Genomic DNA, 130,413 nt, shown 5'->3' with positions numbered 1-130,413 from the left:
AGTCCATGAGACAGGTGGCATGTTTGGGCCACATTTCCACAAGAAGGCCTGTGGTTCTTCCTGTAGACACACTATAGAGATGAATCGCCTGTGTGAGACCCTTTCTCTGCAGACTGAAAGAGCTGTTCACCCGTGGGAAGAATGACTGACTGCCACATGTGGACAGCAAATTCCCCAGCACCTACATCCTCACCACAGATGTACAACATGTTGGTGTGTGCCTTTGGTGTAATGCTTGCACACACTCTCAGTGGACACAGTACATCTGCCAAAGTAAAAGAGAGTGCCAATTGGTAGCTGGGGACACTGGGAAAATCCTGAATCGTGTGCATTTTACGTTTAAAATATAAACAAAAATTAAAACTTTAGCCATCCCTTATTTTAAAAAAAATAATAGATCCATGAAGTCAGTAAAGATCTTCCCAGCTTCTCTGGGGGCTGTGGGGTCCTGGCTTTTGGCAACTTGCTCCTGGGGTCACAGAGGATGCACGGCGCCATTCTGTGTGCTCCTTCCTTTGAAGTAGGCTCATCTTGTCTCCAGCATTTCCTCCTAGGGCTGATATGGAAGATGATTAAGGTTTTGTTTCTGATCGATATGGTCCCCAAGCCTTGCCCCTTGGCAGCCACTGCAGGGTTACATCCAACCCAGGAGCATATAAAAAGGAGCCACATCCTGCTCAGAGAATGACTCTGGCAGTGCCTTTGGCATCAGCCTGGAGTCTTGACAGGGCTGCAGAGAGAGGTAGCAGGACCATGGACTCCAGGAATGGTGAGTGGGTAGAACTGTCGCTGTGGTATCTCGGCCTTCTGGGCACCGCTGCTGTCCAGCCCTCTGATCCAGCCACTTACCTCAAGGCATGGTGCCTGGGCCATTGTCCTCCTACCTAGTCCACAGCTTGCTGTCTTATTCATTGGAGAAAACGAAACTTTCAGATAGATACATAGGAATTCTGAAATTCCCCCAAACGCTAGGGAGAATAAGAAGACTGCCCGTTCACTTTCCACTTGTACTCCCTCTCGCCGAGCATGTTAGTTTTCCTATGGGCCAGTTAGCGCTCTCTGCAGCCTGGCACCACACACCACGCAGCCTTGTTCTGGATGTAGAGCCGTGTGGGTCAGGAATGGGCAAGGAATGACTGCTTCAGAGTTCTGCAGAGGGGTGTAGTTTGAAAGACACACTGAATGAAACATGATTCTTCAGAGCTCCTAGGCCACAGAGGTTCTTCAGATGACTGAATGCTTGTCCACAGTCAAAGGACAAGTACAGCAGGGCCAGGGGCCTGGGAAAGGCTGCGCTTGCTGGGAGGATCTGCTGGTTAGAGAGACGATTCAGGTTGAAGTTTGCATACATAGCGGTGTGTCTCTGGGGTTTGTCAGACATAATAAAAGAGAAGGCTATGAAAGTGCTTTGCTAAGGGCAACTGTGCTGGCTTGTTTTATGTCAGCTTGACTCATCTGAGAGGAGGAAACCACATGTGAGAAGATGGTCCCATTGTAGGCAAGCCTGTAAGGCATTTTCTTAATTAGTGATGGATGGGGGAGGGCCCAGCCCATTGTGGGTGGGACTATCCATGATCTGGCAGCCCTGGAGTCTATAAGAAACCAGGCTGAGCAAGCCGTGAGGGACAAAGCAGTAAGCAGCACTCCTCCACAGCCTACTGCATCAGCTCCTGCCTCCAGGTTCCTGCCGGGTTTGAGTTCCTGCCTTGGTTTCCCTCTAGACTATGACTGTGAATTTGTAAGGCAAATAAACCCTTTCCTTTGAAAGCTGCTTTGGTCAAGGTGTTTCATCACAGCAATAGGAGCCCTAACTAAGGGGCAGGAGAGATGGCTCAGTGGTTAGGAGCACTGACTGCTCTTCTAGAGGACCCCAGCACCCGCATTGCAGCTCACCACTGACTGTAACTCCAGTTCCAGGGGATCAGACACCCTCACAGACATACATGCAGGCAAAACACCAACGCACATGAAATAAAAATAAGCGAATCATTAAAAAAAAGAAACCTTAATTAAGACAACAACTTGAAAAAAGATGGAGTTTTCTGGTCCAGCCAGCATGATCCTCAGACAAATGCAAAAGAGTGCGAACTTGGGGTCACCGAAGATGGGGCATTGTGAGGAAGGCCTAACACACTTGACATGTCCTCTCTGATGACTGAGGACTTTCAGCATGGTGAGAAAATGAGTCATTTCCTTAGGAACAACAATATCACAAACAAACAAGTAATAACTGATCATGGCAAAAATCAGCCCTCTCCCAGGCGTGGCTCCAGTTCCTTCTCCAGAGGCAGGCTGTGCAGATGTCTCAGCAGTGGCATCTGCCATAGACAAGCGCTTGCTTGTTATAGTAGCAGGAGGTTTCTCCTCGGGTGTTTTCAATCTTCTTTCTAGAACTTCTTCTGACACTTCCTTTCTTGGCACCCTGGGAGATCTTGTCCTCTGGGTGCTGCTGTCTTTGTGGATGGTGCGTGCTCCCTGAGGTTGCGTCTCTTCCAGAGCTCCTGCTCTCCTGCACATTAGATCCTCCCACCCACCCTCTAACTCACTTCCATGCTGACTTCTGTTTCTGGAGATTGAGCCAAGTTTCCTGGATCACAGTTCTCTTACAATTTGTTTGCTGGGTTTTTAAGAGAGAAAGAATGAGTGGGGAAGGGAGAGGGAACTGTTACACACATGTGGAAGTCAGAGGCAACTTACAGGAGTCTGTTCTCTCTCTCCACCATGTGGGTCCAATGGGCCCTGAGGTTGAACTTCCAGTCATCAGCCTTCGCAGCAAGCCCCTTTACCCACTGAGCCATCTTACCAGCCCTCCACTGTTTTTCGAAATTTTTATTATTTTTGTGTATGCCTGGTGCCCACCAAAGGCAGAAGAGTGTGTTGGATCCCCTGGAACTGGCACTATAGACAGTTGTGAGTTGCCATGTGAGTGTCAGGAATTAAACCATGGTCTACAAGAGCAGCCAGAGAGCTTTGAATTGCTGAGCCATCTCCTCAGCTTCTTTTACTGTATATCTAATTTCAAGAACTACTTTTATTTTTAGAAGTTATTTAAAATATGTCTGGTAAATATTTTCTTTCTAGTGATTTTGTTTTAAATATCTTTTATTTTATATTATGGGTGTTTTCCCTGCATGTATGTCTTTGTGTGACTTGTGTGCCTGGTACCCAGGGAGGCCAGAAGATGGCATCTGATCCCCTGGGACTGGGATTACAGATGGTTGTGAACCCCCATATGGGTGTTAAGAATCAAACCTGAGTCCTTGGAAGAGCAAGTGCTCTTCCAAGCCATGTTTGCAGCCCCTCCTCCCATAGCCCTTTTGAGTTCCTCATATCGTGTCTTTTAACTTAGATATGTCACAATCCGAAGCCTCTAACGTACTTTCTTTTGTGGTGGATGTGGGGGTGAGACAATTTGAGAATCTGTAGCCTGGCCTGGAACTCCTTTGGCAGCCCAGGCTGACCTCAAACTGCCGCCCTCCCGAGTGTGGGGATGACTGGATGAGCTGCTATGCCTGCTTTAATCTTTGATTTATTTGGAGCAAATACTGCGACCTTTTCTGTGGAAATCCTGTAAAACCCTGGCTGAAAATGGGTTCCTTTGATGAGGATTGACGTTTGTGCTCTAAGTCAGTGACAACTCTCTGGCCTATGTGCCTAGGACAACAGTTTACACTCCCAGTGTGAAGAGGTCCCAGCCCTCTGCAAGAAGAGGTAAGATTTGGAGAGCTTAAAAGTTTCTGTGTTCAGTGGAACTCCTGCACCCACAGCAGTTCTGTAAAGACTTGAGGAATGCCAGGTGGCCTTAGAGGGGCACTGAGCACAGTGTCTTAGTTAGGGTTTCTGTCTCTGGGATAAAATACCACGACTGAAAGCAACTTAGGAAGAGATGTGTTTATATCAGCCTACAGCTTTCACTCAGAGAATCAGTGCAGGATCCTGGAGACAAGCTGTTGCAGAGGCCATGGAGGAGTGCTGCTTACTAGCTTGCTCCTTGTGGCTTGCCCCAACTACCTTCTTATAGCACATAAGACCAGAAGCCCTGGGGTATCACTGTCCAGAGTTAGTGGGGATCTCCCACATCAGCCTTTGATCAGAAAAGCACCATTATGTGGGACTCACTCATGACCCTCTGAGCTTCAAAGGATGTGGCAAATCTACTTCTCTGTCTACCATCCATAGCATGTGCAGTTTGTTCTAGCTCAGGCTGGCTCCACTCCATAGCCGACCCTGTTTGGTGTGGCTCTCTCATGTACTGACAGCTCCGAAATGCTCTGGTGTTCAGTGCAACTGAGCTCAGCTCTCACCAGTAGCCTCTCCTGGGCTCTCTTCATGGACTCTGACCCTGCCACATGGCCCAAACCTCTGCTTCTCTCCATGGCCTCTTCAGTTCTGGGGTTTTCACTGCTACTGAGACTACCTCTCCAGCAGTGGCATGCCTCAGCGGAGCTCCATGACCCTTTCATGCCTTTAAAACCACGGGAGACTCTTAAACTGTCAGACTGGACTGCCAGCATGAGAGGCAGCTTTTACCGCAGCATCTGTGTACTGACCCTGAGGAAATATTCCCAGGTTTTTGACCCTCAGTGATGATGGTCTCTTCCTAATTGCTGCTATGTTCTCAACTCCAGCTAACCAGCGGTGATTATCCCAGTAAAACAAAAGTTTTACTTCCGTGTTTCTGATTTCCTGTTAACCTTCAGCCCCAGGTGACCAAAAATCACAGATTCTTAATTCTGAATATCAAATGGCCTCAATAGAGTCTTCATTCCCCTCTAAAACTTTCCAAGGCAGGCCTTCATCATCTGCATTCCTCTTAGCATTGTCCCACAAGTTCTCACAACAGCTCTTCAGGCTGTTTGAACACTCAACTGCTTTTCTAGCCCAAACCTCCAAAGTCTTCCCACAGGGATTCCAGAAACATGGTAGTTTCTGTCATAGCAATACCTGTCTCCTGGTACCAATTGCAGTCTTCATTGTGGTTTCTATTGCTGTGATAAAACACCATGACCACAAGCAATGTGTGGGGAGGAGGCTCATTATTTCATCTTACAGCCCTCAGGTCATTGTCTATCACACAGGGAAGCCAGGGCAGGAAGGGATTCAGAAGCCATGAAGGAGTGCTGTTTATGGACTCACTTCCTGTGGCATGCACAGCCTATCTTCTTAGAAAATCAAGGACCACCAACCCAGGGGTGTCACTGTTCCCAGTGAGCTGGGACCTTCCATATCAAAGAAAAATCAGGCTTCCCCATAGACCTACCTAGGGGGAACATTTCTCAATTGATGTTTAATCTTCCAAAAGATTCTATGACTCTAATGTGTGTCAAGTAGACATAAAACTACCAACACACACAGAATGTCAAATAGTTATACTTGTGCCTGTTACTTCTTGTGGCACAAGATATAATAAACAGTCACCAAAGGGAGAAAGCGTATGTGATTATACCAGAAATTTGATCAGTGGGATCATACAGTCTATGTCCCATTACTCCTGTCACAAGTGATCACAGTTACCTGTTAGAAGGCTTGTTAGGGACCCAATGCCTTGAGCTTTTACTGTGATCAGTCATGTAGCTTCCACAGAGCCTGCTCCTAGATCTTGGACTTCCAGAAAGAAATCATTTGTGCAAACTAGGTACTGTGCACCCTGGGGTTCCCTAGAGGAACAGAACCAATATAATGAATGGATTTTAAAAGGGCATTTATTACATTGGCTTACATAGTTCAGTAATGGCTGTCTTCACATTGGAGTGGTTGGAAATCCAATAGCTGCTCAGTTCAGGAGACTAGATGCTTCACCATTCCAGGCTAGCATTTGAGGTCTGGAGGATTCCCATATGGTTGTTGGTTCTGTTGCCAGCCTAGAATGGTGGCAGCAACAGCTTGAATGGGTCAATAGCATAGATGAGTTTATCAGCATGGCCTGAAAGTAAGCAGGTTTTCCTGGGACCTGCTTCTATCTGGCAGCCTTTGGAAGGTGACATCCACATTTAGGGTGGGTTTTCTCACCTCAAATAATACAATTTAAAAAAACTTACAAGTTTGTAACATTATGACCAGCACATTATCTCTTAGTTGACTGCAGATCCAATCAACATGACAATTAAGATTAACCTCATGACATCCAAGTTCCAAGATGCTAACCTTACATGCAGGCCTTACCAAGGAACACAGCCTCAACCTGCTGTAGTGTTTTTTCTTTATAGCCCATCTCCTGGGATTTTGGCCATGCATTCTACATAGCAAAATTGTCATCAGGAGGATCCTCAAAGGGTCCTCACCTGTGCTACATATAGGGTTATCTGCCATGCCTGCAGAGTCCCAAGTTTAGTAAACAAACCTCATCAACCACAGGCATCTGTCGTAGAATGCCTCTCAGCTTGCACAGGCACTTGAGGGATCAAACCAGCACATCTGGCCAGGGAGTAGAAACCAGCACATCTGGCCAGGGAGTGGAAACCTACCTGAGAGCCGCCAGGCATGGCCCATCTTGACAGGAAGAAGGAACATGCTGCAGACAGCCAAGGGCTGGGTTCCTCTCTGGGCACAGAAATTGGGCAGCCCAAGTGTGTAGGGTTCATTTTAGCATGCGGTTCCAGAGTGACTGTCAGAGCAGCCCATCACGAACTTCTGCATCATCCACCTCGATACAGACGACAGTGAGCTCCAGTGAGACACCAGGAGGACCTGGGCGGTGTAGAGGGAGACTGCATCCCTGTCCCACAGAGCCCTGTCTCTAGGTTGCTTCTGCAAAGGAGCTCAACTGATGTAAGCAATGACAAGCCCCTTCTGGGTTAGCCTCACCCTCAGACGGCTGACCCCAGGCATCAGCCCAGGCAGGACCACTTGCGTACGGAGAACTTCTGCCAGGTGAGCCTGCCCATCCTGGGAAATGTGCTGCTGAAGACCAAATAGCCAGTTCTGTCTCATCTGTCTTCAAAGGCACTTTGCAAGACCCCATTTTCCAAGCAGCTGCAACAATCAGCTGTGAGAGTCATACCCTTTTGCAGCGGAGGAAATTCAGGTCCCAGCTGTACTTCTGGACTCTTCAGAACATTCATCCCGAATGCTGGGAGCCCTTTGGAGCTGGGAAAATCCCTATACCTTGGGTCATTTCACCTTACCAGGCAATTGCAGTTTAAACCAGTGTTCCCCAAGGGGTTCTGGGTCCACAGAAGCAGTGATTCTAGAGAGGCCTCTTCTCATCACCTGGGTGGCCTAGTAACCCAGGCTCTCCTAGACATCTAAGACACTGCTGCCTCCCTTTAACAGTCACTGGGAGACAGACATTCTCCATCTTAAACTCAGGTCCATCTGATCCACCGGGTTCCCTCACATCAATTTAGAAGTGCATCTCAATAGGTTTGATAGCACGCCCAGGTGCTTCCACTATGTGTCATGGCAGCATGGCACACTGAAACTGAGCACTAAGCCTCCATCCAGTCCTAACCAATACATGACAGAGCAATTCCCACACCTAAGGCTGAGGGATGCCAGAGGAAGAGGGATTGTTAAGATTCTAAGAGCCAGAGGAGCAAAAGTTAGCTGTGTGGTTGTGTTTCCTAGAAATATCAGAAGCTAGACCAGTGAAGTCTCAGCACTGTGACTGCCTAAACAAGACTTGAACAACTTGAACAAGAATCACATGAAGACAGCCGGGTGGTAGTGGCGCACGCCTGTAATCCCAGCACTCTGGGAGGCAGAGGCAGGCAGATTTCTAAGTTTGAGGCCAGCCTGGTCTACAGAGTGAGTTCCAGGACAGCCAGGGCTATACAAAGAAAAACCCTGTCTCGAAAAAACAAAATACAAAAAAGAAAACAAAACAAAACAAAACAAAAAAAGAATCACACGAAGAACCATGTCCATGTGGCTAGAGAGACGCTCACAAGGCCTCAGTGCCACACAAAGAACTACGGGCAGCTAAAGAATGCTCGAGAACAGGAGAAGGAAGGGTGTACCAACTGATCAGCTCTGAAAACATATACATATGAGTAACATTCTATGGACCAAGCCAATCATATTGCATATGTAGTAACACACACACACACACACACACAGAGAGAGAGAGAGAGAGAGAGACAGAGACAGAGACAGAGACAGAGACAGAGACAGCGAGTCTGTATTCAGAAAGGGCTTGTCATTTCCTTCATCATCAGTTGAGCTCCTTTACAGAGGCAAACTGGAAAAGGGACTCAGTGGGAAGAGGATACCGGTTCCCTCCACACTATCCTTGTCCTATTCCCTGGACCGTGGGAGCTCTTGGAGCCACAACTATTTGGATAAAAAGGCTAAGTCTGGAAACTTTATAGTCCGCCGTTCTCTTTGGGTGTGAACTCATGGCGTTGTCTCATTTGCAGCAGGCCGAAAGTTGGGCTGAGAGAGATGGAGAACAGTCAAACACTTCCCACTCCCCGCTAGCATCCAGGAACCAGGTTACAGACCCGGGAGGAGGAGCAGCAGGGACCCCACCTAACAGCTACTGGAAGAAGTGCTTGACAGGGCTATGACTTCCATCTGCCAGCTCAGTCCTCCATAATCCTGTGAGGACAGTATGCACACAGCCAATTTAAAGATAGGAGACTGTCTTAGTTAGAGTTCCTATTGCTGTGAAGAAACATATGACCATTGCAACTCTTATAAATGAAAAATTCCACTGGGGCTGGCTTACACTTTCAGAGCGTTAGTTCGTTATCATCATGGTGGCATGTGGGCAGACATGGTGCTGGAGATGGAGCTGAGAGTTCAGCATCTTCATCCACGGGCAGCAGGAGTGACTGTGTGCTACACTGGGCATAGCTTGAGCATATGTGAATCTAAAGCCCACTGACATAGTGACATACTCCCTCCAACAAGATCACACCACCCAGTAATGGCCCACTCCCTGTGGGCCAACCATTCAAACATATAAATACATTCCTATTCAAATCAACACGGACACCAAATCTCAGATTATCATGGCCCCCAGGGATAGGACAAGGATACCTCTTCCCCTTCCTGAACTGTCAGAGTTAGGAGTTAACCTTGTGTCTTCCCACTGTGTGCTAACAGTGCTTGTCGTTTACTCTGTGAATGTGGAGAGAAAGCTGAATACTGCTGCCCACCACACATCTGAGTACCAGACCAAGAAGCTCGTGCTCAGGCGTGGACAGATATTCACCCTGAAGGTGATACTAAACAGACCCCTCCAATCTCAGGATGAACTGAAGGTGACATTCATTACTGGTGAGGCCCCAGCCCCAGGGGCAGGATGGAGGGTTGGACCAAAGGTTTATAAATGTGGCAATGGCTAAGAGTGACTTTGTTCCTTAAGCCTTAACTTCCCCATGCTGAGAACAGGTCTGAGAACTATATTAATCACTGCTGCTGCAGTTGGTAAAAATCTGTGGCCAAGCAGTGGAGATAGCCAGGGAAAACTCAGAGCAGACAAGCCAGCCAGTGAGGCAGCTGTCCCAGAGGGATCTGGAACATGTAGAGATGACCTGCAGGACTGTTTGCTGACACTGTAGCTCTGTGGGCTTGAGGTAAACCATAATAGTGATCAAAACCTGATAGTCTAGTCAGTGATGTGCCTGTCACACAAGCATAAGGACCTGTGTTTGGGTCCCCAGCCACCCATGTGAAAACCAAGAAGTACAATGCTTATTTGGTGGAGCTGTAGACAGACTGATGCCTAGAACTCACTGACCAGCCATCTTAGGCTAACTGGGGAGCTCCAAGTAGAGCGAGAGGGCTTGCTTCATGGGTGGTGGGGAGAGGGATGGAGAGTGACTAGGAAAACCTTCAGTGTTGACTGCACACACACACACACACACACACACACACACTGCATTCTGGCAGGAAGATCATTAGTTTAATGTATGTTGTAGGGACTATACTGGGTATTTAACAAAACAGAACATGCAAAAGGCCCTAGGATTAAAGGCAAGGATGCAGATGGGGTAGCCTTGCCTAATTTGAGCAAACTACAACCCAGATAGCCACAGTGGAGGAAGACCATGAGCCCTGTCAAGACAGAGGGACCAACTATCTGTTGAGGTCTGTATACCAGGAGCTAGGAAGGAGTGGTAGGTAGGCAAAGATGGCTGTACTGGGGTTGGTGTCAAGACTCACTTTCCTATTGGTGTTTCCAGGAAATAGAATCCCATTCTACGTGGTGGAGCTTGACCCAGCGACATCCTACCGTTCTAAGGGCTGGCAGGTGAAAATTGCCAAACAGTCTGGCGTAGAGGTGAGGACCACAGTGTTGGGATACTGTCGGGCGGTTTCTGAATAGTTCTCTGACCCAACTGAGAATTTCCTATTTATCCCTTCCTGGGCGTCCAAATGTGTAATGCTGCTTCCTACCCACAGCCATGGCTCTGGGTACATCAGATCCCTCTTGCTTACCAATAAGCACACAGTAACTCTGACTAGCCAGATGTCTTGCATAGCTCTTGCTTTCATTTATATTCACTGGAGGAAATAAACAGAGGAAAATGAGTAAGAATGGTCAGTGCCTCAGAGCCAGTGTGGTACAAGCCTTTATTTCTGCATTCTCTGGAGACAGAGGCACGCAGATCTCTGAATTCCTGACCAGCCTGGTCTGTTGGTCTGCAGTGAGTTACAGGATAGCCAGGGCTATAGAAGAGACCCTGACCCAAAGAGAGAAGGTAGAGGGAGGGAAGAGGGGAAACAGAGTCAGAGAGATAGAACTGGAGAGAGGGAAGGAGAGGAGAGGGGGAGGAAGGAGGATGGGGGAGCAGAAGGAAAGAAAAAAAAACACATCTTCCCACAGTGCAGCTGTCCATTCCTCCCTCAGAGCTTTCTGCTGCATTTAAACTCAAATGCAGATGGAGACTCGAGGCTTCTCCTCCACTTCTCTCTTAACAAAACTTGATAACTTTACCAATGTTCCTTTGTTTAGTGGTCGCTCAAGTGCATGGGTGGGTTTGTGATGGCTTCTTTGACATCCTTTGTAAAGTTCTGTCTGTGTTTCCAGTGTTGGAAAGCCACTACCAAACATCACCACCTCCTAGCTAGATCTCTGAACTAGTTCATGGCTACTTCCGTTAGGACATAGCCTACAGATCCCATTACTAGGTTAATTCCAAGATTTAAAAACAGCAATGATCTTCTAGTTTTCCAAAAGCAGAATTTGTAGTTGGAAAATGAGTAAGTAGACCTGGTCCTCAGCCCCCCCTCGATTCCCCCACACCCCTGTACCCCTTGTCCTCAGCCCCCCCTCGGTTTCCCCCACACCCCTGCATCCCTGGCCCTCAGCTCCCCCTCGGTTTCCCCCACACCCCTGCACCCTGGTCCTCAGCCCCCCCCTCGGTTTCCCCCACACCCCTGTACCCCTTGTCCTCAGCCCCCCTCGGTTTCCCCCCACCCCTGCATCCCTGGCCCTCAGCTCCCCCTCGGTTTCCCCCACACCCCTGCACCCTGGTCCTCAGCCCCCCCTCGGTTTCCCCCACACCCCTGCACCCCTAGTCCTCTGCTCCCCTCGGTTTCCCCCACACCCCTGCATCCCTGGTCCTCAACTCCCCTCAGTTTCCTCCACACCCCTGCACCCTGGTCCTCAGATCCCCTCGGTTTCCCCCACACCCCTGCACCCTGGTCCTCAGCCCCCTCGGTTTCCCCCACACCCCTGCGCCCTGGTTCTCACCCCCCTTGGTTTCCCCCACACCACTGCACCTCTTTATGTTCCTTTCCCTCTGGCCAGAACCAAGGCTCCTATTTCCAATTTGCAGCCAGATTTTGTGTTTTTCAGGTATTCATGACAGCTCTCTTGGAAAAGGCCTTAGGCTCAGTCTTTTTCTCTAAGAACTTGATTTTTGGTTATGGAGCTGGTGGGAATGGCACCTGCAGAGGTGAAAACTGGGTAGGGAATGGGCTAAATTTCTTCACACAAAAGGCACTGTTTAACTTTTTTTTTTAATTTAAAATTGTTTATTTTTTATAGCACCCATGAAGGAAGTGAATCTTAAATTTCCATGTGAAAGATATATGTGTGTGTGCATGTGTGTGTGCATGTGTGTGTGTGTGTGTGTGTGTGACTGTGGTATGCATGTGTGAGTCAAGTGTTCAAGGCACTGGATCCCCTGGAGCTGGTGTTACAGGCAGCTGTGAGCACCACAGCTTGGGTGTTGGTAGTTGAACTCAGGTCCTCTACAAGAACAGTTTGGGTCTTTAACCAATGAACCATCTCTCCAGCCTGCTGCTTTTCTAAAAAAACAAAACAAAACAAAAATATGTGAACACCTTTGTAGGGCCCTGTGCGGGTCAGGGGTCCTAACATTACCTATGCTATGGAAGGCTGAACTCTGGTGTTGCTTGGTAATGAATGATGTTGAAGGACACAGGGGAAAGGTCTTACTAAGCCCAGAGCTCTGCCACCTGCATACTGGGGAGGGACTTTGTCCCAAATGTCCTATTGGTGCTCAGGAACACTTTCTCACGGGACAGACCCTCATCCAGACAGCCATGTATGTGTTGGGCTGGAGAGATGGCTCAGCTGTTAAGAGCACTGACAGCTCTTCCAGAGGTCCTGAGTTCAATTCAAAGTAACCACATGATGGCTCACAACCATCTATAATGAGATATGATGCCCTCTGCTGGTGTGTCTGAAGACAGCTACCGTGCACTTACATATAATAAATACATTTAAAAACAAAAAAAACAAAACAAACAAACAAACAAAAAAACCCAGAAAAACACAGCCACATGTTGCTATGGGTTGGGAGTGGTGACATTTTACCTTCCAGGAGGCTTAATCTCCTTCTTACTGCCTTGAGTACATGTTGCTCTTTTAATTCATACAATTACTCTAGGGAGATGGGAAGGGAGTTTTTAAGTGAGGAGACCGATGCACATGGGAAATTAAGAAAGTGAGCCGGGTGGTGGTGGCAGCGGCGCACGCCTGTAGTCCCAGCACTCTGGGAGGCAGAGACAAGTGAATTTCTGAGTTCGAGGCCAGCCTGGTCTACAAGAGTGAGTTCCAGGACAACCAGGGCTACACAGAGAAACCCTGTCTCAAAAAAAGAAAAGAAAAGAAAAGTAGCAATGCCATTCAGCTAGTAGAAGACAAAGCTAGCATTGGAACTGGCCACCATTGCTCCTAAAAGACACCTTCTAATAACAAATATCCTGTAGATTTGGAAGTCCCCAGATTGTGTGGCAATGATGGGAAATAAAATTCTTTTTTTTTATTCGATATATTTTTATTTACATTTCAAATGATTTCCCCGTTTCTGGCCCCCCACTCCCCGAAAGTCACATAAGCCCCCTTCCCTCCCCCTGTTCTCCCACCCACCCCTTCCCACTTCCCTGTTCTGGTTTTGCCTTATACTGCTACACTGAGTCGGGAAATAAAATTCTTAGTGCCACTGTAGCACTGTCCATGTCTTAGTTTTCTATCTAGCCACTACTTACCCTAAGGCGCTGGACGGCTGTCTGGGTGCCTTTGAAGATGCTTGATGCACTGCAGGACTGAAATAGATCTAGGGCTCCCAGCATTGAGGCAAGTTCTCTACTGTGAGCAGTCAGCAGGCCCTGCGGAGATCGGGGCTGAGATCAGGTTCTTCTCTATCTCAGTCAGAGGATCTATCCTACGATCTGGAGGTGGCACCATCTGCATGCAGACACGGAGAGGACAAGACTTGGCATGAACTACACCTATGACCTGTAGACCCAAGTTTATCCGTCCCTTTGGGGGACTTGCTAGACCTTTCTCCCTTGCGGGTCATATCCGTCCATACTGGGGTAGCCCTGATTGCTTGGCTGACCCGAGAGAGAATGGTTTGTTGGGACTGACGATTCTTCTTGAAGGCTTCGGAGGGTACAGAGTAGAGTCGGGGAAGAGGGAGTCCATCGTGCCTTGTGCTTCCGCAGGTTGTCCTGAATGTCATCAGTGCGGCCGACGCCATAGTGGGGAGGTACAAGCTGAGTGTGAATGAGTTTAAAGCTGGAGTATTCTACCTTCTCTTCAATCCATGGTGCTCAGGTAACTCGGGATCCAGTTCTGCTGCAGAATGTGTCCCCTCCACATGCTGGTCTTGTGCGGTTCTGGCAGACAGACCCATGCTTATACCCTGCTTGCAGTGCAGAGTCCCCGAGCCATTCCCGGCTCTCTCGATACACTCCAACTAGCTGAAGGACTTGACAGGAACACTTAGTGCACGCCTAGAAGATCCTCTAGTGCCCAAGCCCACAAACCCGTGTCTCTTCTGCCTTTTCTGCTTATCCTCACTGCCTTGCCAAACCCAGCTAGCTTCTGCTTCCAGCCCTGTTCAGATCTTCTGGGAGCTACTGTGACTCCTTCCTTCACAACTCTAGGGTGGGACTTGAATTTCAACAGCGGTTCCTCTTCTCTGCAAATGTGGCTCTTCTGCCCACCTTATTCCTCCCTGTGGTTCCCTTGAACCTTTGTACAAATGTCACTCAAGGATACCGTTTATTTCCATTTTTATTTATTTTTTTATTTTAAATTAATTTTTCTCAGTTTTTGTTAGTTCTTGAGAGATTTGTACAGTTTGGTTGGATGATATTAACCTTCCTCCCCCAACTTCCTCCAGATCCATACACACTCCTTCCCTTCCCACCCAAATGTGTCCTCCCTTCTTCTTCTTCTTTTTTTTTAAATACACCATCCTTACTTTAGAAACCCTGGACCAAAGACATGTCAAACAGGTTCTACTTTGATCTTTTCTCACATTTGCCTTGCAGCCTTCTTTAACTTCCCACACTTAAATTAGTGTGTGTGCATGTGTGTGTTTGTGTGTGTATGTGTGTGTGCATATGTGCACATGAGTGCAAGTATACAAGTGCATATGTGCGTGATTGTGCACATGCTCATGTGTGTGTGTGTGTGTGTATGTGTGTGTGTGTAATTGGAGTTATGGATGGTTGTAAGTCACTCTATGGATGCTGGGAATGGAACTTGGGATCTCTGCAAGAACAAGTGCCCTTAACTGCAGAGCCATCTTTCTGGGCCCTGAAGTCTTTCTTTCTTTCTTTCTTTCTTTCTTTCTTTCTTTCTTTCTTTCTTTCTTTCTTTCTTTCTTTCTTTCTTTCTTTCTTTCTTTCTTTCTTTCTTTCTTTCTTTCTTTCTTTCTTTCTTTCTTCTTCTTCTTCTTCTTCTTCTTCTTCTTCTTCTTCTTCTTTCTTCTTCTTTTGGTTTTCGAGACAGGGTTTCTCTGTGTAGCCTTGTCTGTCCTGGAACTTACTCTGTATACCAGGCTGGCCTCGAACTCAGAAATCCGCCTGCCTCTGCCTCACAAATGCTGGGATTAAAGGCGTGGGCCACCACTGCCTGGCCAAAGTCTATCTTTTATTAATGGCTTATGATTTATACTTAATGACAATTTTGCTCATGTTCACATTTCCCTACATTTTTCCAATGAATGAGCCTTATACCTAGTTCAAGATGTACTTTAGAAGTTCTTCGTTTTTGTCTGTTTGTTTTGCTTTTGATATTGAGTCATTCTGTGTAGCTCTGGCTGTCCTAGAACTCTCAGTCAACCAGGTTGGCCTCAGAGTTGCAGAGGACCACCTGCCTCTGCCTCCCCAGTGCTGGGGTCAAGGCATGGCCTTCTGCATCTGGGTCTTTGCATTTTCCATGTACAGTGTGTTGCTCTGGCTCTTCCTGCTTCCTGTATCCATGCCTCCCACATATGTTGTCCCAACTCTGTGGTATACGTGCTTCTATCTCAGGGTGGCCAGTAACATGTGTGTGTGGTCTTGTTGCAGATGACAGTGTCTTCATGGCTAGTGAGGAAGAGCGAGCAGAGTACGTCCTTAATGATACCGGCTACTTATACATGGGTTTTGCCAAACAAATTAAAGAGAAACCCTGGACCTTCGGTCAGGTAAGATAGACTGTCTTCTTGTGGCTGCACCAGGCACAATCTGATAGACCACATCTTCCTTAGAGGCTATCAAGCAAAGGCTGTGGAGGAAAGTGGGTTCACCTCAGCTGAAACAGTAGGCTCACAAGTGTGAGACTAGCCTGAAAGGCCTAAGCCCCACACACCCTGCTCCCCAGTAATGCTTATCACAAAGCACACAGGCCAGGCTTGCTGGTGCATACCTGTAATATAAGAAAAAGAGAGAAAGCCGGGCGGTGGTGGCGCACGCCTGTAATCCCAGCACTCTGGGAGGCAGAGGCAGGCGGATTTCTGAGTTTGAGGCCAGCCTGGTCTACAGAGTGAGTTCCAGGATAGCCAGGGCTATACAGAGAAACCCTGTCTCGAAAAAACCAAATCCAAAAAAAAAAAAAAAAAAAAAAAAAAGAAAAAGAGAGATTGAATCCAAAGCCAGTGTAGGGTAAGCAGTAGCAACTTGTCTCAATAAATGTACACGAGCCAGGTGCCTTTAATCCCAGCACTTGCAGGCAGATCTCTATGAGAATGAGGCCAGCCTGTTCTACATAGCAAGTTCCAAGACAGCTGAGGCTACATAGACCCTGTTTCAATTAAGCAACAAAAACAAAAAGACCTAAAACAAACATCAAGTAGAGAGGGGGAGGAGCAAAAAGGGAACCACAGAACATATACAGAAGTGGCAGGTTCCCTTAGTGACAACTCTGCTGTTTAGAATATTTTGTTTTACATTATTGTGTATGGGTGCACTGTGAGTGTTACAGCTCTGAGGGGAAAGGCTTCCCCAGCAGAAGTGTTACAGCTCTGAAGGGTAAGATATACTGGCAGTCCTCAGCCAAGGAATACCACAAAGTCACACTGCACAGCAAACCTTACACAAGAGATTTACAGGGAGAGACACAAGAGGGTGGCTGCCTCTGCTCTGGTAAGAAGCAACAGAGAACTGGGCAGGAGGCAGGCCTTATATCGAGCTTTTTGGGGGCAAAGTTTTTCAGGTTGGATATTTCCAGAGTAGAGATTGGTGAGATTTCAAGAAGAGCCCAGGGATTGGTGAGATTTTGAACTCAGGAATTGGTGGGTTTTAAAACTCAGGGATTGGGTGATTTTGGTGGGTTTCAAACCCTGCACTGGCCTCAGACCTTCTACCCTACATGCACACATGGAGGTCAGGACCACTTTCAAGAGCCAATTTCCTTCCCAAGGGGTAGAGACTGAAGATCAACTTCAGGAATCTTTAGCACTAAACTAACCTGTCTTCCCTATTTTTTGTTTTTAATGTTTTATGTGTATTTTTCCTGTGTGTGTGTCTGTGCACTGTGTGCTTGCCTGGTCCCTGTGGAGGCCAGAAGAGGGCATTGATCTCCTGGAACTGGCTGTGAGCCACTGTGTGGGTACTGGGAGTTGAACCCAGGTCTTCTGCCAGAGCAACAAGTGCTCTTAACCACCTAGCTATCTCTCCAGCACCACTCCCCGTTCATTTTTGTTATTACTAATACTAAACTAGTTGAGATAATATTCCTTGTACACAGCTTTGACAGCCTGTTTCATTTATCTAACTCAATTTCCAAGGAGTTTCTCCCATGGTATTAAAACCTCTTTGTATATTTTGTGCATTTTACCAGTGAGCTATCTCCTCAATCCCGTGTCTGTCTCTTCAGTGTCCCTGCTCTGTGAGCCTTTAGATGTCCTCAACTGTTGTCTTGAGTCTGGTTGTTTAAACGGCTTCTACTGTGGAATGTGAAAGATCTTTGAGAGACTGTGGGCAAGTTCCTGTACTTGATAGATGAGATACCCCTAAAGGCAATGCAAATTAGTTGGGGTGGCTTCTCATCTGACATGGCGGACTCTTGATGCCTCTTTCTTTATCTCCATGACAGTTTGAGAAGCATGTCCTGAGCTGCTGCTTCAACTTGTTGGCCCAGATGGAGCACAGTGAAATGCAGAACCCAGTGTTCGTGTCCAGGGCCATTTGTACTATGGTACGTGGAGAGGCCGGGCTCTACGTCCAGACTCCTGGAGGTCTGTCCAGTAAATGCTATTGTGGTCCATCAACAGCTGCTTGGCTGATTTAGCTTTCCCTGCAAACTGTAAGCTGCTCTCCACGGAGCACAGAGGGAGCTATGGCTGAGCAGTCAGCCAAGACTATCGAGGGATCTATGTCTGCCATTGTCCTTCTGAGCACAGGCTTTCAAACTTGAGCTCAGAAGGTCAATGTTGGCACTTCTAAGTTGACCTTAGGAAAATGGCTTTTTCAGCCATTCAGAGATGGTGTAAATATTCAAGGTATTCTCCCTCCTGCAAGTCTGGCCACAGCTGGGATGAACACTGTCGTGAATGCACTGTGATAGAGACAAACAAGTCATGTTTGCCTTCCCACAATGTCAGAAATTATTGAATAATAAATTATAAGCTATGTCAGCTACCTTAGCCCAGCATACCAAGAAGTCCTGATTTGCCAGTCAAGGAAAACATATGTTTGTTTGTTTGTTTTTGTTTTGTTTTTTCGAGACAGGGTTTCTCTGTATAGCCCTGGCTGTCCTGAAGCTCACTCTGTAGACCAGGCTGGCCTCGAACTCAGAAAGCTGCCTGCCTCTGCCTCCCAAGTGCTGGGATTACAGGCATGCGCCACCACCGCCCAGCAAACATGTTTTTTTATTTCAGTATTCCTACTATTATTCCTTGGATTACACATCACACAGTCAACATATCTACATATATGGATGGATGGATGGATGGATGGATGGTTATAGAGTGGTCACAAAAGGGTCAAAGAAGCTGCAGCAGAATCCAAGGAGTTTGAAGAGACCTGACAGGCAGAGGAAGCTCTGTCATATATGTGTGTGTGTGAGAGAGAGAGAGAGAGAGACAGAGAGACAGAGACAGAGACAGAGACAGAGACAGAAAGATAGATAGAGGGAGAGACAGATACAGACACTGAGAGATAGAGAGAAAGACAGAGACAGAGACAGATACAGACAGACACAGAGAGACAGAGAGAGCACACTAACCTTGATATAGGTTTATTTGAAAGTGCTTCAGAATAAAGCTGTGGGATTACAGGTTTCATCCGAGCCTCAGGGTCAAGTCAAGCTGTAGAAATGAAGTGTGGAACAGTGGATGCCATTGGATGAAGGGCAGGACAGGGTCCAGATTGACAGCAGTTTAAGTAAGTTATATTGGCAGTAGGAATAGGGCTGAACAGAGACCTCTGGGACAGTCAGTTCTTTTGTACATACAAGAACTAGTGACAGGTCGACACTGTAATGTTAGAGGTCCACATCAGAGTCCAGATGAAGACTCTGGGCCTGGTTTCCCTGGTAGGAGTGTGCTGCCCCTGTGCCCTCATGCTCTGAGCTGCTGTCGTCCATTTATACACTGGTCCTCTTTTACTGTTAGGTATGTCCTGTATCAGTCTGTGCCTTGCAGGCCTGTTGACAAGTAGTCTGTGCCTGCTAAAAGCATCATATTGCCTCTGCATTTGAACCCTGGAGTCAAGTGCTGCTTGTAAAATGGAAGTCCTCAGGGCAAGGCACAGCCTGCAAAACCACCATTTCACAAATACAGAGCACCTTAGGCAGGGCTTCCCGAGTCCCATAGCCATATCCCAGGAACTTTGCTGCTGATGGTCGTCCATTGTCTACTGTATCCAGAGCAGCAGTTCTCAGACCCTGTGGTCTCAGGACACTGTTAAAAGGTACCAAGGACCCCAAGTAGCTTATATTTATATGGCTTATATCTACAGATGTGTAGAAGTTATACCTTAAGATTATGCTTATAATATGAATATTTTATTATATGTATATAAATATTATATTTAGAAATTATGTTATTTCTAAGGACACACACAAATCTGTTCCACTAAGAGAATGATAATAAATCTACAAGTTAGCAAGAATGGTTTTTTTTTGTGTTTAAAAAACTTTCTGAAGTGTAAAATGTAGTGAAGAGAGTAGTGTGGCTTGCAGTTTTGCAAATCTCTTCAGTGCCTACCTTAATAGATGCCTGTTGCAGTTTGCACCCATAGAGGGGCCTTGTTATATCATGTGGGTTAACAGGTGAAGACAGTTTGTCTCACATGCGCATATTGGCACAGCCTTTCCAGAGTATGGTACAAGCTCTTCTCTGACATTTTACTATCACTCAGTGAGTGCTGGTTTCTTTGGGGTGGCACAGGAGGAGAGACTTGAGTCTCACTATGTAGCCAGGCTTAATCTAAAACTTGCTCTTTGGCCCTTCTGGGTACCCCGCCTGCCCCGGATAAACGCTAGGTTTAGGAAGAGCACAGATGCTAAGACTGTTCTCTCCTGTGTCAGATGTGTGCTGCGAACGGTGGCGTGCTGATGGGGAACTGGACAGGAGACTATTCCAGTGGCACTGCCCCATACGTGTGGACCAGCAGTGTACCCATCCTGCAGCAGCATTATGTCACCAGGTTGCCCGTACGCTTTGGCCAGTGCTGGGTTTTCTCTGGAATCCTGACCACAGGTAGGTAGGTGGCTGCAGCTGTGGGGCGGGCTACTCGGTTCCCACAGAAGCTAACCATCCTGCCCTGGGGTCATTTCAGCACTGAGAGCAGTGGGGATCCCAGCCCGCAGTGTGACGAACTTTGAGTCAGCCCATGATACAGAAAAGAACCTCACCGTAGACATCTACCTAGATGAATCGGGCAAGCCAATTCCACATATGACCAAAGACTCTGTCTGGTAGGCTCCCTCCAGCTGGTCTCTTCTGTTCTTCTGTTCTGTGGGCCTTATGGCCTCTCTGTAGACTGGTTCAAGTTGTGAGCAGGAGGCAAAGGACAAGAATTGGTATTTATTTCTGCACCCCCCCGACCCCGCCCTGCCCTAAGGACTGAGACAGGTTGCTGTGTGCCTCCCTCTGAGGTAACTGGCACCATCAGTCATCAAGAGGCACTGCTGTGCTCTCTGACCCAATGCACAAACACTTTGCAGGCTGAAAATGTAGGTATTGTGTGAGTGTGTGCATATGGGGGGAGGGGCTGGAGGTTGGGGTGGGGTTGTGGCTTCTACCACTGCTCTTCAAACACTGTGGAGAAGGTTCAGTTCACATGCAAGGCTTTCACTTTGGTATTGTATGTGGAAGACACCCAAGTCTGTTAACCAATATGGTAAACTGTCTTAAAAAATAGCAAAAATAGCTGGGTGATGGCACACGTTTTTAATCCCAGTACTGGGGAGGCAGAGGCAGGAGGATCTCTGTGAGCCTGAGTCCAGCCTGGTCTACAAAGTGAGTTCTAGGATATCCAGGACTACATAGAGAAACCCTGTCTTGAAAAACAAAACAAAACAAACCCAAGCAAACAAAAGCAGGAATATGGAATATTGTCCAGATACAAAGTTATTCATCAATTAAGTCAGAATCCTGTTGAATGGGGAAAAGAATTTACAATGGTTTGCTCATTCATTCATTCATTCATTCATCTTGCGGAGGCTTAATAAATGTCCTCTTGACTCTTTGAGTCTGAGGAGTTTCCCCCCACTGCCTGCCTGCTCTAAGCTGTGCTTTCCACAAGGTACTCAGAATTATCTTTGCCTCTGTTGACAATGGTTCCCACCTCTTCAGAACAAACTTAGAGGGCTATGATGACAGGTTTGCTAACTATATGGCTGGCTCTGGTGGGGCTGTTTCTACTGCCACAGGAATTTCCATGTGTGGACAGATGCTTGGATGAAAAGGCAGGACCTACCTCAGGGCTATGATGGTTGGCAGGTCCTGGATTCTACACCACAGGAAATCAGTGACGGTGAGTTTATGTGGGGCACGGGAGAAACAGGGGTCAGAGGCCATGTCTGGGCTGCTCTTCTGACTAGACTGTGCGGGGTCAAGTTGGTCTTGGATGGTTACCCTCACACTGAGCGCAGCCGTGAGAAGAGGATACACGTGACACTCACGTGACAGTGAGCATGGGTGCTGACGGGAGGTACGACTCACCTTTTCAAAAGTTTTACAATCATATGTATTTATTGGTTTGTGTGTACACACATGGATCATGGTATACAGGTGGAGGTCAGAGGACAGCATGTGAGAGTCAGGTCTCTCTTGTCACATGGGTACCAGGGAGTGAATTAAGGCTTCCAGGCTTAGCAGACACTGCCTGCCACTTAGCTGTTTTGATAGCCTACAGCTAACCTTTCCAAGCTCATTTTTGTCATTATCTAGGTTTTGCAAATCCAGGCTCAGGGAGGTGAGGTGAATGGCATTAGGAGCCGCACGTACTTGCAGTAGTTGAGCCCAAGTTGGATGGAGTGGGAGTAACCCGCCTTACTGTTTAACCTATTGTCTTGTCCTGGGTCGGGTGAAAGGGGCTGCAAAGAGCTTGGAGAGTTACTGTGTAGATGAGGTGTGATCTGAGGCTACCTGAAAAACCTGTGGAATTGTTAAAGAGTTAATATGCCTTACCAGTGAAAAACCACCCTGCACACATAAAAGATTAACAAAGAAAAAGCTCTTTAAGAATATGTGACAGTTTCTGGGTGGTGGCACATGCCTTTGATCACAGCACTCTAGAGGTAGAGGCAGGTGGATCTCTGTGAGTTCCAGGCCAGTCTGATCTACAGAATGAATTTCAGGAGAGCCAGGACTACATGGAGAAACTCTGAACCAAAGTACAAAACAACAAAAACAAACAAACAAAAGTGTGTGTGACAGCGTCTGATAACACAGAAGAGGGATTCAGCCTCCAACAGAAAATTTTTACAGCTTTTATAGGCCTTAAGCTTGTACATTATACACATTCTGTCATCCTTACATCTCTTTCCAGTCCCTGCCCCAGGTTACACTTTGAACAACTGAAACTGAGACAGGAGACTTCAAGTCTGGCTACTTGGGCCAATGGGAGATTTACACAGCAAAGATATTGCCAGGATTATTTCTTTCATACATATATGTTGTTCTTTTTGAATAGTTGTTATCCAAGTTTATTTTGCCCACCAGCTAGAATTATGATCTTCCCGACAAGAGCACAGGGAACTTAAGGGCAGGAGTAGACTTAGTGATGGTTGTGACCCTACCCTGCCCCAGAGCTTTAGAAGACAGCACTACTGGTTTAGATCAATAGAAATGGCTAGTGATGGTTCCCAGATAATTACAGTGCTAAGTACCATTGTGTACTACTTTGTTTGATGCTCATTCGATGCTTGATGACCAATGAGGTCAGTACTGCCTTTGTCCCCAATATCCAGGAAGCAGAGGTATAGAACATATAGGAAGTAGGCAGTGTGCTGGGATGAATGGCTCCCTACCTCTGGGCCTGAGATTTCCTGGACATTTCAGTTCTAAGCTGGGATGTGTCCTTAAGGGACACAGAGCAGTTCAGGCTGCCTGGGAAGAACCTGTTGCCTCCCTACCTGGGTGGGATTTCTTACTGTTACTGTGATGAATTTCGGGGTTGGGAGGCAGGGGGGCCAAGGAGACCCTGGCAGCCATCGTTTCTTCTGCCCTCAGGAGGCTTCCGCACTGGGCCCTCACCGGTGACTGCTATCCGCCAGGGATTGGTCCAAGTCAAGTATGACACCACATTTGTGTTCACGGAGGTCAACGGTGACAAGTTTATCTGGTTGGTGAAGGAAAGGGGGAAGACTGTCCTCATTGCTGTGGAGACCGCTAGCATCGGCAAGAACATCAGCACCAAGATGGTGGGCGAGAACAAGCGTGAAGATGTTACCTTGCAATACAAGTTCCCAGAAGGTAGCTGTGCCATTACAGGCCAGTTCCAAGACCAGGACATTACCGTCAACCAGGATGGTCCTTGGTGGACGGCAGATCTGAGACTCAAAGGAGCTGATGGCAGAAATCTAGGACATCATCTGCCAGAGGTCCCTGTCACAACAACCTAACCACATGGTCTTTAGCAAGAGTGTGACAGTATCTTTAGGCAGTGTGAGATGAGGGTGACCATGTCCTGTGGGATGAGGGTTGCTGTGCCCTGTGGGATTACGGTGACCATGTCCTGTGGGATGAGGGTGATTCTTTCCTGTGGGATGAGGGTGACTGTGCCATGTGGGATGAGAGTGATTGTGTCCTGTATGATGACTCACAGTGTGTCCACTCCAGGGCAGGATGAGGTAGTCAGATGTTGTGGCACACACCTGGAGATTAGGGCAAGAACATTGTGGTAAGCTTAAATCCAGCCTTGTCTTCACCATGATGTCCTATTTGAAACAAAACCTTATCGCAGGTTGCCTGGGCAATCAACACACACCAGGCTGCAAACACACGGCACCTTCAGCCCCTGTGGCCTTGCAGAATCCTGCCATGCTCTGGACACTCTAGGCAGCAGACACAGAACTCAGAGGTGTTCTTACTGGATTAGTGCCACCCAGCTTAGAAGTGGCTGAGTTAGGAGGCTGTGTGTGTGTGTGTGTGTGTGTGTGTGTGCGCGCGCGTGCGCGTATGAGACAAATCTTACTAAGTAGTTCTGGCTAGCCTGAAACCTACTATTATAAACCAAGCTGGCCTGGACTTAACAGAGAGCTGCCTGCCTCTGCCTCCTGAGTGCTTGGACCAAAGGTGTGCCTGGCCTAGGGTTTTTTTTTTTTTCTTTTAAAGTACTAAAGCAGGGTTTTATGGATGCTAGGCAAGCACTGTGCCAGTACCTGAGGGAGGGAGAAAGAGGGCTCAGTGTACTTTTGCTTTTTTGTGTACTTTCCCCTTCTGCCCTGAGGACTAAGTAATTTCAATGAACCTATGTAAAAATTAGCTCTGCCTCTCCCTCCAAGCCCCATGCTCCCAGAAATAAGACTCAAACTCAAAATATACTTACAAATCCCTTGGCCATGTAGCTAGGCTCTTCTCTGACTAGATCATAACTTGAAATAACCCATCTAAAATAACCCATAATCTACATTCTGCCACGTGGCTGGTTACCTGTGTCCAGGCACCACATGTGTCTGTCTGTCTTGTCTGTCTGTCTCGTCTGTTACATCCTATCAAACAAATCTCCAACCTGACACTATCCCAGAAGCCTTTCTGCCTCCCGGATGTCCCACCTCCGATTTCCTGCTTAAGCTGTAGGCCATCACATTTATTACTGACAAGTGCCACGCCCATACAAACACAAGATATTCTAGCTACAAACCTAAACTCAAATTTTCTAATGGTCTTTTGGGTAATCTCTAAGCTATTACTGACTTTAAAACTGTTGCAAGTCTCTTTATTGATAGTATCTGCTTGGCGAGCTACAGTTTCTGCTCTTTCAGTCCTTTGATTACATTTACAGTGGTTTTTACATTTCTTTAAATTCGTGCACATACATATGTGTGGGTGAGCACATCACAGTGTACATATGGAGGTCAGAGGACAACTTGTGGGAGTCAGCCCTTTCCTTCTACCGTGGGTCCTGGGGACAACCAAACTTGTAGTAAGTGACTTGACCAGCTGAGCCATCTGTCCCTCTGATTATATTAAAATAGATGAAGTTTTTCTCTAGTAAGTTCCAAATCAGGCTTCCACAGGGGCTGATTTTCCTTGACAGCTATAAGCTTGCACGGTGGCAGGCTGGAGATCAGACCGTTTCTCTCTCTGCTGGGTGCTTGTGCGTTGATTCCCTGCAGCGCTTCTGTGTGACCTGTACCTGCTTTGGCCTGGGAGCTGTGTCCAGAAGGGGGACAATTGGTGTTCTATCTGAGCCTCACTTGTACAGAACCCCAAGATGTGAGCTCTCAGCTTGCTTTCACTTCCAGGTTTTAAAATTGTTTTTTGAATACACCAGGAAAGATGCCGTTTGTTGTAAGCTGAGTCTGGTCAAGTAAATGTGAGCTCTGTGAATGGACACTTCCCAGAAGCTGTCATCAAAGCCAAAAGACAATAAAGCACTTGTGGTGAGGTTGTGAGTCTGCTGCAAACCCACATGCCACCAGATGGGGAGGCTTCTGATGTCACTGTGACTAGTCCTTCCTGTTTTCAGGGTGACTGAGGGTCTGGGAGGATGAGAGAGAATGGGTCTACCTCATGCCTTCTGAGTTCCTCATGCCTCTCTTCCTGTTTTTTGAAATAAGGTCTCACTTTGTAGATGGCTTGAAACTCACTATGTAATTTCCAGGCTGGCCTGGAATTAACAGAGAGCTGCCTGCCTCTGCCGCCTGAGTGCTTGGACCGAAGGTGTGCCTGGCCTAGGGTTTTTTTTGTTGTTGTTGTTTTGTTTTGTTTTTAATTTTTCTTTTAAAGTACTAAAGCAGGGTTTTGTGGATGCTGGGCAAGCACTGTGCCAGTGCCCGAGGGAGGGAGTCACTATGTAGTCCAGGTTGGCTTAGAAGTCATGGTAATCCTCCTGACTCAGGTTTCCCAGGTGCTGGGACTACAGGTCTAAGTCTCCATGCCTGGTTCAGTGAACTATTGTGATTAAATGATACTTTGGTTGATTTCAATAGTTCTGGCAGGTTGGAGGTGAAATCTCTCTTTCTAGTATTCCCGCAGTTTTTAGGGAGAAGCAGGGGTGTTCTGTTTTTTGTTTGTTTGTTTGTTTGTTTGTTTTCTTTCTTTTGCCATTTTCATTTATTACAGGTTCCCAGTATGAGGCTTTGGGGTTTGTGAAACCTTAGCTCCTGGATGCTCCTATAGTCCTAGTCAATGGGTGTTTTGTTTTTGTTTCTATGGATGTTATAAAGACCATGATGAAAAGTAATCTGGAAAGGAAAGGGTCTATTTGGTGTACATATCCTCCTCGGTCACAGTCCATTGAAGGAAGCCAAGGCAGGACCGGAGGCAGGGGACACGTAGGAGCACTGCTCACTGGCAGGAACGGAGGCAGGGACCACGTAGGAGCCTGCTCACTGGCTTGTCCCTCATGTCTTGCTCAGCTGCTTTCTGATACAGCCCAGGCCCACCTGCAGATCCACAGCACAATAAGCCCTCCCACATCTGTCATTGAGAAATGCCTCACAGATTTGTCTATGGGCCAATCAAATAGAGGCATTCTCTCAATTGAAGTTTTCTCTTTCTAGATGAGCCTGCTTTTTGTCGAGTTTACAAATATAGCTAACCTGGACAACTGACTCCTTGTCAACTCGACATTTAAATACAACACTATTAAGGGATACCCTTTACTGACTTGCTTATCCCTAAGATCTTATATGAATATCACTATCACAATATAAAACATTTCAACTATTAAAAGTCCCATAGTCTTTAAAAATTCAGTCTCTTTAAGACATCCAAACACTCTTAGCTGTGGGCTCCTGTAAGTAAAAAAAGTTTCATATTTCTTTTCTTTTCTTTTCTTTTCTTTTCTTTTTTGGTTTTTTTGAGACAGGGTCTCTCTGTATAGTCCTGGCTGTTTTGGAACTCACTCTGTAGACCAGGCTGGCCTCGAACTCAGAAATCCACCTGCCTCAGCCTCCCAAGTGCTGAGATTGAAGGTGTGCGCCACCACTGACCAGCTAAGTTACATATTTCTTATTCCAAGAGGGAAGACCCAGAACATAGTTACAATCAAATCAAAGCAAAGCCAAAATTCAACAGTATAAGTTCAGTTTTCAAACCTGAGGTCTGCTTGTGGTCCTTTAGATTCCTAAGCACCTACACAACTCTGCCTCTGTGGTCCTGCTGTCTGCAGGACAGAACTGGTCTCTTAAGCTCAAGTTGATCCCATGCCACGCCTGTCACTGCCCTTGATGGTTATCCCATGTTTCTTGCATTTCGAATGTGCTGTGGGGGTCTACATGGCTGCACCTTCGCCAATAACATCTTCTGGCTGCTCACAGGGCCATGGCTCAGCTGATCTCCATGAACCCTTCATGCCATCAAAGCCTGGGAAACTCTGAGACTATCAAGTCCAGCTGCTAGCATGAGATGCCGACCTTTGCCTTCTCTAGACCCCAGATTCTGTGTGCTGAGAGTGAGGAAGTACTCCCAGAAGGTTTTACATCGGCGATGCTGGTCTCTTAATCACAGCTGATTTCTCATCTCTACCTGACCAGCCATCAATTGTCTCATAGATGTTTCACTTTGGTGGTACTAGTTTCTTGATAACCAGCTTTTTTTTTTTTTTTCTATTTGGAGACAGGGTCTCACTGTGTAGCTCTGGTTGGGCTAGAACTTCGTATGTAGACCAAACTGGCTTCAAACTCACCGAGATCTGCCTGCCTCTTCTTGAGAAATGCACAGCTGATTCTTCGGCTCCAACTGACCAGACACCAGAGAGTCTTAATTCAAATGTATCATACAGATAGCTCTGAAAGACTCTTTAGGGCACTCTCAAGATTCCTGTGAAGTCTCATGAGGCAGGGTGGGGATAGCATACATCTTTAATCCCAGCACTGGAGAGGCAGAGGCAGTGGATCTCCGGGTTTAAGGCCAGCCTGGTCTACAGAGTGAGTTCCAATAGCCAGAATTATGCATAGAAACCTTGCCTCAAAAAACAAAACAAAACAAACAAAAAAATCCCTCGAAACTTCATTGTCTGCATTGCTCTCAAATTTTTGGTTTCCCAAGCTCCTACTGAACAAGCCCACTGAGTTCTGAACACTCACCAGCTTTCCCAGATCATAAGTTCCAAAGTCCTTCCACAATCCTCCCTAGAACATGGTCATGTCTGTTATAGTAATACCTGACTCCTGGTACCAATTTCTGTTTTAGTTTGGTTTCTATTGATATGATAGAGACTATGATGAAAAGCAATTTGGAAAGGAAAGGGTTTATTTGGCTTACATATTCTGCTTCACAGTCCACTGCTGGAAGCCAAGGCAGGAACTCAAGGCAGGACCTGAAGCAGAGGCCATGGAGTAACACTGATGACTTGCTCCTCATGTCTTACTCAACTTTTCTCATATAACGCAGGTCCCAGGGGTGTTAGACTTACAGTGGAATAGGCCTTCCTAAATCAGTCATTAATTAAGAAAATGCCTCACAGTCTTGTCTTTGGGCCAATCATATGGCAGCATTTTTAGCAGTTTTCAGTTGAAGTCCTTTCTTCCCAGATGACCATGGCTTGTGTTGTTGAAAAAAAAAATCTAACCAGAACAATGAATGGGAAGTCTCTCTCAGATCCCAAGGGTGTCTTCAGAAAATATTCTGTCTCTACAGGAAGTCCAGAGGAGAGGAAGGCCATGGAGAAGGCCTCTGGTAAGCATCCTGATGACAAGCTCAACTCTCGAACACTGAACAACACTCTTCAGATGTCGGTCCTCCAGAACTCTGTGGAGCTAGGTTATCCTATCAATTTGACTATAATTTTGAAGAGGAAAACGTCCACCCCACAGAATGTCAACATTTCGTGTTCCCTCGACCTACAGACATACACAGGCAACAAGAAGACAAACCTGGGAGTCATTCAGAAGACTGTGCAGCTCCAAGGCCAAGGTACCAGAAGCAGGGGCCATGAGGCCTCAAGGCCCGGGGAGACCAGGATGCCCAGCATCTGATGTCTCGTGCGTCTCTGTGGATCGCTCTCATACTTTAACTCTTTATGTGAGAACAGACATGGCATTTATTGAGCACTTACATTTTGGTGATGACAACGAATCCAGGCACAGAAGAAAAACAGGCCAGGAGTTGGGGTCTAGCACACAATCACAAGTGAAGGTGCTAATGGTGTCATGAAATGCCTCTGTAACAGTGGAGATTCGTTTGGTGTCCCCCTTCTCATCAGTGGGCTGTGGCTGCTCTCAGCATGAGCAGGCTATCCTGAGAGTGGGAGCCCAGAATGGGTCTCAAGATCTGAGTTAATGACTAAATCCATTTGGTCCTTGAGTGTAAACTCTCTAAAGAGAGAACAGGACTCTTCTATGGCCAAGCAGCTTTATCCCCAGAGCTAATCTCTCCCTTCTTCCCATTCTTTCACAGAATCAGAGGTGTTTCTCAGTATGGATTCCAGCTACTACATCTATAAATTGGGCATGGTTGATGACGAGATGGTCATTAAAGGGTTCATCATTGCAGAAATTGCGGATTCTGGTGACAAGGTGGCCACTGATACGACCCTGTGTTTCCTGTACTCTGCCTTCTCTGTAGAGGTGAGCTGCCTGCAGTCCAGAAAGGGATCCTACTTGAAATCAGACCTTGGAGAGAGGCAGAGCTCAGGACTTTAGTGGTCTCCCAGTTGACTGATTTTGGGTCAATTGAATTGCTAAGGAAAATGGCACATCATTTTTTTCCATACAGGTATTTCAAGGAAGTGATGTGTCAAAGAGTTTTTTCTTTTCTCAACTTTTAGCCAAATGGATTTAAACTTTTAAAAACAAGGAATACCTGTGCATAGCACAAAATTTTAAAGATGCAGTTGGCACTGTGAATGGTCTCTTCCTATCCCCAGATGCTCAGTTCTTCTTGTCAAAAGAGACCCATGCCCTCAGCTTCTTCTGTATCAGAGTTTTGGATACATGCCGGTGATGTGCAAGGCTTGCCATGGCCCTACCCCATGTGGGGTAAGATGAAGCTGGTGCCAGATTCGCTTCTCTGATCAGTATTCTCCTGTGAACACAGGAGTCAAGGGCAACTTGTATAAGACTTTCATTATGTTTCTGATGACCTGTCAAACACAATCATCCCAGAGCCCTTCCCTGATGATACTTGACCAGTTGTAGGGTTTGTTGAAGATGTCTACATCTCAGCAGGCACACCTCCCATAGGAATGTCTTAGGCTGAGGGCATTGCCCCCTTTGGAGACCATGTTTTGATATTTCTGCAGCAGAGTGGTTGAGGACACAAGGCACTGACTTTTCGTTAGACATAGTTGGGTGCTGGCCTGGTCCCCACTCATTGAAGCAGAGCGTGCATACTTCACAGGACTCACTCTACTTGGAAGCAGTTCCAGTGTACCCACCATAGCTTGATCATCAAGAATTTCTTTTGAGGGGCTGGATGTTAAGAGTTACAGAGGAACCAGGTTTAGTTCCCAGTACCCACATCATGATTCACAGCCACATGTAACTCCAGTTTGAGGGGATCTGATGCCTTCTTCTGACTTTGGTGAGCATTAGCATGCATGTGGAACATATACATACATGCAACCAAACACTCATGCAAATAAAGTACATCTGAAAAAATAAGTTAAAAAGCTTCTCCTGGGGGGGTCTCCCTCCCACCCTCTTCCAGGTGGCATCACAGATGTCACAAATGTGGGTGTCAGAGAATGCTTGTCCCTGAGATCACACAAGTTTAGTTGGTGTTTCAGGTGTCCTGGAGGCAGATACTCTAGCTTTCTCAGGACATACTCAGTTGACTGTGCTTTAAACCCTAGGTACCTTAAGGAGAATTACAGAAGGAGATAAAACCTGAAACATAAAGGCAGAGACAAGAGCCCTGGGGTGCCCTGGGCAGGGAAGGTGGGGCTCTGGTGAAGGTGCATCCAGGGTGGGTAGGGCAGAGGCATGTAGGAGTTTCAAGTGTTGAACACAGCTTGTCTTGGGATGTGCTTCTCTTGGCGGTCCTGTGAGGCACCTTGGTATTTTGGGTCATGGGTGAGGTGATACCAGTGTCCTTAGTGTGGGGGGATTTAATAACTATTTAGCCCTCGAGCTTTAGAAAAGGGGGAGTCCTGATGCGCTGGATAAGATCAGAATGTAGTTCATATGAGGACTTCTGGCTACCATGAGATTACACACCTTGAGTTCCTTAAAAATACGTCTGGCAAAACTAGAGAGAAGCATGTGAAAAATTTGGAATCTAAGAGAGAGGCACAGGCAAATCACATCCCCCACCAGAGCCTCCCAAGTGAGCACAGACCCACTGAGAGGCTTACAGAGAGGACCAAGAATTACCTTTCCTGCTGGAGCCTGTCTTCTGCCCTCTCGTCTTTAGTCTGTGACATCCGTCTTTTCTCCACTCTAACAGATGCCGAGCACAGGCAAGGTCAACCAGCCTCTCATCATCAACTGCACCTTCAAGAATACCCTGCCCATCCCTTTGACAAACATCAAGTTCTCAGTGGAGAGCCTGGGCCTCAGTAACTCAAAATCCTGGGAACAAGAGTGAGTCTTCCCAACACAATGTGCCATGCTTTTGAGATGTAAACTCCTAGGATGTTACAGTAAAAAGGTAGACACAGAGTGCTGGTGTCAGCCTGCAGAAAAGGTTACACTAGTTAGTACTCTACCAACAATAGCCCTTTTGTTTCTTGTCAGTCCGATATGTTGTTCTTCAGAAATGCCAAAGCATCCCTGTCTTTGTGTTTCTATTTATAGCTCAGGTTTTCTTGTTGACTCCTGTAATTTATTTGTACTTCCCTTTGCCTGTTCCCCCCCATCCCCGGCCCCTCAGGGAGCCATTTACTTTTCTTATTAACCTGAGTGCGGTAAGTCAGTAAGGAATGTTGTGTTGTAAATTGCATGTAAGAGTTAGATTATTTGAGATTTCCTTACTCTATAGCCATAGCTAGCTTAAAACTTGTTATACAGACCAGGCTGGCCTTGAACGTATAGAGGTCCACCTGCCTCTGCCTCCTGAGTGCTGAGATTAAAGGTGTGTGCTCCCACAGGTGGCACTGCAGTTTGTTTTAAGGTGCTGCCCTGGAAGTTGAGCCTAGGGCCTTGTACATGAAAGGCAAGTGCCTTCCTATGGAACTATACCCCAGCCTAGACTGTTTAAAACCCTAAGATGCCTTCGCCACTGGAACTCACATTTAAATTTTAATCTTCTCTGTGGATACTGAATTTCATGTCATTATAAAAATATAGAAATAGCCTACACTTTTCCTAAACTTTATGGTTCTAGTTGTATAATTATTATTGTGAACTTTAGTTCTGGGGTGCCATAGTGCAGAACCCCAACTTTGTCAAATAACCTATCATTTACCTAGTATTCTGAAACATTGTCTATAATACAGGTAATCCCCAAATATACCTCAGGCTCTGGACTAATAGGCTGTTTCGTTTGTCTTTGTGATCTTGTGTAATTTAAATGTTCAAAGCAAATGGCAGTGCTGGTTCTCAGCTTGCAGGAACACAGGATAGGTCCCCATGCATCCGCATGGCTTCTCTGTAAGGGCATATTCCTAGTTAGAGTCTTTGCTGCCTCACAGGGGTGTTTCTCAGTTTTCTGTCTGCTGGACTAAACATACACTATTGATTTTGGTATGTCAACATATCCAGGAAAGGATTTTACTTAAATGCTCTGTTTCTCAGGCCTATTTCTTATCAGGTGTCTAGATCTTCCAAGTAAATCCCAGCAGACTCCTGTTATTCTGGGACAAGTGTCTTAAACTTCCACAGATATGCTGATTCCTCATGACCACTGTTAAAGAACAGATTCTGGCAAGGTGGTGGTGCACACTTTTAATCTCAGCACTTTGGAGGCAGAGGCAAATGAACCTTTATGAGTTTGAGGCCAGCCTGGTCTACAGAGTGAGTTCTAGGACAGCCAGGGCTACCCAGAAAGACCCTGTCTTGAAAATCCACCCCTCCCCTTAAAAAACCCAAACCAAACCAAACCCCCAAACAAACAAACAGACAAAAAACAACAACAAAACTACATTTAGTTCAATAGTATTGGGGCAGGACCTCAGAGCCTAATACACTCTCAGGTATTGCCATCTTGAATACTAGGGCCAGACAACACTTTCTTGTAGATTCATCATGAATCTTGTTCCTGAGTGCTCTCAGAAGAGTTTGTGACTGGCACAGTGGAGAGCAACCATTCCAGCCTGCTATCTTGTCTTACGGCTGAGACAGTGGCCACACTCCAGGTGGAGGCCTGCATCACTGGCCCTGCAGCACAGGGACTTCCCGAGAGCCGCACTGGAACTGGATGCCTGCCTGGTTCCTCATGCAATGTGGATTCTCCCTGTAGCACCGGTTGGCTGACTGTGTGCCTTTGAATTTTCTAGGACAATGCCGCCTGGAAAGTCCATCAATTTCAAAATGGAATGCACCCCAGTGAAAACTGGACCCCGGAAGTTCATTGTCAAGTTTATTTCCAGACAAGTGAAAGAGGTTCATGCTGAGAAGGTCGTCCTCATCTCCAAGTAGCCCATCTGGGGCCATGGAGCTGCTGGCAGGAGCCCTGATTGGCTCTGAGCCTTGGCTAAGCATGGTAGCGTTTCCTAAATTGCATTTAGCTTTTAGGTCAGGGATGATTAAATTTGATTACTCGTGTGAAGGCAGATTCAAGAGCCAGCCCAGCAAAAGACAGAGCTCAAAGGTCAATGTAACCACAGGCGGAAGCTCCAGGGAGCCAGGGCACCCGGGCACATGCCATAGGCAGACATCGAAAATACATATTTAGGAATCATGGCCTCAGAAGACAACGCCACTGCCATCTGGATTCAGAACCAAATGCAGAGCTCTGATATAGACATGCTGGAGGCATCTTCCATCTAGACCATGGATTCTATCAAGTCCAGGGCTGCCTCCTGAGCTGGTGCTGGCCCAGGTACTACATGCTCTCATCCCAAGGCTCCGTCCTCTCAGAAGCAGGCCCCGCGCTGGCGTGAGGCCCTCTTGCTCTGGACAGGCCATGGGAGGGAGAGTAAGAGTCTATGGCCAAGGACAACATCTGAAGAAGCGACGATCCTGCCCTGTTCTCTGGAGTGTCTGTGCTTTGCCCTGCCATTAACAGATATGCTCACATATCACTACGCTTTGAATTAAACTCTGGCAACTTTAAGATGGCTATGTAGTCCTGAGTTAATTTTTCTCTTATGCCAGCATGCTGTTTAATTTAACCTCATTGCCTCTGAATTTCAAGGATCCAGGGGCTTTCTCTAGTGTGTTGGCCTCGGCCCTCTTTGTAATGGTTAGTCTCTCTCAAGGGCTGTAATTCTATGTGAGCATGTATTCCAGAGATTCTGAGTACAGATTGCGCGAGGGGTATTTTGTGTATTCAAAGGCTATTCTTGTCTTACGGTTTCTGTTGCTGTGATAAAACATCATGACCAAAAGCAGCCCGGGGAGGAAAGGGTTAATTGCACCTAATTTACAGGTAAAGTTCCATTTCTGAGGGAAGTTAGGGCAGGACCCTGGAGGCATGGGCTAGTGCGGAGGTCACAGAGGAGTGCTGCTTACTGGCTTTTTCCTCATACACCATCATACATTTCTTCTATATCCAGGACCATCAGCCCAGGGGTGACCCAACTCACAGTGGACATGACCCTCCTACGTCAATCAGCAAACTGCACTGCACATTTGTGTAAAGGCCAGTCTTACAGAGGCCTTTTCTCAATTGAGATCCCCCTTCCCAAATACCTCTGGCTTGTGTCAAGTTGATATAAAACTTGTCATCTTTCCTTCATCCACCCGAAACAGAAAACCCCAAGTCCTGACTCCTTTTGCCCAGATGCCCACCTCCATGGCATGCAGATGTCTGGTACGTGCTTGTGGGATGACCTCTGTCTACGCTGGGGCCAAGAAGGACCAGTTAGTAAACCTATGAAATCACTGTTAGTGTCTGTGTGACACTTGTTCTACACACTAGCCCTGAGAGGAAGGATACTGTCCAAGGTTTTGGGCTAGGATCTCCTGCTAAAAAAATAGGCGCCTCTAGCTACAGAGGTAGACCAAAGAACTTTTATTCAAAGCAAGAGGCAGGTGTGCAAGCAGCCCCTGGCCCAGAAACACTGAGCCTCCTCTTATCAGCTGCAGTGCTGAGGAGAATCTCCGGAGGTGCCACAGAGAGAAGGCCATTGTGTTCTGGTGTGAAGGCACACGGCCCAGGGCTGGACAGACGACTACCTACATGATCCTGGCTGTCCAGTGTCCTGGACACTGAAGATAAATGGCTGAGGCCTAACATGGTAATGGGTTTGCTGATGAGTGTGGAGGACCTAAAACTGTAAGAGCAAAACATACACTTCAACCTTTCCTGGAGAAGCCCTCTGGAAACAAATGGCTGCGGGCTGGGGGGTACCTCTGCCGCAGGTCGAGCTGTCCCCGAGGAAGACTAGTTTTAGCTTCAATTGTCCTCAAGGACAATCAGTTAACAGATCCTGACTCCAAACTCCTCGCTTCTTTTAACTGCTGCTCCTTGAGGACCCAGTCACTAGCCCTGCTTTCTCCCCGGTGTGCGATCTCTGGTTATGGTCCAGCACATGGGCCATCCAGGGCTGTTTGGGGTTGGGGGTCCTGCATCCAGAGGACATCTCTCTCCACATGGTGCCAAATTAGGGCCATCTTGAGTTCCTCCTGTTATTGCTAATAAATGTTAAAGCAGACGGGTTGGAGGTCATGTACTTGCAGTGGGGTGGAGTAGGCCACACCTGCTAATGCTGAAGCCCTGCTGACACCCTGTGGCACTACCTAGGATGCTGCCCAAGAATCAGGCCTCCATGTGGCTCCCCACAGCTTTCGTTTCTCAGGATCCCGAGACAGTACCTCGAGTGACTCCTGTCACCGGGGCCACAGGCTCCATTGGCCCAGGATTCATGTCCTTTCACCTGGAGCTACAAGAGATGTGATAGAATGCTCTGGCTCTGCCAGGGTCAGTGCCAGCAACACTGGGGAATGGCTCAAGGTGAGGGAGTTGGGTGTGTTTCTTGAGGCTGTCTAACTGGTTAGATTGCAGAAGCTGCTGCTCTGGCAACCACTGCAGTGGGCTGGGGAGTGCAGGAGGCTGCCCAGTCCATCAGTAACAGTCAGATACCTCAGGCTCCAGTGAGCTGACTAGGTTCAAGCTCATCCTGGGAGAGCAGTGCCTGGGGTCTTCCTGGGTTAGCAGGTCTGCATGTCCTGGCCACCACACAGTTATTTATTGTTTTTAAGACAGGGTTTCACTATGTAGCCAGAACCACGTGGACCAGGTTCTCCTCAAAGTAATAGGTATGACTGCCTGCTCTAAGTGCTGGGGATGAAGGCATGCGTCACTGGGTCTAGCAATGCAGTTTCCTGTGAGGCACCGTCTTGGGAGCAGCTCTCAAAGGAGGCCATTTCTGGTTGCACCTGTCCCCATGTCTGTCTCAGCTCTTCTGGGAATGCACGCTTGAGGCCACAGAAAGGCTGGCTACATTGCTTTCTGAGGGAAGAGTCTAGTACCTACCTATAGGATGGCGATACTATTGTCACTTGGGCTCATTTTCATTTGTGTAGGCTCTGTACATGTGCATGCATGCATGCATGCATGCATGCGTCTGGGGTGCTCTTTCAACCAAGCCCGAGCCTGAAGGCAGACTCAGCAGCCCCTCCCTTGTTCTGATTCTCAGTCAGACAGCCAAGGAATCCCTTTCCTGGAAATGGCCGGAGTCTCTCTAGCCTTCCAGGCTGGTCTTCCTTGACATTAGATTATTTCTTCTCCAAGGTCCTCAGCCTCCCCAAGGCAGCCCTCAAGAAGCAGAAGTGGATCCCCAACCCCCAACATCCTGGTCACCATTTCCCTTGCTGGATAGAGAACCGGCACCCTTCCAGGACTGGAGAATTGTTAATGACCGTCACTTTTGGCACGTTCCTGCTAAGAGGAACTCAGAGGAAGTCCCTACTCTCCTGTACCCTCTATTGCCCTTCCTATCCACCCACCCAATCCTAACGGGGAAAAGGGTGGGGTGACAGAACTGGGCAACTCTCATCAGGGTAGCCACCACTGTTGGTGTCTTATTCTCCACGGCCCCATTCATCCAGCACCTCCACAGAGTCCCTGTCTTTTGTCTCCTCCAGTTGGCTCTCGGCTGTTTCCACGTTGTCTATGTCTGACAGAGACGACACTTGCCGTACCAAGCCCTTGTCAATGGGTATCTCTGGTTGACAAGGTCTGGTGAAAGGGTTGAACCAGTTCAAGGAGAAGGCCCCACCGAAAGCCTCCTGGACCGACTTCCAGCTGCCCGACTGCTCCCTGGGCTGTTTGGTTCGTTGGAGGCGTTCGATGCCCTGAAGGAAAACAGGGCATAAGGTTAGCGTGCTGCACGAACACACCTTCTGCCTTGGCAGAGCAGGGAATGGGAAGTCCAATACGGAAAGCACAGCTTGCTGTGTGGCCCAGGCCACTCTTGAAACCCCTTAGGGCTCCAGGGCAGAGCAGAAATCATGAAGCAGAACGAGCAGGCCTGGCACTGGACTTGCCTGTCACCCAAGAACCCCTTTACAAAGCCAGTGGTCTGCAACTGGGCAGGGACCAGATACCCAATGGCCAAGGATAACTTGGCTTCTGTAGGCATGGGCTAGACCTATGAAACCGCTAAGAAAGGGGCCCCTTGCCCACAGTAGGTCTAGCAAGCTTGGCATGAGGCTGAGGGGTGAGGACACAGCATAGGACACAAACATGCGAGGGGAAGCAAAGATGTCACATGCAGCGGGCACTAGGTACCCAGGCCACTGTGGGTTGTGAGGTTTGGTGTTAGACCTGTTCATGCAGTGGACATTCTCCCAAGCTGACCACTCACCTGCTGTGGGTGCTGGCTGACTCGGCCCCCAGCCACAGAAAGGGGGCGTTGGGTAGGAAAAAGCCCCAAACGGTTATAGATACAGACAGATCAGATCTCTAGATTCATATCATCTTTACAGAGGCTCTGAGGCCCCAGTCAGGCCTCTGCTTTCTCCACCTCTTCTGGAAGCTAAGGGAATTTTCTGAGTTTCCCCGGACAGATATCAATGCACTCAATCATGACTCAAGACCCTCTTCCCTCAAGACTTCTATGGTCCTAATTCTTCTTTCCATGCGATTTTCTCCTGTAACTGGAATATGGCATATCCTTTTTGTAATGCAGAGGCAGGCACACAAACTGATCTGAACATACCCTATACCAATACTCCAGAACTCTTCCCATAATAATATCTCAGGGACTCGACTTCTGTAAAAGCTGTCAGTTTAAAAGAATCTGACCTTAGCTGAGCATGGAGGCAGAGTCAGGTGGCTCTCTGTGAGTTCCAGGACAGCCAAGGAAAGAGATCCTGTCTTAAATAAAACAAACAAAACAAAAATAACAAAAAATAATCTGATCTCATGTTCTCTCTTCATGAGACATCAAGTGAAGGAGCCAGTGGTCACTTTACTGCAGGGAAACATTCCAGGAATGGGCTTAATACAGCCATCAAGGCCAGAATTGAGACTCAAGTGGATCACTGGTGAGTGTTCCCAGTTGCAGGGAAACCACAAATGTAACAGGCCAGTGCCTCCCCGCCCCAAACCACAGCATGACCTGACACAAGACCAGCCGCCAGAGTAACTGACCTATGGTTTTCACTAGGGCCAAGGTCTGTGGTAGAACTGTTTTGGAACCAGACAGAAGTGGTTTATTCTGAATTTGATAAGTGTCATAGAACCAACTATACACTTAAATGATTTGTATTACATTATATGAATTTATCCTCAATTTAAAAAAAATCTAGGTCATGACAAATTTAAGACTGAGGAACTGATAGAAATGGGGTAAAGGGACAAGTAGTAGAATATGGAATCCCTGAAGACAAGGCAAGCAGTGAAACTTCTCCCAAGGTAGAAGACAGTAAGTTTCAAGAGTTTTGTTCTTAAAGAGAAAACGGGTTTTAGTCTGCTGCATAGTTGAAGCTGGCCTCAGGCTCTGAGGCTCATATGATCTTCCCGCCCTAGTCTCTCGAACAGGTAGGACTACAGGTGTGTGTCACCATGCAGACTGCAAGTTTTCCCCACCCCCTTCTTTTTCTTTTCAAATCACTTTCTTAAAAGAGAAAGGAATTTGTTGTTGTTGTGGTAAGATGTTTATCTTTGGTAACACTGAATGTCATTCACAAGATACACAATTTTGCTGGTTTTTATAAGTCTGAAATTATTTCACAATGAGAAGTTCAAACATCAAAAGAACCCAAGACAGAATTGACACTGCATTACAATGAAAAGTTGAGAACTGGAATAAACAGGAGTGCAGACTAGGTAACCAGTTCTATAAATCGCAACAGTGTGGCAAGAAGAGACCATGTTGAAAGTTTTGCATGACCCTGGGCCATCCTGCAACCTGTGTCCTACTGTAAGAAGCATTTTGTATAGGTCTCCCCCCAACCCATGGACGGTTACTGTTGCAGATGGTGTGTATTTCTGTGGACTTGTCCACATTTCATGTTTTCACCATGGAGCAAGCACTAGTTTTGTAATGAGAACAAGAGACCTGAATTTTAATAGCCCCTGCAAGTCATGCACACAGGCAGATGCTGCCCTTCGCAGTCAGTACTAAGGGCCTGAGAGGCTGATACAGCAGCCCACGCTTGGTTAGAAGGTTATGCGGAAACAGGACATGTGCTTTTTTTCTCTTCACCAGGTGTTTTCCTCATTCTCTGACAAAGCCTCACTCTGTGGGTCTCAAAATTAGGCACAGGGGCAGAGCAAGCCCAGGATCATCACTGTAAAGTGGGGTGTTGGAATCAACTGGCCTGGGTGATGACATTCCTTTGCAGCTACATATATAGACATCAGGAGTGTCAGCTTTGAAGATGGAAACAACATATTCTAAGTAAACTGATGCATAAAACAGACCCCAGGGCTTCTTTTTCTAAGAGTTGCAGACTTAAAGGTGCCCAGGAGGCAAAATTCTGCAGTCTGAGGCTCACAGGTATGAGTCATGTCGGGCTCAATCGAACAGTGACTGACTCAGTGAGCAGGCCTTGACCTCACCTGAATGTCCTGTGGAGTCTGACCTGTGAACCTTTCACCAACACCCCACCATGGATGTGTGAGGCCTAAGACTCCAAGGGTGGCAGAGACCCCAAGCATGAGTTCAGGGCTTGTGAGACTCCTAGAATAGGACCCCCGTGCCAGCAGATAAGTTGGTCAGCACCCCACAGCAAGCTCTGTCGAGCTGGCCACATGATGCCAGCTCTTCATTAGGAGCCTCACATCCTTCTACTGTAGCCCACAGTACGAAACATCTTCCTGTTGCAATCCAGAACATACGCATACTTACAACCAAAACACTCTGAAGCACCATTCAGCAGGTAATGTATTTTTTGAAAAACGTTTTTTGCTGGGTATGGTGGTGCACATTTTTAATCCCAGCACTCGGGGGGCAGGAGCAGGGGCCTGGGCAGGAGCAGGGGCAGAGGAAGCCCCCATGCAGCTGTAACACACACAGAAACCAAAGCCCACACCACTCTACCTTCCATTTTTATCCAGTGCGTACAGAAACCATGAAAGTGGGTGATCATTGATTTACAGAGACCAACTAAGGCTTAGGGAGGCTGTCCAAGGTCATACTTTGGCAGTTAAATGGCCAAGCAGGGGTTGGAACACACACTGAGGTTAGACAAGTGCTGCTGCTAAACTCCATCACCCCAGCTGAAGAATTTCAGGTGTCCTTTATTCCACAGGAGAACTAGTGGTGCCTTTCCCCGAGGGTTTCTAGCAAGCCATCCTAGTACTGGTGGTCATCATTCTGTTTTTCTTTGTCCATGGGAGAGTAGAGGAGGGAGAACAGAGGCGATAGGCCAGGTTTGAGAGAAAATGCTGCTCTCAGAGGCTTCTTTCCTTTTCTCTTTTTCAAATAGGGTCTCACTGTGCTGCCTAGGCTGGTCTTGAACTCCTAACTTCCTGAGTGTTGGGACTACAGACACATGTACCTGGCTCTTTACAAAGTCTTTGCTTTTTGAGATAGGGTCTTATATACCCCAGGTTAATCCTGGGCTCTCTGTAGGCAAAGGATGACCTTGACCTGACCCTCTTGCCTCCACTTCTGAACTCGCCGGGTTTGCACATGTGCACCTCCATACTTGGCTTCAGATGAAGAGCCAGCAGTGTCAGTGAAGCTACAATGGGAACTGAAGACCAGAACACTGCTAGTGGTTGGGTTGCTCAGCCACTGTGGATCTGGAGAACTCACTAGACCCTCCTCACAGGAAGGTTGGTTCCTTGGTTCTACCCTTGTCTTGCTGTCTCTTCAGTAAAGGTGCCATTGGTCAAGACAAACTCAAATGACATTTTTAAAGAGAGCCCACAGATAACAGAGTGGAAGGGGCCAATGGTTCATCTGTGGGAGCATGCTGGCTTCAGATACCACACCCCAGGAACTAGGCTGCTGCACCTAGCAGCAGCAGCAGCAGCAGGGCTAACCTGAACCCCATCCCTATACATTCTGAGGCCCTGAGCTTGTTGCTTAGCACTGTGCAAAAAAGTGCTAAGTGCTGGCCCTTCTTTTTTGCTGGTACTGCTTGGCTAGTTCTCCCTTTGGAATTGGTGTCCTTTGTTTTGAAAGAAGAGAAATTGTGAACTTCTTAGTCTGGATGGAGGGTCCAAGCCCATCCTAGAGTGGGGTGTCTGTGGCACCAGTCTTGCATGGGTAGTCCTTACTAAGCACTTGGTAGTTTGCCTTATTTGGAAATTTCTCTCCTCAGGATGCAAAGTGGCTGAGTCAGAAAGAGCAACAGCTAGTGGCCCTTTAGCCTGTAAGTCTCATGAGGTCCAAGGCAACATGGTATTAAGAAAGGCTGGGCACACATTTCTACTGTATACATGTCACCAAGCTTATGCGAATACACAGATAGGACATGAAGAAATGGAAAGTACGTGGGATTACCCAGCCTACTGGCCATGTCTTCTTCACTCCTACTATCCAGTTACCATTCTGGAAGATGGGCTACAAAGGCTCACTTTCCAGTAGGCCACAGAGAAAGACCTTTTACTCCATCTGAAGGGATCAGAAGACTTAGGGCAGAGTCACTTGCTGACACACAGCTTTGGTCACTGTGCTCACAGAAAAGTGCTCCTGGCTTCAGAGAAAATGAAATGGGACTCACAGGCCACCCTAGGGTAGTCCTGTCTTGAGGCCCTTTTGCTGTTGTTTGAGCACTAAGGACAGCTACTTTGTAGCCTTTAGCCTATAATAATGCAGAGGGAGACTCATATGGGCCCTGGGCACATGCCTGTTTGGGGTGTGAGCTTTAATTTCAGGATTCAAATTCCTGTAGTGCCATCTACTGCATTCCTTAGAAACCCATGGGGAAAGCTATGAGCCATTCACAAAATGCCCTTGAAGGCTATTTCCTTAGTTCCAGACTTGAGGGGAAAAGTGTGTGTGTGTATGTGTGTGTAAGAAAGCGAGAAAATGGTGACAACAGAACCATAGCTACAGTGTGCAGTTGCTCACTGCCACAGCAGGCCTATGTTGAGTATTTGAGCAAGGCTGGACCCTTCTAACCTGCTGAACCTAGAACAGGCTCCACCTCTTTTATATAAACCAAGAGATATATAAATAAAGTTTCAAAGGCACCTGGAGGACAAATGCTATGATCTTCATCTAAAATAACCTATAAATGTCAATATATAAAGTTATGTGTAAAATTACACACACACACACACACACACACACACACACACACACACACACACACACACACACAAACACGCATGATGACCGTGCTCACACAAACCCAGGATTAAGTGGCACAGAAGAGGCAAATCAAAGCCTACTGAGGTATGGGAGGTGGACTATTCCTCAGGGTTGTTTCATCTGTCATCACGAGATACCATCAACAAGAACCCCCAGAGGAGCACGTGACACTGCTAGGCACTTTCTGTTGGCACAGCTTTTGCTCTCTGCTGGGCAGGCTCTAGCTCTAGACCCCAGAAAGACTGACCTCTTGGAGCCACAAAGCACCCTCCCCGCCAGCACATGTGGAGCCTTCTGCCTGCAGAAAGGCCAGCCACAGCCTTTAAGAACAAAACTAAACTCCCTCACCCTGCAGCCTGACACCACCTGCCCTCTGCACAGGCCATGGGGAGAGAGCAGAGCAGAAGCAGGTTTGGAAAAGGTTTATTGCATTGTTTCCATGTGGAAGCACTGACAGAGTTGGGAAGAGGCAGAATGTCTGTCCCACTGACTTCTGAAAAATCACAGGGCTACATTTACTTTCTTCCTACCCACAACTAGAATGAAAAACCTTATCCCCACCCCCACCCCAAGCAAAAGCTAAAAAGGGAGTTTTGTGGTGATTGCTTTAAAACTCACTGGTTTGGGGGACTTCATGATGCTCAGGTTCCACGTGGCTGTAGGGTTCAAGAGTAGTCTTTTCCTGGCACCTCCTACATCTCCTGTTCCTTCCCCAGCTCAAGACCAGCTCTTTCCTGTGCGACTTTGCTTAGCAGTACCTACTGATGGGAAGGCTCGTCCATGTGGCAGGCTGAGAAGCAGGTGAGCAGGAGCTACCTGGCAACTCTAGGAATGTTACCTAACATCTACAACCACTTCCCAGGCTAAACACACACAAGACACAGGTCTGTGCACATCTGGAGGACTTTAAACTCCAGAAAATATATGCCCATAACATGGTTAAAAATGAGATGATCCTGACAGGTGGGAGGCATGCCTGTTTCCCTCAGCATGACTGACATCTTGCTGGAAAAAGGGCGGGAACTGGGGTAGAAAGTAGTTGTAGCTTGCCTGAAATTGCTTTTCCTCTTGTGATTGTATAAGGCATTTTGAACTGGGAACATCAGTTTCTTAGTCTTCCCAAAAGCCAGAGTGACATAATTGCTGATTCAGAAAACAAAGGCCCCTTTACCTCTCCCACATCCCTTAAATCATTGTGTACACCCATGCCCATCAAGTATAAGGCTGACAATTGATTTCTGAGACTGAGGCAAACTGTCCACTTGGGCAGGAGGCCACTGCACCCAAGGACCCTTATGAAGGCTCCAGACCAATCTTTCCATCCTTAGGCCTCAAGGGGTTAGCATCATCTTCGATGAGGTTCTGAGTCTCGTGGGCGCCAGTGCTGCCCAGTGGGCAGGAGGTGGTCAGGGCCCTCTTGGCTTTCCTACTGGGCCAGTTCATCCACACACAGCGTCAGGGGGCAGTCAATTAGTAGAAAGGGCAGGGCCTGAGCAGCACCCTCGACGTTAGTCATGCTGACAGACAGCAGAGAGGAAACAGAGGCCAGAGAAGTGATTTTAAAAGGAAAAAGAGCAGCTTCGGTCATCAAAAAATTGAAAGGATGATTTTTTTTTTAAAAATAAAACATGAGGACTTTTTTTTCTCTGCAATGCTCAGCCATTTTTCTGAAGACATAAAAGAGTTTTAAGAGTTTTGGCCTAAACATTCACGAGAGCAGATGGGAGGCGCCATGATGAGGTCTGAGAGGCAATGCTGGTCAGGGTCCTCAGACCACATACTGGTATGGGTCTGCCTTCCCTTGGTCTGGTGTGGCAAAGGGGCTGGCCCAGCCTAGAGAAAAAGGGTGGCCAAAAACAGCTTTCATGTTCATCCACTTTGTTTTTTTAGCCCATCTTCTCTCTTCCTTTTTCAATTGTTCTATTCCCTGAAAACAAAAACAATCACACTTTCAGTCAGGCGCTCCATCTCTGCAGTTTTGGGAGGGATGTCCATATGCCTCAGGTGACCAGAGCGAACACTTCCTTTTCAAAACAGTAAAGCTACCTGCACAGCAAAGCTTTCTACTGACTCTCCCTGTCACTAAAAGTGGTTTCTGGCGGGCTTGCATTTACAAGGCCCTGAGGGTGAAGCGACAGTGATCTCTCAGCAGGCATCTGAGCCACTGTTGCCAACAAGATTGACACTGTCTAGTTCTGAGTCGTTGCTGGGTCAGGCCGTGCTCCGAGGCACCTGTGCATGCAAAGGCTTTGATGCATGAGATTGAAATTCTGACAACTGATGGTGGCTGTTGGTATGGAAAGATGCATAGGAGAGCTGAAGCTACAATGACCACTTTGCAGACAAAAAAAATCAAAAACAAAAACAAACAAAAAACTCCAAACAAACAAACAAACAACCCCCCCCCCCCAAAAACCAACAACAAACCAAGCAGCAGGTGAAGTGACTGCTCAGATACTGTCTCACCGGCCCGGAGGGTCAAGAGCAGCAGCTGGGCAGGGTGGGGAGACACAAAGGGGAAGGCGGAGACAGCTAGAGGCAGCTGAGAAGGAGAGGAATCACTAGAGGAAGAGCGAATTAGTGCAGGTTAGAGGTGGGGAGGCTTGCAGCCTCAGTCATGGTGAAGAGGTGAGGTGGGTCTTCCCAGACGAGCTTGGAGGACAAGGCAGTTCTCCCAGCTTGTGCCACTTTCCTTGTCAAGTCTTGGGAAAAACAAAAACAAAAATAAAAATGGGGCTAGGAAGAGTGTGTTTTTTCTCTCCTCCTTCAAATAGAGCCGCTGAGCTTCCAGAGAAGCAGAGAGCAGGGCTGTCTGTCTGTTCTGAGTCTTGGCCAAGAACAGGGTGGGGGCAGCCATGCTCTTCCTAGCATGAGCTAGGACCTCAGAGCCTAGGGACCTGGGAGGGCCAGGTAAGGGTGCCGGTGCAGACAACACAGTTCTGTTTAGGGACAGTTTTGATGAGGAAGAACAACGAGAAGAGACTGTCAGTTTATCTACTGCCCCCAAAACATGCTCTGGGGGACCTAGAAGTGCTTCCCAAATGGGCAGGGCCTGGCAGTCACATTTGGGCTTCCTATAGGTCTTCTGCAGAACAGCTGGTTCCATTTACCAGTATGATATATGGCTGAATATACACCAAACCTTTTGCAATGACATGAATTCTTATAAATGACATAGAGTGGCTAAAAGGAGTCAAAAGCACTGGGAACCACCTAGAACTTAGGGCACTCTGGTGGTGGGCAGCACGACCTCTCTCTGCTTCTAGGTCCACAGAGCTGGAGCGCCTGAAGCCATGGAAGAAGCTGTCCTCCATCTAAGGGCACGGACCACAGCTGAAAGCTCTCTCTGGGAAGGTAAAGCCAGGAGCAAGCAAGAGGTTGGATCCGGTCCCCATCATTTTTTTTCACATTCAAGGCAAAGTGCTGCCCATGCCATCTTCTAGAACCCAAACACAAACGTCAAGAAACGTCACATCACAACCACTTCAAGACTTCTGGGTATCTTTGGAAGGCCAGAAATTGGCTGCAGGACATGAGGTAAGTGGGTGAGAAGACAAGAGGATGGGACGATTAAGGACCAGAATGTGCTGTTCTGGAGGCTCAAAGCAGATGACTCCTGGATCCAGTAGACATCAGTTCTAGAAGCTGACGTCTGGAAGCCTTGCTGGGAATGACAAGAGCCTGGCAGAATGCCTGACAGGATACAGTGTATAATAAAGAGGGACTTGTGACAAGGCAACCTCTGGCTAAGGCTGCAGGCAGGGTCATTCCATGCAACCAGGCAAACCTGCATAAACATGACCAGGTCACAGAACAGAAGGCACTGTAACCCTGCACCCTGAGCCCTCAGGACTGACAGGCGAATGGGTCCCAAAGCCAAGGTTAGAGGAGGTGGGCGCCTTGCTTACCGTCTCATCTGTGCAAATGGAGTGCACTTGGGTCCCGAACATCACTGATGTGAAAATGAGGAAGAGCAGGGCCTCGAAGCACAGCAGGATGAGCAAGATGACAGTGGTGGGCGGCGAGAAGGAGCTGCACTCTGCAAGGCAAGCAGCATGGGGATTGTAAAGGCTGTATGGCTACCCCCCCTCCCACCCGCCTCCCGCTGACTCCCAACAGACTGGGCTGCTGGATTCCTCTTCACTGACTAGTACACCTCAGTTCATCACCCTCAGGCCACACAGAGGCCTGCTTGGAAGAAGTCTTTCAGGCCTCATGACACCTCAGGAGACCCTGCCTTTCCCTAGAGAACACAGGATGCAGGTTCAGAAGCCTGAAGTCCTGGCCTGTCCAGATCTTTCCTGGAGAGGTATCCCCAACCCCAAACTGCCTCTAGCTCAGCCACCTCATGCTTCCTTTGCATCCCAGGGGAGAGACTAGGGTAGGCCCAGAGGAGTACCGAGTAGTTTGGGGACTTGAAAGGGGACTATTTGCCAAGCAGTGGTCTGACCAGTGAATGGAAATGCCCCTTCTTGCCAGGGCCATCTATGTACCTGAGACTGTCAGTCTCTCCCTGGAGCTTTTACTGCTCTGTTCATAGTTGGGCTAGCTCTAGGCATCTGCTCCCTTCCACTGTTGTTCAAGCAGTGACGTGTGTCTGCAAGTGTGGTTTCTGAGCAGTGAACAAAGCCTAACTCGAGCACACGGCACTCCACGGCTCTGAGGGAAGAACACTGGGCCACACCTGGGATATGCCTAGCATCAGCTCTGGTGATGTGCGGGTCGCTCAGTTTGGCTTGTAGGGCGTGGTCTGCTTCCTCTGCTGAGGAGGCTGCATGGATCTTGACTATCTAGGAAGGGAGGTAGGAAAGAATAGGAGTGCCACCATCACTGTGTGTGTGTCAGGGAGGCTGGCATCGCATCTGACATGCCCTCCTCTTATCTGCTTCCCTGAACTTACACCTCCACACGAATTCTCTTCTTTTTATATGTGTTGGCTTCTGCCTCCACGTGCATTATCTACCACTTGTGAGCCTCATGCCTGTGTCATATCCACTGGAACTGGTAGTTTCTTCCTGATGCCTACCTATCTTAATAGCCCACCGACCAGAGGAACTGGCTGTGGATGATTACAGGCAAGGTTACCTGACTGGCCCCGGGTAGTCAAGGGTGCCGGAAGAAGCAGGGCTCTAAGCCTGACAGACACGAGTAAGGGATAAGAGTCTGACCACAAGTCCAACTATGCTCACCCTAACATTCTACCCTGGCCTGCCTTTCCCATCCCTCCCATGTGGAATTGGGATTACCCCTTTCTTTCCTTACCTGATGCGTGTCTCTCTCACTAAACCTACTTTAGGTTCCAGGCAGCCATTCAGCCAATCTTGGAATGACGCCTGACTGCAGGTCTCTAGGCAAGAGGCCTTGGCGTCCTGAGACTTACTTTCCCTTCAGTACAGGGATATGGATAAGAAGTGATAATAGAACATCTATATACCTCACGTCAGCTGTGTGTTGTGTGATATGCAGTGTGTTTTCTTTGTATGTATGTATGTATGTATGTATGTATGTATGTATGTATGTATGCATGCATGCATGAGTATGTTCACTCACAAGATAGAGGTCACATCCTTGTCAACTGCCAGAGAGCAGTAGACTAGGGGATTAGGGGAGCCAGAGAGGCTCTCTGCTCCCTCCCTTCTTTCACCAGGCCTTGAGAATTTCCAAAGGAATGGATCAAGGCCCAAGGAATGTAGAACTCTCCACCTCTTATTTGAATGCTAACTCTAGGCACCCATCCTGGGGCACAGTTCCTCGAGCCTCCTGTACAAAGTCTATTCTTGAACGGGGACTCCATTCCCTCCATCAGGAATCTGGCTGGGAGGACCCGAGGCGTTGGAGGGAGCAAAGTCTGAATGCCTGCTCCACACTAAGGCTTGAACTTCAGGTAAAAGATCTTGGCATTATGCTCATACTCTGAACCCGGATTTTTATCATCTATAAATAAGGAACATTCTCCTATTCTGGGGCTTATAGGGTCTACACTGCACATTTCCTAGCTCCCATCGGGTTCTAACAGCCCTGTCAGCAGGACCACCAAGCAGACTGTGACAGGCAGCATTATGCTATCATTGCCCAACATGACACAGGAGGGAGGTTTGTGATGATGCGATGACCTCATTGGACATCCTATATCAAGTTGCCAGGGCCACACCAGAATTGACCTGGATTGCCAGGGCCTAACCATGTACTTTCAGAATGCTCATCAAGCGTGCCAGAACTGGTGGACTCACTTACTTCTGCAGATGGCATCCTGCTTGTCCCTGCTCTCCTCTCAGAACTGGAAAGGGGTTCCTTGGTCAGGTCACCCACCTTGCAGACTATGAGTGTGAAAGTTCTAGTCCCACATGTGGCTATTTGTTATTTTTTTTGCTTTCCCACCCCCGTTTCTCCCTGTTATAAATCTGCAAATTTAAATGGAATACTTGTGAAGTAGGGGAGACATGGTCTATGATCTTTAATCTAAGTTAGTATTATCAAGACAAACAATCTGAAAAAAAACTCCTCCTCCTACACACACACACACACACACACACACACACACACACACACACACACAACCAAACAAAGTTAAAAACCCTTATGCCCTAGGCAAGAAGTTAAAAATGGATCTCTGGGAGATTGGGGTAAAATGACCTTGAACAGTGCCCTGTTTAGAGCTTGGGGGAGGACAGCTTGCCTAGTGTAGCCCTGGGCTCCATCCCCAACAGTAAAACAAGTAAAAAGTGCCTTGCCAAGACTCAACGCTCTCTCTCCCACTACCCTCTTCAAGATTCTGGCCTCTGTTGACTTGGGGCCAGGTCTCTCTTGAGACATGCTCAGTTTGATCCTGTCCAACTTAGTAAGTTGCCTGTCTAAACTGAAGGGTCTGTTTTTTATCATTGAAAAAAAAAAAAAAAGACTAGTACCTCTTATGGTCTGATCAGTCTGTAGGGTTTCAGAAGATATAATAAAGTGAGGCTGGGCTGGTACTGCAAAGGGCCCCAGGCCACTCAGGTCCTATACTCTCTCTACAGAAGGAAGAGAAATCCTGGCAATACTTACTTGTCCAGTCTTCTTCAAAGCAATGCAGGAAGTGGAATCCCACCATGATGAGGGCGTGCAAGGAAATGAGAGCTATGTACATCTGAAACAGGAAAGCAGTGCTGAGCCATTGCTGGGATAATCATCTCCTAACTATGCAGCCCCCAGGACAGCGCTGAACCATTGCTGGGATCATCTCCAAACCATGCAGCCCCCAGGACAGCGCTGAACCATTGCTGGGATCATCTCCAAACCATGCAGCCCCCAGGGCAGTGCTGAGCCATTGCTGGGATCATCTCCTAACTATGCAGCCCCCAGGACAGCCATCTCCTAACTATGCAGCACCCAGGACAGCGCTGAACCATTGCTGGGATCATCTCTAAACCATGCAGCCCCCAGGACAGCACTGAACCATTGCTGGGATCATCTCCAAACCATGCAGCCCCCAGGGCAGTGCTGAGCCATTGCTGGGATCATCTCCTAACTATGCAGCCCCCAGGACAGCGCTGAACCATTGCTGGGATCATCTAACAACTATGCAACCCCCAGGGCAGCGCTGAACCATTGTTGGGATGAGCTCCTAACATGCAGCCCCCAGGACAGTGCTGAGCCATTGCTGGGATCAGCTCCCAACTATGCAGCCCCCAGGGCAGTGCTGAGCCATTGCTAGGATCATCTCCTAACATGCAGCCCCCAGGGCAGTGCTGAGCCATTGCTAGGATCATCTCCTAACTATGCAGCCTCCAGGGCAGTGCTGAGCCATTGCTGGGATCAGCTCCTAACATTCAGTCTCCAGGACAGTGCTGAGCCATTTAGGATCATCTCCTAACATGCAGCCCCCAGGGCAGTGCTGAGCCATTGCTAGGATCATCTCCTAACATGCAGCCCCCAGGGCAGTGCTGAGCCATTGCTGGGATCAGCTCCTAACATTCAGTCTCCAGGACAGTGCTGAGCCATTGCTGGGATCAGCTCCTAACATTCAGTCTCCAGGACAGTGCTGAGCCATTGCTGGGATCAGCTCCTAACATGCAGCCTCCAGGGCAGCTACTCAGAACATGCTCTACATGCAGACTCTGCCAGGTGGAGGCCAGATAGGAGACCAGTGCCACAGGAGACCTGTGACTCCTCCAGTCCACAGACCCCCTATTTCTTGTTTTGAGTAGGATGTTAGCTGTTCTCTGGGAATACATGGAACCAGAACAGATGCACAGCCTAAACACAGGCATGACTTAGGCTGTGTGGGGCACATCAAATCTGCTGCTGCTTCTAACTTAAAAGGTCAGAGTGCCAACTATTCTCCATCTACCTGTAGCTCAAAGTTTGAGGCCACCGGCAACACTGCCTTCCCTAGCTACTGGGCCTAGTTCTGAGTGGTACCCAGAACATAGCACTTGCCTCCAGCTAGTCAAACAAATCAGCTTTCGACATGCATAGAAATGCATGGCATTTGTTGAGCCAGAGAGATACTAAGTGAGAAGGCAGAGAGCCACACAGTAGGCAGTGTTCTTAACAGCAACGGAGACTAAAAGTGCTGAGATTTTCCAAGGAACAATGAGTTCCCCTGCCTCAGATGCTAACTTACTGTGAATAGGACAAAGTACTTCTGGTTGTTCTCGCCGACACAGTTGTTGACCCAAGGACAGTGGTGATCCATCTTGCGAATGCACCGCTTACAAACACTGAAACGACCCATAATTCAGACCTTCAGCAAGGGTGACCATCACACAGTTTGATATCAAACACTACACAAGTAACAAAGCAGCAGGTGCTGGGGTGACCCAGAGGGGACACTGGAATTGTGGCTTCAGCTCAATACTTCTGCAAGAAGACTGGAATGCAGTCAGGACTTCCAGGGCAAGTCACTCCCCACTAGGAGTCAGAAGCATTTGTTTCCAAGGCATCTGCACACATTAACAGGCCAGAACGGGCCCAGGTTAAGAAGCCTCCTGAAACTTAGAAATTGGGTTTCCTGAGGAGGCTAAGTGAGAGGAGTTTGGGAAATGTTACTGTAGGACAGGATACAGGGAAAGGGCTGGCAGAAGATCCAGAAGTTCTACCAAACACTAGCAGAAAGGGAATATCCTTTTTCACGTAGTAGGGACTGTAGTAGCTTGGCAAACTTGGGTCGGTGGGTCCCTGTCATTTGACGCAGATGAGCAGAGGCTTCACACTGCTCTCCACCCTTTCTCTTCCCCATCACTCCAAAGGCCTCATCTCATGACACGCATGCTGCCAACAGGCACTGCTCAGACATGCTAGCCTGGTTTCACGATCTTCAGGAGCAGGACAAGAGGAGGCAAGAAGAGGAAGTCCACCACGGATGCAGCTGCAGCAGTCAGGCCCAGCAGCTACACTACTGTCTGTCTGCTCTGTCTCTTCTATTACCAGCTCTAACACATGTGGATTATGTGCACAATAAATCAACACTTTTTGTGTTTCTCTGTGTAATCTGGTTGTCTTGGAACTTGTTCTATGAACCAGGCTGGCCTAGAACTCAGAGATCCACCTGTCTTTGTCTCCTAGGTCAGGCAAGGAGTGTGGGGTGGTCTGCTCACTATGTACCAGGCCTCTGCTTGCCATAGGTGAGATCACCACATACTATTATCTTACGGGCACATAACCTAATGCAGTGAGCTCCGTGCCTTCACGGCCTACTCATTTTAAGGACAGACTCCTGAGAGTAGCCACTTCTTGCTTATGCTCTAAGCAGGACGCCTTCCACACTACTTATTTCTAGGTTTTCAAGTACAGACTTGAGTCAGTGAGGGGTCTATTGGACAGAAACACCAAGTGGCCTCTGGTTCTGGAGGCAATGCAGATTTTAAACAAGTTCTCATAGCAAAGCCATCCTTCACACTGTGAAGAAAACAGGTATGAAAGAGCAGGAAGCTGGGTCTCACAAGGGGCTAAGGTGTGCTGGGCAACCAGGTTAGACAAACACATGCTTGAGGGAGTAGGAAAGTGGCTGTAGTCTCGAGGGTGGCAGTGGTGGGTGGTTTCCTGTTCTCCAGGACGTGAAGTGCCAAAGCAGCACTTTTCTTTTCCTTGGGCCAAACGGCTTCACGCAGAGCAGGCAGGGCTCTGGGGCCCAAGACTGAGGGTAAAGAAACAGCCACTCAACACAGAAGATGCTCTACAGAGATCTTTTCTGGTGCTGGGCCTTCTAGATTTCCCTCACTCCTCGTATCTTTTATACCACTGTTTTAAAAACCTATACTTCTCCCTTCTACTACTTCCTTGCCACATTTCAGCCCCCAGATCTTAGGAGACATTGACAAGCTCTTTGGCTTATATACATTAGCAGGTCCACTCTCAGGTTGTATTCCATCTCCAGCAGGCATAAAGAACAATCTTTGGTGTGCAGCCTTTAAGCAGCTAGCAAAAGTTCTCTTAATCATCCTGGGTGCTGGGCCAGCATCAGACACATAACTATGTCCCACAGGAGCACTTACCACATTGTCATGCTGCACAAATAAGCCTTTCCTGACTCAGTGGAGTGACTCTGGACTTAGCCTGGCTGGGTCTGAGTGTGAAGGCTAAGGCTCACACAGTAAGAAGCAGGCAAAGAGAATGGGTGAAACCCCAAGAGAGCAGGGGAGAGACAGAGGGAGCCATGCTTTCACACAGGATTTCATCACACAACAAAACTGTAGGCAAAGTAACAACATCCCATACTCTAGCTTAAAAAAACTCTGAAGAGACTGGGTAGCCAAGGAAAGAAGAGAACAGGGACCCAAGGGCAGTTCTCCGTTTTGTGGCTGGATGAAGAAACAGGCCCACCAAATCAGCCTAGACCATCATCCTGTTCCTCAGGTGAGCACCAGGTCCCATGACAATGTATTTGGTGACTGTGAGGACTAGAAAACCAAGCAACTGGAGTCTATCAGGGTTCTAGGTTTCTGATGAGGGCTCAGCCTCAGTGTGCATGTGTGTGTGTGGGGGGTTATAGGAAGCATCGGGTGGTAGGCTCAGTTAAGGCCAGGCTTTGCCTCCCCTGGGATCTTACCATATAAGCCAAAGGCCTTAGCTCTACAACAGCATAAACCCCTAAGGGATTCCACTTGGTCTCTTGTTCTCACAAATGGGAGGACCCCAAAAGAATGAAAGCGGGAAGCTGGGTCTCACAAGGGGCTAAGGTGTGCTGAGCAACCAGGTTAGACAAATACATGTTTGAGGGAGCAGGAAAGGGAATAGCCTAGGATTATAGGGCTTCTGCTGGAGGGAAAAGCCTACCTACAGACGCAGGGCTGGAAAGCATACTCTAGATCAACTGTTCTCCATCTGTGCGTCTCGACCCCTTAAAGGATCGTCTCCTAAGGTTTCATATAAAATATATTGCCTATCAGATATTTACACATTATAATTCATAAGAGTACCAAAATTACAGTTATGAGGTAGCAAGGAAAATAATTTTATAGTTGAGGTCACCACAACATAAGGAACTGTATTAAAGGGTCACAGCATTACCAAAGCTGAGAAGCACTGGCCTATATGCAATGTTTTGTGTTTGGCTATGATCCCACCAGAATTCTGGGAATGGAGATAATATCAACTTCTAAAGATTCTACCAGAAGCAGGGGAATATAGAAAGAGGTACAAGTGTGGGCCTCTATCTGAAAATAAGACTAACACACACACACACACACACACACACACACACACACACACACACACACACACACACACGACCATATAGTAGCCTTTGAGCTAACAGACCATCAACTTCCCCAATGTTCTGAAGAGCCTGGGTCACCATACACTACCATAAAGCAACAGCTGTCAGCACACATTTTCTGGGGCAGACACAGGCAATTCAGTATCTTCACAAGGTTACTCTGAACCAGCAGTTCTTGCTTTGCTCAAACTATTTACTGGCACGTAGATGCCCACTTTGAATCGTTTTAGGGTGGAGGTGGGGAGCTGGTGGTAGTTGTAGTAAAGAGAATACCAGGTGCTGGGCCAGAGAATAAGGAAAGAGAAAGCGCCACCGCAGTAGCATGGAGGCTGCTTCCTGCAGCCAGCTCTCCGCTTCCTGCAGCCAGCTCTCCGGTTCCTGCAGCCAGCTCTCTGGTTCCTGCAGCCAGCTCTCTGGTTCCTGCAGCCAGCTCTCTGGTTCCTGCCTAACCTTTGTATCTCTAACCACCTTTATGTGGTTTTGTCCACTCACTGCTGGTCACTCATAGCTAGTTACATTCAGGTCTCACAACAAGGAAGGGACTCAGCCTGAGAACTGCACTGGATTTAAAACACTAACCTCTCCAGCTTCAAGGTCGGGCCTCTGGGGTGGCAGAAGGGTAATAAATGCCATCTCAGGCACAAGAAGCAAGCCTCAACACACCTCAAAGGCAAGTTTAACCAAGACAGAGCTCCTTAGAAAAAGCAGAGCTTACCCATCAAACACTCAGAGCTGCCTCTGTGTAAATCAACTTCGAATCTACCTAGGTAGAGATTGAGCCCCATGAGGCCCCAGAGCCAGAATGGCAGGATCCAGACTTGTCTCAGGTTCCACTTGCCATGTGACCTTAAAGCAGTCATTCCATACCATGCAGCTAGTTCCCCATCCAGGGTATCACCCATCCAGCAGTCTCTTATCTCTAGGAGTGGCCATGAACATAGAAATGAGATTGATGATGAGAGAGAGGGTGGACTGAGGAGCTGACTGACACGTGGGTGACAGAAACAGATCCTTTCACTGACACTGCACAACAAAGACCTTTCAGCCACTCAGTGGTCTCTCGCTTATTCTCATTCATTCATATTCATTCATTCTCTCTCCCTCCCTCTCCCTCTCTGCAGTGCTTCAGGCTAGCAAAGCAATTCCCTCCAAACCCTTCTCACTCCAAACATATGGCATGTTGTGAAGATAACCAAATGACACTAGGTCTTTGTAATTTGCCATTTATAGATCTCTTGTAATGATGAAATGCAATTTTTAGTTCTACGTCTTCTCATGGAGAAGACCCAAAGAACCTTGATGATATAAAGGGAACTCCCAGAACAGCTGCTTAAGAGCTGTGCTTGTCACAAGCTCTGCAAGTGTTGCTTCAAGGAAGGTCTGAGTGGTGCCTTTGTCTCATGGACTGGACACTCACAGATTTTCCAAAGCTTCAAGATATTCAGGAAACCAGGAGTATCTCAATCTTATAGACTCTGAAAAAGAGGTTTCATCGGCATCCCTGGCCCACTCAAATGCCTTTTCCAAGCTAGTGGTCACTCCTTGCCTGGGTGGGACACTCAGAAGTCCCAGTGCTGGCCTGGTGCTGGGGAAAGTCCATGGTACCTGCAGTGGTGTGCCCGGTCGGGCTTGATGCTGCAGCACTTGGGACACTTGTACACCACCTGCCCAGGCTTCAGCTGAAGGCTCTCGATGAACTCTTTAGTGGCATTTCCTTTGGGCACTGCCCCCTAAGAGAATAGGAAAGGCATCAGGGTCAGTTGTCACTCTGTAGTGGAGGCAATTATGTCAAAGTCCCCACACACATGGGCTCTATGTTCCAGATCACAATAGGCCATACTGTTCTTGGGATTAATGTTTTGCTTTCATTTGTCAGCACTGGTTTTTGTTGATCTATTCTTCCCACCCTGGGAACATCATGGTAGTGGTTGGGCTCACTGACTCTTCAGAGCACTGTCTTGGGAAGGGCCACTGCTGACAGGCATATCCCATAGCTCACCTCTTCCATGCCTGACATGCGGCTTGATATTTAGTGGGTTCTGCTTTCTTTACTTTTTACCTGTGAGACTATTCTGAAGGATGGGCATTCTGTATTAAATAATAGGCGCCTCTGGTATCTGACATGTTATTCCACAATGGTAAGACATTAATATTTGATACTTGGTTCTAGAGTCTGTTTGGACTCTGTACACATCTGAACAGACGGACACAGACAAAACACCAACTTGTGCAGAGTCTCAATAGCCAGTGCCACCAAGTACCCACCTTAACCTAAGCCCAGTGCTCGCCCTTCATCACTATGGACTGACTCAATCTCCAGGACTTGTGTTGTTTTCCTCCTACATGTCCACCTAGCCCCACCCCCCCATAGGTATGCTGTGGAAATTACTGCATTAAGAGATCAGAGGAGGCAGCAGCCAATAACTAATAACCAGGGAACAGAAGTTTTAACACCCTGATGTCTAAGGGCCGCTGAAAAATGGAAGGGCATGTCCCAGGGAGAGCTGTGGGACAAAAGTGACCGCAGGGCTCATGCCAGGCCACAGCTTATGGGGTGGGGGTTCTCTTGGTGGCCTAGTGTCATTAGGGGTACAGGCAGAAGCTTAGGCCCCCGTGCTTTGTGAGCCAGATAAGATGATGGACAGAGTGACGACTGGTGGTTCACTAAGGACACAGCAGTACCAGACCCGACAAAGCATGTCGAGTAGAACTAGCTAAGACCGTGGGCGAGGTGGTAACAGGAGAGAAGCATCAATGGGGGTGAGCTTGCAGCTGCTGGTAAACTCGTCAGCCACAGCAGAGTAGCAGAGAGGCAGCTGACCCAGGAAAAGGTGTCCAGCAGGATGGCTTAAAACACGGATCAGGAAAAAGAGCGATTAGTGGCACAGTGCAGGAGTACTAACTAGGTGTGCTTTAAGTCTACATCTCATACTTGACAGTGGTGTGGCCACAACAGGTGCCATCACTGTGCCTTTGCTTCCTAATAAGTGACCCGTTTATCCAATGCTCGGGATTTACAGCACACAGGAGGCGCTTGGACAGTGCCCTCCATAGCCAGGTGGTGCTCAGGAGCACTTCAGGTGCTCATCTGGAGTAGGAGTCCAGCAGTGCACCACACTGACGCTATGAAGCTCTACAATCCACCCAGACTCTAAGCAGCACGGCTGTGGAAAGTCAGCAGGGAGCAAAGCCTGTACACACCTGGGCTGCACAACAAATCTAATAGGACCCAGAGGGTGTGTGGAGGGGGTGGGGCACACAGAGCAGCACTCCCCCGACCCCCTGACCACATCTGACAAATTGGAACAGGCCAGAGAGGCAGAAGGAACAACAGCTGGTCGTTAGGATCTACCCTATAGAGGAATTTTAGAAATGGAAGACTTTCTTAAGAAATGCAAAGATGTATGCAAGTTGTGGTTTGCTTTTGCAACCGAGAAGGTACCTCACAGGAAACAGACTCCAGCTAAAGTGACTGCACACACTGGCCAAATAAGTCCTCCTGTGCTGGAAAGAGGGCTGATGGGAGCTGTGAAGTGCAGACACAGGTGCAGTGAGGCAGGCCAGGAGAGCACCTGAAGGTCCCAGCCCCCAGAACATATAATGTTCTCACTATTGCTTACTAGTCAGCTGGTGATTAGAGCCTTCCTGAAAGTGTGCCTCCAACTGCACAAACCTCCCGGAAGCCTGAGTCCCATCAGACCAAGGTCCCACCTGGCCAGCCACCTGAGCCTGTGATCAAAGCACCCTGAGGCTTCTGGCAGAGTCCCTTTCCAAACCCCGACAAAATTGCCTCTTCCACACTTGTCTGCTTGAAATCTCAGGGCTGTGGAAACTGTTACTACCTCACAGAGAGGAGTTCTTTTTGTTGAGTGTAGTCCTCCACTGGTGCAGGGCATGGGTTGGAAGGTCTGCTGAGATACTTTGCCCCCTATTCTTTGTCCACATCATGGGAAAGTCCTGAAGCTGGCAGACCGCTGAAGCCTACATATCCAAACACATTGAGTTTTCTCTCATTTCCAAACTGATAAATACTTGTTTATAGTTTTCAAAAAAAGAAAATATAGAGATAAAAGGGAAAAGGAAAAACCTGACTTGATCACCTAAGAGAAGTATTACCTACATCGTGAAGTACTTTACAAGTCTTTTCTCTTGATACTCAGTAGGCTGTGAACACTTAAAACCACATCAGCCCCATTACAAAGCAAGATAAATTATGGCTCAGTCCACAAAAGCATGAAGAAGCTGCTAGAAGTTTCCTGCTGAGCATGGCATAGCCCTCTACCCTCCTGTTCGGTGGTATCCTGGCTGCCACATGTTATCCAGGCTAGAAATCTAGTGGCAACCTTCAGGTTTCCTCAGTCTGCTACACCCTTCATCTCCTCTGCAAAGGCTACTTCCACCTAAAATTGCCCTCAATCGCACAATCTCCTCATACCACTATCACAGGCTTCCCTGGCCATACCAGCCGCCCATTTCCAGGGTAAACATTCTAAATTGTGAATGCCTATGAGTTTTGTCATAAAGCCCTCACTAGCTCGCTGGTGACTATGGATCACAGTTTGAGCTCCTGGGCCAGGTGCACAAGCCACACCTGACCCTGGCCCCTATCTAGTGCTGGGTTCCTCCTGACACAATGCTGTCCTGTGTGTCTGTGTGTGTATGCCGGGGCTTTTGAACCTGCTAGCACCACCTAAAGCTCTCTAAGAAGTTTGACAAGAAGCATTCAAAGTCCTTTGTACCCATTTCAAAACCAGCATCTTCTTCCTGAGAGTCTGATCCTGGAGAACTGCCCACAGCAGGACCCTACAAGCAACTCTGACTCCCACAGTCTAAGCTGGCATTCTCAAAACACACTGTAAAATTACATGCCACAGCTCCAACATGACTGTAAATTCCCAAGACGAGAGAGACAATGTCTTTCAACCTATAGCCAAGCAAATTGCTCAGGGCCTGGCAGTAGGCCTGCATCCAATACACCTGAGCCAAATAATAATGCTACAGCAGACATTTATTGAGTGCTTATAATGTACAGGCATAGTTCCAAATGTTTTGTGACTGAGAGCATTTTGTCAGTTAATTCTGACAATAAATCTATAGGTGGGCAGAGACTATGTGATCCCTCATTTTATTGCTTAAGTGAGTAAAGCAGAGTCAGACAACTCCCAGGACAATGTAGCTAAGGGACAGGAGATTGAGGATCCAGGCCTAGGCAACAGACAAAGCACAAACATGTTTATTAGGTAGTTTTAATAAGAGACTTAGGCTGGGTGGTGGTGGTGCACGCCTTTAATCCCAGCACTTGGGAGGCAGAGGCAGGCGGATTTCTGAGTTCGAGGCCAGCCTGGTCTACAGAGTGAGTACCAGGACAGCCAGAGCTACACAGAGAAACCCTGTCTCAAAAAAACAAACAAACAAAAAACAAAAAACAAAAAAAAAAAAGAGAGAGAAACTTAGACTGAAAAAAGCTTTTCTTATTGTTTTGATGTTACATGCTATCTATCACACTCTTCTGCCAATGACTGTGTTAACAGTACATGAAAAAGAAAATTAAAAATAAGGCTTATTTCACAGCTGAGCATCTATACCTCCAGGTAAGGTGGTATATTGTGGCTAGGTAGTCACTGGGCAGTAATTGCCTATCTCTTGGGCAGACCTGTATCGTCCCTTGAGAGGATACAAGTAACAGGTTAGGACAGCTTAGTTCTGCTGAGACAGAATAAGCTATTCCTTAATAATTCCTATTTTTCAAGGTCTGTCAGAATATCCTGGGCCAGAAGGCTGAAGACAAGACCAATGCTCCAACTTCCTGACTTACTGGGGCTGTTGTATAGGTAGGCAGCTGTCCCAGCAATTTGTTCTGGAAGCTGTATTAGGCTTCCTATATTTTCAGATAGTATTGGTTGCTCTTGGATTTCTGACGGGGTTGAAAGACTAGCAACCCAGGCTATTTAACATTAAGAAAATATATTTGAGAAGATAGTTTTCAGAGTATAAAAGCTAAACCAGGATATAACATATGGATTTATAAGTCTTTTAAGTTAGGCTAGATGACAGAGTATTCTATTTAATTGACAAAAATGATGGACTGGGTGTTAGGTCTATTTTGTACTTTATAACTTACAAAATGGTAATAGTTGTGCTCAATTTATATCTGTCATGAAAGAGTCTTTTAAGTGGACACAAAGGGGGAAGTGCTGTGGATGGCCCCGGTGTTGTTTGTATTTCGATGTTAATTCCGCTTTCCCAGGAGGGGCTGTCTAGAAAGAGGAATGAGTCACATACTCAGGTTTCTAGTGAATCTTCTAATGAATAAAGAAACCAATCACTGGGCGAGAACGTGGGACTTCTGGATTGGACAGAGGAAGAACGAAGGCAGGAGTAAGAGAGGGACTTTTGAACAGGACAGTGAGAGGACAAGATGTAGCTACTAGTATTTCCCGGTTTAGATGGAAAATCTGCCAGGATTCACCACTGGAGGATTTAGATTTAATATGGCTTACAAGATTAGGATTCTAGTTGATGTGGCAAGCGAACGAGTTACCACTGATTCTGAAAAATAATAAATAAATAAATAAATAAATAAATAAATAAATAAATAAGGCTTGTTTCAATCATGTCTAGAATAGAACATACAAAGGAAAGAGATTGAATTTAAAGGAGAAAAGCAGGAGCAGTAGAAGGAAAAGTGCTATACCACTGGTCTTGGCAACTGAAGGCAAACTGCTTCTGGTGGTCCCTATAGACAAGTACTGAGAGGAAGGTGTGTGCTAAATCGAGACTGCAGACCAGGAGATATATTAACTGGATCAAGCAAGGTCACCACTGCTGCTACAATGGAGCCACTGCTCAGTTAATTTCATGACAGTCAACTGTCATTCTCCATAATCTGTTGTCTGCACAGACCAAATAGGAGAGTTATGGAAAATATGGTGGGAACCTCCACTCCTATATCTTTCTTCTCCTTGATGGCGGCACTAATTTCTGCACTTTCTCCAGGGGTGCCATTGGTTTCTGTTTACTACTTTCCCTGGCTGAAGCAACTCCAATGCCTTCCATTTGTCCTTTTCAATCATAACAGCCTTCCCTCCACAGGTTAGAGAACCAATGTGGGAATTCCGCCAACATTAGTATATCTATCCTAATGATACATTCTGCAGTTGGGGAAATAACCACAGGATGGGTTCATGTGAAACCATTCCAGATCTCCAGAACACAGAGAAGTGCTGTGGGTGAGAGTGTACAACTCAGAGTGGGCAAGAACAGCACCCAGTGAGATCAAACTCCAGCAGGGCCTGTTCTCACCATGCCCGTCCAGCCAGCAGCCGAGTGCGGTGTCCATGTGCCTCCTGGTCCAGCTGGTCCCTCTCAGTCTCTGTCTCTGTCTCTCGTTGATGAGCCTTTCTCTTCTCCAATTTCAAATGGCACCATTTCTGTGTTCCACACACTTGGGAGTAAGTTTTCTCTCCCCCTTGCTGTGTGACTCAACTGTGGCTGTGCTGGAGTCCATAATCAACTGCAGATGGCTCAGAAAGCCATCATGGCTGAACTGTTCTAGTGTGACATCTAGAATGAAAAGATCCAGTTGGAAGTGGTACCATAACAATCTATTGGGAGACTATGATACCTTTTCCATTTCCCTTTCTCTTTTCTCCCCACCTTTGTCAGTGCTAACCAAAAAGACATATAATGCAAATATTATTTATAACCTCAGGTATAAGCTGTTCTCCCAAAATTATAGACAATAAGAATTCCTGATATATAAGACATCTCTTTTCCACTAGGAATTTCCCCAGAACATACAGTGATTCCAAGCTAGAAACAAATTCCACTTGCTGATGAACCAGGAGCCTCTAGCTGATCTGTGTTTGACCTAAGATCTAGACTCCTGACTCTGCTGTGCCTTGCTGGCGACCCCCTTGTATAGCTCGACTTCACTGTTTTACATACAGATCTGCATGTTATCATGTGCTTCTGGCAGAGGCATGAGGATTCTGTAATGGGGCTTGTCCACAGGATATGCTCTGACATGTTTCCCTCATTAATGGTAGTTATTTGACAGATTCTTTGTTTACCTCTATGGGTAGCTACTTGGTACTTAGTATTGGGGCTCTCACCTACTGTGGTGGTTAATTTTAAGTGCCACAGTCTAAAATTACCTGGAAGGGAGTTTCAGTGTGGTCTCTACCTGGGTGACCTTTGAGCATGTATTGGAGGCAGGGGGAGAGGACTGTTTCAGTCACATTAACAGACATGGGAAGACCTAACCCAAAGCTGCACTGTGTAAGAGTGGGAAAGTAAGCTCAGTGAGCGCTGGCATACATGCATTCATTTACTGTTCTCTGCTTTTGACTGTGTATGGATACTTCTGGAATCTGCTGCATTCTTCCCTGCATGGTAGACTGTAACCTGAACTGTGAGCTAAAAGAAATTTCCCAAGTTGCTTTTGTCAAAGCATTTTATTACAATAACAAAAAAGAAACCTAAAATTGCTACCTAGGATTGGAAGCTGAGCAAGGTGGAACCCAGGTTCTACTACAGGGGCTCCTGCAGAGGTCCCTGCAGTGAGCAGGAGAGCAGTTTGTGAGAACAGCACAAGTGCCGGCAGACTCTTCCGGGTGGTGCCCAGCCCCACCTCCTAGGCCTTCTATACAGTGAGTCCATCTTCCACCATCCAATCCTGACTGGCTTCCATTGCTCACCTAATACCCCTGCATGCACCTGATAGACAACAGTTTGAGTACAGAGAAGCTTGGTTTGGCCTCCTAACTCTACTCCTTACTGGCCTTTCTCAGGCATCAAGTGGCACCAGCATTCACAGCTGTCAAACTGAGATTTTCTTTGTGATCAATCTCCCATTTGTTAATTCTTCTTAGACCTAGCTGAATTTGAGGGCTACAGGAGCATTTTCAAGTGTGTTAATACCTAGAGCTTGGCCCCTCCAGTGACTAGAATAGAACCTCTGAGGGCAGGGGGCAGGCACCTCCACCGAGTATTTTTCCCATGTAGCCAGACTTAAGAATCAGTGGCTTAGCCAGGTGTGGTGGTGAATGCCCTTTAATCCAAGCACTCAGGAGGCAGAGGCAGGCAGATCTCTATGAGGTCTATAAGTCCCAGGACTTACACAGAGAAACCCTGTCAGCTCTGTCTTGAAATAATCACAATAGAACCAGTGGCTGAAAATCAGCTCCAAGTTCACCAGCTTCTGTTCTCTTAGCTTGATCCAGGCTAGTGCTGTGTCTTCTCTAAACGGCTACCCATGCTTTTAGTCTCATCCTCTGTAAGTCCTACCTGGACCTCACTGCCAGCACATGTCCTTATACCTGTCTCCCCAAGGTTGAGGAGCCTAAAGGTCTGGTGCCATCTTGCCTCTGTGGCCTGCTTCACTATGTTTTAGTCTCATGCTCCAAGCTCAGGCCTTTGAACCTCCTTTCTCTTCTGCCTGAATCTGTATGGAAATCTTCCCAAGTCCCGGTCTGTAGCTTCAGGCCATTCAGGTCAGCTCCAATGGCACAATTACGGAGAGGCCTTCTTGGATTACCCTGAGCCTACTGCACCCTCCCACTGCTCTTACAGCACTTATCAATTCTACCATTATCATCTCATTAATCACTGGAATGTAAGGCAGCAGAGGGTCTGTCTGCCTTATTCTCAGCTTTGCCTGCCGCTTGGGCAGAACCTCTTGCAGGGCTAGCATCTAGTCAACACAACTGTTCACCCACCCAGCTGGGCCAGGCTGGGCCCTGCACTGTTGCTATAGACATCCTTGCCCAGAGATACTCTGGTCTTCTCACTCTTTAGTTAAAGTTCTTACAGCCAGACTTAGTGGCACACACCTTTAATCCCAGTGCTTTTAGGAGGCAGAGTCAGGCAGAACTCTGAATATGAGACCAACCTGTTCTACACATTGAGTTCCACATGGAGTTCTACATACTGAGATCCTGTCTCAAAACATAAAATAAAACAAAATAAAAATAAAAATTGGGGCTCTAGACTCTTTCCTCTCCTATGTCTGTTCTTCTATAACCACAAGACTCCACAGGTAAATCCACATCCCCTGGTCTTCCTACCCCGACGATGAGCTGTGGAGAGGAGCCACTGCCTTGATTTCGGTGTGGGGGATTCCCCCTACCCTCAACTTTCCACTTCTCAGCACCCCCCCCCCTGCTTGTCCATAGCAAACTACACTTCCTCTGTCAGGGCTGCCCTCTGGCTTTCCAACAGAGGCATCCTGATGGGAGAGCTGGTACTGAGCTGCGAGCTAAAGAAGAGAATGTCATTTCCTTCACTATCTCCAACAGCAAGGGCGGTACACAAAATTCTGAATAATCTTCAGTTTGTTTTAGCTCCTTTATACCCTTGTGTACAGGGCACTTTCGAGAATTTACAAGCTCTCCACTTAGGGAGCTGGTGATTGTTCTACTTTCCAGGAGGCAACATCAACACTAGGTCACAGGCCCCAGGCAATTCTATCTGGACCAGCCACACAGGCAACCTAGACAAGAAATTACCTTGGAGGGATTAACAATCCACCTTCAAGAAGGAAACTGGCTCAGTCCTGTATTCTGTGCTGTACTTTCCTGAGGCTCACAGAAACTGTGGTGGCCATTAGCAGAACCTTCTAAATTTAATGGCTATCACCCCCATACCACAACAGTTAATCAATCCACAGGGATGGCCTTGCCAAGTTCCCTGCATGGGTATCCCCTACAATACAATGAAATGTCAGGAGGGCTTGATTCAGGATATGAGAAATATTCAGTGGCCTGTGCCTCAGTTAGTATATTTATCTAAGTCATTCACTGACTAGAACAATAGCTTTACCCACAGATACTCAGAGGTGTCTGCTGTAGTGCCAAACAAGCCTGGCCAGGTTTTCAGGAAAAGAGAAATCCCCTCCCCCGCCCCCTGACAATGAGGTGTCTCATTATGTAGCCCTGGCTGGCATCTACCTGCCTCTGCCTCCCTGGGGTGAAAGGTGTGTGGCTTTCACCCCCCACCCAACCTTAAAAAAGGATCTCTATGTAAGCTAAGTGAAGACTAAATCCGTCTATGTCCGGAAACTGGATGTGGCCTGCTGTAGCATCAGACCAGCCCAGGCCTTCACTATCCTCCAGCTTGCTCTCTGCTCTAAACATCTGGCCCCATCTCTAGGGTTATCTGATTACATCTTCCAAACAGAGGCTGGGTTTCCTCTTGACACAGCAGGCTTATCAGACACATACAGCAGTGTGCAGGCAGTGCCATTCAACCTGCCCCCACAGGCTTTGATATAGGTACTGGACCTTTGTCCCTAAAGCTCCAGTGAGAAGCTGCTTACTTTTCCACCCAGCCCTGGCCGTCCCTTTTCCACATTCCCAAGATCCACAGGGAGCATGCAGGCCATGGCCATGCCAGGGCCTGAAGGAGAGAATGCGGGCTGGTCAAAAGGAGCCCAGACATACTCACGGGGTCCGTCAGCATGGCCCGGCAGTGGGAGGCCAGGGCGAGGAAGGCCAGCAAGTTGAACACAATTCCGTTGACAATGCTGTACGCGTAGTCTCGGGATGGAATCAGCATGACAAAGAGGACTACAAACTCCGCATAGAGGACCAGAAACCAGGTGACAATGGCACAGGCGATGCCACAGCCATCACGGATAAACCACATGGTTCCCACAGGACCAGGGAAGGGAGGTGGGGCACACTTCTCTGGCTGGAGGTATTCTGGTTTCCGCTCAATGTCTCGGAAGTGATGGGTGGGGATAAGCATCATAAGCTATTCTGTCCATACTGGCATCTGAAAAGAAAGAGCAGAAATACGGAGTTATCTCAGCGATAAGGACACTTGACAAGTGAACCCTCCCAAAGTGAGCCAAGCAAGCATGTGCACTCCCCTTGCACAGACACTGCCTCAGCACCTCTGCACTTAAGGGCCGCCCGCTCTGTCCTCACCACTGTAAAGCAAGAAGGCCTTCCCTAAATCTTCTTATGAAGGTGAGAATGAAGAGACCGGACAGGGCAATGCCTTGCCCAAGAGCAGGCAAGTCAGAGAGCATTGCAGCAACTGCAGGTGGGACTAGAGCCTCCGTCTCTCTGACTGTGAGACCACTGGGCAAATAGTCCATTAAGTTAAACCTGGGAGCAGTAAACTGAAATGGCTTGCTTCTAGGACAAGGGGCTCTGAGTTCTGCTCTCTTCATGAGTGATGGGGCAAGAGGAGAGATACTGGGCAGTATTTCCTAGGAGCTACTATGTTCTCATGTGTGACGCACTTCCCCTGCAAGAGCTGTTGGTACCAGAGCTAGAGGGTTTTGAGGAGGGGTTCATGTTGAACATGCTACATAGCTCCCTGGATATGCACAAGTATTCTCTTGCAAAGACATCATTCCAGTGGAAAAGTGATGCGTAACCAACTTTTTTCCTAACAATTACAACACTGACCTCTGGAGATACAATAACTAAGAACTGGGAATGAAACAGAACAAAGTATTGTGAAATAAGCATGAAAATGCCATAAGGAAACCATCACTTTGTATGCTAACTTTAACAACAGCAACAACAACTACTACTACTACTACTACTACTACTACTACTACTATTACTACTACTACTACTACTACTACTATTGGTTTTTTGAGACAAGGTTTCTCTGTGTAGCCCTGGCTATATTAGAACTCACTTTGTAGAACAGGCCGTCCTTGAACTCAGAGATCCACCTGTCTCTGCCTCCAGGGTTCTGGGATTGAAGGAGTGGAACCACCATGCTTGGTTAAATAAAAAATAAAATAAAAATAAATAAAAAGCTTTAAATCAACAAAAAAAGAGAAGTAACTAAGAATCAGTATTGTAGCTCCCCCATTCACCCACCTTCGCCTTCCGCCGCCACCTTGCCCTTTTCTCTCTCAATAAACCTCATGTGGAAAAAAAAAAGAACCAGTATTGCATATCCATCCACAAGGGCTAAAGGACAGAGAACAGAGACCTGCTCTGTTCATCTAAGCTGCTAACTTGTTGCAACACCAACCAGAATTGTCATCGAGAATTTGATGGCTCAGCTCATTCCCAGATATAGAAAGCATGGAAAGGCACACATAGCACAGTGGCTTAGTCTTTGGAGAGCAAGTCACTCTACAGTTGAAGAATTGACCATGTGCAGCCCCAGTCTATGGTTGTTTGAAAGCTCTGGGTTTTCAATGGCTTTATTAGCCTAACCTAAACTCGAATCCTCCTCCTTCTTCCCCATCAGAAAGAAGATATGGTTGGAACCTCTAGAGCACAGTCATAAAAGTGGGAAAGCTATACGCAGAGTGAAAGGTTGCTGAGGTTGATCCTGCACAGTCCGGCTCTACTCCAAGTCAGCATAAGACTCAAGACAGACAGATAGCTAAGTGTGTGCCACAAGCTGATCTAAAGGAACAGAGCAACGAAGTAGAGCACTGTCCGACAGCAGGTACACAGTGCTGGGGAACAAAGCTACAACAGAGAGAGAGTAAGTAATTTTCTCTGTTGTGACACAATGGCTCTTGGGCATCAACCAAAATTTTCTAGCTGAGCAATCCCATGCTTGCTCTCCAGAGGACAGTGACAGTTCAGTGCTATGCTGCCTGAACAAAAGATGTAGGTTCACTTTCTAAAGCACCAAGAAGGACAGTGGGACTGAAGACCAGGAATGCCTGGGAATTAACCTGTGCCTAGCAAAGTCTAGAACCTTTAATTCTATTCAACTACAAATAAAACCCAATGAAAAGCCCACAACAGAAGAGCAACACACTCCAGGGGCAAGCTTTCTTCTATTGAGTGGGTTTGCATGTTTATAACCTGTGCTCCAGCAGTTACACTGAAGCTCACCCCTACAGACTGCCTCTGGTGGTTGGTTCTGCCTGGTGAAAGAGTTACCTAGGGGAGCTAGGTTACCTAGGGTGGGGGCTGAATCAGTATGCAAGCCTCAAGTACTTACTCTGAATCGTGCCACCCACTAAGAAACAGATGGTGACTCAGCTTCCTCTGTGATGTAGATGGCCAGTAACAATTCACTGCCCTGACAGCACATCCTCCTGTCATCTCCTTCACACTAGTGCTCCAATTATCATGAGGGCTGTAGTTTTCATAAATGGGAGACCACTAAAAATAAACGCCCAGTGACACAGGTAGTTAACTTCACTCTGCCCTACAGCAGCCGTTCATTCTCAGTTTTATATATAGCAATGGTGTCACTAAAATTTTTTGCATACTGTTTTACTAAGGTAGAAGCCCTTCTACACAAGCAAAGTTTCCCAGGCAATTGGGACTTCTTTCTCCCTTCACCCTCCTTTTTTTTTGGAGAGGAGGTTGGGGGATTGAGACAATCTTGCTATGTAGCCTTGGCTAGCCTGAAACTCATAAAGATCCAACTGCCTCTGGATAAAAAGCACACACCACCATGCTTGGCTCACTGAGACTGGTTTCAAAGCTGAAACACCTGTCAATCATTTTGATGGTTCGATGGAAATGTCAAAATAAAATTTAAGAGACAAGAAACAGTGAGATTGAGTGCATACGAGATGGGATTCCTGCTCTTGCAGCAGCACAATAACCACTCATTTCTTCCAGAACAATTTAGTGAACCCCGGGAGCACCAATGCCTTGGATGCATCCTTAGGGCTTCAGTCACTACCAACAACCTGTGCAGGCCATTATAATTCCAGCATCTCTTCTGTGTGGCTGTCTTCCTCTTCTGTAACTAACCACTGTCACTACTGCGTCTACAGTGCTCTCTGCATACTTCTGCAAGATGGCAAGGCTAGTAAGATCTTACTAAAGGTCTCTGTAAAGGTAGGGTACTCACTTGGGGTGTAAGGCTCCTTCAGGGAACATGGAGCCCTGTCTCTCACTTGGTACTAGACAGCCCCTCAATACATGTGCTCACTAGTAAACAGTAACCCCAGGGCCATGAGGCCTGGTCTGCTTCTTTTCAGGTGAGAAAGCTTAGATCAAGTAGGATCATGAAATAGGTGGACTAATAATTACTCAAGAAACCAGAATGTTCTATCTGGGATCAAACAGTGTACAGAAGGAACTATTTTCCAGCCCTCTGCTGGGAACAAGAGCCTGCTTGATGTGTAAGATCAGGAAAAGACCCACCTGGCAAAACCAGAGTCCAGTGCCATGCTGAGGGTGGCTTTCTTACTCATACCAAAGCTTCCCGAGGATCTCAAGAGTGCAAGCAAGGTTCCCTGATGCCTGGCCTTTCTAGAGGGGAGAAAGATACAGATATCTGGACCTAATTTCTTATTTCTTCTTTGAGCACAACTTCTAACTGAATCTAACCTCCCTAACAACCAACAACCACTGATCTATCTCTCCCAGGGCTCTAGCATTTATATACCCTCTGAAAAGTTCCCTGAATTCCAAATGTCACACAATTGCAGAAACTATCTGCAGCTGGCAAAACCACACCTCTGCTAGAGCATGAGGCAAATTATAGTTGGCTGCTGCAGTTCAAAGCATCCCCATACCCCCACAACTTGGATTAAAACAAAACCTTAACATTTTTGTGTTTTTAAAGAAACCAGAATTCCAACTAAAGGATCCAATGTAAAAAAAAGGTGTCTATGTTCCCTCCAGACATCCTCCAACGACAAAGGCAGATGAAGACCTTTCTTGCTTATTTGGACTAGCTTTACAGCTCAACAGCAACTCTGCCAAACTGTCTTCCCCTGTCCTTGCTTCCAAGGAGCCTGGTAGAGCTGGAGCTGAAGCTAGGGGAGGCCCAGGATTATCCCCTTCCCAACAGCACTCCTCACAGGCAGCCAGCCATACCTTCAGGAGTAGTCTCCTCTAGGGCCCCCGCCTAGCCCCTTTACTCTTCTCCTTGTCTCAAGTCTCTCTCTATTCAACTCAACTCAGCATGATCTTGAAGGAGCAGGCACTGTGTGCAAAGAACTATACAGCCCCCCCCTCCCAACTCCTTTGGGACTCAAGGATAGGAATGTGGGTGCTGCCCTGCTCGGCCCCCCTTCCCCCACTGGGGAAGACTGGACTTATTTGTTTTCCTATGCTGACTTACAAGCCCCATTTTGCTGAGCTCTGTAGCCTGGCTGCATGCATTATGCACTCAAATTCAAAGTTTTTGAGTAAAGGAAGGTGTGAAACAGGTGAGTAACAAGTAGTACCACACAGGGTAAGCAGGATGAAAACAGTAACAAAACAAAAATCACAAACCCACATGAGCAGAGTGAGATGAGTGCAAAGCAAGATGAGGAGACCTGTCCATCCCAGGGTGAGGACAGAAGAGAGGATGTGAGATGTACAGGCAGAGGTGAGGAGGGCCTGGACAGCTGGCAGGGAGGACGGGCATCTAGGCTGGGCACACACAGACTTTGTTGGGTAGAGAGGGAAGAGTTGTGAGGGACCAGCAACCCCATGGCAAGGCTACCTTGGCTGTTGACAGACAGATAAGGCAGCCGAGATGGCCAAGGAGCCCGGGAGCCCAGGACGGCACTAAGGCTACTGGCTGTAGTCCTAGTTTGGTGATACTAGGTTTTCTGTATCTCTAAGTGGCTACCAGTTCTTCACTGAAGAACTGAGAAAAATGATCTTTTTTCTAATCTTAATTATAGCAACCTATACTATACTTTGGGGATGTTACATAGCATCAAAAGGAGCTAGCTCTCCCACCATGTGTTAGTAATCACTAGTTGAAACTAATAATTCAGACCTGACAGAAGAATGCTCAAGGCCCAGAGAAGCACAGGAATAAAGCCTTTGGCAAGAAGACAGGGGATTTAGAGTAGAGGAAGGCATTTGGGAGTGCTGGGGCTCCCAGTCTTTAATTGTATGTGTCTGAGTCTGTGTGTAGGTATGTGCATGGACATGGACATGCCTGAAGAGGCCAGAGAAGGGCATCAGATCTCCTGGAGTTGGAGTTACAGGAGACTGTGAGATTCCTGAAAGGAATGCTGGGAAACAAAGTCAGGATCTCTGGAAGAGCAGCAAGCACTCTCAATGCTCCAAGCTTTCAAGCTTAGATGGTATGATACATGTCATAATCTACTTTGAGGCGTGCGTGTGCACATGTGTGTGTGTGTGGTGTGGTGTGTGTGTGTGTGTGGTATGTGGTGAAAATGTTCTTAAAGGCTTATAAGCCAAAGCCAAAATATTTGAAATTGGTGCTTAAGAAACTCAAACAAAACCACCTTCTTCTGGTACAGAGCCATGTATACAGCGCAGGATTCATGTACTTGATGGCAAGCGTGCCCTTCTATCGCAGGCACAAAGGCACTGCATGAGGTGGAGCCTGTTGGCCAGAGCTGCTGGGCTTGACTGCTGGTTGCTTCTTGAGCTATGTCACTCATCTGTTCACAAATGATGACAGCTCCAGGGCTCAAAGCAGCTATGTGAAGGCCTTCCTACTATGACCCACTACTCAGGCTTTGTTGGACTTATGGGCAGAGTCCAGCTGCCATGGTTATGGTTAATGATCACTTGCTGGATAAGGGCAGGTCCCTATCAGTCTACTACTTGCCCTAAGAAAAATCTGGTTGCAGTCCTTACAGTCAAAGGCATGGCCATCGCATAAACATACAATTTCTTAAAATATATTGTAAGTATGTAAGAAATTCTCAGTGCATTAATAAAAATTTAATATTTAAATGAAAAGAGTAAAGACCCACATGCTACTACCTTCATCCCAGCCAGTACTCCTGGTCTTTTTCTACTTCATCTGTTCTCGAAGGGCAAGATCCCCTCCTGAAGGCATGAAATACTTCAGACAAGCCTGATTCCAAATCCTTAGAATCCTTTTTAAATCACTGTGAGAAGATTTTGTTTCTAAAACATTACACCCACTCTAGTTCTCCCACTCACAAGTGGATTCCTTAATAGCATGAAAGTGGATTTGAGGCTGTGTAAAGTAATAGTAGTAACAGACAATGAGCCAAGCTGGTTAAGCCAACTCAAATCTTCCCCAATTATCTTCCCTAGTCATAAAGACAAGGATCAGCTAAATATACATCCAACAGCAGCTATCATGATTAAACCATTTAGGTCCCTACAAGTAGAAACTATATAGATAAATCTGTTTCATCCATGTACACACATCAGCAAGCTGCAGGACTCCTAAATGGGAGGCTCTAGGTTGGTCCCAGCAACTCTATTATGATGGACGCTGTAGGGGGAGGGCCTGGCTGCAATTCCCCTTAAAGTCATCTTAAACATTTAAATCCTGTTTAAACTAGTTTCTATCAGAGTTTAGTGACTTTCGGTCCTCATAGTCACTTAAAGTGACATCTCAAACAGCCTGGCATCTTTTGAAAACTTTCTTGCAATATACCTAGAGAATTAGCATCAACCTCCAGTTTAATGGGACTGTTTTTGGTATTGGACTCTTTTAGGCCACTTTAGAGTCATTGATCAAAAGCATTTATTCAAAATCTTTTAAAAAATTAACCAAGCAAGCGGAAAATTCATTTATGTGAGCTACACTTACTCTACATTTAAGTATTCCAAATGACTATGAAATGCACGCCCATTTTCTGATGAGACTCCAAAAATCCACTAATGAACAAAGAATTACTATGTTTGAAACATTTCATTAAAATAACAGGATGAATCACTACTTTTCCATAAAGGTAAGGGTGTGGCCAGAGCCTGACAGAGCAAATCTGACAGGCAGACCTGGCTAGCTTGCCTTCCGGGAACTCCAAAGTCAAGATTGATTCCTCCTCTGCTTGCCATTTAAAAAAAAAAAAAAAAAAAAGTAAAGGGAAAAAAGTAAACGTCATATCTGTACCCCAAACCTTGTCGGTATTAAAAGTTCACCAAAACCCAGAAAATGGTAAGGCAAGTTTCTCGTCCTGCCACAAACTGACAAGCTTCCTTTTGTTTTTGAGACAAGGTCTCATTACACTTCTCTGGTTGACTTGAATTCACTATGTGAACAGACTAGCCTTGAACTCACAAGATCCACCTGCCTCTACCTCTGCCTCTGAGTGTTAAATTAAAGATGTGCCATACCATACCCTGCCAAATGTTTCTTTCTAATGAACTATTACATTTCCAATTTTTGGAAATGCTCAACAGAGCATTCCATTTCTTTATACCCAGGCCAACCTGAGCCTCAACACCCGCCTTCACCCAACAACAACAAAAAGCAAAGCAACAAAGCAAAATGAAAACCCAATTGAGGATTCCTTCTTCCAGAAGCCTCTGGAAATCCACCATGAGACTGGTTGGCCTCTCCAAACCTGGGTCAGCCTATTCAGAGCTCTGAGATGAAGCTCAAGGAGTTTTTGGGGTGTCTATGAAATGACCAGAAACAGGTAACTCACCCTCTGGGGCTCCAACAGTACCTGCTGCATCTGCTGGACTGGCTGCCAGAGTCACCTGTAGGCAGTCTGTAATGCAGGAGGAAAATCTTCCTATTAACAACAATAAGTCACTGATCTAGTTACATAAGAATAGATACCAGTGGGCAAGATATCCTGATGAAGGTAAGATCAGGCTGGACTCTTCCTGATTGTTACTAAATATTTACTAACTGGCAGGCATTATGCTGCCTCATCCTCAATCCTAGTCAATCTTGTAGCCACTAAGTTCCACTTTGCTCATTCCTTGAGAGATGAGGAAACGAGACACAGAATTCTAGCTAAGTTCACACCTCCAGGGAACAACAGAGATGGGATTCACTCCCAAAGCTGGCCTTTAATTGCTTACCACCACCAGTGACTAAAACAAAAACAAAAAAAAAAGGGAGGGACATAGATATTGTCACCAAGGTCCTAGGTTACTTACAGTATGGCCATTTTGCCCTCACATGGTTATGAAGAGCAGGCGCTATTGAGTGGGCTGGTCCCATGTAGCAGCGTTCAAAGGCATGGGTTTGAACAAAAGCATTTTGGACTGATGCAGGGCCCTGGAGGAACACCAAGGCAACAGCTAGAGGACTGATCCTGCTCTAACAGAGGAGGTGGGAAGGCCATGACACTTAAGCCAGTAGTTAGCCTAAGACTGAATCCCTAAACCTGCTGGGAACTATCCCTGTGGGGCCAGTGTCTGTACACAGCTTTTTCTGAGAAAGCCCACCCATGTTAGGCAAAGCCCAAGCCAGCAGAGGTTTCTACCTGAGGGTGCTGATGGCACCTGGCCTCACATGTGCCATGTGCAGCCATGAAGCTACTGTGACATCACCCAAGAAAAAGCCTGACTTTTGTAAGGACTAAAAGCAGAAGCTAGCAAGAATCAAAAAGATTTTCACCCACACTAGCCTTCAAGAGTTTGGCTCTCAAGACTCCACTGTTCCCTACAGCTGGTCTTGGCTACTTTGTGGGTTCTTCTTTCTTCCACCCTTCTCCACACTTTTCCCACCTTTTCAACCCCTCAACACTAGAGAGGAGAGAAATAAAGATAGAAAGGAAAGGAGCCAGCCAGCAACATTACCTATCATTAGACTACTTTCTGCTGATTAGGAGCGTCAAGGTCAAACTTGGAGTCAAGTACGAACTTCATCATCAGATCTCTAATTTCTTTTTCTTTCTTCTTTGTGTACAACTACTTAACAAACCTGAACCAACAATGACCACCCCCCCCCCCCAAACACACACACAGACCAGGGCCCTAGCATTTGTAGACCCTCTGAAAAGTCCCAACGTCACAAAATCCTAGAAAATATCTGCAGCTGGCAAAACCATTGCGAATCACTTGGCTGCTGTGAACAATCTCAAGCAGCTCCATGCCCCACACCCGGGATTAAAGGAGAAGCATATAATAAGATTTCTGTGTTTTTAAAAGAAACCAAAATTCCAAAATTGTCACTATAGTTCCCAAAAGAACAAAAGAGAAGAGTATCTAGGCTGGTTTCAAACTCCTGTAATCTTCCTGCCTCAGCCTTCCCAGTGCTTGGATTATATTTAAAAAAAAAGTGACAAAGATGAAGCTAACTGTGAAGGCCCTTACAAGGTTTAGATCCTGAAATCCTGTTTTAAGGGTCAAACCCAACATTTTCTTTTTTCTTTCTCTTCCTTTCTTTTGTAACTATAAGCTTATCTCCCCTTCCCATCTTTCAGTAATAGTCAAAAGGAACCCACTAGCAATTACCTCAGATTTTCTCAGGCATTTCTAGTTTTTACATGTACAAATAGCATTATCAAAGTACGTCAAATAGGGTTTAAGGTGTAGCTCAATTGCTAGAGTTTGTTCAGCACTCACAAAGCCCTGGGTTCAATCCTCAGCCTATAACCCATGTATGGTGGCACAGGCCTGTAATCTCAGCATGTGAGAGGTGCAGGCAGCAGGTTCAGAAGGTCGAGATCATCCTAGGCTACTTAAGGAGTTCCAGGACAGCTTGGGCTACATGAGACTGCCTCACACAGGTTCACAAAACCAAAAACCCATCAAATATTACAAAATGATATATGTAAAAAGTCTTTAAAAAAAAAAAACAATCCAAAGTTAGGCTGGGATGAAGTGGTACACTCCTGCAATCTCAGTACACAGTAGGTAGAAGCAGGCAGATCTCTGTGAGTTTGAGCCCAGCCTGGTCCACAGAGTTCCAGGATAGACAGGGCTACATGGAGACCCTGACTCAAAAGACAAACACTCCAAATTAAACTACATTTTTAAGTCATTATTTTTCAGTATATATGCATGTATTTTTGAGACAGGGTCTCACTCCTGCCTGACGTGTGTGTGTGTGTGTGTGTGTGTGTGTGTGTGTGTGTGTGAGAGAGAGAGAGAGAGAGAGAGAGAGATTGAGATTATGTGTTTATGTACTTACATGCATGATACATATAAAGGTCAGAGGACAACGTGTGGGAGTAGATTTTCTCCTACCATGTGAGTTCTGGAGGTGAAACTCAAGTTGTCAGACTTGGTTGGCACTTTTACCCACTGAGCTATCTAGACAATATTTAAATCTTTGAATGTCCAGAATTAGTATGCATTTTATAAATTAGCAAGAAAGTCGTCTGGGATGAAGTGGGGCTAAAAGGTTCTAGACACAAAGCGAGTGAGCAGCAGAGCCCAGCGCACTGCACTGGTCTACACTGCAGATCCCTATCTTCCTAACCAACCTGTCTGTCTGGATTCTCTGCTACTGACTTGATCTGGAAATAAGACTTTATGTGCCAAGGTTAAGACTCACTACAACAGGACTGTGGTATTAAACTCAATTTGTTAAGGTGAGAGACTGAACTCTCCCAAGGTATTCCCACATCCCTGATCCTGAATGGGAGACAATCAATGTCCTTAGTCATCGAAGAAAACCCAAAGACTTCAATCAAGTGTTTGTACATCCTGAAGGCCACAGGTCCCAGAAGACTACAAAACTACGATTTCCTAACCTTCCTGCAAAGTGCTGGGATGAGGAAAGCACCGATGTTTGTTTGCTTCTAGCTCTCTTGCCTTCACATCTGACCGCCAAGAGTAGCTTGGCTAAGTGACTCAGGAAATTTCCCAAGAGGAAAGCAAACGATTTTCAAAAGTGTAACTAGAGGCGACATGGTGTCACCCTCCTTTCCCTTCTAGGTCAATACTGAAATATTATCCCCAGTTTAGACCTCAGTTTTAAGCACAGCTCTTAGGGTGGTGTACTGTATACCTAGAAATTGGGATGTGTGACTCATTTTCTCACACAGGACCTTATGAAACTCAGACAGGCCAGCCTCTTAACATGAAACACGGAAGAGTCTTCCTCTAAGGAGAAGTAACTGTGGCTCATGTATTGCTATCAATTTTTCCATCGCTATAGTCACAAACCACAAGATCTAGGACAAGACATGCAGACCCATGGTTAGATTATAAAAGGCTATTTATATCTAGTATTCATAAATAAGGCCCAGGCAGGACGAACGCAAAGAATGCAAAGGAAACAGATTCTAGGAAAAATCCCCTTGCTGAGTTTCTAAGAGTTCACAGCACGGCCCCAGGCTCTTCTGCTAAATAGCTTTTATAGTTTTAATGAACCCAGGTGGGTGGGACGTATTTACTTCTGCTATACATGTTATTGCTGTTAGCAGCAGCTCTTTTCCCTCTTGTACTTGGTGCTTAACCTGCACAATTAGCGCCTTATTACAGCCCTAATTACCAACCAGCTCAATTGAGTACTTCACTTTACTCTCTGGTTCATATAATACCTCAAGGGCCCAGACTCCTCAGCTATAGTAAATCCTAAACTTCTTTTAAGCAAGTGCCCAATTCTTCATGTTTTTTGGCCCATGAGAACTTCAAGTATTCAAAGGCGTTAGAACGCTTCCTGAATGCTTGGCTTTCTAAGTATGTACATTATACATTCAGCCCTTCCCTTCATCCCAGACATACCAGATTCTGCTTTGGAGGGCTCTCTTCTTAGCGACTTGGAATTCAGCTTTACTTTGTACATAACTTTTTCCTTTATCTGATAAAGTGAACTAAACAGGGACAGGCCTTAATCACATTCCATGTTCTTCTAGAAAGGATTCAAGAGAAGTAAATTCATGCTAGAACATCCATCTTTGCTTTGGAAACAACCTGTGGCCTAGGGATATAACACAATGACAGAATTTTTCCCAGGACTCATGAGCCCTCAGCACCATCATCAAAAGCTGATTAATTGAAATTGAGCAGTATTTTACAGGATAGTTATCAGCTCCGTAAAAGCACGGGCTTTCTGCATTAGGTCCCCTAATAGATGACATGGAGTTTGTGAGAGGTTATAGAAGGCGACGTTTGGGAGCCGCAGAGCCTCCACTCAAATCCTGCCTCTGCTACATATTAGCCATGTGCTCTGTGACTCTGCTCAGACACTTATGCTTTCTGTGCCTGTTTCCCAAACTGTAAAACAGCCCTCATAAGATTATTCTGAGAATGAAATCTTTGTAAAGTTCTTGGCATACAATAAACACCACATAGTGTCATATAAAGCTAATAGGGCATGGGACTTTATAAAAGACAAAGCAATGAAACAGCATGAAACAAACAAACAATCAAAAACCCCAACAGAAATGGAAAAGCAAACTGGTAAAACACAATATAATGAGCCATCCTTGGCAGTTTCATTTTTCTGGTTCTAATATATTCTTTGAATTGCTTCAATAAATAAGAACCATGAATTATGAGGTTTAATGACATCTACTGCACTCGATGCATATGATGAAATGCTCTGGCAGCATGCAGGAAAAATAACTAGTGACAGGAACAGTGTTCCAGCAGAGAATATAAACTCCACTGTTTATGTTTCTTGAGGTCTTCTGAACCTAATACCAGATACTACTCATAAAACCAGTCACCAAATAGATAACGCTGATCCTTCTTCACAAAGAACCTGCTGTCAGTTGTCAGGGGGTAGGGTATGCCCCTGTGGTGCTGAGGAGGGAACATGGGCCTTTGCACATGCTACTGCTCCGCCACAAATATACTTTTGAAGATATGCCAAAAGACTTTTCCCCAGGAAAATGACTTATGGTAGTTAAACTCAAGTCAAACTTTATTCCAGTATCTTTTGTGACTTTTCAATCTTCACCCTATCCCACCCCTTACCCCCCCCTGCCCCACTATATACTATTAAAATGGTCTCTCTTCCCAGTAATCTCTAGCATGAGATACCCTAACAGCAGGAGTCTCTTGCTATTTCACCAGTTCCTCACATAGAATCTAGTTGTTCAAACAGAGATGCGTCTAGGTGCTATATCAAGTAGAGCATCTCTTCCAGCACAAAAAAGGAAGAAACCCCTCTGGCTCCACCTTTTCTAGTTACCCTAGAGGGCAAAGTCCAACCCTACAGGAAAGCCTTCTCAGGAGCACCTGTAGTATTATGTATGAACGCAGGAAATTCATGTCCAGTCTATCAAGAAAAGACTATCTTTTGAAGGCTCAGCAGTTAACAGTTCAGTACCTAGGAATATAGTCAGGCACTTCCTGTTACTTTTGCAATCTCAGTATAGTCAGTAATCCACTCTGACAACTCTAATCACCAAGCTCTAGATATGCTTACAAGAGTCCTCCCTTCTGCCCTGGAAGACTCTGGTCAGAAGTTCTGTTTACTTGTTTAGCTAGCTGTGAAGCCATAAGAGAAGATATGCCTTTTTTTGGGGGGGGGGGTTTGGGGAGAAGGAGTGTCTTTGAGACAGGATCTCACTATATAGCTCTGGCTGTCCTTGAACTCACTGTGTAGAGCAGGCTGACTCAACTCAGAGATCCACCTAGCTCTGCCTCCCAAACGCTGGGATTAAAGGCAAAGGGTGGCCAGCACCTTTTATTTCTTGATGATTAAGCTGAAGGGTACTTTTGTCAAAAATGTAACACCAGGTAAGTTAAGTCTCTACTAATTCTCTCTCCATTTTCCCATAGAGACCCTTTAAAACTTGGTTCGTATCCTCTCTCTTTCTTAAAGGGTCCTCACTATGACCCCAGTTCACCTTCACCTTGCAGGCATCCTTTCTGGATAACCTAAGTCCCATATCCTCCCAGGGTCGGTTTTCTTTCTGCAGCTGTCCATCTTCCGGCGATCCCGTCCATCCAGGCATCCTGAAGCGCAAGACACTCTCCCTACTCTCTTTGGGACAATACTCCAGCAACCGCACGGGGCAAGGGTAACTTGCAAAGCTCTAGGTCATTATTTGATGATGGACAGTAGGGGGAAGGAAAGGATAAGGGAAGACAGGACAGAGAAAGATCGATCCCTGGAGTGGAAGGAGGGGTGAGAAAATTGAGAAGCTGGCGCCCCACTCCTGGTGTAGACCCTTCCCGATCAGTAACCTAACGAGGGATCGGTGGTCTCTTCTCTCCAGTCATCCTAGGGAGCAACTAGGAGGGGGTTGAGGAGATGGTCCCTCATGGGCAGCACGACTTCCGCTTTCCTGAGGTGTCTCACGTGCGCGCGCTCGGCTACTTCGACTCCGGCCCGTGCGCTCGGGTTGCGCGCTACTCATCAAGTCCCGGCTGGGGCCCCGCGCCTCCCTCCTTCTGGGGCTTCCCCAACGCACTGACCGTCAATCTGGAGGCAGCTCGCAGTCCCGCGCCGCCTGCTGCTGCCCCGAGGCCCAGCCTCCAGCGTCTGCGATGGCTCGGGCACCGAGCGCTACGGCTTGCCGGACTCGGCCTCACCCGGGGCTGCACGAAGGAGAGGCCCATGGAGCTCCAGGCGGTGGCGGCAGCCGCGGCTGCGGGAGCGGCCACCGCGCGGGCTGATGACGTGAGGCACGGCGGGGAGAGGCGCGAGCTGATGACACACCACCGCGCGCGGTGAGCTGAGCAGCATGGCGTCGGTGGCGCTAAGCGAGGCCGAGAAGGTCTACATCGTTCATGGAGTGCAGGTAACGGTGGCGGCCGTGGGTGCGGGCCATATTGCGCAGGGAGGAGGTGCGGGGCGGCCACGTGGTCAGGACGGACGCCCGGAGGCTTAGTGCTACGGCGAGCGTGCGTCCAGGATGCCTAGGTCTCCACAGCTCTCGGGATGGAGGAGATTCCTAGCTCATCAGGGAGCGGCGGGCCGTTTCTGAGGCTGCAGTTTAATGAAGGAATATCCTTGTGGCCTCTGCACGCGCTGAGAGTGTTGTGCCCAAGATCCTGAATCAGAATAGCGGCACGTGGATGGACTCTGGTGACTTTGCATACAGAGGCCATTTATCAGACGGGTGTGGGTGGGAGGAAGGACCTTATATACTGACAGCAAGCACCACACGCCACACACCCCCTAAAAAGAGGAAAGAAGGAAATGCAGCTCAGTAGAAGAGTGATTGCCTAGCATGCGCTAGTCCTTGGTGGCAGGCACCTGTAATCCCAGATGCTGGGAAGTGGAGACAAAAGAATCAGGAGTTTAAGGCCAGACTGAGCTATAAAGACCCAATCCCAAGAAACACACACACACACACACACACACACACACACACACACACAGTGCTTACAAATAGAGACGAATAGGGAGTGTTTTTCTTTTTGACCGTGCTGGAGAGTGAACCTCATAGTCTTGTGCGTTCTAAGCAGGCATTCTACCACAGAACCGCATTCCTAGCCCTTGTGTTTTTTTGTTTTTTTTTGGGGGGGGGGGCGCTGGTTTTGCTTTTTGAAGAGGAGAACTTTGTATCCGAACCTGGGGTGTAACTCATATCAATCCTACCTTGGCAGAAGACATGTCTTTTTTGTTTTGTTTTGTTTGTTTTTCCGAGACAGGGTTTCTCTATGTGGTCCTGGCTGTCCTGGAACTCACTCTGTAGACCAGGCTGGCCTTGAACTCAGAAATCTGCCTGCCTCTGCCTCCCAAGTGCTGAGATTACAGGCGCCACCACGCCTGGCTAGAAGACATGTCTTATCACCACCTTCTGAGAAGAAATTTTCAAAGCAGACTGGTAGTCAATGGTATAATTGTTAATTTACCTGTTTTACTTGTGGAGTGCTTAGATCTTTGGGCAGCTACAATGAATACCACGGTCTGGGATCAGCCCTGCTTTTGAATGTTCAAAAGAAGTGAAGAATGTTTATCTAACAACCATCATCTAGTATCCTACAAGCCTTCTCCCTACAGTGATGAAGCCATCATAGTAAGGCAACCTGTTACCATTTAAACTACATAATACAAGTGAAGGCATGCTCTTTTTAAAATCATATGACTTACTGTTGTCTTCTCTACTTCATATAGAGTAAGAAATGCCAAAATTTAGTCAATGGTTTCATATTCAACTTGAGTAATAAAAATCCAAACCCACAACTCATTAGCTTTTTAGTTCAAGATCAGGTTTCGTAATAGTGGGGTATATGCACAATGGGCCATATGGAAATGTTAAAGTTGGTTCTGGGAATGGGCTTTCCTTTTAGTTTTTAATTTTTCTGTCATAAGTGTGTCTTTGTCCTGAATCGCTCATTCCATATCCCTAGTCTTTGTGGTGACACATTAAGAGGTGTTGGGATCTGAATTCTACAGATTCAGGAAACCTTAAATGACATGAAGAAAAAGTGGGTTTATTGCAGAAGTTGGAAATCTTCCATCCAAAGATTCATAGTACCTTCTCTCATAAGAACCATAATGATTGGTGACTATCTCTGGTGATTCATCTGCTTTTCTTCACCAAACTATATCCTTTCTCAGTGATCTCTTGCTGTCCAGCTTCCCTTCCATCTTGGTAAAGTCTGTCCTATCCTCTCCCCCAAACCCCATATCTTTAATTTTGCATGGCTTCTCAATCGCATCATGGCCTAACAACTTTTTGTTTTTTTGAGACAGATTTACCTTTAGCTGTCATAAAACTCATAGAGATCTACCTGCCTCTGCCTCCTGAGAGCTTGGAATAAAGGTGTGGGCCACCATGTTGCACTGGTCTATCAATTTTTAATTAAAGCAGACATCCAATTTCACTGAGAATTGGTCTGGGCTGCTAGTGGTTCATTACAAATAGAGCTGGTCACCCCCTGAGTGGCGAGCCTTGGATCACACATCTACCTCTGGCCCTGTTAAGGGTGGATAACAACTTTGTTGGGTGGCCACTCCAGAGCTATATAAGCCCGACGGGCTGGTCTGTCGTAGTTGGTCCTAAGCTGGCTTCATAGTCAGACCAGGCTAGGGCTGTTGATTAGGCTTTCTTCTTGGGATCTGTCAAAACTGTATCATTGCTTTGTTCTTGGCTGATGGAGGAAGGTGTAGCTCAGCTGCTGTTTTCTGTATTTCTGCTCCTTTTCTAGCTCTTCTAGCTTAATCTTTGCCTGAGTCTGGTCTTCAGTGATAAGACCGAGAAGCAAGTCTGACTATGCAGAACCGGAACTAATCCCAAGCACATTTCCTGCTTAGCCCTTTGCCCTTTCCATTCATAAACCCATGGCACAGAAAGCCTGCGCCCATATCTGTGGCCTTATTGAGCCACATCCTTCCAAAGAGAGGCAAGGCTGCTCAGGGGGCTTGGAAAGTGAAATATCAATTGCTATTTAGTTTTACCTGCCATTTCTTGGGACTGGGCCTGCAAAGCTAGGCCAGATGAAGTTATTTTCTAGAAGGAAGACACTTAAATCTGAAGTCTCCTGTAAGAAATGCTGAGGTTTTTGACATGTCAAAGCAAGGTAACTGAAGGGTCACCTCCGAGAGCTATTTCTAGTCTAGAACCCTCCGTAGTATGTTGAAGTGGTAACACCAATTATCATATACCATTTCCAAGTAGCAGCGTTGTTATAATCATGTGGGTAACTGCTAATGCAAGTCACCAGGAGCTAGCCCAGCATCCAGAAGCCCTCAGTTTGAGGTGCTCCAGTTGGTGCTGAAAGTCAGGGTCTATGGCATCATGATGCCAGAAATTGTTGACTTTCAAAATGGGTCCTTCAGTCTTGGGTGGCAGTAGTGTTTCTTTGTTTTCCCCCTCTCCTTTAGGGAAGGAGAACCCCCTTTGAGAACCTGATGAAGTACATTATTTTTAACTATGTGTGTTGTTATATGCACAGTTGAGTACAGGAGCCAGCAGATGCCAGAAGCATTGAGTCACTTGGAGCTGGAGTTGCTGGGAACCCAACTGAAGTCTAATATGTGTTCTTAATCACTGGGCCATCTCTCCAGCCCCCTAGTTTTTTGTTGTTGTTGTTTGTTTGTTTAAGAAAGAAAAAAATGAAGGAAAAGTGGGTTGGAGAGATATCTCAGTGATTAAGAGTACCTGTTGCTCTTACAGAGCTGTTTCAAGCACTGACTTGGTGGCTTACAACCATTCATTACTCCAGTTCCAGGGGATTTGATGCCTGCTTCCGACCTCCTCTAACATCAAGCACACACACGTGCACAGACATACATAAAATAAAATGAATAAATTTTTAAAAAATGCTTTCAAGGGAGAATAAGGAAGATCTTAGTGAAATGGTTGGGGCACCTTATCATGTGCATTGTGTGTCAGCTTTACTTGTTATAGTCCTAAATGTTTAAAGAAAGACAAGTGTAAAAAGAATGTGTAGGGGCTAGAATAAATCTTTTTAAAAAAAAAAATAAGAAAACATGTAAAATGATATGCCACCCTTCATATAAGTAAAAGGGATTATTACCCCCAATACTAGATCATTATCACAAGAAATCAAAGTTGTTTCAATTGAGGGGTCCAAATGACAGACTTATGCACATGTGTGCTTTTTGTAATGATGCTTAGTTTAAGAGGGGAGGGTATAAAAAATATCTGCTCATTCTCATTTGAATGGAGGAAATACAAAATAAACTGGATCTCAATAAGAGACTCATTGTTGGCCAGGGGTAGGTGGGAAAGAAGTGAGAAGAAGGGGGACATGGAAAGGACATAATTAGATAAAGGGTTGTTCCTCAGAGCCTTTGACTGGTGGAATCACAGTGACATTCCATAAACCTGGAAAAGTAAATAAGAAATTAAAAGTAACCAGGATTCAATGAAACTGAAATATGAATAGTTGCAAATGAGTCTAGCTTACAAATAAATCCTGTGACTATAGGGAAGAAAGGGTGAGAACAAAACTCTAGCTCTATTCTAAAGTTTTATTTCTTTGGGTAGAATGGTTAGCAGCCCTGAAACAATGTATATACTGAGGAAAAAGATATGTGGGATAGATAATGACAACCAGGTTTCTCCCAACCTCCACCTCTAGAGATTTGGTACTGGGACTCAGAGAAAAAAGTTACAAATAAGAAAGAGTCTGGAATGAACTGTGAACATGAAATGGGAAGTGAGCTATTGATTTGAACTCCTGGCTTCTTGATAGATGAGGAACTAAATGAAGACCTGATGGTTAGTATGTGTTCTTTCTAGTTCTGTTTGCTGAGATGGTCTAGAATTCTACAGCAAATTTAGCACCCATATCCAGGTTTTTGAATACTGTCTGCCAGTAAGAGGAAGCAGGGCTCCTTGGGGAACAGCAAGGAAAACTAACTATTTTGTGTTGTCAGAAATACAAAAGGATTAAAAGGCACAATGCCAACCTAAAGACACCAACATGCTTGGGAGTAACAAATATCAGATTAGAGCACAAACTAAAATAGATATCTATGAGTTGTACTGTCATAAACAATGAAAGCATAAGTAGATTTGCATAAGGGACAGGCAGCATGTACCTACCCTGGAAACTGTCTCATACAACAGTGTTAACACACTGTTCTGAAAAGGACCAGGTGGGAATTTGTGGCATTCCCTTCAGCAAATGTGGGGAAAGCATTCATAGTACCTAAGGAAAAGGCATGGCTGTGTTACCACCTAATTACAGAAACAAGTAGCTCACCTGTATTAGTTTGTTGACTCTATTTTAGATGGTTAAATATTTTAGATTGCTGGAAGTAGTGGCTCACGCCTTTAATCCCAGCACTTGGGAGGCAGAGGCAGGCGGATTTCTGAGTTCGAGGCCAGCCTGGTCTACAGAGTGAGTTCCAGGACAGCCAGGGCTACACAGAGAAACCCTGTCTCAAAAAAAAAAAAAAAAAATATATATATATATATATATATATATATAATGTGTAACAAGGCTTGTAGACCAAATTTGGAGTAAACAGAGCTTAGGTTGAGACAGTTGTGTCTGTAGCTCTAGCAGAGCACCAGTCTCTACTTGCAAAGCAGAACATAGCCTTGCAGATCTGCGTGTGTGTGTGTGTGTGTGTGTCCATTTTCCTTGTGTTAGTGCATGTATTCTGTACATCCAAACATGCCAGGCCTTTGTAGTCAGGCACGTGACATGAAACCATAGTTTTCTCATCATTAACGTAGGATAAGTCACTTCTGAGTCTCTTCCTTATATTAGGCTGGTAGTATTGTTGGCAGTATAAGGACAAAATTTGGGGTGAACCACTGAGAGAAAAGGAGGCTGTGTATTTCTGGAATGGAGTCTGTGAGTTTGGGATTACAACTTGAGCCTTATTCCTTTAGGAAGACCTTCGAGTGGATGGCCGTGGCTGTGAGGACTACCGTTGTGTTGAAGTAGAGACTGATGTGGTGTCTAACACCAGTGGGTCTGCCAGAGTCAAGCTGGTAAGTACTGTGGCCACTGTTCATACCCAGGTGGAGAAATGGGTCAGTTATAGGCCCTGTTGCCTTGGGGGAGGGGTGCACATTGGTCCTGAGGAGACCAAAGTCCCATATTGGGAGAATACATCTCTCCTGACTCAGAGCACTTCTCATCTTAGAATACCATATCCCAAGCCGAAAAACCACAGCTCTCCTGAAGAGGAGTGTGGTTATTCCTGAGAAGGACTCTTGCATGTGTCTACAGGGCCATACAGACATCCTGGTGGGAGTGAAAGCAGAAATGGGGACACCAAAGCTGGAGAAACCAAATGAAGGCTACCTGGAGTTTTTCGTTGACTGGTCAGTACTGCACAGGTTGTTTTAAAGGAAAAGGAATCCTTGGGATATCACTCAGGGATAGAGTGTTTGCATAGCATATAGGAGGCATTGGGTTCAATCTCTGCTTCCCCCCCCCCCCCAACACACACACACACACACACACACACGGATTGGAAGATGAAGATTCAGAAAGTGAGCCCTGTCATGTTTATTTAGTCATTCACTTATCCAGGAGGTACTTACTCACTTGCAAAGTGCCAGGCAGTGGGAAGACCTACCCTGGTTTAAACACCTGATGCTTGCTAAGCTTTTCTTTCTCGGAATGAAAACGCCTTCAGCTTGGAAGTCCAACATATGGTCATTATGAGGGTCGAGTGAAATTGTAAATGGTAAGTGCCTTGACAGACACCAAGTGCAGGTAATGTCGATCATCTGGTCCATGGTGTCCTGTTTCTCTTCCTGCTCTTGCTCTGCAGAGAATACGTTTTCCTTGATGGGTGGGTCAGAATCAGCCAAACAGCCTGGCAAGCTGGGAAAGTGGCCACAACGCCGGCAACAAGCGTGTTGGGAGGAACCAGAGCTCCATGGTATCTCATCCAGCTCTTGGCCAGACTATGTGGCCTCCGTCTATACTTGAATCTTTTCCTCTAAAAAGGGGGAACGGTAACGTGGTTATGAGGAAGAGTGAAAACAGAGCAAATCTTAGACCTCAACTGGCTCCCCTGGGATCCAGAAACCTTATTTCTTTCCCCCTATTTAATATTTTATTTTATGTGTATGAGTATTTTGCCTTCATGTAAATATGTGTGCACAACATGTGTGCCTACTGCTGTTGGAGACCAGAAGAGGGCGTTAGATCCCCTGGAGCTGAGGGTACAGACAGTCATAGGTGCTGAGAATTTAACTTGGGTCCTCTGCAACAGCAGCAAGTCCTCTTACCCACTGAGCCAGCTCTCCAGCCCCAGGATGGAGACTTTGTTCTGTAAGGCTTCATCACAACCTCTGTCCTTGCCTTGCTTCTCAAAGCTGACAGCAGAGGGTCTTTGTGGGAACACAGTCTGAGAATGGAGTCATATGAAGGGAATTCTGAGTGCTTGTGAGAAAACTCCAGGAACACAAGAGTCTTGTGACTTCATTTTCTTTAAAGACACAGAATTGTTCTTGGAATGTGTTTTCATGCCTCCCAGGTATAGCAGTAGGGCCGTGTTTGCATGGTAGTTAGTCTTCCTATCTTCATTTTCAAACACAGAAGTTGATCCACACTGGACTCCTGTGATTCCCACAGCATGCAGAAGCCAGTTTAAGAAGGATGCTGAGCTGGGAGAATGAATGTGCATTCTCCCTCTGGTCAGTTTCCTTTCCAGCTCATCCTCCACCCCCACTTGGCTGTTCTCACTGGACTCATCCTGCAGGTCAGGTGTGTCCTCGAGCTGTCCCATCCTTTGCTGCCAAAGGAAGCAGAACGCCTTCCCTGGCCTCTGCACGTTCCATTGTTTACAGACAGAAGAGCTGTAATCCTTTTCCTTTCCCTTTTCTCCTCTTTTAGTTTTTGTTTCACTCATCCTGAGCAGACCACAGGCATGCTGGCGACATCATTAGAAGTGTTGTACTTAGATGCTGGGGTGCAAGGAAGGAAGGAAGTTCACTGGACTCTGATTTGAGACTTTTCCCAGGAGATATAAAATGAATATCTGTTCCTTCTCTCCCTTGGGATTCACAGCTGCAGCCATGAGTAAGCTGAGCTTAACAGGGCTTGCTTAGGGAGTGGGAAATGATTGTGGATGGTTGCACCTTCCCCAAGTCACTGACCCTGTTCTTATCAAGGTCCTGCTTCATCTTTAAGTCTTGGGCAAAACTGAAACAAGCCTGGGTCCAGAGAGGTACCTAGTGTTGAGGTGACCGTGGGCTCACACAGCCTGAGTACAAATGAACCCAACTCTGGCATAGTTATGTTTGTGCGCCATCTTTATCCCTACTCCGTTGATCTCAGGAGACACTATCTGACATGGGAAGTACAATGTTTTTCCTGTAGCATGACATGCAGAAACACTGTGGCTTACTGCAAGATGGAGTTCCTCTGTCCAGAATTCATGGACGTCTTACTGTACGCTGTGTGTCTGAATATGAGCGTGTGACTGGTTAGCCTGCTGTGCTTGACCCGTTCTTATCCAAGTTGTTTAGGAAGGGTGACTCCTATGTGGCAAGATTCTTTGAACTGCTTCCTTTCAAAATTTAGTTTATAAGGCAGCCTCACTGACCTGGCTGAGAATTGCTGTCTGCTGGTCTATTTCCCTCCTAGATCTCAGAGGACCTTACTAGGAGCTCTGGTTTCCAGGGAGTTCTGAAGCCTGTCAAGATGTATAGTCTCAAGGTAGTGAATTTAACTTCTTTAGAAGGCTTAGCTAGTGTTGTTGGCCCTGGAGGCAGAGTACCAAGAGGCCCGTACTCTTGGGTGTGCCTTACTTTCTTCTTATCAAATCTTATTCTAACCTTCATAACTAAGCCTGTATTAAAATATCTTTAATAAAGCTTCCAATTCTTCTTTACTATAAATAAAAATAAAAAGAGGGCTGGAGATGTATCTCAATAGAAGAGTGTCTGCCTAGAATCCACAGTGAAGAGCCGAGGTGTGTGGGTCAGTAAGTAGTAGAATGATTGCCTCCAGTAGAAGGTGCTGGGCTCCTTCCCTAGTCACTTAAGAGAAACCTTCAGAGGAGACAGAAGCAGGGGAGGAAGGGTCCGTAGCACAAGTAAATCTATTCCTTGTCCTCCCTTGTCAATGTTTCTGGGGCTTCATAAGCGTCACAAAGCCTCACTTGATGGAGAAGGGAAAGGTTACTAGGCCCTGCAGGCTGCCATCTCTACTAGAACCTCACTTGAGACTTCGAGGAGACCAGTTCCTTTCTTGCTGTCTAGAAAACAGAAATTGCTCTTGGGTGCCTGTGAATGTGCCCAGCAATATGTATGCCACATGCCGAGGAGCTCTGCTGGAGAGCCCCCATCTGCTGACTCTAACAGTCGCTCCCCAGTGGGAGGAAAGTACTATAATTGGTGTTGGTGTACAGTTCCTCCTGTCACCCTGAGCCCAGCCTGATCGGCAGCTTCAGGTTCTTATTTCAATTCTCAGTGGTACTGGTCTCTCAAAGTTAATTGCTTTTCTGCTAACTCGTTCTCTTCGGTTTTGTCCCCTTGGAATGATAATATGGGCCCAGGTAGGTACTGCTCTTCAGTGCCTCAGTGTGGCCTGCTTCTTGTGAGTGGTGAGACATCTTCACGTCTCACCCCATTGGTGGGGCACTAGTTCCCTGAGCCCACCCAGCTCCAGCAGCTCCAGGCAGCACTTACCCCGATCTGGAATCAGGTGGACCTTAAACCTTTCCATGGGTCTCCACCTTGATTGTAGTAGCAGAGAAAAATCCATCTTAAACGAGAACTTCAAAACTTTAAGAAAAGTTGGTTTCCATCTAAAGCCAGGATGAACGAATTCAGTTAGTGGCATGTAGCCCTGAGTGCCACTAGGTGGCAGCCCACTGAGTCCCTGCTCAGCTTGGATCAGAGCTTTTGGACCTAGGGAAGGCTTGGTTGTAATTGGGAGTCCAGGACCATGTTGTCATTCCTGGGTTCCAGTGTGCCAAGTATCTGTTAGTTCCCTCTAGGATCTTAACTGGTTTTTAGTATAATCACATGTATTTTTCCCTAGCACAGAACCACGGTCTTTGAAATCTGATGGGTAGAACTGTGTATCTGTTCTTTACCTGTCAGGAGAACACCATTCTTGGCTGAAGGGCTGGAGATGGTGACAAAGCAGAGAGGTGCCACCCAGGTTTTGCAGTCTCAGAAATGAGTGCTCACATACAAGGGATCAGCCAAGGTCAGCCATTCTCTGCAGCAGCCTGTCCTGTCCCCAGGCTCAATAGATTTTCAGGCTATCGTGGTTGCAGAGGGAGCAACAATGGGCTCCGGGGCTGGAGTAGACTATAGGTAGATGTCACCTTGATCTTACCCTATGCCAGTTAGGCCAGAGATATGCCAGGCCGCAGGAGCAGGAGCAGGAGCAGGGTGGAGGGATGAGTCAGGAGGGTGGAGGGCTGGGAGGACCCGTGTGGTCCAGCTCCAAGTGCTGAGCTGGTTTTCTTGCTCTGGGAGAGGGACTGGAGCATGCTTTATGGAGAGACTGAGTTGGTCTGGTAACTAAGAGCATTTGGTTTTATGATCTACTATGCTGATGCATGTAAGCAAAGGCCTGGGACTTCTAGCCCCTGTATATTCTGTCAGTCTCTCTCTCTCTCTCTCCCTCTCTCTCTCTCTCTCTCTCTCTCTCTCACACACACACACACACACACACACACATACACAACAGAGAAGGTTTTCACTAGGACTGCTTTCTTTGATCACATCTATGGTCTGATGATAAGTCCCATGATCAGAACACCCATTCAAATCAGAGACAAATTAGAAGCTCAAGAAGCTCAAGGCAAAGTGTGTGTGAGATCATACCATGGACTGAACTACAGTGACAGGGGAAGGGGACTGCTGGTCAGGCCTGAGGTGCCTGAGTTAGACCCTTAGCTCCTTGTTAGTCAGGCCTGAGATGCCTAAGTTAGACCTTATCTGCTTAGACACTGTTCATCTACAGCAAGTTACACAACTCCTCATCTGAACTGTACCAGAGGGTAAGGTGTGGCTCAGGGGTAAAGAGCTTTCCTGGCATTTGTGAACCCTAGTTTTATTTCCCAGTACTAATAAAATAAATATAGATAAGACAGCTGGCACTGCCTAGAATTGCTATTTGAACAAAATGGCCTGGAACACCTGAGGCGCTAAGAGCTGTGTGGAGCACATAGTAAACATTTGTTTACGTGTTTGTATCTGTTACCCTGTAAAATGAGAATGCTTCCTTTGGGCCTTTTAGGTCACAGATACCTGTGAGATTTTAGTTTATCTTGTGTGGCGCTTTTTTTTTTCCAGAGGAAAGACGCTGTGTTGGGAGGCAGAAGCAGGCAGATCCCTGAGTTCAAGGCCAGCTTGGTCTACAGAGCAAGTTTCAGGACAGTTAGGGCTCACAGAGAAACCCTATCTCAAAAAAATCAAGAAGGAAGGGAGGGAGGGAGAGATGGGGGGGCACATGCCTTTAATCCCAGAACCTGGGAGGCAGAGGCAGGTAGATTTCTGAGTTTGAGGCCAGCCTGATCTACAGAGTGAGTTCCAGGACAACCAGGGAAATACAGAGAAACCCTGTCTCGAAAAATGAAGAAAAAAAGAAAAGAAAGAAGCAAAGAAAGAAGCAAACAAGCCTGTCTCTGCCTTCTTGAGTGCTGGGATTAAAGGTGTCACACTTGCTACCAAAGGAATTAAAATGCTTTTAATCGGACCTGGGAAATGCCAGTGTCTCCCTTATCGAATGTGCTGCTCACAGTTGTGCAGACCCTTTGTTTGGGTGTGTGCCATCACCTGTGAGGGCATTTAGTTTTCATCCCCTTGAGATGGGCTACAAGACCCTTTCCTCTCTGCTCAGCACAGTAGCAAAGGGTCCCTGTGTTAGCCCCAGTGATAGGGCAGAACCTTTATTTCTCTACCCTACCTGTTTCTTCTTTGCCAGAATATAGGCACTTTGGCTTTTCCCTCCCTTTATTTTTGTTTATTATTTTATGTGTCTGGGTGCTCCATGGAGGCCAGAAGAGGTTGTCAGATCCCCTGAGACTGGAGTCACAGGTGGTTATAAAAAGCCACGTGGGTGGTAGGAATTGGACCTGGGTCTTCGAAAAGCAGGCAGTGCTCTCAACCACTGAATCGTCTCTCTATCACCTCTCTGTTGCCACCTCTCTCCTTGGCCTCCTCTGTAGTCGCCCTACAACTAGGGACCATGCAGAGAGTGCCAGGCCATGGTTGCCAAAGCCTCCCGTCTTCCTCTCTGCCTGATTGTGAGCTATGCTAAAAGAGTGGTGTGTTCAAAAATAGAAGGCTGTTTTAAATAGATAAGATTTACTTCAAATTTGCCTAGTCCAGAAGAAATAATGGGACCTGGCTTCATGGATAGATGAGTGTAGACAATAGACAGTGTAGAAGATTGATGGTTTACCCTGGGGCTAGAAAGTTGAAATTATGTCTGCTGCAGTGTTCAGTGAATGTCAGAGATGAGGACAAGCATCCATGATTGGTTTGTGCATGTTGAGACCTGTTCGCAATCATGCGTGCGCGCGCCCCCGTGTGTGTGTGTGTGTGTGTGTGTGTGTGTGTGTGTGTGTGTGTGTGTGTGTGTGGCAGTCTGTCTGTCTGTCTGTCAGTGTGTGCTGCTCTGGGATTTATTCTTAGACTATACCACTGGGTGAGATTCCTTTCACCATTCATAGATACATAGACCCAATTGTGGGCCATCGTGCTGGCATTGTTTTCCCTGGAGCTTCTCTCTCCTCTTGCTGCTTTGATCCCGCTTCTCTGAAGTCTGCGGCTTCCTTACCCTTCAGGAATAAGACATATCCATCCACAAATATCCCCCACCACCCCCATCCAACTTTCCCACTCTCTAGCCATGACTTTCCAGATTTGTAGGAGCCAGGAAGCTTCTGTACATGACTTTAGAGTCTGAGTTGATGCTGGCTCTCACCTGTCCTGACTACACAGGTAAGTGATGTATGCTTACCTTACAGACTTAATAGGCTGCTTTGAGTCATATTAGAGTGGCTTGTGTGAACTTGTTAATTCTTTGTGAAGGTAATTGGGCATAAGTATCAAGAGTCCAAAAAAGGATCTCCTCCCCCTCCCCCCTCACTTTTAAATGACTTCAAATATGGATACCTAACAGGCCAGCAGATCCTCATGTTTCTATTCATTTTCCTTATATATAATCGTTTTTGAGGCATGACCCTGACACTGCATTGCTGTGTAGCGTGAGAGACTTCTCAAATAAGCCATACATCACAGCCTTGAGGCTTCCACACTCTCCAGGCCAGCCAGAGACAAGTGTTCCTTTTACTCTGAGGAGTTCATATATCAGCAAGGTTTGCATTGCCATCAATGTGTTCCTCCTCTGCTTAAAGGCCTGTCATGTCCACTAATAGGTGCTGGGCACAGTGCCGGTCTCCGCCACTGCATACGCCTATAGACAGACCCACAAGGCCATCCAGTGCCATCCAGGTCTCATTTCTCATTTCAGTAACCGAGTGCTTTGCACTTTGACTCATGAGAGCAAGGACAGCTCTCTGCCTTTTGGCCCTGGTGATATTCCTGATACTGGCTCTCCAGCATTCCACAGAGATCAGAGTCTTAGTACTGATCGAGACTCACTCGCTTTTTCTGTTGCTATTTTGCGTAGTTCAGCCAATGCCACCCCAGAATTCGAAGGGCGAGGAGGTGATGACCTTGGCACAGAGATTGCTAACACTCTCTACCGGATATTTAACAACAAGAGCAGCGTAGACCTGAGGTCCCTTTGCATCAGTCCTCGGGAGCACTGCTGGGTTCTATATGTGGATGTGCTGGTGAGTCACTTTGCGATGTCCCTGTCACACTACCTTTGTTGAAGACCTATTGGTCTCTTTCCACCCTCTACCCTTTCTCCATGGAAAAGTGTTTTCAGTGTTCATGGTCATATTATTTGAGAGAAGACGGTCTCCAATAATACTCTTATTTACAAGATAAATACAAAACATTAATAAGTAATACATGTAACACTGTTCTATAATAAAATAGTAGTCATAGCAGAGTTGTACCTAAAATTACCCATAGGAGTTATTGGGGAATTAAATCAAGGACCCTCTGGGTAGTACCAAGCAGATGGAGAGTCTGGGTTCAGCAGGTTGGCATTTTGTGTGGACTAAGCTCTTTTCACTGATTTTCTAAGCCTTCCAGCCCTTCTGTGAGTACACTAGAGACCTAGAGGAGAGAAGGAACTAGCCTGGTTTCCAATCTGGGGAACAGAGACCTGCAGAAGTAAAGAGGTCAGCCAGTGTGAGGCCACCGACTGCCCTTGGCCTCCTCTAGGAGGGAGGAGCTGGCTCTAGGCCTCACCTAAAAGGAGGATTTTTTTTCCAAGGGAGCTGGCACATGCAATAGGACTGAGTACACTGTTTCCTGTGTTTCTGATTAGGACATAGATAATCACCTGAAACCACTGCTGCTGAGTATTTTTAGACTCCATATAAACATAGATAGGTGATTATGGCAGGAAGATGGTAACTAACAAGGCACCTCTGGGGGATTAGAGGCTGTTCTGAATTGTTGGGAAGAAGTGTGAGTTTACCTTTAAGTGTAGGAGCAGACCCTTGGGAATCTGTAGGGTTTTTCTCCAAAACTTGAAAAGGGATCTGATTTTAATGTTAGAGTTTCATTTGGGTCTTAAGTACATGATCAGCGATAAGCATTTCTATACAGCTGGGTGTTGTTAAGTGTCTTTCTCAGGAGGGATGATAGATGCACAAATCCACCAACATGGCATGCCCATCAAAACCAGAAAGAGATTGATTTTTCCCTTCTCAGCATGCGATGTAGTTAAAGCCATCTGTGACATCCATCCACTCTGTTCCCAGGAATAACTACTCTGGGACTTAATATTTCATGAATAAATGCTTAGGCAAAAAGCTTTGCTCATTCCCCGACTAGCTTATGACTTCATTACCCATGTAATCTGTTCTAAGTCATGAAACTTGCCAGTTACCTGGGCCTCAGTTTCATGTAACCGTCTTCTTCTATGTCTAGGGCGAATAGCCTATGTCTGTTTCCCAGATTGATCCCTCCCTCTCAACCCTCCCTCCCAACCCTCCCTCTCTCCCCTCCTCCCCCCTCCCTTCCATCCCTCCCTCCATCTTCCCCCCCCCCAGATGGTCCACCTCCTATTTCCTGTCCCAGCTCATTGACTATAGGCGTTTTTATTGACAGATGATGCTTTCATACAGTATGTAAAGATTCTCTCTATAATGTAACTTCTCTTTCTGCTTGAGGAGTCTGGTTGTTGACTTTTTCTTAGAACCTCAGGTAAAGGTTTATTGGGAGGGTAGATGTGCTGCTTCCAAGTGATGCATGCTCTGACCTTGTCAGTGAGGACTGCCAATGGTAAACATGGGCTTTATAATTAAAGAACAGTGTATATGGTAAAGTCTGAGCCATGGGTGCACCTTGTCAGTCACATACCAGAAGTGTCCCTGAGCCCATACACGCAGTATCCTTTGTCAGCTTCAGATAGCGAAGGCCAGAGTGAGGCTTGCAGTGCAGTCGGCAACTGTCTTGGGCAAAATTAAGTCAGCCACTGCTTAGGTGGCTTAGGTACTGACTCAGGTGCTTGTGAGAACCTTGTCACTTCAGCAGGGCAGTGGGGCCTGGCATGTGTGCCTGTGTAGCCACCGCCATGGATGAGCGGCACAGCAGTTAGCATGTCACTCCTCACAGCTCACCTAGCTGAGGAGGTAGCCCAGCTTCCTAGCTTCATTCTCAGTTATTTATTTATATTTTGGCTGTTTGGTTAGTTGGTTTTGTTTGTTCTTTGAGACAGTCTCTCCCTGTGTAGGTCTGGCTATCATGGAACTCACTGTGTGGACCAGGCTGGCCTTGAACTCACAGAGCTCCACCTGCCTCTGCCTTTGCAGTGCTGGGATCAAAGGCGTACATCACTGTGTCCCGCTTTGTTTGTGTTCTGGTGGGTAGGTTTTGGTTTTGGTTTTGGTTTTGGTTTGTGTGTTCGGTTGGTTGGTTTTGTTTTTTTGGCTTGAGACAGGGTTTTACTCTATCCCAGGCTGGCCTGGAACTCTCATTGTATAGCCCTAACTGGACTTACCCCTAATGATGAGACTCTTCCCTCTGCCTCCTGAGTTCTAGGATTATAAATGTGAACCACTACACCTGGTTTTACATCTTTGTTTTTTAAATATACATTCAGCATGGGTTAGGAATCTTAGCTGGGTTAGTGCTTGGTGATCAGTAATACTGACTTTTTCCTTCCTCTCTGTGCCTGTCTCTCTCAGCTGCTGGAATGTGGTGGGAATTTGTTTGATGCTATTTCCATTGCTGTAAAAGCTGCTCTCTTCAACACAAGGTGAGTCTTCCTAAAGAGCAGTCCTATGAGCCTGTATAGAGCTCATCACGGAACACTGACAAGGAAATCACACTGTATAAAATGGTTTTAGTGTTGAAAGAGGAGGTGTCTAATGTTATGCTCCAGGAGAGGAATTTATAAACTAACACTGAGTAAAATACATATATTTCAACTCATTCTCAATCTCTGGAAAGGTTGTGCTTCCTCCTTCCAGTGGTTGGAAATTTTAATTACACCTGTTTCCAGGATACCAAGGGTTCGTGTTCTGGAGGATGAAGAGGGCGCAAAGGACATTGAGCTGTCTGACGATCCTTATGACTGCATCCGACTGAGTGTAGAAAATGTCCCCTGCATTGTCACCCTGTGCAAGGTAGGAACTTGTCTCTTAGAGATACTGCTTTCCCTGAGAAGGTGGGTCTCCTCCCACCTAGCCTGTGAGATTATTTCATAGGTTGAGAGGTTGTAGTTGTACACACTGTGACGATGCAGCTTTAGCCCAAATCTAATAGTTAAGTCACATTGTAAAACATCATGTAATGTCTTTGTCTTCTACTCAGATGATGCGGTGAGTCCCAAGAGAGGGCTGCTTCGTTAGCAGTGGGGCCGCCTCCCTCTGCAGGCCTGCACTGCTCTGTTCATTAGCAGTGGGGCCACCTCCCTCTGCAGGCCTGCCCTGCTCTGTGCTCATTTTCATGAACTCCCTTTACCCCAGAGTCCAAGGTAGCTGGATACTGGTAGGGTCTCAAACAGCATTCCTCTGTGGACCCTGGTATCCACCTCTCAGAACCGAGGTCCTTGGTGTCGCATGTTAGATATGATTTGCAGAGCCCAGAGCCTGACATCTAGCATAGCCTCAGAACTGTGTTGGCTGGGATTATGACTAATTATACCAGAGACTTGTTAATATAAGAATAAAATTAAGCCAGGTGTGGTGGCTTATATCTATAATCCCAGAACTCAGTAGGTTGGGGCAGGAGGACCACTGCAAGCTTGATACCCGCTTATATCAAGTATTTGAACGGCAGGGTTGCACAGCAAGACCTTGTCTCAAAATGGAAAAAAAAAAGGATGCCAAGTTTACCTCCACTGAAAGCCCAGTGTTCACAGGGTGTTGGGACTGAATAGAGCTCTGGGGGACGGGACCATCTTGTCCCTCAGCTTGGCTCTCTAGATTGACTGTTAGAATGGACAAGATTCCACACGGCCTCATGTGCGTTTCTTGCCTGTGTCCCCTCTTGGAAAGCCCAGTGGCCTCTGCCCTGATGCGCTGTCTATGATCCTATGCCCCTTGTTTCTCGTTTGTCTTTTTATTATCCACACAATGGCCCATGATGACAGTGTTGAACATTGCTTCCAGCATTTTCCACGTGAGCAGAATTTAAACTAAGATCTGGATGGCCTTTTATGTGCAGTCTTTGTAGGCTTCCTGTCAGGGCATCTGGGAGCTCTGGTGTGTTGGTCATGTGTGTTAAGCAGTCCTGATCTTGCAGATTGGCTGCCGGCATGTGGTAGATGCCACACTCCAAGAGGAGGCCTGTTCCCTGGCCAGCTTGCTGGTGTCAGTGACCAGCAAGGGCATCGTGACATGCATGAGGAAAGTGGGGAAAGGGAGCCTGGACCCTGAGAGCATCTTCGAGATGATGGAGGTAAGTCCACAGTGCTGGGGCAAGCCTGGCTTGGGAAGCTGGCTGTTTCCTACCTCTTCATCATCCGGGCGTCTTCCCCTGGCGCACCAGGACCCCGAGTTGGGTGTGGAGAACAGAGCATTGATTAGATAGTGGGTAGAGCTTTGGGCTGTGCGCCAGGCCCTGCTGTGACTGTTTATCTTCACCAAGTCTCTCCACTAATCCCCAGTGGCTGCATTTTGGTCTGAGTATCTGAGGAATCATGTAACTCTATTATAGAATGAAGAATTGAATTCCTGTCCCCTCCAAAGACAGTAGGTAAGACCAGCACTAAAAGAGTGACCTATCCCGGTTCTTCACAACCTGGAAGTATTCGGGGGAACGCTAGCAAAGGTGGTAAGATGGCTCGATAAGTTGAGCAGTTCCTTCCCAAGCATGACTGATTCAGATCCCCAGCACCCACAGCAGGAACCAGGCAGGACAGCGTGCGCTTGCAGCCGTAATAGTAAACAGCGGAGATAAGTAGGCCCAGGAGCTCACTGGTCAGCCATTCTAGCTAGTAGGTGAGCTTCACATTCAGGGAGACCCTGACTCAGAAATTATGGTGAGTAGTGATAGAGGAAGACACCCAATGTTGACCTGTGACCTCTTCGAGCACATAACAGGACATGGTGGCAGTGTGCCTGGCTGGACTCAGTTGTCAACCTGTCCTGGGGCCAACAAGGCCAAGTCTCTGAGGAGCAAAGGCTGTTCCCTAGACCTTCATGTGGGAACTCCAGGCGTTTGAGCTCAGCAGTAGTGCAAGCAAACTATGAGGTGACATTTACAGTTAGCTTAACCAGATACAAGTACAACGAGGGAACCCACCTAATGTTAGGTCCTATTGTCTTGCCTGTATGCAAGAGCCAAGCATATCCTCCCAGGCCTGTCTTTCCCACAGAGATAATGTTGGCATGTCAGAGCATCCCCTTCGTGCTCTTGCTTCTAAATGTTTTGTTACAGTTTATGAAGTTTTTATAGAAGGCCATCTTGTGGGAAGAACATTCTATACTGTGCCTCATCCATAGTCCATGGCTTTCTTACACAAGCTTCCACACCAAGGTGTAGACTGTGAAGACATGTCTCCCAGGTTGTGCATCCCAGCCTAGGCCTAGAGGCGACTCCTGCAGGGAGGGGAGGATAGCTGCTCTGAGAAAATGAGGTGCAGAAGTGCTGGTGTGCTGGCGCCCATTAGCTCTTGTTCTCTGTGCTCTTCTAAGCAGCCTAGGTTTGGTTTTCTCTACAAATAATATAATACAGCAGGAGCACAACTCTTGAGCTGGAGGAGCTCAAACCTTCCCTTGGAGAGGGCTCACCCAGAGAACTTAATGGGGAATCTGTGAAAGTATTCTTTACTTGCCCGAATGATTGTTGTCTCTGAGGCTTGCTGCCTCAGTCTGCTAACCTAGGCCTCGTTCTGGAAAGCTTCTTGCCTCTGTCCAATCTTACCTGGGCCTAGAATGTTCTCAGCTTCCGAAACTTACCCCTGAATGAGCTCATCATTCTTTGCTCTTTCTGAACTCTGGCTGTCTGAGCAACTCAGCCATTCTGGCTCAAACTTCTTTCCAGCCTAATTGATTCAAACTGGCTTCTCTCAGCTTTTCTGAATTGTTCTGCTTGACCTCAAACTCTGTTCTAATCTTCTGGTTTGTTCTCACTCTCCAGCTCATTTTATCTTCACCTGTGTCTAGCTTGTTCCTTCTCTGCAACCTGTCTCTGGCATAACTGTCCTGATAAAACCGTCTCTTCCTCTCTGCCCAGCCCTCCAAGTAGTTTCCTTTCCTCTCTCTCCTATTGAGAGTTACACATATCCTATTTTATCAGATCTTTCTCTGATTCATCACTTTGTCTGCCACTCAGTTAGACATCACTCAATTAGACATCACATGGGTGCTTCTGTCTACAAACTAACTTTACCTTCATTGTTTAAGGCTAAAGGTGTGTACTAAGGCGTGTCTGTATTCTAGCCAAAGGGATTAAAGGTGTGTGCTAACAACTGAACCACACCACAACTAGAAACGGGTGGGTTTTTTTTTTTTTTTTTCAGTAAAAAACACAATCTCAGTGTTCACAGAGCGATCAAATATCCTGCAACAGAAATACAGGTGTTTTAAACAATAGCAAAGATTTATTGTGTACTACATGCCAGGAATGGTTCTTAGTATTTTTCCCAATCCGTTATCCCCCATAATTAATCACATTTTTGAGTTGAAAAACCTGAGGCCTGTAAGATAAGCAGGTCTCTCTGGAGTGTTGCGACTGTGCCTCCAGGGCTGTTAGCCTGTGTTTGCCAAGAGCTTAGGGCCAGGGTTACAGTGGCTGGGAAATTAGCTCAGTGAACTGAGCCTGGGCCTCCCTAACCTGAGAATGGGGTCTGCAAATGTGGCTCAGAGAACTGCTTAGCTCTGCAGGCTGTGGCCTCTGTTCTCCACCCCTGTTGTCCTTGCTCTTACCTCTTCTGAACTTTCACCCACCTTCATTTGCATGGGTAGTTAGACCACCTGTTTGATAAGACTTTCTGTTGTGGAGGGTGTGTGTGTGTGTGTGTCTCGGGGGTTGGCACTGGGTGTCTTCCTTAGTCGTTCTCCTCCATATGCGTTGGGCAGGATCTCTCACATGAACCCAGAGCTCATCGATCCAGTTAGTCTAGCCAGCCAACTTGTTCTAGGGATCCCCAATTCTGACTCCCTATGAGCTGAGATCACAGGTGTGCTACCACATCTGACCAACATTTACTGGGTGCTGGGAGTCTGAACTCTAATCCACAATAATCTTTTCATAAGTAGTTGTCATCTCTGGAGGCTCACCTCACATGACAGTTGGCACCAGGATAGACACAAAGGTTATGACTTGCCTGGGCCTGGCTCTATAGGCTTGGTGCCTTTCTCTCTTATGCTGAGATCCAACCCAGTGTCAAAGTCACAGCCACAGGTTGTGAGAACACTCAAAGATTGCAGTGAAGACTCCAGGTTGGTACATTATATTCTTAAAATGATTCATGAGCCTGGAGCCAGGATAATATAAAGATTTCATTTGAGGGGGTTGGGAACATTCTGTACATTTATTTAGTTGTTTGTTTATCTGTTTGTTTTCTAGCCTGTCTGCTCTTTGGGTACTAATGACTAATGTAGCAGGTAGTCTGACTAGTCTGTATTGCTATTCTAATGCAACCCTGCAGGTAGCCAGGGACTCCATCCAGGGACTCTGTAATTGTCCAACAACCCCATCCAGGGGCTGTCTTTAGCACCTGAGACTTGCACCTGGAAGGGTGCTTTCAGACAAGTTAGGAATGGCTTATTAATAAGATGGCTGGTAGTCTGCTCTTCTGCAGGAGGGTTCTGTGGTCTTTTATCTTTAGTTTAAAACAGTGCCTGGCCAGGTTTGGTTGGCAGTGTGGCTGTTTGTTGTGCACTGATGGTTGGGCGTCCTTCCCTGGCCCTTCGTGCTTTCTCTGTGTGTGTAGAGAACATCCTCCAAGGTGTAACCATGATGCTGTTGGGCTTTACAGTTTATCTTGTAGTCATTGAAAATCTATTCTGTCAGTGTGCTGGAGTGTAGCCTGTGGAATGTATACCTAATTCATAGGCAAATGAAAAGTTCTGTGATGCAGACAGATGTAGGTATCTGGCAGACTAGCAAATGGGTGGGGGCTTCTGGTCAGCTTGTCCTCACTAGCAGGTGACCTGTGTCCTGTCCCTGTCGTCCTACAGAGCAGCAAGCGGGTGGGCAAGGTGCTGCACATGTCCCTGCAGAGCCTGCTACACAAGGAGGAGAGCCTGGGGCCCAAGAGGTCGAAGGTCGGGTTCCTGGGCTGATTCGTTTCCACTGTGCGGCACGTTGGTCGCTTCACTTTTCCATTGAGACTGGTTTGTATATATTTTTCTTAATTGTCAAAATTCAAGTTAGCATTTGTAAATATAAAAATAAAGTCTATTTTTTGGTCTGTTGGTGCTACTAGCATCTCCAGCTTTATACCGAGACGCCGTCCTGTTTCGCAGTCTGCTGCCAGGATGCAGTTGAAGTGAGTCGGGAGCTGCCTGCTCTTAAGGTGTGAGAGAGTGACAGCAAACACTGCAGTAAAGACACTACAGAAGCGAGCTGAGGTAGCATAGACACGGAACACTCGCACTGGGGAGGGAGGAGTCAAGCTTGAGACAATTTTGGTTTGGTTTGGTTTGGTTTTTGGTTTTTTTGATTTGGTTTTTTCGAGACAGGGTTTCTCTGTATAGCCCATAGTCCTGGCTGTCCTGGAACTCACTCTGTAGACCAGGCTGGCCTCCAACTCAGAAATCCGCCTGCCTCTGCCTCCCAGAGTGCTGGGATTACAGGCATGCGTCACTACTGCCCGGCAAGCTTGAGACAATTTAATGAGACCCAGTCTCCAAACAGATTCCTTGCTGAAGGTGCTTTAAAGAAAATAGCCTGCAATAAGTATTTTGTGAATTTTTTACTTCATAAAGCTTTTGCACTAAGAATCACAAATGCCAGGTATGGTGACGCACACTTTCAATCCCAACACCAGCAAGGCAGAGGTAGGTAGATTTCTGTGAGTGTGGGGCTAGCCTAGTCTGCATAGTGAATTCCAGGCCAGCCAAGTGAGACCTACATAGTGAAACCATGTTGCAAGAATCAATCAGCTGGGCATGGCACACACCTTCAGGCTGCCAGAATCCCTGTCTCTGAAAAAGAGGAAGAAAAAAAAAGACTTAATCAATTCAAACCACCCCACCCACCACGGACTTGGTGCTTCTGAAGCCAGGACTAAGGAAGCCAGGCCTTCTGCCTATGCCTGCCAGGCAACTTTACCAGGTCCTGCCAGCCAAGATATCCAGAAGACCCTCCCTTGGGTCCCTCCCCATCTATCCTACCATTCTTAGATTTTTCTGCTTTTGTTTTGAGTCAGAGTCTTATGTAGCCCAGTGATGCCTTGAACACCAAGTCTTCCTGTGTGGGATTAGGTTTCAGGCATGTTCTAGCACATCAGACTCTAGTCTTGTTTTCAAATTCCTTTGTGTTTTCTAGCCCCACCCTGATGTTTCATAAGATGGCCATGTTGTATCAGCACTATAAAGGCTGCTTAAGGAATGGTGTCATTTCACTTGCTAGCCAGCCTTGATTGTCTGGGGACAGTAGGGAAGATCGTCTACTCACAGTGCAGCATGGTGGAATTAAGTTTTCATGGGTAGAGGGAGTATTTGTTTGTTTGTTTGTTTTTTCCAGGAGAACTAAAGCTCCTAAATCAGTCTCATAGGGCCCTTGGGCGGGAGCTGACTCATGGAGAACAATTCAGCCAGAGGTATTTGCATTCCGCATTGAGTCAGCCAAATAGGGTGAGGCGTTAGGAATTTATCATCTCATGGAAAGAGCAGTGTGAGCAGCCCTCACGCATTTCCTTCAGAGGCTTAGGCGTGGGCCTCCCCTCCTGTGACCAGGTCTATCCATCCCTGCAAAGAAGTAGCTGGGTTTGTGTGTCCCAGGGAAGCTGTTTACCTACTGATAGCATAGCCTGTGATGTCCTGATTTCCAAGTCCATGCCACACACAACATGGCATGATCTGGTGTTCCCAACAAGGCAGGAGACAGGCTTCATCCTCTGCCCTGTGCCCGCTGTGTACCCACGAGGAGTGATTCGCAGTGATTGTGCAGACATGTACCTCAAATGTGAATAAGATACACGAGCCTTCTGTTCCAAGGACTGCTTTCCTTTTAGTGCTTTTGTATGTGCCCATGGGTAATAAAAGTGAACATTCAGGTTAACACAGCAGGACCATGGACACAAACCTGGGACAGGTCACCTAGGTTCATATGCCACCTCCCTGTTCACACGCACCTCTGGCTACTTGGGAAAATCGATGAGGCCCCAGCAACACCTTTGATGCTAGTGTGATGGTTTTCAATCTTTGTTGTCCCCAAACAGTGCTGGGCCCACAGCTGGCAAAATCCAAGACAGTGTGTGGGAAAGGACATCCTGGAAGCAGGAAGCAGCTGGAGCACTAATCATGTCGGCAGAGCTCAACACACCTCTCTGCTTTTCTGGAAGAGCTGGGCATACAGGAGTCAGAGAAGACACCTTGCTCCTCAGCTCTGCCCTCGTTCCCTTAACCTTGCAGGTTATCCACTAGCTGTTTCCCACAGGTGACTCCTGTGTGTCCCTTTAGAAGGTCACACATGGGACAGATGGTTTTATAGAATAGTGTGTATCCAGAAGACTCCTGCTAGGTGTCTCCAGATTTGGAACATGGGACTCCTGGTTCACTTGCTATCCTCAAGTATTGTGAGCCCCATGAGACCAAGCTGGGTAGGTCACATCTGGCCTCCCAGGGCCTACCCAACACAGGCACCGGGAGACGGGCAGAGCCAGGCACTTGAACAGATGGCCAGGGCCAAAGGCTATTTGTGTCTGGTTTTGAGTAAGAGTGGGACCACCCTTGCTTTCACATTGGATATCTGTATTCTGAATGCTCTGGCCTTCAAAGGGTGTGAGAAGACAGCCTCAGGCTAGGCCATGCTGCTGCTGACTCCTGGGCCAGCAGGGCTGGGCCTGAAGGGAAACATATGTGAGGGGTTGAGTGAGGGCCAGCTGCATGCTGGGCCAGAGTTCCACATATTTAAGCAGATCTGGGTGGGGTGCCCAGATCTGGTTTTGTCCAGTTTTGACTTTAAAAAGTTTTCCAAGTGGTGGGGAAAAAAACAACAACAGAAAAACAAACAAAATCCAGTGCTAGAAAACTGCATTGTGCCCTGACCTGCTTCCCAGTTTTCTCCTTTGCTTCTACACTGAGCACAATAAGACAGCCTCGAGGGTAGAGGGCGTAGTGCACATTTTCTTGGGGAAATATTAATCTAGCATGTCTGTCCTGGCTGAAACCCAGCCCTGCCTGCTCTCCTCTGACACATGATGGGGACAGTACCAGAGATCTGTACTTGGAGGGGGATGAAAGCGAGAGGGCCCCAGATGGCCTGTCAGAGTCCACAGTGGCCGGCTGTACTGGGGCTATTCACCTTGCTGGAGAGAAGTGGAAAGGACAAGAGAATGTGAGTGCTTTACAGATCCGAGGTCAGCATAGGTAACAGATGAACCGGAATTGCTGTCATGTGACTGTCCGCGGCTCTGTACAGGGAAGTCTAGACTGCCCATGAGGGCCTGTGCATAGGCTGTGTCCTGCCTATGTGAGCAGCACCACAACAGATTAAAAAAGAAATGGAGGAAATGGGACTGGGGCATGACATACTTGCATGGTGATGTGTAGAAGGCCCTGGGGCTCAGCCCAGTGTACTATGATGGACAGTGGGGTTGGACTCAGGCGGGAGACTTAGAGGAATAATAGGAAGAAAAGAGAGGAAGGAACCTGGAGAAGGGACAAAGGACGTGAGGTCCAGTCACTAGCCTCCTGAATGACTGCTCTAGGGGCAACCTCAAGCCAAGACAGCAGGCTAGGTGATCTTTTCTAATATTCTCTCCCCCCTCCCCCCTCCCCTCCTCCCCCTCTCTCTCTCTCACTCTCTCTCTTGTAGTGGTTAGCTAGATGTAAAAGACAGTGGTCCACTTCATCTCTGAAGTCCACTGAAACAATTAAAAAAATGACAAAATATTAGATGGGACTGTCATAGTTAGGGTTCATATTGCTGTGAAGAGACACCATGACAACTCTTTTTGTTATTGTTTTTGTTTTTTGTTTTTCGAGACAAGGCTTCTCTGTGTACTCCTGGCTGTCCTGGAACTCACTCTGTAGACCAGGCTGGCCTCGAACTCGGAAATACGCCTGCCTCTGCCTCCCAAGTGCTGGGATTAAAGGCGTGCACCACCACTGCCCAGCCCATGGCAACTCTTATAGAGAAAAATATTTAATTGGGAGCTGGCTTACAGTTTTAGTGGTTTAGTTCATTATCACCATGACAGAAAGTGTGGCAGCATGCATGCAGACATGGTCCTAGAGAGGTAGTTAGAGAGACAGAGAGACAGAGTTCTCCATCTGAATTTAAAGGCAGCAGGAAGAAAAAGTGAACCACCACATTCACTGGCCCCCATGGGCTTGTAACCTATCATAGTCCAACTTTAAAAATCCCCATCATTTCTAACAGTCCCAACACTGCCTAAAAAGTCCAAAGTCTCTTCAGAGACTGATAGCAATCTCTTAACTGTGACCCCTGTAAAATCAAAACAAAGTAGATCACATACAATGGCATAGGCTAAGCATTGTTGTTCCAAAGGGAAGAAAAGGAATGTAATGAAATACTGGACCAAAGCAAGAGTGAAAACCCACAGGACTGTAACCTTGGACTTTACCATTTGTACCCCAGTCCCTGAAATAACAACTCTGAGACTTAATTACATATGACTAAATGCTTAGGCCACAGGCGTTTCCTCATTCCCACTAGCAAGTAACTTATTTCTCCCGTTTAAACTATTCTATGTCTTTCACATGGCTAGGTACCTCTCCTTGGTTTCTTTCTTTTTTTTTTTTTTTAAGATTTATTTATTATTATATATAAGTACACTGTGGCTGTCTTCAAACACACCAGAAGAGAGTATCAGACCTCATTACAGATGGTTGTGAGCCACCATGTGGTTGCTGGGATTTGAACTCAGGACCTTTGGAAGAGCAGTCAGTGCTTTTTTTTTTTTTTTTTTTTTTTGGATTTGGTTTTTTTGAGACAGGCTTTCTCTGTATAGTCCTGGCTGTCCTGGAGCTCACTCTGTAGACCAGGCTGGCCTTGAACTCAGATATCCGCCTGCCTCTGCCTTCCAAGTGCTGGGATTACAGGCGTGTACCACCACGCCCTGCTGGCCACCAGCATTTTATCAGCAGGTAGTGAATGCTACCATACATTGCACTGGAGATGCTCTCTACACTGGGCAAACTCCAAACTCATTTTATCCCCATGTCTAACATCAATGTGCTCTTAGGATCTCCAACACCTTTCAGCTTTGTTGACTGCAGCACTTCTTGCTCTTGAGCTGTTTCCACTCCATTAGCAGCTTTCCCACAGGTATCCTGCAGCTCTGGAATCTCCGGTAATTTGGGGTCTCCAAAGCAATCCATGCTTCATCTTACAGCTTCACACAATAACCCTTCTGGGTTGCCGCCATTCAGGGACATCTCTGACATATGCCTGGCTTCAGTGGCTTTCCTTGGTTGTAGAGAGAGATTCCATAATCCCTTTCTTGTATCTTTGACTCTAAAGCTGGAACCATGTGGCCGAAGTTGCCAAGTTCTGGTACTTGTTGAGGCTGGAACATGGACCCCTTGTTCAAATACATTTCACCATGTCTTAGGGTTTTCCTGCTGTGAACAGACACCATGACCAAGGCAACACTTATAAGGACATTTAATTGTGGTTGATTTACAGGTTCAGAGGTTCAGTCCATTATCATCAAGGCAGGAACATGGCAGCATCCAGGCAAACATGGCGAAGGCTGCTAGCAGAATACTCACTTCCAGGCAGCTAGGACTAGGGTATTAAGGCCCACACCCACAGTGACACACCCACTCCAACAAGGACACACCTCCTGACAGTGTCACTCCCTGGGCCAAGCATATTCAAATCATCACACACCAGCTTTCTGTTTTCAGGAGTTCCCTTCACTGCTTCAGCTTGGCTGTCCTGGAACTTGCTCTGTAGATTGACCTGGCCTTGAACTCAGAGATCTGCCAGCCTCTGCCTTCCTCAGGCTGGGATTAAATGTGTGCGCCACCATGCCTGGTCCTAAGCTTTTCTTTAATTCCTTTCATTTTAAGTTCCTTTTCACAAGTTGCAAGCTTAGCTGTATAGGATCTTGCAGAGATTACCACTCCCTTCATTCTACTTAGCATCAGGCTTTTTTCTTTAATCTGTTTACACTTCTTGGTGTTCCTTTTCTCCTTCACCTGTATGTTTTGTATTTTTCTTCACTCAGTGTGCTCCTTTTCATTATAGACCTACACAAGACTATCTACTAATAGCCACACAACACAATCAATAGTAGGTTGTTTGGAAATGTTTGCTGCTGAAGCTATTAATTGGTAACTTTTCAATTTAGTCTCAGACAGACTTTTTTTTAGACTGGGGCAGAAAACAGCCACATTCTTTACCAAAATATTGCAAGAATCGTCTCTAGGCCACATGTTCAATATTCTCTGAAACCTCTTGAGCTGGACTCCACAGTTTCAATCACCCTCACCACCACTGTCTTCCATGCCCCTACTAGTATTGCCCATTAAGCCCCACTTAAAGGATCCAACTGCTTTTCTAATCCAAAGTCCCAATGTATTTCATATTCCTCCAAATAAAATCATGGTTCAGCCTATCACAGCAATACCCCACTCCTAGTACCAATTCTGCCTTAGTGTTTCTATTGGTATGAAGAGACACCATGACCTTGACAACTCTTAAAAAGGAAAACATTTAATTGGGGGCTTGTTGAACCCTGCCCTGCTAATTAAGGTTGAAGCCACCATTGACCAGACTGCTCTCTTGAGCTTGGCACAAAATGGGGTACTCCTTTACCAGCAGGGTTCTCCTCTGACTTTGTCTGGGGAGTCAATACTGCCCCCCTCCCAGCCACCTACCTGTGGAATGTAAAGTAGCTTTGGTGAGATTACAGGTTCAACTTTCTTTCCCCTGATAAGAACCTGTCCAGGAAGCACCTGGAATTCCTAGAGTGCCTCTCCTAAGCAGTGATATCTACTTACCCTAGAAATCCACACCCTTTTCCCCCAAAACTATATAGTCCTTGATTCACCTTGATTAAAGTTTAGCTGCCTTTCTGGAGCTGATTCCAGTAGTCATTTCTGTCATACTCCTGGGCCTTCTGAATCCTGTTCTTCAACTCTGCCCCCTTTGTCCTTGTGGGCTGGTGACCAACAGCCCTCTGGAGAAGGAAGGATACAGTTCAGAAGGAAAACATTTAATTGGGGGCTAGTATACAGTTCATAGGTTTAGCCCATTATTATTGTCATAGAAGGTAGCATGGTGTCATGCAGGCAGACATGGTACTAGAGATGGAGTTAAGAGTTCCACATCTGGATCCAAAGGCAGCAGGAAGAGAGGCTAACACTAGGCCTATCTTGAGCATCTGAAACCTCAAAACCCATTCCCAGTGACACTTTCTGCAACAAGGCCACACCACCTAATAGTGCCATCCCCTGTGGTCCTATAGGGGCCATTATCACTTAAATCATTCAATCCCTGCCCCCCCCCCCCCCCCACTGAGGCTTGTAACTATATCAATCATATTCCAACTTCAAAAGTCCCCAACCTCTAGACTGGGGACATGCCTTTAATCCTAGGCAGAGGCAGGTGGATTTATGAGTTCAAGGCCAGCCTGGTCTACAGAGTAAGTTCCAGGACAGACACAGAGAAAGACCCTGTCTTGAAAAACCAAAAAAAGAAGAAAAAAAAAAAGTCTTCAACCTCAACCAGTTTAAAAGTCTTTAGAGACTCAGTAATCTCTTAACTATAATACCTGTAAAATAAAAATAAAAAGCAGATAATGGGCTAAAGAACTGGTTCAGTGGTCAGGAGCGCTTGCTGTTCTTGTGAAGTACCCAGGTTCAATTCCCAGCACCCACTCACCACTTTCTCAGGCACCAGGCATGCTTGTGGTGAATAAACATACATGTAGGCAAAGCACTCATACCTAAAAAAAATTTATTTAAAATAAAAATGAATAAAATTTAAAAAGCAGATCACACACTTGCAACATACAATGAACATATGGAATAAACATAACCATTCCAAAAGGGAAAAAAAGGACAGGGACACATTTTCTTCAACAAGGCCATACCTTCTAATAGTGTCACTCCCTATGGGCCTATGGGAGCTATTTTCATTAAAACCACCAGAGGGGTTATATGAACAGTGATATATGCTTACATTTAGCAGAATACCATTTTTACACAAATACACAGGGCAATGAACTATTCTCCACAATGATTTTTAAAAAATTATTTAGAGTTCTTCCCATTCTGCCAGAGGACCTGAGTTCAGTTCCCAGCACCTACCCCAGGCAGCTCACAACTGTCTGTAACTCCAGCTCTAGGAGATCCAGTGTCCTCTTCTGGCCTCCAAGGGCACATGTACAAACACTGATACATATGTTAAAATAAGAATAACTTGATGAACATTTGTATATGTACATGGTGTTATTCATGGAGTGTGTGGAAGTCAGAGGACCATCCACAGAGGTTGGTCCTCTGCCTTTTAGGCTCTGAGAGTCACACTCAGGTCATTAGCCTTGGAGGCTCGGCCTTTATGTGCTGAGTCTTGCTATAGCTGAAGGACTGTGATTTTAAAGCATTCTTCTGTTGAAGCAGTGTCTCTGCAGTCTGAGCTAGCCTCAGACTGATGGCAGTCCTTCTGCCTCAGCATCCAGAGCATTTGGCTTACAGCCACTCCTGGCTTTGAAACATTCCGCACTTGCCACTGATGGGCACACGGTTAAAGCTGTGTAGCGAATTGTCTTCCCTCAAAACTGCTGGAGCATCTCCAGCTGTGCAAACCTTTCTGTAGAGACAGGCACAGCAGGTCCAAGTCTGGGGAAGCCCAAGCCAAGACACCACACCCTTCTGACTATCCTAGTTCCAGAAAAAGACATTGGAACAGCACAAGTGGAGATCCTGTGCTTGTGTGGAACTCTGTGCAATGTCTATCCTTTCAAAGTCCTGCAAGTGAAACAACCCAGGATCTTGCTTGCTACTTACTACAAGCCCCACAAGCTGACCTTTAAGGTTCGGGCTTTACTTGCTAGATCAAGTAGGGAAGAGTCACTCCTGAAGGTCAGGTGAAGCCTGCTTGGAATTTATTTAGACAGATAGTACCCAGTGCACCTCCTACTCTCAGCTCATCCCTTCTCCCAAGCACGTCCTCATCACAGCGCCCCCATGTAGTGTGACTTACTCCTAGCCTCCAGTCTTTCCATGTGGCTCATTGTCTCCGTCTGCATGTCTAGCTTTCTGTCAGCCCCCTTCCTGTCCCTGTCCTCACAGACGCTGAGAATCCAGGATGTGCCTCTGTCACTCAGTCACAAGTTATTTCTCTTTTTTCCTTGAGCCCCCAAGTGGACCACCATCCCTATTCCTCCTCTGCCCTGGCCAAGTTAGTTATCTTCCCTCCTTGCCAGCTCTGGCATTTAAGTGCCTAGCGATGCCCCACTGCAAACTCCAGGCACAACATGGGTTCTTGCCATGCATCCCTAGGACCTGTGATAACTATGAGGCACCGTGGGCTTACACAGTTCCCAATATACGCTGGTCCCCTAAGGTTTTCCCATGGTTTGTAAGCCTGGGATGACCTCCCCAGCAAAAGTAGAGCATTGCTTCCACAGTCAGGCCCATTTTGGGAAACAGGTCTTGGCCTAACACACACTTAGGTTCTTGCTATTTCTTATGTTGGCTGTAATGGAGGCAGGCCACGGTGAGCAGTTAGGAAAGCAAAGGAGTTTTTGTTTGTTTTTTAATGAACTTTTAACTTCCCCCTGAATTTTCTACCCACCCTGTTTTCCTGGAAACAAGACTCCTTAAGTTATGCAATCACCAGTCCCCAGATTATCCCGCTGAGGGTGTGAACCCTCTCCCGTTACAAAAATGATGGGCGGTGCTCGTTCCATTAGCTAAGGGAATCTGCAGATGCAGATCTGTTCCCAGCTGGCCACTGGCTGGCCATCTAAGTCCCATCTCCTGGGTCTGGACAACATGCCCCTCTCTAGCCAGAGGTCAGAGAAAAGCTGAATGACATAGGCATTGCATTTTTTCAGCCTTGAACTCCTGAACTTCCTGCCTCAGCCTCTCAAGTGCTGTGATTACAGATGTGTACAGTACCTGTTTATTATAGATGTGTACAATACCCTGTTTATTACATGCTAAGGATCAAACCCAGGGCTTTTGTTTGCTTGTTTGTGTTTTTTAAACAGGGTCTTTCTGTGTAGTCCTGGATGTCCTGAAACTCACTCTGTAGAGAGGGCTGGTCTTGAACTCGGAGATCCACCTGTCTCTTCTTCCTGAGTGCTGGGATTAAAGGCGTGCGCCACCACTGCCCAACTCAAACCCAGGGCTTCTTGCTAGGCAAGCATGCTACCAACTAACCTACACCCCCATCCCTGCATTTTATTTAAAAGGTCATATTCACAGAAAATTTCAACTACTCTACAAAGGACCTTATCTCCAGAAGCCAATTTTTTAAAAGATTTATTTATTCTATTATATGTAAGTACACTGTAGCTGTCCTCAAACACTCCAGAAGAGGATGTCAGATCCTGTTACCGATGGTTGTGAGCCACCAGGTAGTTGCTGGGATTTGAACTCCGGACCTTCAGAAGAGCAGCTGGTGCTCTTAACCATTGAGCCATCTCATCCTCCCCCCCCCCCCAGCCATTTTTGAATAAGTGGTCCATCTGGGCCACCTTGCTGCCTAAAGGTGAAAACACGGTCATACATTGTAGCGTCCCCACTGGAGGGGACAGGACATATCTCTGCCCTGTGTGCCTCACAACCCATCAATTGTCTCCAAGGGTCCTTTCCAGAATTATATGTGGAACTGAACTGTGTATTCATCTCCAGCCTGAGGCTGATGATAGTGTGAAAGCTCCCACTCTGCAGAATCTCCAAACACTGGTGGGTTCACACCATAGGTAGCTCCTTCAGGCTGCCTGCTCCCACCGATGGGTCCTAAGCATTCCTTAAATATGTTTGATTCCTGGCAGTGAGACACCTCTGGGTTCATTTCCTGCCCTGGCCTTGGACCCAGCATCTCTCTGCCATGCTCTGAATCCTTGAGTGGAATGTTGCATTCTATACTTACACACCAGGAGGACTCAAGGCCCTGGAGAGTCTGTAGTAGTAAGGCCCTTCCAGGGACAGCTGGGAGGTAGATGTACCTGTGTTCTCATGTGGACCACACGTAGGGATTTCCCTGAATATGCTCACGTTCACAGGGGCCCACGGATAACCCTGCTTTAAGCCCACACTATGAACACCTACAGGGGATCATTCCAGTTTCCTCTTTCTACATGTCCATAAGTTCCTTCTCTGAAAGGAAGCCTACTTCCCACTGTTTTCCTAGGGTCTGCTCATGCCGTCGGTGTTCGGTGGTCTCTGCCGCCACCCCTGCTTGAGGCTTCCTCCTCCCCATGCTTGGAATCTAGCACCATTGCTGAACCTCCACCTTCCTGGCTCTGCCTCCCTCCGTCCTGCTGAGCTTTGATGCCCTTCATTGCACACCCAGGAGACACTGCCCCGGCTCCCTCTCTGACACCTCTGCTCTAAAGCCTTTTGGGTCCCTTCTCTGCTCTGGTCCCCTCTTTTGCTCTGTTTCTCTTATGGCTTCAGGAAAGATTTTTTGAGGGAAAAAATGTGAGGAAGGAACCCCAGTTCCCTCAACAAAATGAGAAAGGACAATTCTGTGGGTTCAGAGACTCATTAAGCCAATGTTAGGTCTAACCTGGCTCCTGCCAGAGGTGATCACTGGATGGATTGAACAGTGACAGCTCTTGGCTATCTGTTAGAAGCCTTTGAAATGCTGATGTTTTGGGAAGCTGGCCAGGCTGCTGAGTGTTTGTCCACAGTGTAGCTATGACTCCCAAGCCTTTCTCCTTTGGCAGGCTTACTTCACTTTTTTTTTTTTTTTCATTTTTTTCTTTCTTTTTTGCATGTCTTGAGCCAAGTTTTGGGAGGGTTTCCCAGACAGAGGTCCTTGTGTCCACAGCCTTAAGACGTGCGGCCCAGGCTGCAGTGGCCACTGCTTTCTGACCCAGGCACTGTAGGCAGCAGCAGCAGTATGGGATTTTGGGGTACCTACCTGCTCTTCTGCCTCTTCTCCTTCCTGTCCCAGGTCACTGCAGAGTCACCCACTCCCAAGACCAAGAAGGCTGCAAATGCCAAGAAAGGTAAGGGGAGGAGGGGGGAGGGGGGAGGGGGGCAGCTGCCCCTCCCAATGCCCTAGGAGCAGCTTTTCCTTTCTCTTCTGGGGAGCAGTCACACTCTGGGCACAGCTGCCCTCCTAGTTTCCTCATGATCCTCCCTTCATATCTAATCTTGATGGATCCTCCTGGGAGCTTTGGTGAAAGACCTTCTGTTGCTTGGGGAGTTCTCACAGCAAAAATGGTTGTCAGAGGTTCAAGAGTCTCTGACTCTTAGAATGGATATAACCTTTCTAGGTTTTCTAAACTAGCATCTCTCCCCATCTGGTACCTGATATGTTAGAGAAATCAAACATCCAGCTTGGAGATGGCCAGTTCCCAACAGGGAGTGCCAGCCTGGGCTTCCTCAACTGTGAGCCCAGGAGGGTAGAATTTGCTCAAAGATTTGAAGTCAGCATTTAATAATATATATAAAGTCCTCCATGGACAAACGTTTGCTTGGCACTGAGAGGGGACAGGGGAAGAGATGGACTCTTACTTTCATGGGGTGTCAGCCTTGTTCCCTCAGATTGAGTTCAGGAACCTCTGTTCTCCTCTGAAATGTTGAGGCGCCAAGACCTATCTCCATAGTCCTGTCAGTAGTGAGGTCATCCTGGGATGGGTGGAGATGAAAGAGCAGAATGTTCTGGTAATGACTGAGGCTCACCCCTGTAGGACTTGGAGGATGGCAGGAAGAGTCAGAGAAATGGGGCCCTGGAGTCCAGCCAAAGAGAGGGAAGCGCATGAAGAAAAAAATCTACAGGCTTTCTTAACCTCCACAGTGAGGTACACAATCAGCATCTTGGAGCACAAGGCTACAGCAAAGAACAGGCAGAACTCAGTGGCGTGGTGCTTGCCTAGTGTCTGTAAGAAACTGGGTTTGATCCCCGGCATCACATAAAATCCAGAGTTAAGGTGTGTGCTTTAACCACAGCACTCCAGAAGTGGAGACAGGGGAATTATAATTTACAGTTATCTTCAACTGTAAAGCAAATTTGAAGCCAGCCAAGGCTACAGAACCTGTCTCAAAAAGAGTAACAAAACAAAACTCCAGGATTAGACTTAAGCAGCCCCCTCTGTGCTCTGGTGTGCCTGCTGCCTGTATTGTGTGACTTCCTGGTTTTGGCTTTGGAACTTCAAACAAACAAGACAAGGCTGGGTGTGCATGCCTTTTGTGTAGGTGATGCATGCCTTTAATCTCAGGACCCTGGAGACAGGCAGGTGGATCTCTGTGAGTTTGAGGCCAGCCTAGTCTACATAGTGGGTTCCAGGCCAGGCAAGGCTATACAGGGAAACTCTCTTAAAAATTGGCAAAACCAAAATACTGAAGACTGAGTTTACAATGTGAACAAAATTCAAAAACGAATGGATACTAAATTGACATCCCTTTGACAAAGGGATTTGTCATGCATTGAGACGAATCCTGCTAGCCTGAACAACTAGCATATGTCAGTGATTATTTAGAAAATTTGAATGGGCTGACTAAAAGTAAATGTCTTGTGAATGTGGAGAGCTATTCCAGAAAGATCCCAAATGTAACAGAGATGACTTCTGCAGGGAACAGTCTGAATTGGAAAGGAGATTTTGGGGTTGTTTTGAGTGGGGATGTTTGTTTGACTTGAACAGATTCAAGTCAGATGAATATAATTGTCTGCAAAATGCTCATTTTAAAATAGGAGGACTGAATGCCTTGTGTGGTTCGTTGCCAACATTGCCCCCAGGGCATGCTAGGAGTGGGGTTCTGTGGCTACTTGGATCGGGGGTTTGGGCTGCTCTACCATCCTAGGCAAGTATTTAAATCTGGCCTCAGTTTCCTTGTGAAATGGTGGAGACTCAAGATGGTACTTGCCCATGGCATAGGGCTGGTTGCGAGCATGGCTAAGGTGGTACACAACAGGCCCCAGTCCTTCTACAGCGGCTGCTCTGGGAAGCAGCTTCCCTGCTCTCCCCCAGCTGCAGCTGGGGGGCACACACCCTGTGCTGTGTCATTTCTCCTGGGCTTCCTCAGAGTCATTTCAGAGCTCTGTTGTCTGTCATCTCACTGTATATATGAGAAGGTGGAGCTGTGTTGGTGAACATGTGTCTCCACCCTGTCACCCTCAACTCAGCCTAGGGCTTGCTCTCTCTGTTTGTCCCCCATATCCAGCCCCGTATCCCCCTCTACCCTCCAGTCCTAGGGATATTGACCTCTGTGATTTCTTAGCCCATGGTCCTACTAGAGCTGATGAAATGGCTGTTCCCTTGAGTCCTGCTAATCCCAGCCCCACCTTGACAAATGTAGGACAGAGAAACCTAAGAGGAACCAGGAACAGCCAAAAAGATCCACCAGAGGGTCTGTTCCTTGGACAGAGGGCAGAGGAGGGAACACCAGGAGATCTCAGCTGGGAGAGGGAATTTCCTCTTGCGTCTTTGGGGCTGGCCAACAGGGAAGGGAGCATCTGCCTATACCTTGGATTTACATTGCCTCGTGCCTTGGTCCTAGATTTGGTGAGCCCAAAGATGTTTGAGGAGCTGAGGAACAGGCTGGATGGCCTGGCCCAGGAGGTGGCCCTGCTGAAGGAGAAGCAGGCCTTACAGACCGGTAAGTGCGGGAGAGCCGTTTGGGGGAGCACACTTAAGAAGGGGCAAGGCTGGTAACGGGCAGCATGGAGGAAGAAGGCTCTTTCCAGCCAGTGCCAACCGAGCTCAAGAGTCCACACATGCTCCCCAGGGGAGGTTGCCTAACTGACATCTGTGAGACCCACCCAGTCAGGCAAAGTTGGGTCTGGTCACAACCACAGGGTATGGTGGGGTGGTCTAGAGGTCAGAGGGTGCTCCAACAGAAGCCCAACACTGTCCAGTGAAGTGAGAGTTCTGGAGTAGGGCCAGTCTCAGAGGAACTGTACTTAGTAGTCTCACAGCCCTTGGGAACATTGCTGCATGCCCTCGTCTAGTCCATCCCTCTGCAGCTCTACAGATGGTCTCTGAATCCCAGCAACCAGGCCAGCATTCGCCAGACCAATCTGCCAGCTGATAGGGGCTGCAAAGATGGCATGGCAATTGATGATGCTTGTTGCTTTCACAGAGGACCAGAGTTTGAGTCTCATCACCATATCTGGTGGCTCACACTGGCCGGTAACTCCAGTTCCAGAGGACTTAACACGCTCTGTCGTCCATGGGCACTGCACTTCATGCAGTGCAAGCATGCTTTATTTTTAAAGTGTGTGTGGTGGAGGGAACTGTGAGTCTATAGTAACTCACAACCATCTATAATTCTAGCTCCAAGGGATTTAATGTCTTCTGCCCTGAGGGCAACCCTACCCAGACACGGTATACACTCACACAGGTACATGCACATACACAAAAAAAAAACTTCTAAAAATAAAATATTTAAAAAAAAAAAAAGATGGGTTGAGGCAGAGGGATTTTCATGGTCACCCTGCTGGGAAGTGGCAAACCAGGACCAAGGCCCCATAGCTTGGGCACTCTAGCAGCCAGGAGAGGCAGCTTTTACTCTGGGGTAGCCCAAGCAGACTGGCCATCCACTCTGCCAGGCTAGTCCTCTTTCAAGTTGTTGTCCCTCTCCATCACGGTCATCTTGAACATGGGAATGTTTCTCTTGACTATTCGGTGGGTGGAATGGCTAAGTGCAAGGGGCAGGATCAATATGGAGCTCTGACATATGTGACACCCACAGGAGAAAGCACACACTCCATCTGCCTGATGCTTACGTTAGAAATTAAGCTAAACACAGACTGTTAGAGCAAGCTTACCATGGGTACCGTCCTCCTAACCTGGGAGACCAGTGTTGCCGCGAGCACGCTAGTTCAGAGTGGCTTTTGAGATGGCCATTCCTTGCGGTCTTTTTTTTTTTTTTTTTTTCTACAAATGCTCCTGCAGTCTCATCTCTTCCAGCTCCACTCACTCACCCAGCCAGGGACCTAGTCTGGGCAGAGGTCTCCTGTGTTGATCCCCTGTGGAGAAGTTTGCTGGCCCTCAGGCAGGAGTGGTAGATCCTAAGTACCCAGACTGTGGTCTCTAGTTCAAGTAGGTAAATGCCTGGCAGTGTGAGCTAGTGGCTTGATCCTAGGGACGGGTCTGGTGACTGAGCTCATCCTAGGAGGCTCTGGTTGGCCTTTGAGATGGGTGGGCTGAGGTCCAGTGCCTGGTGCTGTAGCCCAGGAAACTGTCAGGGACCAGGTGTATTCTTCACTCCCTTTACCTCTGGAAGTCAGTGACCCTGGCTAAGTGGCCCTTTGCAGCAGAGGGGTGACCATTCCAGGAGCAGGGCGCCATGTTCTCTTACTGGGCTCTTCAGTGTCTGCCACAGCAGGGTACTGAAGCGAGAGCAAGCGGGCTTCAGGAGATGGATGGGATGGGAGGAAGGGTGGGAGTCAGCCTGGGAGAGGTCTCGGCCTTGGAGCATCCAAACCTTCTGTGACAGCCATCTTTCCTTTCAGTGTGCCTGAAGGGCACCAAGGTGAACTTGAAGTGCCTCCTGGCCTTCACCCAGCCGAAGACCTTTCATGAAGCGAGCGAGGACTGCATCTCGCAAGGGGGCACGCTGGGCACGCCGCAGTCAGAGCTAGAGAATGAGGCGCTGTTCGAGTACGCGCGCCAGAGCGTGGGCAGCGAGGCGGAGATCTGGCTTGGCCTCAACGACATGGCCGCGGAAGGCGCCTGGGTGGACATGACCGGCGGTCGCCTAGCCTACAAGAACTGGGAGACGGAAATCACGACGCAACCCGACGGCGGCAAAGCCGAGAACTGCGCCGCCCTGTCCGGCGCAGCCAACGGCAAGTGGTTCGACAAGCGATGCCGGGATCAGTTGCCCTACATCTGCCAATTTGCCATTGTGTAGCCCCAGTTTGCCACTGTGTAGCGCAGCTCCGGGCGGAGGGACTGGGCGGGGGCCGGGAAGGGTACGAACCACAAAGAGCAGAAGGCTGTTGATAGGCGGGGCTTGTGGGCTTGCTATTTGGGCGGGGTGTCGGTGGGCTGAGCTGAACTTTGGTGAGTAGGGCGGGCGTGGTGGTTCTCTGGGAGAGACAATTTGTTGCAGGGCCCAGAGGGGCGGGGAGACCTTTCTGTCCCTCTCTCTGCTTGGTTTTTGCAAATAAAGTTGGTGCACCATTCCAGAAGTTGGCTGGTCGGCAGATCAGGGCGGGGAGATTCCAGGGGCCCAGCCCCAAACCTTTCTGTAGAGACTACTTCCCTCTGTTGGAAGACAACACACACTCCAATTCTGGCAGGCGCGTTTGGGATATGGAGTGGGGCTACCCCTTCTCTTGTTGGGGACCCATCTGGGGAAACACAGGCCTGCAGGGGTCTGCTGTGGAGTAAAGGATGAGTGGGGTATCAAGGCTTCCCAAGAAGATTCCCATCTGCCTCTATCGTCCCAGGAGGCTGGTCCAGGAGCCGAATATAACAGTTGCCAGCATTGCCTGGCGAGCGTGTTCCTTTCCCTCACACTCCTTACAGCCAGCCAGGGGTTCCACATTGCGTCTTATCAGCCCAGAGCATCACTGAGCCTACCATACTGCAGGAACTTATATGTAGTATGGTTTTTTTTTCCACCTATGACAGTATGTGTTACTATAACTGGGCTGATTCCACAGGCCTGAGCCTTCCCACCTCTATAGAATACTGGTCTCACATGATGAGAACTCTCCAAAAATGAAACAGTAGCCTCATGCCTTCCCTTCCTCAAGTGGCTTCTAGTTGCTTCGAGGCCACCTTTGTGGACCCAGTTCGGGTGTTCTCTCCATCAGTATCACGCTGATGATAGTGTGACTGATTGACTAGGGCAGGAGAAAGCCGGTATCTATCGAGCTGTGTATGTCACCACCAGACTGCCTTGTATGGAATTGAAGTCATGGGCAGGGTGACAAGGCACGGCTGTTAGTGTTAAGACTGAAGCCTGTGTTCAGAATGGCCAGCCAGCTAAAAGCTCTGATTCCAAACAGTCCTGCTCAGATTTCTTTAGTTACTATTATGGAAATCTTACTGTTCCCAAGAGGTTGTGGGTCTTGATAGAAAGGCAATCTAGGCAGGCGATAAATATTACCTTCTTCCACCAGAAGAGGGCAGTATGGGAAAAAGAATGATTTCCTGTGCATCAGCCTGTATTGTTTCAGGGTTAGAACACCTGCACACTCCAAACTCAGTCCACCTGTCCTCACAGCTGTGTTTGCCTCTCTCTCTCTCTTTTTTTTTTTTTTAAATGAAACATTGTGTTGACTCTGGGTTTGAGCTCCAGGTTTCATTCATGAAATCTTCCCTCCTCAAAGCCCAACTCCCGATCTTCCCATAGTAGGTTGCTCTAGAGTGTAAACAGCTGTGGGATGGCATCAGAGGTGTCTGGTTAAGAAAAGATCCACTGGATGGCATCAGAGGGGTCTGGTTAATAAAAGACCCACTAAGAACCACTTTGCTAATTTGCTGCTTTTCAATCCTTTGCAAAGAGCCTAAGTTGTCAGCTGATCACTATACAAGATACTTTGTAATGATGAAACCCTTTTGACCCATACCTTAAAAGTCCAAGTATAAGGTCTCAACACTGTCACAAAGCTCTTTCCAGTCCCACCAATTTAATTATCCCAACAGTTTCCATTTTTATTTTATTTTTAGGGCGTGACCATGGAGACCAGAGGCATCAAATCTCCCTGGAGCAGGATAGATAATTCTGAGCCACCTGATTTGGGTTCTGGGATTTGAACTATAAGAGCAGTGTGTGCTCTTAATCACCGAACCATCTCTCTCATCCTGTCTCCCACTTTAAAACTCAAATTTGAACAATAGAAATAATAAGTGCTAAATTTCACTTCATTCTAACCATTATAACAAAACACTTATCCGAGCCAATAAGATGGCTGAACACATAAAAGTGGTTACCATACAAGCCTGCAGACCTGAGTCTGATGCGTGTGTGTCTCATGGTAGAAGGAGAAAGCCAGCTCTTCAGCGTTGTCCTCTGGCCCCCACACATGTTCTCACGATATCCCTTATACTCATACGGGGAAAATCATCTAAGTCAAGCGCTGGGGCTTGTGCCTGTAATTGCAGTAATTTGAGGCTGAGGCAGAAGGCGTGCTAAGCAGTCTGAGCCGAGATGAGACCCTATTTCAAAAAACACAACAAAAAGCTGTGGGGCGTGGTGGCACACACCTTCAATCCCAGCACCTGTGAAACAGGATCAGCCAGAGATCTTTGAGTTCCAGGTCAGCCAGGGCTGCAGATGGAGACTCTCTCAACAAATAAACAAATACAACAACAAAATTTAAAAAAACGGGACAAAACAAAAACTCAAAAACCTTAACAAGGATCCCTAGTTCCCTTATTGGATTGAGAATATCACATTTGCTGTAGCTGTAGCTCAATGGTATAATGATTGCTTAGCATGCCTAAGACTTTGGGTTTAAGCTCTAGCAAAACACATACACACAGAATGAGTGAATGAATGAGTGAATGAATGATGAATAATTTTAAAAGGGGTGACAACACTTGGTGTGTTTATTATTAGAAATACAGAATTGTATAAAAATACAATTCCATTCAGAGTTTTTCGGTTATTTCTGAGGCCTGATGCCAGTTTCTTCCTTGCTTGCCACTTACTGAGACAGTGACCTATGAGTGTGGCTTGTTTATCAAGTTGGATAAACCCACCCTTGGAACAATTCCCTCCTTCTCCACCAAGAGGCACTGTTGTTTCATGCACTGTGAATACAGCTGTGCTAACACAATCTTTAAATTGCCACAGGGGAGGTTAAGTCTCTCAGCTGGCTGAAGATGAACTCTTGAGAGTTTCTGTCCTCTGTAGAAAGCAGCTGGGTGCAAAGTACTCCTCCAGACCATCCACCAGCCCAGACCTGGGGCCCAGGATGGCCAAGCACCTGCCTAGCTCGCTCTACCCCACCCAGCCAGCTCTTGCTGTGGAATTCTTGGGTTTTGAAGTTCAGAGACCATGGGACTAGGTTGGTCTTGGGCCTGCGAGTTGCTCTTCTATTTCTGTGTTGAGAGTAGAGCTAAGCTGGGCTGGAGAGATGGCTTAGTGGTTAAGGCCACTGGCTGCTCTTCCAGAGGTCCTGAGTTCAAATCCCAGCACACATGTGGCTACTCACAACTATAGATGGATAACTGTATTTCCATGGAATCCAGTGCCCTCTTCTTGTGTGCAGATGTACATGCAGACAAAATACTTATATATATATATATATATATATATATATATATTAAAAGAGCTAAGCAATGTAGTAGGGAACTGGTTTTGGATGAAGACAGGCAAGTTTAAATACCAGGTCAATAGCAATGGTAATTTGAGTTTGCTCTAAATGTTAGAGTTTTCTTAACTGGGTAAACCATGAACTAGATTTTCAGTTCTTCTACAGTAGTAGCTCTGGGTTAGGAAGGAATCCTTGACTTAGAGTCCAATTCTGCGGCTCCCTAGTCCTGTAGCCTTGGGGAAGACACAGCCTCAAAATTGTTGTTTCATCTGCACCATTTGCAATAGACCAGTGAGCTGCTAGAGCCAAGCTCAAAGGCAGGGTCAAAGTGGAATGGACATCTTCTGACCTCCACAAAAGCCAGGAGTCGCCAGGGAGGCAGAAGGACCCTGCCTGGGGTTGTGGAGTGGATCCATAGATGTGTCTGAGTAAAGGACACAGCCACTACAGAATATACTGTCTAGAGTGCAGAGATGAGGAATATTCCTGCCTCCACCCACATGCTTCCCACAGATGACCTAAGCCCTGACATCACAGGAGACCCAGGCAATGCTGTCTCACTGCCTGGGCTGAACCCTCTGCATGCCAGATACCATCTGAGAACAACGTGTACACAGTTGGAATCCAGGCTTCATCTAGTCCGTGTACTGCTCTGACATCCATGGGATTCCACAGTTTCCTGAGAGCTGATGTTTATGTGTACTTGGAGACACAGAACATGTGAGTTAGAGGTGTCCTCAAAAGTGTTTTACAGTTTAAACATCAATCATATTTTTTAAAATGTCTCCGGGTCATACTTTCTAGGCGGAATGCCCCTGAGATGTCAATACTCAATCTTCTAGAACGTTCTCCCAGTATTTCTATCCAGTATTTATGAGGAGATTTTCTACTGACAGTTGACAAGACTCAGAAGATTCTGAATAAAGAAAATTCAAATTCCAAACTCCACTGACAGGATGGCTCAACAGGCGTGAGCCTGTCTGCCTTGGATGCCACTGGGTGCAAAGTCATGCTCGGTCTGCATCAGGGATTAAAGTGCAAACCTTTTGACAATTGTTTCTGTAACTTCTGCAAAATATGTGTGTATTTAGATGCTTGTCATCTAAATTGGAAAGAGGTTGCGATTCTCAGGCACTAAGTGAGACTTCTGAATAGAAGTTATTCCTCAGGCAGCCCGACTTCAGCGGTTCTGTATTGGTCAGGGCTGTCTGAGCTCTGATCTACTGGATTGGCTCAGTGAGCTTCTTCATGGGGAAGCAGGTCTTTGTAGAATGTCCTTCACTTTACTCCATGCCTGATGAAGATGCCTACACTGCTGGCTTTCTTGCCAAAGGTCCTAGAAGCCAAGAAGAGCTCCCTAACCTCAGCACTGTTGTTGGCTGAGTGGACACTTAGGTGTGGGGCATTCTGTGTGTAGAAGGCTGCTAGCCATATCCTTGACCTCTGCTCACCCAAAACATCAGTAGCTGTTCCTATTGGGATGACTATATTGAAAACATGGCCAGTGTGACCTGCGGTCCCAAATCACCCCTGATGAAAGACCCAAGAGGCCCTACCTAAGACAGTTTATGATTAAGATTTCAGTTCTGTCCCTTAATATGAGTTATCAGGAAGGCACATCCCCACATTCAACTCAGGATGTATAATGAAGACTCTTAAAAACCACTCAGAGGCAGCCAGACCTCTGAGTGCTGAGTTTGAGGCCAGCCTGGTCTGCAGAGTAAATTCCAGGACAGTCAGGGCTACACAGAGAAACCATGTCTCAAAAAACAAACAAACAACAACAACAACAACAGAAATCTCTTACTGAGTCAGACATGGTGGCGTCTATCTGTAATCCCAGAACTAGGAAGGCAGACACAGATCTCTGAGCTGGAGGCCGGTCTGGACACTGAGTTCCAGAACAGTCAGGGCTACACAGAGAAGATCTGTCTTGTAAAGCCAAACAAAACCAAACCTCACTTTGATTCAGGACCAGTCACCCTGAAATACTATCCCTTGGGAAGCAGATATAGGAAGACTGCAAGTTTAATTCTTCCCTGGCTGACATAAAGAGACTTATCTCAAAAATAAATAAATATAAAACAGCCACACTCCCATGAACTTCTTTCTTTCTCATGATACAGACTCCCCGTACCTCTCTTCACAGGCACTTCCTTTCAGAAATCTCCCTCACATGTGACCCCATCTCAGCATCTGCCTCTAGCGGGTCCTGAACAGATTCATTGATTACGAAACTTGTACCTCATCCCCTAGAGGGGCTGCAATGTGTGGCTCCTGTGTCAGCGTTCTGACCTATGAACATCTGAATCCTTAGTAGCCTAATACTCCCTGAAGAAAACGAGCTTGAGATGACCCCTCCCTGGCACCATAATGCAGGAGTGGGTTATAGCATTCCTGAGGCCACTCCTGAGATGACCCCAGGTACCACTAAGAGGAGCAAGTAAGTGGTGGAGAAATGGAAGAGAAGGAGAAACAGAAGGATGTGGGCGCAATGGAGAGGCAGAACCGGAGATTCCAGGGCAGTGAGGAACAGCCTGATGTGAGTACCCAGCAATGACACCAGGGACCGTGGTGGGGGTCCTAGCCTGTGCTGCCACTGGGGTCCAGGTCTGTGGCCCTGAAGCAGCAGGGATCTGTTACCACCAAAGGCCAGGCAGAGGTCCCTGGTTTGGGGTGCCTGGAAACATGTTGATTATCTGAGGGATGTGAGTAACTGGCCCTGCCCCTTACCTGGGCATTAGGGGAGAGCTAGCCCTAGGGTCATTAGATCAGGAGAGCTGACCCTGCCTCTAGCCAGTTGCTGTACTATACTTTTCTGGAGCTTCGAGTGAGCCCATTCTCAAGGATAAAAGTGTAGGAGACGAGGACCCATCACTCATCTCCTGTGCGGTGGCATGGATGAGAAGAGATACCCTCCTCCCCCACCTCACCCTTCACCATCTTTGATGGGAGATGTGGTCCTGGGGTCACGAGAGCAGGAGAGCCGCCCCTGCCTCTCACCAGCTACAGCACTGGGGGAGCCAGCCCCATATCTTGTCTGCTATGTGTTGACATGGGTGTGGGAGAGATGACCACCCTCCTCTCCCCTTGCCACCTATGGCAGACAGGAGAGCTGGCGCCAAGGAGAACTGGCCCTCACCCTTACCTGCTGCAGCACTTGGGAGAGCAGGCCCCCCTGCACCTTGCCTGGACGGCACAGTAGAGCTGGCCCTTGATGTGTGGGTTGCAGGTGAGTCGGCCTGGAAAGAGTGAGTGTTTAGTCATCAGGGAGTGGCACTATTTGGACAGATTAGGAGGTGTGGCCTTGCTGGGGTGGGTGTGGCCTTGTTGGAGGGATTGTGTCATTGGGGGCAGGCTTTGAGATTTCAAGAGCCCAGGCCAGGCCTAGTGTCTCTCTCTTCCTGTTGTCTGCAGATCTAGATGTAGAATGTTCAGCTACTTCTCCAGCACAATGTCTGACTGCATGTTACCATACCCCTGCCACAATGACAATGAACCAAACTTCTGAAACTATAATCAAGCCCCAATTAAACGCTTTCTCTTAGTTGCCATGGTCATGGTGTCTCTTCACAGCAACCATGATCTTCTGCATTAGCCATATTGGTCCCAGCTGATTAGGCATGGTCTTACTATGATGTGACTCTGACATTGTACTGACCTGTTTAACTGGGAATATATCTCAGTGGTTAGTGTTTGCCTTGTGTTTATGAGGCTCTGGGTTCTACGCCCAGCATTGTGAAAACAAAATGAATCTATGTCAGCACGTACCCATATGTAGTTTGCTTCTTGTTTCTTACCAGCCTTATTAATAGCTCAAGGATTAATAGCTTATTAATGGCTCATGGGATGGAGTCAGCCTTACCTTTGAGCCATTCTTTTTTTGTTCTCTTTTGTTTTGTTTTTTTGGATTTCGAGACAGGGTTTCTCCGTATAACCCTGGCTGTCCTGTCCTGGAACTCACTCTGTAGACCAGGCTGGCCTCAAACTCAGAAATCTGCCTGCCTCTGCCTCCCAGAGTGCTGGGATTACAGGCATGCACCACCACTGCCTGGCTCCTTTGGGCCATTCTTGTCACTACTTAAAGCTTACAGTTCCCTGCCTGGCCACCCCGTGCCTGCACACTGCCTCACCAGCACTTTACATGGCAACCTCTCTGTCATCAGCGTGTAGGTTGGGAGTTTGCACACAATGGGTAGTCAGTAAGAGTGATTGGATATAACTGAATTGAATCAAATGCCCAGAAAGATAAATGTCCCTTGCTTTAATGCTACCAGCAATAAAACTCTTTAGGCAAACCAAAGCAGATGGGATGCCATGTTCAATTACTTCTCAGGCCTCAGCAATGATCTGAAGGTAAAGTTTGTTCAAGAAATCAACTCTGGTAGCAATTGTAGCAAAAGTGCAATTTTTCATTTTAAAAATCAATGTCACTGATTAGGAGGATGCAAATGGAACTTTTTTTCTTTAACCATCAGAAACAAAGGCTTTATTGTCTCAGAGGGACCTTGTTATCAATCCATACCTAGGCCACTTAAAGTAGTCTAATCGAACACTAGAAGTGACTGGACACTAGAGGTGTATGACAAATTTAGCATCATTGTTGGTAATGTCTGTTTGTCCATGTTTGTCAAAGAGGTTGCATTTGAAGAAGGGTCACAGGGTTGCCTCTGGAGAAGAAGTGAGGAGAGATCACACCCTAGATATGGAAGAATCATCTCTCCAGCACACACTTCCTAAGTCTCCTCCTTCAGCTGGGCCTGAGAGGCCATCATCCATAAAATGTGCAGTTTGGTCAAAAAATAAATCGTTAACATTCCTTCTGATTTTAGATGCTTATGTTTTGGTTTTTGTTTGGTTTGATTTTTCAAGATAGGGTTCCTCTGTGTAGTCCTGGCTGTCATGGAAGCTCTGTAGACCAGGCTGGCCTCAAACTCACAGATATTCACATGCATCTGACTCCCACGTGCTGGGATTAAAGGTGTTTGCTACCTCCACCTGGCCACTTATGTTTTTTCTAACCATGTAAAATGAAGGGCAGCAGTTAGCTAATAGCAAATTTTGTGTCTTGTTTCCTTTTTTTTATTCTTTATTTTAAATTATGAGTGTATGTGTCTGTCTTTGCATGGCTATGCACACGTGGTGCAGGAGCTTGTGAAGTAGCCAGGAGAGGGCCACAGATCACCTGAAGTTCCAGGCAGTTGTGAGCCACCTCTTCAGGCGCTTCAAAAACAAGTTCTGGTCTTCTGCAAGTGCTCTTAACCATGGAACCATCTCTCTGCCCCTTTGTTTTTATACAGAGCTGGTGCATGCAAGGCAGGAGCTTTACTACTGAGCTGTGAGCTATGTCCTGAGCCATGTGTCTGCTTTTACTTTGTGAATTCTCCTGCCTCAGCTTCCATACAAGTAGCTGGGATTAAAGGCCTGTACCAAAAGGCCTGGCTATTGTCAGTACATTTGTTACTGCTTGGTTTTTGGTTGTTCTGGATTGGCCTGGGATGATCTACATAGCCCAAGCTGGTTTTGAAGTTATAACGATCCTTTCTCCTCAGCCTCCCAGGTGCAGGGTTTTTGGGTGTGAGTCACCACACTCTGCATTTGCTGCGTTTAATTTTTTTCTGTTGTCTGTATAGTCTCTTTTATTTTTTGTCAGTTTTTGACTTGGATTATGATATTCATTTATTTGCGATTGTGATATTAATTTATTTATTGAACCAGGGACTTCCTGTGTAACCTGAGCTGGCCTGGAACTCGCAATGCTAGGTATACGGGTGTGGCCCAGGCTTTTCTACAGTGCTGAGAGGCCAGCCCTCCTGTGTCTCTCTCTCTCCCACTGCAGTTTCTCCATCCATACCTCACTGTTCTTGGCTTTCAGTAACTTTCAGTAACGCAGGCCTGTTTCCTAGGGAACGGGATGTCACACAGGTTTATTTGATTATCATTCCTCAGAGAGATTTCCCCAACTTCTCTCAAATTCCAGCTTGTGCTTTATAGCACTTACATAATACAATGTGTTACCTATCAATTGTTATTGCTTCTTCCAATTTTCAACCCCACTGGAAGCCTAAAGCAAGCTTACTGCTTTATCCCCCAGGGCCTAGTTAGCACTCAGTAAATAATTCTTTGCCTGACAGAATGAAGGGATAAATAACTGTAAGCTAAAATGACAAATTTACTTCTTGGTCAAGTGCTCACTCTGTCTTTAAGTGACACCTCAGGGAAGTCAAGCTCACTCAGGGGAAAAGGTCAGAACCTTAAGATGGGGAAAAAGATGGCAGCTGTGAAGAGCCTGAAGAAACCAGTGCAGGTAGTAAACACTGGACAGCTCTTCCCTAGAACAAGAGCTTCTTGTTATTTATATAAGCATTAGAGGAGGGAAATAATTTGTCCCCTTTCCCCTCTCCTAAAATTGAGTCTTATATAACAGGCTGGACTTGAACTCCTGCCTTAACTTCCCAAGTCTTGGGATTGTAGGTATTTACAATGTTACCTGGCTTCCTCATGAGTTTTTAAATATTGGCACAGCCACAACACTCACCCGCCCCAAGGTATCTGGGTACCTTACAGGGTAAAGACAAAATTAATCATCTTAGCAACTTAGCAATTGTCTTCAAATGAACATCCAATCAGGGCCCAAGCAATGTGTCATTAATGCCTTTTACAGCCCTTTCTTTGGTGTCTGGAGTGGAAACGATGTCCCACTTCTTTGACAACTTTAAAATTTGCTTTAAACTCAGTAGTAGCTTTCTATTAAGACGCATAAACAAAACAAGGGCAACAACGGGTGCACTCTCGGTTTCATGACCTGTTCACTTTAAAGCTCTAAGGACTGAGGCTCCAGGAGGTCTGAGCTACTGGGCTGAGACTGGCAGGAGTGAAATGTGCTAAATATACCTTGGAGTGACGAGAGGTGTAGAGAAAGCCACCATCGCCACTGAGCAGCGGAGTTGGTGGCTCCCACCAGCCTTACACTTTCTGGTTGTAAGGATTTGTCCTGTGATTACCCCTCCTGGTCTCCATCTTTCTAAGTTCCAGAGAAAAGCCAAACCTAAATGATTAGGATGTTAACTGATAATCTTTTTTTAAATAACTAACAAAAGCTGGAATTTCCGGTGATTCACCAGAATCATCTAAATGTGCGGTGTGTCTCCTATCCTAGCTCTGGTCAGCTAACACAAACAATCACCTTGCTAAGAGGTTGATTATATAGAAAAATACCAAGAAGTCAGGGTGCATTGAGATGTTCCAGCCACAAGCCTGGGAAACACGCTGACAAGGATCTGGGTAATATGGTCTTCCTGCCCATCACTCCCATGAGTCTGTCTCTATAAAAATGTCTTGTGTCCTGACTTCCCTAAGATGACCTTCCTGTGGATGATACCCACCCTAAGATGACCTTCCTGTGGATGATACCCACCCTAAGATGACCTTCCTGTGGATGACATCCACCTGTCCCTGTCCCTACCCTCTGGTTCTCTCAGTGTTTACTGTTGAAGATACTGGATTTCCTGCCCATCAACACTCGTCTAGAGGGTATTGCCTTTCAAGTGGTGAACAGATGTACAGGGGTCTGACAATGATTTGGGGCAATGTCTTGTAGATCTCCTTATACTGTATGGAAGGAAGGAGATTGGTGGGGAGAGGGAAAAGATGAATCCAGCTGTTTTTACTCCCCTGAGCGGCAGGTGGTTCTCAGAACTTACTCAGTTCAGAATTTTGTGGAATTTTTATGTGCGCAGGGCTGAGTGTGAGC

General features: G+C 46.9%; 3 protein-coding genes and 1 pseudogene across 10 annotated transcripts; 3 read left to right on the top strand and 1 right to left on the bottom strand.

Annotated features, from left to right (window-relative positions):
- Window positions 1-10,078: 10,078 nt before the first annotated feature.
- Window positions 10,079-34,450, top strand: Tgm4 (transglutaminase 4). The gene is given in 14 exon segments (XM_052189210.1): window positions 10,079-10,228; window positions 11,750-11,860; window positions 13,870-13,981; window positions 15,727-15,845; window positions 17,755-17,802; window positions 17,804-17,836; window positions 20,171-20,342; window positions 20,422-20,560; window positions 21,518-21,621; window positions 23,322-23,564; window positions 28,899-29,174; window positions 29,658-29,827; window positions 31,647-31,783; window positions 33,637-34,450. Coding segments are annotated over 14 exon segments (1,956 nt in total). The 3' UTR covers window positions 33,779-34,450.
- An 850-nt stretch (window positions 34,451-35,300) lies between these two features.
- Zdhhc3 (zinc finger DHHC-type palmitoyltransferase 3) lies at window positions 35,301-80,729 on the bottom strand. Of its 7 annotated transcripts, XM_052186878.1 has the most exons (9): window positions 80,632-80,721; window positions 74,001-74,066; window positions 67,373-67,457; window positions 66,161-66,490; window positions 56,321-56,445; window positions 51,623-51,719; window positions 50,062-50,143; window positions 46,929-47,059; window positions 35,301-37,600 (listed from the first exon to the last, which is right to left on the bottom strand). In XM_052186878.1, exons 4-9 carry the CDS (start codon window positions 66,464-66,466, stop codon window positions 37,328-37,330), a joined length of 1,014 nt encoding a protein of 337 aa, XP_052042838.1. In that variant the 5' UTR covers window positions 66,467-66,490; window positions 67,373-67,457; window positions 74,001-74,066; window positions 80,632-80,721; the 3' UTR covers window positions 35,301-37,327. The 7 variants fall into 7 exon arrangements, with proteins under 7 accessions (XP_052042838.1, XP_052042839.1, XP_052042840.1 ...); XM_052186879.1 differs by lacking the exon at window positions 67,373-67,457; XM_052186880.1 differs by lacking the exon at window positions 74,001-74,066 and having other exon boundaries at window positions 80,632-80,720.
- A 110-nt stretch (window positions 80,730-80,839) lies between these two features.
- On the top strand, window positions 80,840-119,579 carry Exosc7 (exosome component 7). 2 transcript variants are annotated; one of them, XM_052186875.1, is made up of 10 exons: window positions 80,840-80,957; window positions 86,481-86,582; window positions 86,824-86,918; window positions 94,210-94,375; window positions 96,851-96,921; window positions 97,168-97,291; window positions 98,412-98,567; window positions 114,393-114,447; window positions 116,942-117,040; window positions 118,899-119,579. In XM_052186875.1, the coding sequence occupies exons 1-10, from the start codon at window positions 80,901-80,903 to the stop codon at window positions 119,297-119,299; spliced, it is 1,326 nt and encodes a 441-aa protein (XP_052042835.1). In that variant the 5' UTR covers window positions 80,840-80,900; the 3' UTR covers window positions 119,300-119,579. The 2 variants fall into 2 exon arrangements, with proteins under 2 accessions (XP_052042835.1, XP_052042836.1); XM_052186876.1 differs by lacking the exons at window positions 114,393-114,447; window positions 116,942-117,040; window positions 118,899-119,579 and adding an exon at window positions 102,296-102,532.
- A 5,318-nt stretch (window positions 119,580-124,897) lies between these two features.
- Window positions 124,898-124,989, top strand: LOC127690424 (uncharacterized; annotated as a pseudogene).
- The last annotated feature ends 5,424 nt before the right edge of the window (window positions 124,990-130,413 follow it).

The sequence above is a fragment of the Apodemus sylvaticus genome, chromosome 7 (genome assembly GCF_947179515.1).
Source record: "Apodemus sylvaticus chromosome 7, mApoSyl1.1, whole genome shotgun sequence".
Taxonomy (NCBI): domain Eukaryota; kingdom Metazoa; phylum Chordata; class Mammalia; order Rodentia; family Muridae; genus Apodemus; species Apodemus sylvaticus.
Note: the sequence above shows the minus strand (reverse complement) of the source record. Positions and strands in the feature narration are given on the sequence as shown.

Bases quoted from the DNA above. Each gene is read 5' to 3' on its own strand.
- Zdhhc3 (XM_052186877.1), bottom strand. From the start codon at position 66,466: ATGATGCTTATCCCCACCCATCACTTCCGAGACATTGAGCGGAAACCA. The intron at 51,720-56,320 runs GTACCATGGACT...GGGTCGTTTCAG, and splicing joins GACCGGGCACACCACTGCAG to TGTTTGTAAGCGGTGCATTC. The intron at 47,060-50,061 runs GTAAGTATTGCC...CTTGCCTTGCAG, and splicing joins CTTTGAAGAAGACTGGACAA to AGTGCAGCTCCTTCTCGCCG.
- Exosc7 (XM_052186875.1), top strand. From the start codon at position 80,901: ATGGCGTCGGTGGCGCTAAGCGAGGCCGAGAAGGTCTACATCGTTCAT. The intron at 98,568-114,392 runs GTAAGTCCACAG...TTCCTGTCCCAG, and splicing joins GCATCTTCGAGATGATGGAG to GTCACTGCAGAGTCACCCAC. The intron at 114,448-116,941 runs GTAAGGGGAGGA...CCTTGGTCCTAG, and splicing joins GGCTGCAAATGCCAAGAAAG to ATTTGGTGAGCCCAAAGATG.